This window comes from Pezoporus occidentalis, unplaced genomic scaffold (assembly GCF_034315485.1).
Source record: "Pezoporus occidentalis ecotype Australia unplaced genomic scaffold, CSIRO_AGI_Poc_V1 ctg153, whole genome shotgun sequence".
Lineage (NCBI taxonomy): Eukaryota > Metazoa > Chordata > Aves > Psittaciformes > Psittacidae > Pezoporus > Pezoporus occidentalis.
Window position 1 is genome coordinate 1815908 of NW_026913350.1, and position 113289 is coordinate 1929196.

Sequence of the window (113289 nt, forward strand, 5' to 3'; positions counted from 1 at the left end):
AGAAGGATGCCAGGAAACATCCCCTCTCTGTTCCTTCTTCCTCTTGATCTTCTCACTGAAGAGAAGATGCTGCAGAGATGGATCTGTGCAGAGCTGGTCTGCCTTCCTCCCAGCTGCTCGCTGGCCGTGCCATATGGCAAAGCAGCTCTGCTGTCCTGTTTTGGGTGGAAATGTGGCCTTTAGGTGAATCCCAGCACTATGTGAACCCCATGGGGCCACCACATCGCATCTCACTGAGCAGCCAGGGGGTGCTCAGGGCTTCCTCAGGGGAGGGAAAATCAAGTGTCTGAGATAAACCTCCAGGTCTGAGCTGGTCAGAGGGACCAAAAGGATCCCCAGAAGGTGCTGTTGAAGGATGGTCCTTCCTTTGGCTCCCTCTTAGCTTCAAACCCATTGCCCTGCTCTGGCCCTGCACCTCCACCCCACCTCTGTTTAATTTTACCACTATTGCCTTTAAGCATGACCAGGGTGCCCCAGTGCCAGGCTGGTGTTACTGGGGAGCAGGGTAGGGAGGATCTGGGGGGCCACAGCAGGGTTCTGGTACCGTAGGGCTGGAATCCCCGGCTGAGCCCCCCAGGAGCATCACATTGGAATGTGTGGGAGCGTCCTGCATCTTCCCAAGCCCTGGGAAGTGAGAGATGCTCTTTGCTGGCGGTGGCTCTGTGCCTGTGAAGCCATGTGGGTGGGGGATCCGAATGTGCCGAGGGAAGGACTGCAGAGGATGAGCTGGTATCCAGGGATGAAGCTGAATATCCCGAATCAGGAAGGCTTTGTGTCTGAGCTCCAGGTTGGGCTTTTCCAAGGGATCTTGCCTGAGTCCTCCCCCATCCCAAGACCTCTGCACTGTGCGTTGTTATTGGAAGCAGGGACATGGATAAATGGGATAATGTTAGAGAGGTGCTGTGATGGAGCTGATGGCTTGAGGAGTGGATAAATGTGTTGGAGCCAAGATGCTGCTCAGGCTCCTCCTGCTCCTATCTGAGCTACAGGAGCTACCTGGAATAGACCAGCCAAGGCTTTGGAACTGCATTGGGTGATGCTTTGATTCCTTTTATAAGATTACTAATCCTTTAGAGGTTTAATAGCAGAACTGGAGCCTTCCCGTGGCTGCCTGGGGAGCCAGTGCTCAGGCACAGCAAGAGCATTTCACTCAGCAAACACCGCTGAGGGCACACCTCTGCTTTGGGGCTATTCACAGTACTTAGGAAGCACAGGGCTCAGTTGTCTGGCTGCCAATGAGGCCCATTTAATGTGCTGACCAAAGGTGTGTTCTCAGCCTGTGGACCAAGGCAGGGGAGGGGACATGGTGCCCAAATGCCCGACTCCTGCGGTGTGTCTCATGTGACAGAGATGCTCGGGTTTGGCATCAGTGAAACGAGCATCAAAGCGGGTTGGGAAGGGGCTGTTTGGCACAGGGTGGTGGGAACAAGCAGAGGGCCATGGCCAGAACCTGTTGGTGTCACCTCCACTCAGAGGGTCCCTCTGTCAGGCTGTGAGCAGGAGACTGCATCTCGCTCTGCCACCGCACAGCAAGCTGCCCATGAACCACAGAATGGGCTGGGTTGAAGGGACCTCAAAGCTCATCCAGTTCCAACCCCTGCCATGGGCAAGGATGCCTTCCACTAGAGCAGCTTGCTCCGAGCCCCATCTATGCTGGATCCCAGTGAGGGGCCAAGCAAGCGATGGGGAGAATGGAAGGGTTGGGGACCTGGGACTGGGGTCTGGCATACAAAAGATGATGCTTTCCCAGTGTGCTCCATCCCTTCGAAGCGCTGATGCCTGGAGGGATTCTGTGGCTGCAGCCAACTTCCTATGGATCACGTCCCTTACTGGCAATGAGGCACTTCTCCATTCGAGTTCTGCCCTTTTGAGCTCATTCTTGAGCTCCTGCAGCGATGGGTTCAGCAGGGTCTGAAAACCCATTTCCTTTGGTGTATACTTGCACTTGGTCCTGATGGCTTCATTGGATTCCCCTGGGATTTCTCCTGTAGGATGAGACATCACCAAGATCCCTCAGCTCTCACTGGGGTTTTACCTGCAAGAGCCCAACCTCTGTGCCCACTCCAGCACAGCAAGCGAGGGTTGGAAACACAAATTCCCTCTCCCCAGGAGCTCCGTGGAGCTGGAATTGTTATGGCTCATTTCGAAATGAAAAGGCAATCTCGGAATGTTCCATTTGTGTGAAATATCCCACCCCGAGGCTCTTCCCTCCAGCTTCTATTCGCGTTACCTCGGCATTAGCAAGCGCTAATGCTTTGTAATGTGGGATAGAGCTGAAATGACAAACCAGAACGTTTTGCTGCAGGAACCCTTCTGGAAGCTGGGGAATAGCTCAAAGGATGAGCCCTCTGGTGCAGTTTGGGGTGATCCTTCCCGGATGGGCCCCTCTTCCCATCGGGAGCTGGATCTTCATCCCTCATGTGACCAAGAGAATGAAGTGATGCCGGGGGTGCTTACTCCAGAGAAGAAATGCCTCTGGTGGCTTAAAATTAGGCCTCCACCAAGGTGTGTGGGGGGGTACATAAGTGATGGGAACAGGCATCTTCCCTCCCGCTCTCTGTTCCTTTCATAACATGCAATGTATATGGGGTGCAACTAAAACCAGCTCCCATGCAGAATTCCTCCCCCAGCTTGTGTTAATGCCACATTGGAGCTGGAATTGTGATGGGCAAGTGGCTCCTGGCTTGTGCTGGGCTTGGGTCTACAGCACCTTGCTCCTTCCTCCTCCTCCTGCTGCCCCGAGCGGCTGCTGGAGAGCCAGGATCATCAGGAACGTGGATGCTGGCAGCAGTGAGATCTTCCCAGGTTCTTTTGTCCAGCATGGAGGTGTTCCTATGGACTCTGAGTTGCACAAAGCTTCGCAGAGCTGCGTTTTGGCCTCAAGTTCATGTTCCCTTCAACTGGAAAACGTTCCTTTTCGGGTGTTAGTGAGGAACGGATCATCCTTTGCACAGAGCCCTGCGATGTGTGAGCCTGGTCAGGCGAGGAGGAGGGATTGCTTTCCATGGCCCTGGAGGAGAGACCCCGTAAATCAGATCCCACCTTGCCTCCTGCACAAGTACCGCTGGGGAGGGAGTAATGAGCATCACCGGGACAGTTTGGTGCGTGCGGTACAGGAGAAGGTTGCAGAAGAGCATCATAAATCACTGGCAAGAGAAGAGGGATTTAACTGGAAGCTTTGGAAACGCGTTTGAACTCCCTCGTTTTGTAGGTGGGGTTAATTCACATTCATCTGTGAAAATATCCAGGTTTTCTACGTGGGGACAGCTGACATTTCCAGATCTCCTCAAGCCTTCAGGCTTTCCCAAGCTCTTATTGCAAAGCTGGAGATAATCGCTTTTCCAAGGATCTAAAGATGACTCCACATTTGCACAACGGGATTAGGAACAAGCCTGGTTATATTTACACTCAACCACCGGAACAGGGCTGCTCCAGAGCAGCCCATGGAGCTTTGCATCCCACAGGGATGGGAATATGGTGCTGTGGTTACTTCCAGGAATGACACCAAACCCCCCCCCCCATCTCTAAAGGGGCTTTGGGAAGATGCTGGCCCATCCTCCTGCTCCTAATGCATTGCCCAGATCTTCCTTGGCTTTGGTGGATGGGGGGAATGGTTTTCCACCTTCTTTCTGCAGCAGCTTTTGGGGATGCTGGGGAAGCTGCCGCAGCATCTCCCACGGGATGGAGGTTGGGTGGAAGCTGGGTGGATCCTCGTGCCCCACAAGCATCAGCTGCCTGGGAGGGGATGGGGGGTGACTCCTCAGCCAGAGACTGCTTCCAGCCCCAAAACTGTGCCTCTTCCCAGCGCCGGCAGTGTGTGACCACAGGCCAGGGTTATGCAGCAGCGAGCAAGAGCCATCACAAGGCCTATTTTAACCTCCACAACCGCCTCGGTGGCAGGAATACATCACATCCTGGCTCTGTGCCTCAGTTTGCCCATTGCTTTGAAGGGGAAGGGGTGTCTGCTTCATAGCTGGGGCTTCAGAGCTGCAGCCCCATCCCCTCTGCTCCAAATCCCCCTTCCCAGGCCGGCAAAGCCCCATGCGCATCCCAGGGGGGGGCCCTGCTCCAAGAACCCTCACATCCAAGCCCTGCCGTGCCCACGTCGCCTCTCCGGGCTGTGACCCCCTTTGGCAGCAGCCATCCCCTGCCCATCGCCTCCCGGTCGGAGGCTCCTCTCGCCTCCGGTGCCAAGTCCCGCTCCAGCGGCTGCGTGTTCCCCAGCGTGAGTCATCCCGGCCCCGAGCTCCCGGCCGCTCCGTAACAACATCGGAACATTCCTTCTCCCTGATCTCAGAGCCTGGCTGGCACCGCTTCCCTCTCTGCTTCTTCCTCCCCATCCAAGACGTGTCTGTAGGAGCTGCACACCCAGAGCGCTGCGGAGGCTGCTCCGAGCCTTTGGTCCTGCGCATCTCCCATCCTACCACGGGTTCTGCTCCAGAGGCCCCTCCCTGGGACCCTTCCTTTCTCTCCCTGCCATCACTTTTGTCCCAGGTGGGTCCTTCTCTCCTCTGCTCCTCCAGAGGTGGTCCCACAGCCTGCAAGGACGTGGGCAGCAGCAGCATCCATCTCCCTTCCATGAGCTGGGCACTGAAGGAAAGGGGAAAGAGCCAGGCTGAGCTCTTCCTCCTCCGCGGTACCTTGTCCCTGCATGGTCCAGCTTCAACCCCTGCAGGCAGCTGCCCTCATCCCTACACCCGCCTCCATCATCTTCCAACACATTCATAGTGGCCCCATGGGGAAACCTGCACTGGGAAAACTGCTTCAGAGCAGGCTCCTGTGCAGGGGTGGGCAGCACCTGAGTGCCTCTGCCAGCTCCTGCTGCTGACAGCACTGCCCCTTGCTCCGGACGTCCCGCTGCTTCCCCTCTGGCTCTTTGGCCGGCTCCGCCTGGCACAGGTACAGCCTCTGAATAGGAATCGGATTTTGCTCAAAAGCATTAATTTCTTGTGGATGTGGAGTGCCCAGATGGCCTCAGCGGCAGCAAGGGGAGACCTGGAACGTGGCACCGAGCAGTGTGAAAAGCCGAAGTCAAATATCATCCCCCCCCAAGTCAGCTGGGTTTGTTCAGCCTGCCTGCATGGAGAGGATGAGGGAGGCATCGCTCCAGTGCAGCGGTGGAGCTGGCACCTTGGGCATGCAGCTGTGAGCCCTCACCCTTCCCCAGAAGTCCAGAATCATGGAATCACGGAATCCTGGAATGGTTTGGGTTGGAAGGGACCTTAAAGCTCCTCCAGCTCCAACCCCTGCCACGGCCAGGGACACCTTCCACTGGAGCAGCTTGCTCCAAGCCCCTGTGTCCAACCTGGCCTTGAACACTGCCAGGGATGGGGCAGCCACAGCTTCTCTGGGCACCCTGTGCCAGCGCCTCAGCACCCTCACAGGGAAGAGCTTCTGCCTAAGAGCTCATCTCAGTCTCCCCTCGGGCAGGTTAAAGCCATTCCCCTTGGCCTGTCCCTACAGGCCCTTGTCCAAAGCCCCTCTCCAGGTTTCCTGCAGCCCCTTTAGGCACTGGAGCTGCTCTGAGGTCTCTCCTTAAGGAGCCTTCTCTTCTGAGCAGCGGCTCCAAAGTTTCCCAAGCACCCCTTTAACAGCCTGGCAGAGGGTGGGGAAGGAGGACCCAGGGCAGCATCTCCACAGCATCACCCTGAAGTGGGGATTTTATTCCTCTCATCCTCGACTCACCGGCTGATGCTCCTCTGCCAGAGCCAGGTGAGGAACCGGGCTCATCCTGCGCCCCATTTGTGAGCTTTATCCTGGAACCCCTTTCCTGGGCAGCACTCTGCCACAGAGCCTCATGCCTGGGCTCTGCATCTGCTTTAGGACCATGGAGTGCTGGTGGCTGTCATGCTGGGCTCGGCACGGTTGTGTCTTGTGGCTCCGTGGGGGGAGCATGGGTTTGGTTTGGTGCTGAGATTTACCCCAGTCGTGGGGAAGGGGGAATGCAAATGCGGTGCGTTGTTAATTAAAGGCTGATGATCAGCCTCTGCCTGCAGAGCATCAGTGGCTCTGGGTGTAAAGAGGTCGGATCTCCTCAGCAGCATGTGGGGTGTTGGGGTGTTGGGGTAGGGGTTATGTTTGTGAAAGTTGGGATCGGTTGTTTCAGTGCACCGTGGTGTGCCCGTGGTGGTTACAGACGTGGGATGCTGCTGGCTGCTCAGTGGGGATGCGGGAATGGGGATGGGGATGAAGTGATGGGGATGTGGGGGCACGGGGATGTGGGGGTGCAGAGATGGGGATAAAGTGATGGGGATGTGGGGATGCAGGGATGGGGATGAAGTGATGGGGATGCAGGGATGGGTATTGATGGGGATGAAGTGATGAGGATGTGGGGGCGCAGGGATGGGGATGCGGGGATGGAGACACAGGGATGGGGATGAAGTGATGGGGATGTGGGGATGCAGGGATGGGGACATAGGGGTGGGGATGAAGGGATGGGGATGGGGATGAAGTGATGGGGCTGAAATGATGGGGATGTGGGGACACAGGGATGGGGATGAAGTGATGGGGATGAGGGGATGCGGGGATGGGGACATAGGGGTGGGGATGAAGGGATGGGGATGGGGATGAAGTGATGGGGCTGAAGTGATGGGGATGTGGGGACGCAGGGATTGAGATGAAGTGCTGGGGATGGGGCTGAAGTGATGGGGATGTGGGGACGCAGGGATTGGGATGAAGTGCTGGGGATGGGGATGGGGCTGAAGCGATGGGGGATGTGGGGACGCAGGGATTGGGATGAAGTGCTGGGGATGGGGATGTGGGGACGGTTGGTGCTCACGGAGAGGTCTTTCAGTGCCTCTTTGTCGAGCTCCGAGGCCAGGAGCCAGCCCCGCGCTCCGAGCCGGCTCCTTCCGCAGCCTCTGCTCCCCTTTGTGCTGCCCGGAGCAGCCTCCGGGACGCCTTCGAGCCCCAACTTTCCCACGGCCGCCACCCGGCAGCGGCCCCGCCGGGGGGGTGTGGGGGGGGTCCCGGTCCGTGCCCCCCCCCACTCCCCCTCCCCGCGCTCCGCCCCCCGCGGGATCGCGGCCGGGGCCGGTCGGGGCGGGGACCCGGGGCCGGGCGGAACCCGCTGCTCCCCCCCCCCCCCCCCCCCCCGCCCAGACGGCGGCGGCGAACGGGGAGGGCGGAGGAGCCGCGCGTGGCCCCCCCGCTCCATGGCCCCGGCAGCGGCGGCGGAGCCCAGCGCCCGCTGCCCCCCGGGCACCGGCACCGGTCCCGGCCCCGGCCGGAGGCGCTCGGCTCGGAGGCCCCCGGTGAGTGCGGGGCCGGGGGGGGGGGGACGGGAGGCGGAGCGGGTTGGGGGGGGGGGGGTCCAGGCGGACACGGCGGCGTCCGGACACGCTCGCATCGGCCCCGGGGGCAATGAGCCCGCGGCGGGAACCCACGGGCACGGAGCACCCATGAGCGCAGGGCACCCACGGGCATGGAGCACCCACGGGCATGGGGCACCCACGGGCATGGAGCACCCATGGACATGGGGCACCCATGGACATGGGGCACCCACGGGCTTGGGGCACCCATGGGCACGGAGCACCCACGGGCATGGGGCAGCCACGGGCATGGAGCACCCATGGACATGGGGCAGCCACGGGCATGGAGCACCCATGGGCGCAAGGCACCCACGGGCACGGGGCACCCATGGACATGGGGCACCCACGGGCATGGAGCACCCACGGGCATGGGGCACCCACGGGCATGGAGCACCCATGGACATGGGGCAGCCGCGGGCACCGGGAGTGTGCGGCTACGGGCAGCCGTGGGCACGGGGCACCCACGGGCACGGGGCACCCACGGGCATGGAGCACCCACGGACATGGGGCACCCACGGGCATGGAGCACCCATGGACATGGGGCACCCACGGGCTTGGAGCACCCATGGGCGCAGGGCACCCACGGGCATGGAGCACCCACGGGCATGGAGCACCCATGGGCGCAAGGCACCCACGGGCTCGGGGCACTCATGGAAACAGGGCACCCGCAGGCACTGGGAACGCGCAGATCCGGGGTGCAGATGGGCACAGGGCACCCATGGATACTGAGCACACACGAGCACTGGGAACCCACGGACCCAGAGCACCCATGGACACCCAGCACACACAGAGACAGCCGTCAAGCCCCCGCGGGGACACGCGTGCAGCCGCACTGCCATGCACACGCACTGACACGCATGTTCACGGATGGGTGCACACACTCGTGTGCGGGCACACGCACCCTTGCACGGCCACAACACGGCTGCTCCAGCCAAACCCCGGGGCTTTTGGCAGTTCCCAGATCCTAGAATCATGGACTCATGGAATGGTTTGGGTTGGAAGGGACCTTAAAGCTCACTTTGTTCCATGGAGTCTCCTCGTAGAGGGTTGGGATGGGGAGGGGGTCGTGCCGCTGATCCCCACACAGGGTTTGATGTGGACACGCAGGAGAGGAGAAGTGGGTGGAAATCATCCCCGCAGCTCCTGGAGTTTGGGATGGGGCCGGCCTTTTGGCCCAAGGGGCTCAGCTTGGCTGGGGGGAGCGCCCACGGCTCCCATCGCTCTGCCGGGTGGGTTTTGATTCCTGTAGGTGGGAATAAACGGGAGATGATGGAGGTTTAAAACACTGGAGACAAAAGTAATCCCAGCTGGGAACTGCATTGTGTGCAGGGAGAGCGGGATGCGGGTCCCTGGGGAGGGATGAGGTGGGTTCATGTGTGCTTGTACCCATCGGATAGCTCGGGCCAGGTCTGAGAGCGGGGAGGACTTGGCTGCCCCCCCTCCGGAGTCCCTCCTCCCGCTGCTCTGGCAGGGATCCCCCAAAGGAGCAGCAGGGAAGGTGCCAAATTCGGGCAGAGTTTGGTCCTGCCAATCCCAACCTGCGGATTTGCCTTGCTTTCCTTTGGACCGGGAGGGTTTGCAAGGTGCTCGGCTGCAGCCTCCATCCCTCGGTGCCCTGCACCCTGCTCCGCTTCCCAGAGGCAGGAATTCTCCCAGGAAATCCCTCCGGAGCTTCCCACTCCTCCCCCTCCTCCTCCGAGCCGTTAGCAGCCCTCTCTCCATTTAATTTTAGATGCCTGCAATATCTTGAATTTGGATTTATTAATGATTTCCATGTGGTTCCTATCAGGACGCGTTGAGCAATGCAGATGGCCTGGTTTCGGCATCAGCTGGGGCGGGGGGGCGGGGGGAACACAAGATCTGTGGCATTTCCATTGTCTCCTGGAACAATGGGCCCATCAGAAGCAGCTGGGATGATGATCCCTTGCTCCAGGGCTGTGACTCTGGGGGATCCATCCAAGCTGCCTGGGTGAGCAGCGCTGGGGATGAGTCGGAGGAGCGGAGCCAGCCTGGGTGAGGGAGCTCGTGTCGTGAGTCACCAGCTGGATGTTCCCATGTGCCGGAGGCCGGGGAGGAGCTTGGCACATGGCCCTGTGCTGGGAGCAGCGAGGACCTTGGGGAAGTCAAGGTGAAAGGAGCTGGGGGCTCTGCTGGCTCCTGCCTCTTGCTGCATCCCCATCGGGACCATCTCACCCCGTCAGACACAGGGTGGAAACCAAAGGGACAGACCCCGCCGTGTCCCCAAACCAGCGCCGTCTTCCCCTGTATCCTGCTGCCCTGGATCCCATTCCAGGAGACAGCGGTGGCCCCTTGGCTCCGGTCTGGGATGTGTGACCTGAAGATGAGGATCCAAGGTGCTTCTCCACAGCTGGGCTCGGTGTGGAGGTGATGCCTCCATCCCCACGTGCTTAGGGGGGGTGATGGTGTGTTAGCACCTTCCCCATCCCAACCTTCCCTTGGGAAAACCGAGGTCTGGAATGAAACAAGGGGTGTTTGGAGTGAGGAGCCATCACCTTCGCCTTACAGGCAGAGGGGTCTTCTGTGCTGCAGCAAAGGGAAGATGCACCACAAGCCCAGTTAAAACCTGCTGTGAGACCCCCCCAGCCCAGCACCAGAAGGTGATTCCTGCTGGGAATGGGGCTAATCCATCCTGCACCGTGATAACAAGTGTGACTGGGTTTATGTGGAAGCTCCTATGAGGGACCTCGGTTGATTATGATTGATAACGGGTGTCCCCAGCCAAGATCTGTCACCGCACTGGGAACACAGCAGGGAGGTTTCATCCCTGCAGATTGGGAGCTGCTGGTGGGAGCTGGGATGGCCACAGGGTTTTCTCCTGCTGGAAGAGATCTGGAAAGATTCCCGGCAGCTTTTATCTCCTTTCTTCCCTCTGGACACCTCCTGTGTGCAGCCGAGGGGGGAAACGTCAGAATCGGTTCATTCCCAACTCGGGAGAACGGCTGCAAAGCCACAAGATTTGGGGAAAAGAAGAGGAAAAAAGGAGGTGCTTCCATTTGTCACGCATTGCTGGGGGCGCATCCTGAGCCAAAACTCGTGCCAAGCTCGATGGGTTGGAAGGGACCTTAAAGCTCACCTTGTTCCGTGTAGTCTCCTGGCAGAGGGTTGGGGTGAGGAGGGGAGGAGACCCGCAGCCCGGGGTCCTGGAGCAGGGCAGGATGGAAACGCTCCCCGGGGAGATGCTGGGGTTTAAATCCCTGCCAGGGTGATGGAATCTACCCCGTGCCAAAGCCTTTTCCAGGTGTGAGCCCCTCGTCCCTCAGCCGGAGGGAGATTTTGAGGCCAAATCTGCTTTTTGGTGACCTGCGGCGTTGGTTGTGGCAGGGGCAGGGACCCTTCCCAGGCTCTGCTTTACCCCCATCCCGGCTCCGCTGCTCTTGGATGCGTTGGGATTTAGTGTCAAGTTTTAGGAGCATCTGCCCGCGAAGGCGGCAGGAGGGGATTGGGTGGGAGGATGGAGCTAGGAAGAAGCCTTCGTGATGGGGGGGATTAGGGAAATGTTTGGGTTTATTTTAATGCCAGGCTTATTGCAGGGATTGGGAGCTTAACTGCGAGCCTGGCAGCGGAGCAGCCCTCGGCTCGCTCTCCACCGGCATTCCCATCCCTAGGCCGGCATTCCCTTTGGGAACAGAAACCTCGAAACCGGCGGTGTCGGGAGCCATGGATTGCAAGGGGGTGGCCCCCGAGTCACCTCCTGTCCCCACCGGGGTTGTTGTCCCCTTGCCCCCGCAGCACCCATGGGCCCCAGGGCTGTGTCCAGCACCGCTGCTCCAGGGCTGAATTAATCCCTTGGCGGGAGCGGCGGCGGCTGCGAGCTGCAGAATGGGGTGGAAACGTTGGGATTTGGCTCATTTTGTTTTCCTTTCATTTTTTTTTTTTTTTCCAAAGAGCTTACATAACCTTGGGGATTCTATTAATAAAAATAATGGGTTTGAACTCTGGGAACAACCAGCCCCGCGCTGAGCAATCCCGAGCCTCAGCTCCACAGCGCGGCAGGAGATGAGGGGAGAGGAGAGGTGCTGGGGGCAGGAAGAGTGATAGGGGAATGGGGAGCAGGAAAAGGAGTTTCCCAGCCTGGATGCAGGTTGATGGCATCTTCCTGCCCTGGATCCCCACCCCTGTGTCCAGGGAAAAGAAGAGGAGGGAGGGAATGAGGTTATTCAGACCCCGTGGATGTGGGACCCTCTTGTCCTGCTGCACTGCTCCCACAGTTTAATCCTGGGTTGTATCATAGAATCATAGAATAGTTTGGGTTGGAAAGGACCTTAAGATCATCGAGTTCCAACCCCCCTGCCGTGGGCAGGGACACCTCACACTAAACCATGGCACCCAAGTATCCAGTATAAAAGCATGGGAGCAGCATCCCAAATAACACCCAGACCCAATGCAGGGCCCTGGCTGGACCCGGATCTAAGATGGCAATGAGGGGAAGCAGAGACATGACCTGAATCAGGGCATTTAAAGGCAAAGACCCCACGGTCTTTGGGATGTGTTTCTGCTCCTGGTTATTTCCCTTCTAACACCAAACCCTTCTAACCCTCATTTTCCTATGGAGGGTGCCCGTGGTGTTGGGTTCATTGCGTTTCCCCCTTGGCCACGCAGGATCCTGGTTCCCAGGGAGCTTTCCCAGCCCCCTCAGCAGTTGGGTTTGGGTTGTTTGGGACTTTATTTCCCTTCTTCCTTTCAATCTCCCTTATTCAAATTGTCACAGCTTGAGCGCCTGGTGCCAGGAACACGCTGTCATCCTGGAACTCATATCTTTAATTCCTTCCCTCTGGTGCTAATAACACCTTAAGATGATTAAGGCTGAGGATAAAAACCCTTTGTGTCTTGTTTTCCTGCCATCGCTGATGCTGCTTGCTGGCTCCTGGTGCTTCATTCATCCCGGGGAGTGAAATGAGAGCAGTCTCCCCCCTCCAACCGGGGTCTTTCTGCTTGGGTTTACTTTCTGCCTCTTCATTGCCGAGCGTCGATGCCACCGGGCTCTGTGCTCTCCTGATGCTCTTCTGCTGCAAGCCCCCTCCTGCAGCATCCCTTGGCCGGGGGCCACCCTGCAGCATCCCCAGCGCCCATTTGGGAGCATTCCTGCTGCACAGCCACGTTGCTGGGCACACAGCAGCGAGCAGCCGGGCGGCAGGGGCACGGCTTGCTGTCAACACGGGGTTATCCATCTGCTGTTAAAGATGTGTTCGGGCTGGGACGTGCCCAGAGCCTGTCTTAGCCTCCCCGTACCGCGGGGCACCGCTGACCCTGTGCAGCACGGAGCCAGCCCGGCTGATGCTTCCCTGCGGGGTGCTCACGGCGCTGGCTTAGCAGCAGCTTCAGCAGCGCCCTGCTCATCCAGGACACACGGTGCTGGATAAGGAGCTGCGCTGAGCACCCTGCGAGGAGCCCTGCTGGGGACTGGGCAGGGCTCTGGGCATGAAGCAGGCTGAGGAAGGCGGCTCTGGCTGTCAGCGCCGGTGCTGCCTGGGGCTGGGGCTCACCGGCGGCTCCAGGTGGTGGCACCGCGGGTTTGGTGTGCAGGGGGTGCCTGGGTAGCGAGGGGAGCAAACGGGAGCTGGTGCAGCTCCGGCAGACCCTGAGCTTGGGTTTGCACACCCAGCCCTGCCTCAGTTTCTGCAGCCAGTGGGAAACTTCCCTTCCCATTTTCCCTTTCCCTTTCCCTTTCCCTTTCCCTTCCCTTTCCCTTTTCCTTTTCCCTTTCCTTTCCCCTTTCCCTTTCCCTTTCCCTTTCCCTTTCCCTTTCCCTTTCCCTTTCCCTTTCCCTTTTCCCTTCCCTTTCCCTTTTCCCTTTCCCTTTTCCCTTTCCCTTTCCCTTTCCCTTTTCCCTTTCCCTTTTCCCTTTCCCTTTCGCCTTCCGCTTTCCACTTCCCCTTTCCCTTTTCCCTTTCCCAACACCCATGTGTTTTATGTCCCTTCTATGTCCCTGTGATCCCCACACTCCCACCATCCCCATGCTCCCCGTGCCCGCATCCTCCCCATTCTCCCATCACCCCGGGCACGCAGATCCCCAGTGATGCCTCTTCTCTTTCTCCTCCCCACAGCAGGAGGAGCGGCCGGGCCGGACACGATGACCGCGGAGAGCACCGAGAGCAACGGGCCCATGCGGGAGCCAGAGCCAGGGGGCACGAGGTCCCCGGTGCCCCCAGTGCCCCCAGTGCCCCCAGCCCCACCGCGGCGCCGGGGGCATCGTCTGCGGCGGCGCAAGTCCCCGACGGAGGCGCCGGTGAAGGGGCAGCTCCGCATGCGCTCGCCATCGGGAGCCTTCGTCATGGTGGGCATCTCGGTGGTCCTGGTGGGCATGACCATCGCCGTGGTGGGCTACTGGCCCCACCGCGGAGCTGGGGCCGCCGGTGCCGCCAACGTCACGGGGGACGTGAGGAGGGAGGTGGCGGCCGCGCGCCACGTGCCCCACAGCGAGAAGCTCAAGTTGATCGGCCCCGTCATCATGGGCATCGGGCTCTTCATCTTCATCTGCGCCAACACCATGCTCTACGAGAACAGGGACATGGAGACCCGCAGGCTCATGCAGAAGGGGCTCTACTGCATGGTGGCGGCTCTGCCCGAGGGGACCGGCCCCGGGGACGGGCACTGCCAGCGCAGGGACACCCAGCCCGTGCCCAAGGCCAACGCCGAGTGCGTGGAGGGCTGCTACCGCGTGGACCTCTCGGGCCAGCCCTGCCCCGGCACCGGCACCAAGTGGTCCAACTGCTACGGCTCCACCAGGCTCCAGACCACGGCCGAGTTCCTGCAGCGCCCGGCGGCATCTCCCGCTGCCTCCCTGCTCAGCCTCCGCTCCGGTGCCTCCGCCGAGGCCAACCTCGGCTTCTCCCCCCAGCCCGGGGCTGAGTCCCTCCTCTCCTCGGCTGTCAGCGCCTTGGTGCTGCCCGTCATCAAGCTCAACAACTGCCTCTTGGATGCAGCAGCGCGAGGGGGCCCTGCAGAGCCCCACCATGGAGCCCCGCAGCTCTCCCAGCCTGGTGGCAGCAGCAGCAGCATCGTGCCCCACGACCACGACCCTGGTGGCGGCCACATCATCATCAACGTGGATGGAGGCGCGGAGCCGGTGGTGATGGAGCTCGGCCCCGATGCGCAGCTCCATGCCCCAGGGCACTCCAAGTCCCTGGACCTCGGCCAGCCCGGGGTGCTGCTGGTGGCCCCCATCAAGGACCGTAAGAACCGGAGCTGGCCGCGGCTGGACCACGTCAGCCTGGTGGGTTACAGCAAGCTGGAGAGCACCGGCGAGTCCTCGGACCGGCTGCTGGAGCACAGCGAGCCCCGGCCCAGCTCCTGGGCGGTGGGGATGGAGCAGGGAACGCGGGTCTGACACCCCCAGCCCCTCACCCTGCTCCCCAGCACCCACCAGAGACCCCACATCCGGGGGCTGGGGTTCAGGGGTGCTGATGTGAAGCAGTGCCAAGAGGGAGGTCTTGACCTGCTGCTGCTGCCGGAGGACTTGCCTGGGGTGTGATGTCCCCTCCCGGCTGCCTCTCGATGTCTTCCCAGAGGATGCCCTTGGCCTTACAAAGCCCTTTTCCTGGTGGCTTTTCCAGAGGAGCCCTGGCTTTGAGACCCAGCACAAACTGCAGGATGGGGACATTGGGTGGGTGAAGCCCCACCAGCCCCTGCAGCACTTTATTGCACCGGAGTGGGAGGGGGGATGCTCTGGGGCAGGGGGTGTCCCCTTGCCCAGCCTCAACCCACTGGAAGGTTTGCTTGACCAGAGCACGTAAACCCAATGGGGCTATTAAATATTACCTTGATGCCATGTGGTCCCACCTCGTGTTGCCGCAGGGATGCTCAGAGTGGGCAGCGGGTCCCAAAGGGTGTCCAAGACCTGCTGCCCCCCCCAGGCTCAGGGTGGGGATGTGCTGTAAATGATGGGTATGTGCAGGATGAGGTGGGAAACTCGAGGTTTGGAGGGGTTTTAGCAGAGCGGGGATGCAGAAGGTGCCCAGGGGAGGTGCTGGCAGCAGCGGTTCCCAAATCCCCTCTATGGGACAGGGATTGTTTGTGCTGATTGGGGGGGTGAAGGATGTGGGCTGTGGGAGGAGGGATGTGATGGGCAGGGAGGGAAGGGGGAGCGTTTGGTGCTGTGGTGTCCTCTGGGTGCAGAACAGGAGCTGCATGGAATGAGGCCGGAGATGCGACCTTGGCACTGGGCTGTTGTGATCCCCACGGGGGGTAGCACAGAAACAAAACCCTCCAGCAGGGAAGTTATAGCAGGAAAACGGTAGCTGGAAAAGGACGTTACAGCAGGAGGAAAACATGGATAGAATGGGAAATGGAGGAGCAGGTCTGCTCCGTCGGGTGAGGCTGCGCTGCGGGATGCAGCTCGGATCCCATCCCAGCCTGGAGCAGGGAAGCGCCGTTCCTCTTTACTTCCAAACAAGCAGTTTTGCCTCTGTCGTTTCTTTCCTGAGCCTTTCCCGGGGTCTTTGCCATGTTTTTCCCTAGGGAAGGTCATTGCTGTGCGGCTCAGCCCGGTTGATTCCCACCAGCTGTGTCCCCATGGAAGCGTCTCCAGGAGGGTTGTGGGGATGGGGACAGGGGTGAGGAGGTGACGGGTCCCACCAGCCATGGCACGGCCTCAAAGCAGCAGTGACGGGGCCTGGTTCAAATACACAGGGACTGGAGGAATATCGGGGAATATCTGGAGGAATATCCAGGAACGACCTTTGTGTTCTTCAGGCTGCAGTGTCCCAGCTGCGCCACCGGCTCAACCAAACCCTGGGACAAACTGCGGCCCAATGCCGGCGTCAGACCGGCTGGGCCCTGGCAATGGGAGCAAGGAACCGGAGCCCCGTGAGGAGCTGCACCAGGAGCGGCACAGGGCCTAGGGCTTCTGGTGTCATTTGAGCCCTTCATTGGCTGGATGGGGCTCAAACGGCTGCAACCCAGTGATGGGGGATGAGAGGGGAACCTGCCTGCGGCATCTCCTGCCTGGACCACATCTCCTGCCTGCACCACGTGCGGCCCAAGCATCCTCCTCCTGCCCCAGCATCCTCCAGCCCAGCATCCTTCTCCTGCCCGGCATCCTTCTCCTGCCCAGCATCCTCCTCCTGCCCCAGCATCCTTCTGCCCCAGCATCCTCCTCCTGCCCCAGCATCCTCCTCCTGCCCCAGCATCCTTCTGCCCCAGCATCATCCTCCTGCCCCAGCATCCTTCTCCTGACCCAGCATCCTCCTCCTGCCCCAGCATCCTTCTGCCCCAGCATCCTCCTCCTGCCCCAGCATCCTCCTCCTGCCCCAGCATCCTCCTCCTGCCCCAGCATCCTCCTCCTGCCCCAGCATCCTCCTCCTGCCCCAGCATCCTCCTGCCCCAGCATCCTCCTCCAGCCCAGCATCTTCCTCCTGCCCCAGCATCCTCCTCCTGCCCCAGCATCCTCCTCCTGCCCCAGCATCCTCCTTGACGGGATTCCTGAGCCCCATAGGGATCATTTCAAAGTGTGAAGCTGCTGGATTAGTGGATGTGGCAGGGTGAGGAGACCTCTGCTCTGATCATCTGCACATCCCTCACCTTCAGCTCTGCCCGTGGATGTGATTTCAGGAGTGTTTGTGGGATTTTACCAAATGCTGGCTTCAATGGATGGATGCTGCGGATGCTCTCGCCCCCACGCTGTCCCTGTGATGTGCTGGGAATGGATCTGGGATGAGAAGATAAATTAAAGCAAACAAACCCAGTGTGGATTCCTCTGTTGACCCCCTTGGATGCAGAGCTGTGAAGTTCACCCATCCTGGAAGCACTGGAGGTCTCATTATGGGTTAACCATCCAGCCATTACCACCCAGGAGGAGACTGCCACCAAGAGAAGGGGGATTTCACCCAAAACACCAGCAGAAGATAACAGTGGGGTTGCCCCCAGTGCTGGCACATCCAGGACAGACCATGGGGCATCCCTTGGGCCACCACAGTCAAGGGTGGAGGCAGGAAAGGCAACGGGCCCTGGTAATTGCAATTACCATCACTGAGGGACCCCGAGACTGGTCCATGGCGATGGGACAGGCGTAATTTGGGCTAAAACCAGGCAAAATGGGCAAAATGAGTGGGGGGAAGCAGTGCCTGTGGTGCTTGTGTGTGGGGAGGGGGCAGACCCCACCTGCGCCTCTAAGGGGGACCCCATGCCCAGGGCCACCGCAGGCAGCGCTGGTGGGGCTGCAGGTTCCCTGCCGGGACATCGTCATCCCCAGGGCAAGGGATCCAGACCCAACCCTTGGAGCACAGCAGCTCCGGCCGCATCAGCCACAGGTGGGGATGATCAATCCCACCCCATAGCTCCCACCACACCCTTCCTGCTTCTCCTTTCTCCTTTCTACTTTTTCCTCCTTTCTCCTCCTTATTTTCTCCATTTTTTCTCCATTTTTTCTCCATTTTTCTCCTTTTTTTCTCCATTTTTTCCATTTTTCTCCTTTTTTTCTCTCCACTTTTCTCCTTTTTTCTCCATTTTTCTCCCTTTTTTCTCCATTTTTTCTCCTTTTTTCTCCATTTTTCTCCTTTTTTCTCCTTATTTTCTTCTTTTTTCTTTTTCTCCTTTTTTCTCCCTTTTTCTCCTTTTTTCTCCATTTTTCTTTTTTTCTCCTTTTTCTCCATTTTTCTCCTTTTTTCTCCATTTTTCTCCCTTTTTCTCCCTTTTTTCTCCATTTTTCTCCCTTTTTTCTCCCCTTTTTCTCCTTTTGTCTCCATTTTTCTCCTTTTTTCTCCTTTTTCTCCATTTTTCTCCTTTTTTTCTCCTTATTTTCTTCTTTTTTTCTTTTTCTCCTTTTTTCTCCTTCTCCTTTTTTCTCCCTTTTTCTCCATTTTTCTCCCTTTTTCCTCCATTTTTCTCCTTTTTTCTCCATTTCCTCCATTTTTCTCCTTTTTTTTCTCCTTTTCTCCTTTTTTTTCTCCTTTTTTTTCCTTTTTTTCTCCTTTCTCCTCCTTTCTCCTTTTTTCTTCTTCTTTCTTCTTCTCCTTCCTTCTCCTTTCTCCTCCTTTCTCCTTTTCTTCCCTTTTTTCCTCCCCCCCCCTTTCTTTTTCCCCCTTTCCCCCCTTTTCCCCCCCCCCCCCCCCCCCCCCCGTCTTCCCCTTCCTCCCCCCCCATTCACAGCCATGACTCCTCCTCTCCGTTAGGTCCTTCCTCACAGCCTCAGCTCTGCGTGGAGGGAAGCAGACGCACACTTGCAGTGCAGGCAGGGGCTGTGGTGCTGGTGCACGACTTAGGGCTGCCGGAAACCTCCTTGCTGAGGCGCGGGGAGAGGAAGCCTTGGCTCTTCGGCGCCCGTTGCCCTGTGTGATGGGTGATGCTGTAGCACCGTGTGTTCCAAGGCAAGGGCCCCAAGCAGGGTGCTGGGGTGCTGATGGGCCCCCAGTGCTGCATCACCTCTTGGGGAGGTGTCTGGGGGCTGCTTTTGGAGGCTTCATTCAATGAAGGGAGATAAGTGCCATGCAAAGCGCTTCTGTGCGCTCCTGAGCTGTCCTTGAACCAAGGACACGTCCCAGCACCCCATGGAGCCAGGATGGGGTTGGGGGTAGTTGCTTGGTGCATTTCTTTGGGGCTGGGGGGTCCTGCACAGGATGTGGGCACCTTGGGCCCTGCACATTGCTCCTGTTGCAGGAGTGGGGTGAGAAACGTGGGGCTGATCCCCTCGGGCTGGTTCTGGGTCCCCATCAGTTGTTATCAGCATCCCTGCGATGTGCTCATCCCACAGCCCAGCGCTGGAGCCTGGATCTCTTTGGCTTAGAGCCCATTGGGGGGCACTGCCCATACTGGGGGGACATGGTAAGAAAGAAAGGATAATGCGGATAACGTGGCGTGTCTGGAGTGCAAGGGGTTAACTGGGGCTTGGTGCAGTTAAGGGCTGGGAATCTGGGCTGTGGGAATCCATTCCAGGGAAACTTTTATCTGGATGGCTTGGTGGGATGGGCTGGGAGAAGCCTGTGCCTGGGAGTTCACTGCTATGGAGCGGAGCAACGAGAGGGTTGGGAGCATCACCCCAGCGTGCAGCTCCCTGGGAATCACTGGGAGCAGGTTTTGCACCGCACCACCGGTGCTGCTGCCTCGGGTCCCGTTTCCTTGGCACATCCCGAGGGCAGTGGGATGAATCCAGCTGCTGTGTCCCTCTCCATGGGGTGATGGAGGGCACCGGGCTCCAGCCCCGCTCGAGGGGTTTGGAGGGATGCGGTGATGGAGCAGGATGGCAGGGACGGTGCTTTGGGATGGAGCTGACCCCGCTGCCTGCCCGGCTCCTGCAGCCCTGGGAGCAGCCCTGACCCCAGGGCCTGGCGCTGATCCGTCGGGAACAGGATTGGCTGCCCTGACCCATGCCCGGGAGGAACAACCCAAAAATAGCCCAGGCTGGAAGGAGCTGGTGCTCGAATGGGAACGTTCTCCTCGGGGGTGATGGAGGCTGCGGCCCCCGCCAGGTCTGGGATGGAGACCCCCGGAAGGACCAGGGATGGGAGAGGGGGAAATGGCTTCTGTGGCTCCTTCCCAAAGGATGGGACCGCAAGATGGAGACTTCAGGGTGGGATCCAGGGGCTGGAGCTGGTGTGGGGCCATGCAGGAGCCCAGGCTGGGCCCCCAGGGAGCTGTGGGCTGCTGCTGCCTTCTGCTGGTGATGGGACAAAAGGTTTGCTATGGGCTTCCTTGTGTTTGTTTGCATCTCTCGGCATTGCCATGGTGTTTGTTTGCCCAATGTTTTCCCTTCCTTGTAGCCAGGCAAACCCCCCGTTCCTCCCCTCCACAAACCCTGCTCCCTGGTTCCTCTCGGGATGTGGTCTGGACCTGCTCTAGGGGAAGCTGTCCCTGCCCAGGGCAGCGGGTTGGAGCTGGATGTGCTTTAGGGTCGCTCCCAATCCAACCCATCCCACGGTTCCCCTGTGGCTGAGCAGGGTCTGACAGCCCGAGGTGCAGCAGGGCACATGGATTCAACTGCTCCTTGGTTGTTTGCCCCCTCCACGATGCCTTTGGAGCTGCAGCTCCTGCCTGGCTGTGGCTCATCACCCCCAGTGTGCTCGCTGAAGGCTCCAAGCCCCAGCTCCCCAGGACAGGGTTATTTAAGCATCTCTTGGTGTGCCCCTAATTGGGTTGGACAAGGCAAGGAGCCCGGGGCTGCCGCAGCCCGTGCTGGCTGCAGGAATAACGTTGGAAGTGATTCAAGCTGCTGTGACACGTTATGGAACAGCAGCTCCAGCGGCGGCCGGTCCCCAGTGATCCCAGCCTCATCCCAGCGGTCCTTTGTGTTCAGGTTGAACACTTGGAGCTGCCTGGAAGCAAAGGGGCCAAAGGCAGCGAGATGGAGCTTGGCTTCATGCTGCTTTTAGCATGTGAATATAGACATGGGACAGCATGGGGGTGTGTAACCCTTCCCCTTCTGTCTGCTGGAGAAACTGAGGCACAGGAGTGGTACCACAGCCAGCTCCAGGGCTGCCTCTGCCATAAGGATGCTCTTCCCACCCCGTTCCCCATCTCCAGCTGTCCCAGCTGGCTGTTATTCTCTATGGGGCTGGTGACCAAGCTGCCCCATCAGCTTTCTGCTGGGTATCCCTGTCCCTCCCAGAGCTGCTGCGGCCACAAGAATGAGATGGAACAAACAAACAGAAGAGGATGGGTTGGACACCATCTCCCCTGCTCCAGCTCAGCATCAGGCAGCCCCTGGGCAGGAACCTCATGCAGTAGCTTAAAGGGAGTTTCTCCATCAAATGGTGATGCTTTAGGGGAAACCTGGACTCTTGGGGTCCCCTCTGGCTCTTTCTGGGGGTCTTGGTCACACGCGTGCCCCCCTGGAGCTGACTGAGGGTCTGAAAGCACTGGGAGTGCAGGGAAACAAAGCCCAGGGATAGGGGAGCGCTGGGTACCACCGCACACGGCCGCGGATGCAGTTCAGAGGCAACGGGTCTGGCTTAGGTCGGACGAAGCCAGGCTGGGAAGAGAGCCCTGGAGGAGCGGGAGGAGAAGGCAAAAAGGCTTCAGGGCCAGGGACAGGTTTTGTTTGAGAGTTTATTGGAAAACGCAGTACAAGAAGCAATACCGAACACTTGGGTGGCTCTAAACGCTACAGCGACTTTCCCTTTGATTCCCTAGGGGAGTCCAAAAGAACAGCTCCAGCACTAGTGGATCTAGAAAGGTTTGCCCATTGCAAAGTTCCTATTGGTAGAAAGAAGTGTAAACAGCTAGCCTAGACAACCCACCATCGCCTCAGAGTGTTACAAAGCTCCTTCGTCCGCTCAACTAAATCCTTGTGTTTCTTTCCAAGCTTCAAGGATGCTGGGACACGAGCACCTCCGACAGGAATGGTACAATCAGGAAAATCAGCAAACCACAGTTTAGTGAAAGCAGAAATCAGTCAGTCCTTTGCTAACACATCTGTGCTGGTCAGAGATTGCTACTTGGCAACCAGAGCCGCCGCTCCAGTTTAATGGAGGAGGGAGAACACGAGCTCCTTGCCTTCCTTTCTATAAAAACATTCATTCATATATAAATAGCTTCCATATAATGTGTATTATACAATCAAGACAGTCTCTGGGTGAATTTGTGGAGTGGGAAGAGCTGGGAACATTCATATAAATAGACCTTACTTAGCTGGTTTGTCCCTAGAAATGACACAGCAAGCCAGGAGCCAAGGACTCGCCAATCCCACGGGAGGTGGAAGAGGTGTGGGCAGCACCACTGAGGATGGAAGAAGCTGCTCCTGCTCTGAGCTTTTATCTTCTTCCTGGGCTGCTGCTGCTCCTGTCCAGCTCCTGGCTCGGGTGCTGCATGGAGGAGGCTGTGCTGTTGGAGAGGGTCAGCAGGGACATCTCACTGGGGTCAGAGCAGGGTGATAGCAGAGGGCAGACGAGGCAATAGCTTGGTTAAAATACTCCAGGAGAAACAAGAACTGAGAAGGGGGACGTGTGAGAATGAACAACGTGGAGACAGGCACCCAGGAAGAAGTTATTCCAGTCTATGAGTCCTTAAACCAGGGATGCACAAAGCCACGCTGAGCAAATCCTTTTGGAAAGGAACCACCTCCTGTGCCAGCAGCTTTCTCACCCTAGAAATCCCTGCTCAGGGTGTTCTGTCCCACTCTTTGTGCTCCAGACACCCCAGACCAAGCTTCAGCCTCACACCACCTTTCCCTAACTTCTCGTGGCAGCCACGTGTCTTTAAGTGCTCTGGACAAACAGGATTTACCCCACTGGCTTTGTGTGGCAACGCTCAGAAATCCTCCTATTGACTCCTCAGTGTGTCTGCTTGCTCCTCAGGGAGCTGCTGCGGGGTGAAAAGGGAGGACTGAGTGGCAAAGGGACGTTCTCAGAGGGATGCTCAGCATGATGGGGGTTTAAGGCAAGTGTTACCCAAGTAAGTTGAGGGCAGCAGGGACACAGACCTGTTCAAGGGTCTGCAGGATAAGGAAGGAAAGGACTGTTCAGGCATAGACAGGAAGACTTCATCTCTATACTACAGCTGTGGAGCCCAGGATTCCCTAAATCCCAGTGTAGATGCCTGGTACCCAGCAGAAGGCAGAGCAGCCCAGGAAGCAGCGACCAGCATGAGGGTGACCCACACCAGCAAAGCTCAAAGGAAGCAGAATCCTGGATTCCAGCTTCTTCAGCACAGCATCCAACCAACACTGAGCGCTTCCTTCACGTTACACCTGACTCTGAGTAGCTACAGCAGGCCCAGGGGAGTTGAAGGCTCTCTGCAGCTCAACACCAAGTCCTCACAGCCTGAGCTGAAGCCAGTGGCTCCTGAAACACACACTCTGAATTTAAACCAGCAGAGAGCTTGCTTTATTGCCATCTTCTCCCCATCCTCACCTGAGGAGCGGCAGCAGAGCACTCCATGCCCTCAGCTACCGATGTGCCACACTAGAGACAGACAGAGATACATACAAAAATCACAACCTCAAAGTGTACTCAAGTGCTCACGAGTGTCTGGGAGGCTCCTTCCAAAGCCTGGATTTATTCAAGTTTAAAAGCTGGAAGGAGAAACCAGGGCATGATCAGAACATTTCCACAACGCTCAGGAAGCAGCAGCGGGAGCTCAGTCCCCAGTGCTATGGAGGGAAATGCATCCAGCCCCCCCAAAATGATGTTTTCTGGTCATCGCCATGCCCCAGTGGTCTTTAAGCTCAGCCTAAAGCTGATACTAACCCTGGTATGTCATTCCAGCAAGGTGGTCACGAAGCCATACGAAGTACAGACCCCTAAGTCGGCGTGGAAGAGGAGGTGGAAGCACTTTCTACATGGTTTGGCTCTATCATGACCAGCAAACACCTGATACCTCCTAAGATTTCTTGTTCAGCCTCTCCAAATACAGCTCGCAGGCCTAAGAAGGATTGTCTAAAGGGCTTTAAAATGAAATGAGAGTAGGATACATGCCCTGGGATGTGGGTAATGTGTTTAGCTTTAAACAGCACTGTGAGGGGAGGCAAAAACCCAACCCATGACTTACAAAATCCCCCCCTAAGTTAAAACTCCTGAACACAAACAAGTGAAAAACTATGACACTGAAAAACCCCAGTTGCTGTGAATGCTGCCTAAGCCTACCTTAATAGCATTCCGAGTCCAAACACCTTAAACACACACTTCTAAAGGGCTTTTTAACTGAATGGCATCTAGAAAACACAAACAGGTAGGTAGCACTCGGCAGAGACACACGGGAGGAAGGCGAGATGCTATCACAGTCCTCTTAAAGCTCTAAAATTCACAGTATAAGATACTTGAAGCAACTTCCAGTAGTCCTTAAAATCTAGTCAACTATGGAGATGTGGGCATCGGCTACACCACAAAACCCTACTGTGTTCACACATGGGGGGCCTGAAACCCAACGGGGAGGAACCTCCTCTGCATGTGGCTGTGGAGTCTCAAGCTCCCTCGAGCTAAGAAAGAGAAAGGATAAATCAAGAGGCAATCGGAAACGCTGCACAAAAGTCTGGCTTCTCTTCAACTGGCTCTCCCAGCAGAAAGAGCCATGGCTTTATGAAGGCGTCTATGGATCCCGCACTGGGAATATGCATGGATGTGGCTTATCTCCTTTATCCCTGATGGGATGGAGGGACTAGGACTTAAACCAGAGACCCTTAGAGCCCTGCGAGGTGTGTCTGGGTTGGTATGGGAAGAGGCTCTGCAAGAGGGAATGCAAAATTGAAAACCTGTAAAAAAGATTCAGTCCAGTTAGAAATATGGCAATATACTTCTGTCACTATATATATATATATAAAAAACCCCAAACCCTATATCCAAGGGGATCCAGTGGAGGCTGGAAAATCCCACGTAAAATGTCAAAGCGCAACTCCTATTAAATGATATGAATGTCTCTGAGTGTCAAGTCTTGCAAATCCGAGGTCTTTGTGCTCCAGGTAGCTTCTTGGTAGTTTTGCTGGGTTTCTTTTTCCTGGTGCTGGGTCTGGCAGGAACTCTTCCTAGAAAGAGGGCAACACGGGAAGTCAGAGCTCCCAACTCAGAGAGGGACCTCTCCCTGAACTGATCAGAGAACTGAAAGCAGAAAGTGAGTTACCATTACTGGCAGATTCAGATCCACCACCAGGCTCCTGGCACAAACTACACCCTGCTCCCACCCCTAAAGGACTGTAGTTTAAGTCCAGGAACCCTTAGGAAACCTGTGGTGGTTTTATTTAGGTTTGGAGAGCTATAAAGCTCAACCACAAATGTGTTAAATCACGCTGTCTGTTCTCTGCTCATCTGTTCATGCTCCACCTCCCAAATCCCATCTTTGTTGGGATGAGGCAGGACACAAGCACAGGCTTGGGCAACACAAACATCACCAGTGTGGGGCAGGATGGGCTTTACAGCACTGATGCACAGGAAGAGCTCCTGGATTCCTTGAGCAGCTCTTTCCCAAAACCCTCAAAACTGCAGAGAAGGGAACTTTCCAGGCCAGCCAGAAGCTTGGGGTCCATGATACAGGCAGGGGTCTATGTGAAACCTGTATCTCACATGCTGCTGGTGCACTGAAGGTGTCTGGTAAGGCAAAGCAGCTTCATCATGCAGCCATGCAGCTTGTTTTAGACTATTCTGGCTCACTTCCACAGCAGGATTAGTCTGTGACTGCTTCATCAGCCTTAAATCATTTCAGAGAGCAGCCCGAGCAGGCCTCACCAGCTAACAATTATAAATGAATTTAAACTTTGACCATATTTAGCCAAACCTCCCTTGCACCCATCCCTCCCTGTCTGTGGTCTCCCTACTTACACAGCCTTGCTACTCCTCTGCGATCTCCGTCTCCTGGTGCACAACCACTTTGGTCACTGACATGTCCGGGTGCTGCTCCTTTGCTGCTTTGATGGCCTGAGCTAGGACCTGAAAGAGAGCACGTTTCAGAGCATGACACCAATGGTCCTCGGGGACAGAAGAGACTACTCCTAACTCTGGGGAGAGGAAAAGTGACTCCACTTCAGCTGCAGTCTGTGGGTGGCATTCGATGATCTCTGACAGGAAAAGCTCTTTTCCAAGAACACACATCTCTCCCCTGCCCCATGGTAGGAGATGGCTGAGAGCAATCAAGCAAACCCTGTTTATTCAGCCAGCAAGTGTGATGAGCCCATTGCAGGCCTTCTCACACATCTCTTGGAATGAATAAACTAGCCCTTGTGGTTCAGATGCTCTCCTGCCCCGTGATACTTGCCACTAAAACCAAAGTATAATTCTCTGATGACAAAATCATCACTTCCAACACACGCTCCAGGCCAATCAGCCTGACTCATCAGAAAGGTTTCACATAAAGCTGATGAGATTTAATGCAGGTGCAGAAGTGCTATGAAATGACTTCTGGCACTCTACAGCAGCAATAATGCTTCAAAGGTATCAGCAAATTCATGCAGATCTCAAGGAAAAAAATCGTATTTCACCTTTTTTTTGTGGATTTTTTTGCATTTGTCTGGAACAATTCTGGAATCAAAACTTTGCTGCCAACACCAGCTTTGGAACAGAATTGAGCCTTGCTGGCCCAGCTCTGCTGCTGCAAACTGCCACAAAGGGATTTAGTGCTGAAACCCATCTTGAACTTTTATTTCTACCCCAGTAACGTTCCCCTCAGCTGTTTTCTGGTGGAGCTGTCCTCAGCAAGGCAGCCTCAATGTCGAATTCGTGCCAGCTCTCAGAAGCTCTTCTGGACCACATCCAAACTCCTACCTGGTCGTGGTCTACATCTGCATCTCCTGTGATGACAATCCTCTTTTCAATCCGCGTCTCCGAAATGCCACCTTTTACAGTCTAGTACAAAAGGGAAAACTACTGTCAGTCTTGGGAAGCAAAAGGAACCGCAGTGCATGGGGGCTGCCCGCCTAAAGACTGCTGCAAAAATAGCATTTCCAAGCCCTGCCGTCATAGGATGGCAGCAGCACCACGGGGGAAACTGCCACTGCTCAAAGGAGATCTGTCAAATACTCATTTTCTTCTAAGTGAGCCAGGGAAGAGCTTGGTGTGTCCCACTGTGTTCCTGTGCTGTTACCTTTGTGATCTGGGTGGTGGTGGTGCTGCTGGTGGTCTCCGAAGTGATGGTCTGAGCAGTCAGCAGGATGCCAGGGTCTAAATCTCCATTGCCACCATCTGTCTGTGGGACAGAAGAACAGGCCATCAGTCTCTGTGGGATACATGGGCTGAAGCAGGGGCTCCACATCAACAGAGCAATGCAATCTGAGGACACAAACTCCTCTCCATCGTGGACCACAGGACAGAGCAAGCTGAGCTGCACAAGGATCACGCAGGTCTGAAGGCTCAGCACAGCCCCTGGACTGATCCAGAGATCACCCCAGAGGACCTCTGACAATGGAAGTCCAGCCAGCTGGTGAAGTAGGAACATCCATAGCTGGTCACTTGGTTCCCATCCTGCACGACTCGACCTGCCAAGGCCTGCTGAAGAACCTAACACTCGTCTTTGCCAACTCATCCCAGCCACATCTCCCTCACAGGGCACCGCTAAGGAACGCTGTGCAGCATCCCCAGTACGGCAGTGGGACGATATCTGGAACTACCACAAGGTGGGACCATTTCCCACAGACTGGAAGGAATCTCACGGCACATCACAAGCCGGTATTCTCCCTGGAGACTCGCTTTTCTTTTCCGTTTCCCTGGTAGAAAGGTATCAGCAGTACGAGAGCAAACCTCCTGTTTCTCTAGTGATCTGCTGAGAAAGAAGGTGATGCTCACCACCACCCAGAGCGGGCATCTCTGAACGCCCCGTGCTCCTGAGCACCCTTTGGGGAAGGAATTGTTCCTCAGCTCCATCTAAACCTGCCCTGGTGCAGCTTGAGGCCGTTTCCTCTTGTCCCATCCCTTGTTCCTTGGGAGCAGAGCCCAGCCCCTCCTGGCTCCATCCTCCTCTCAGGCAGTTGTAGGGAGTGATCAGGTCCCCCCTGAGCCTCCTCTTCTCCAGACTGAACCCCCCAGGTCCCTCAGCAGTTCCCCATCACACTTGTGCTCCAGGCCCTGCACCAGCTCCATTCCCTTCTCTGGCCCCACTCCAGCACCTCAAGGTCTCTCTTGTAGTGAGGGGCCCAGAACCGAGCACAGGATTTGGGGTGCAGCCTCACCAGTGCCCAGTGCAGGGGCACAGCCACTGCCCTGGTCCTGCTGCTGCACTGGTGCTGATACAGGCCAGGATGCTGGGGGCTTCTTGGCTGCCTGGGCAGCCCCTGGAAAATGAATCAGAACACACCATACCTGTGCAGCTTCATAGGTGATGGTCTTGGTCTCTGTGTGGACGATGGGGACTTCTTTAGTGGGGATTTCGCTTTTGACAGCGCTGGACACGTCGGAGATGGTGACAGTCTGTGTCTTCACTAGGGGTGGCTGTGAGACAGGGTTAAAAACATCTCCATGAGGACTCAGTTAAGCATTTCCACAGCGTGACAGTGCTCCTGGGAAATGTTCTGACACTGATCTGATAAAAGCACTGTGGGAACCAAGGTGAGCCTGGAAATCTTTGGGTTTAAGTCTCTAGGATAATACACTGCTCAGAGGGCAGAGCTCATGTGTGAGGATTGAACCCATCAGACCTCCAACACCCTCAGGCCAGCCCAAGCGAGGCATGAAGGATTCAACCAGTGTGTCACAACACCACAAAGAAACTGTCTCCGCTGATGACCCTCGTCTACTGATGACCATGTCAAGATTAACACAACCCTTGGGCAAAAAAGAGACTTGAACTTTTATTAAATCAATGTCAGACAAAACAGAAACGGGATGTCTCGAAAGAGAAATGGGGAGGGGGGAAAGAGAAATCAGTTGTTCCACCACCTGATAATCATCCAGAAGACGACAGGGTTAGTTCAGACCCACAGTGTTTTCCCAGAGGGCTTGATCGCTGCTCACCATTCCCAAACCTGACAGATGCCACTGTGGTTGTTAGCAGGGGAAGTGGGCATCTGTTTAACCAGAAGCAATTCATACCAACACTGAAGCAGGCAAAAATACCTCCCGTGGTGGGGAGCAGGAAGGGGACATCAAGTCCCACGTTCACGGTGTAAAAGTGTGTTTGACAGCACTTCAAATTTGCTCTGCTGTGCTAAGGCTCAGCCTCTGCTACAGCCGGAGACGGCAAAAACCTCAAGGAACTAAAATTACATGCCTTTGGAGCCTAAAAATTTCCCTTTTTGGGGATGCAAAAGGATGCTTTGAGCACAGAAAGGCAAAGGGCGTTGCACCATGGCCATTTCATGTGAAGACAAACGGAGCGGGACTTGTGTGCACTGGCTGTTTAGCTCCAAGCACGAGGCCAAGCCAACACAATTCCTCTCTGGATCCATGGCATCTGCTTGCTGCAGTGTTTGGGTCCCACTCCAAAGGGGGTGCAGGGGAGCAGGCGCTGGGCTCACTACCTGGAAGCAGCGAATGACTGCGGGCAGCCCGGTATTAGCATCCGAGTCGTGACACTCGCCATTTAGCTCTCTAAAGGCAAATCTGTCTTCACCTTCCTCTGCCACCTCCTCCTCTCCTGCCCAGGGCTGCTGGGGAGGTGCAGGGCTGGTGGGGGGCTCCAGCTCTGAGAGCTCCGAGGCCTTCTCCACATCCGCACAAAGCCCCTTTGCACATCTCAGGTCCTCCTCGCTCGCGGGGAGGCTGGGAGCCACCTCCTCCTCCTGCTCCTCCTCGCTGCTTAGGGAGGAAGCACCAAAGTCCTGGCTGGGAGAAGGCTCTGAGGCGGGTGGCACCGGGGTCTCACTACAAGCTACCGACCACTTTGAGCCCTCCCATGCCACGCCAGTGTTAACACTGCTCCTCTCTGGCACTGCAGCCACATCCTCTCTGGAGACAAAGTCACTCATTGTCTAAAAGGAAATGGATACACAAAAAAGGCCAGGGAGAGAAAGAGAAAGAGCGTTAGGGAGAACAGGAGGTCATGAAGCATAAAGGCAAAACATCAGTTTCTTACATATCACATCTCCAGTAAGGCATGCAACAGCAGTGGGTTTGGACACTGGAAAGCATGAAGACCTCTGTGCTATGTGGTGTATCCATGGCATTTACTGACATGGCTTGCTGGCACATGAATAATCCCCTCTCCTGAAGTTTAAGGAATTAACAACTCTGCACCTACAGGAAGAACCACTGCTAAACACTTTTTACCCAGTTTGGAAACAGGAATGATTTTGGTGTAGGAAGTGGGGACTTGTGCACACCCAAAACTCACACGTTCCACAACAATACTACACCAAAACCATACCCCAGTTCTGCTTTTAACTCCTTGAAATACTCTATGCTGTGTTTTAAATTGCACATGGAGGTCAAAAGAATAAGCCCAGAGTAACTGTGCAGGATAATCTGCCTGTGCTCTCCGGCGATGAAATCTGGTCACCTAAAGGAATCTGCATGGTTTCCTCAAGGCAAACCAGTTCAAGTGACTCAGCACAAACCCTTTCGGCTGAGGACTAAAGAAGTGTGGCTTTAAGGTGGCAAGCCAGACGTTCACACTGATGTGTGCTGACCCATGGCCACCACGCCACCTCTTATAGCCCAGCAAGCTGCACTTGACCATTAATTCGGCACTACTGACTTCACTGTAACATACTCTAAGCCAAAAGCAGTTGGCACATGGACACCTTTGCAGCAGCTAAACCTCCTGGAAGGCCAACATGACTGGCATTTGTGATGGAGAGCAGGCACGTAATGAAGCAAGTCAGCTCCGCAGAAGCAAGGAGTGTGTCCAGAGCACCTGAGATGCCTGGGAAGAGCGTGCCAAGCCAGTTCAACCAAGGCTGCTGCTCTGCTGCTCCCCGTTCAGCTTGTTAGCAAGGTCTCAACTAGGTCTTCCCACATCTCTAGCCAGGAGGGAAGCAATGGTGGCAGAGGAAAAGAGTTAAAACATGAACACGATAGAAAGGTTTAGCAAAACCCAGCTCTTTGCCCCAGTACCCAAGTGGTAAATATTTCACATTGTGGATTTCATAGAGCAGCAGCATTTCAGTCACCTGCAGTGAGTGATGGCTACAGCCCTGCCCTGGGCTAGAAACTGTGCTGCTCTCATTACTGACATGGAAAGTTGCCTTCAAGTGAGGCAGAATAAACAGTTACGGGCACCTACAATACCGCACATCTTGAAGATGTCACATCATGCAGCATCAGGGAAAAAGGAGGGAAGAAAACTACTTAGGATACTGCTTAATCAATGCTATTCATATTTCTTCTTAATAATTAACCTTAGGGCTGATTTCTGGTAACTCTGTATAGAAATAACCACATCTCTGTTCATCCAAAAAAACAGTGATTTAACCTTCATAAAAGCATGGCAAGTCCATTTTGTCCACTGGGATTCTAATTCTGGGGGTGGGATAAAGATGAACAGAGATTGCTGCCTCACTTTGTACCCTGAGGAGTCTCTGGGCAACCAAAAACCTGTAATTTGGGCTTAAAATGGGAGGTCTGAAGCCTAGGGGTTCTCCAGTACAATGTATTTTTTGTACACCAGAGGTTTTCACCCTGATTGACCTCATCTAATGGCCCAGTTCAATAGCGAGTTAAAGAATAGGAGCTCCTTTATAGAGGAACAAATAGATGCTTATTTTAGTATCTTTTCAAGAAATTACTCTTTCCACTGTTCCTTCCGGGTGCTTTTTCTATCCATTAGGATTTCCAGACTCTTGGGCTTCAGTTCCTGGGATACTGCTTAGGAAAATGCATTTAACAGGAGTGTAGGGACAGCGATGAGGACTGCGATGATCAGGTCAGACTGCACACATAGGGATGCGTTATTTCTGATCAAAACCACTTCCATCTGTGCTCTGCCAAAGGTCTATCCAGATCCCACCCTCATTTTGCCTAATACAAGACAGTACACTGCAGTACTTCACAGAGCAGGAGTGGAGGTGGTTGGCTTTGAACACCCACGTCTTCATCTTGCTATAAAACCTGAATTTACAGACTGATGTTTCCTTATGCTAACTCCTGCAAGCTCCTTGTGGGATCTTGAGAAGACACAGAACATCTTCTGGGGTGTAATGGGAACTGCCTTAGGAGCAAGATGTCCTTGTGTGACAGCTGGGGCATGACTCCACCAAGAGGAAGAATCACAGAACAAAGCATATTAGGCAGCTACACAAAGGCAGATCTAGTTGAGAGACAAACATTGGTACAGTCAGAACAACTTCCCAGAGGAAAAATAATGTGCGTTTTGGAAGTATCTTGTATGGTAAAAGCATAAAGGGAGGGAAAAGCTTAAATGAAGCCCAGAGCATACATATATAGAGTGGTATCAGTAGAGCAAAGTGCAGCAACAAACATGCAGGCTGTGAAGCCAGAATGAAATCCTGATAAGATCAAGTGATCAGAAGCACTTTTTTCCTTGCTTTGCTATTTCATCAGTAAGAAGAAAGACTCATTGGAAGGTGTCTGCTTCTATAGAAAGTTACCTATTGACAGCATTGCTTTTTTTAAAGAACACAACTGTGGTTGGTCCTACATTTAAAACATGTTTGAATGCAGGCTAGAAATACTAGCTTTAAATATAAACCACAAAATAACCCAAATACCACCGCCCCCCCCTCAGGAATTTGAACATCTGTTCCAAATTCTGATCTTATCATGATTTATTTTCCCTTGCAAATGCAGAAGCATTCCTGTTTGGAGGGCTCAGGCTTGCAGAGTTCCAAGCTCTCCTGGAGACCCTGCGAGTTCCTGGCCTGCAAAACTTCCCACTTCCAGAGCTCCAGACTCAGACCAGCGACGCCTCCATCCCGCACAAGCCATACACAGGGTCAAGAAAATACAGCACAGGATGCGATGCCCCCTGATGAAACACATGGAACCGGACAGGAATGCAACCGAAACATCCCCCACTGCTAAATGCAAACCTTTGTGCACCTGATGCTGCCAAAAATGCTTGAGGGTACAGCTTAAGCATTGCAGTGTAATAAGTGACACACAGTAATTCCGACTGGGGATAAATTAATAACAGGCTTAATGGCTTGGCTGGTACCAGTGAGCAAAAGGATTTATCTTCCTTAAAAAGTGATTTGGTATCAATGTCTGTGGATGTTTCCTGGTTTGGATGAGGACATACTCCTATGAACCAGCTGTGCTGCCAGATGAATGCCTGTTTTCTGCAGCCCATGTAGGCATGATGCTGCCTCTCCTCCTGAAACATCCCGTTCTCCTCATCCCAAACCAGACTCCGATCCTGCAGGAAACTTAAGGATTGCTAAAACAACGTCAAGCTGCCAGTCACCAAGGACTTGTGCTAAAACTGGATTAAAAATGACACTACAGTGCACTCTCCCTACAACAACCATGTGAAATGGTAGAAACAGACATGGGTTAGCCCTGGCAGTGCTGGAGTAAAGGTTGGGCTTGATGCTTTTGATGTTCCGAGCTGGTTGATCCTATGATTCTATGGAATTCCAGCTGATCAGTGCCTCCCAGTCCCCTTCTTTTCCAGTCATTAACATTGCCACATGTTATTAGGTTATCCCCAACAAGTATCACAGAAGCTAACAGGCTCTGCATGACCGTCTACGGATGCACACGTAGATGATGTCCACACTCACCAGTGAGAACTCCCAGCTCAACTGAGGCTGTCAAAGCACTTGGATAAAAGGTATTATAAAGCAGAAAACAAGAGAGCCTTAATTTACAGTACGTGCCATGCCTTACAGAACTGCTTTGCCTTAAAGATAGAAGTTAAAGAGTTTAGAAAGCATTCAACAACCCTTGGCATTTGAAAATGATGGCTGTTACCTACGGATTCACATTTGTGGATGGTGTTTTAATTGCCATGGATCTGATCCCAACAGCCTGACCAGCTTAGTCAGGCAAGAGAAGGATAAACCAGAATTTGGCCGAAGTTAAGAGTAAGGCTAGGAAATACTCAACATGCTACAAGCTTACAAAGATTAACTTGCTGCCATGAACAAGAATCCCAGGATATTACGTGATACACAGCAGCCACCTCCAATGCACTGCATCAACTACTTGGCAACAGGAAACAACCTCGAGAGCGAGACTTAAATCATTAAAATGAGGTTGCTGAGCAATAGGATTCCTCTTCCCATCCACCCTGACCCCTTTCCCATCCCTCTGTGGGGCAGGTATCCTCAGACGAAGAGCTTCTTATTCCAGAGTCCCTCCGCAGAGGAAGGACTGCTAGTGGCACTGCAAAACCACCTCTGGTTTGATGCAGCAGCAGCAGCAGGTAAAAGGAGTGGGGACACCATCAGGGTTCACAACTGACATCACTCTTGTGCTGCTGATTTCATAACTAAAGTTACAGCTCCAATCTGGAGCCAGGCTCATTGTGTTTGGGTTGGAAGGGACCTTAAGGCTCATCCAGTTCCAACCCCTGCCACAGGCAGGGACCCCTTCCACTAGAGCAGCTTGCTCCAAGCCCCTGTGTCCAACCTGGCCTTGAGCACTGCCAGGGATGGGGCAGCCACAGCTTCTCTGGGCACCCTGTGCCAGCGCCTCAGCACCCTCACAGGGAAGAGCTTCTGCCTAAGAGCTCATCTCAGTCTCCCCTCGGGCAGGTTAAAGCCATTCCCCTTGGCCTGGCCCTACAGGCCCTTGTCCAAAGCCCCTCTCCATCTTTCCTGCAGCCCCTTTAGGCACTGGAGCTGCTCTAAGGTAACAGAGTGCTACAGTCAAATTATTCGGGCCAGTATGAGAGCATGAGCTGCCTACAGCTGGAGCCTTGTGTGCCCCCTCTCCCACAACAGAGAGCATCCAGCAGCCCCAACACCCTAAAAGCCACCAGTAGTGACTCAGGGGTCTTACAGCTGCTGGTTTGGGAAAGCAGTACTGAGGGGTCGTCCAAGGAAGTTGTTAGTGCAGGCTGTATATAGCGGTTTTGTTAATAAGCAGGGGAAAGAAGAATCTGATTTGCAGTAACATTTATTAAGGATAAATGTACATATTTACAAAGGAAAATCTGAGAAAAAATACAAAACCGAAGAAGTGTTCCAAAAGAGAGCAGTTCAGGTAAAAAAGAAAGTGGTTTTAGTCCCCGCAGACCGATCCAGCACGACCATGTACCACTGCTAGAAGATCCCAAAGCAGCACAACCCAAGGCTGGTCACTTCCCTCCAGCTTCATAAACCAAGACAGAAGCAAACAGGGACACAAGAGAAACCACCACTGCTGGGTTCTCCAGTGCCATCCCCTAGTAAGTACAGACCAAAGAGTTTCCAAATGAGTCTATAAGCCTTCTTTGGGATATTTTTCCCCAGACAGCATCCTCCCTCGTTCTGCAGGTCAGAACAGGCACCATCAACTCACAGAAACCAAATAAACCAGTGGAGTAATTCTCAGAGTACCAAATTACTGACCTTTGTATGAAGTAAAAGACACTTGCCCATAACCTTCTTGAGGAGCCCCATAACCTTGGACAAGGCCAGCCCTACCTGCTCCCTGCAAACACAAACTACTCCCTTGCTGCCAGGCGGAGGAAATCCACCTCATCCCCATTATTCCAGGATAGGAAGCAAATACTGAATACCTGGCCTTTAGGCTCATCACCAGTTTCTGCACAAACTGTAAGGGAGGAGAGCTGGTCTTATCTTAACTCCATACCCCAACCCAAGCTGCCCACAGAGAGTCCTCAGCTCATCTTCTGTTGACTCACCAGGCAAAGCAGCACATGGCAGGAGATGCAGCCAATACCCTCCTTTATCTGCTCACTTTTAATAAGTTTATGCACACCTTGAGTATCACCAGTGATCATCACCTGCATCGCGAGACCTAACTCAACCTCAGAGCTGAATCCAAGTTTCAAGCCACTGGCTCTGGCATACTTGCTGCTTTAAAATACTAACATCCACCTCTTCCTAAAGCATGAAAGCATGAGATACTCTGTGGTTTATCTGGCACTAGGATGAGATGATATCAGGGTAGGAAGGTTTAGAAAGTCAGCACGGAGCCAACACCAACTTTATGATGGAAAACAATGAAGCCTTGACAGCCACTAACTGGATCCATACACAAGCACCAAAGAGCCTCGCTGCAGCCGAGTGCCCACACCACAGAACACTGGGGAAGTCTAATCAACATCAGAACTGCTGGAGAAGACTGACACCATTTTCTGCAGCAGGTCCCATGGAAGATGAGGATTTCTCATGCCAACCTGGATGAGGTTACTTGCTGTGGACACTACCAGCTTCCCTTGGAAGGGATAATTCAGTTCGGCATCACCCGCAGATGGGCACTGCACTGGCCACATCTGAACACTGCCCAGGGTCAGGCAGCCGGGGTTTTGCAGCAGGTTTATTCCTGAGGCAAAAGGGAGCTAAGAACATGTGTTGGTTCCTTTACCAACACCCTGAGAGCTCTGCCCTTAAACAAAGCTGGAGCAAATCACCTCTCCTGCACAACACAGGCATCCCGAAATCCCTTCTTTCAGCACCGCATCCCGCACAGGCATCCAGGGAAAGGGGTGAAAGCAGTACTGACCCAGCACAGCACTGACATGTATGAGAACCAGAATGAAAGAAAGCAGAGGAGTGACAAGCAAAGGGGCTGGAGCACAGTGGGCACATCACTGTGGTGTCAATCAGATGAGGTTTCTGCTCCTGACAAGCTATGGGCTCTCTCTGTCAGGAGAGATCATAACCACCCAGATGAATGTCAATAACTGGCCTCTAAACTGCCATAGAAATATAAAGCATTTGTTCAGGTTCTTATACTCTGCAGTGAGAAGTGTTCTATAAATCCCAAAAATGTTCCTGAGCATTCTCAGAGTGTAAAGTTTCAAAGGTTTTTTGCTGATGAAAAAAAGCCTTATCTCAAGATTTAAATCAGAAAAAGAGAGACCATCTCAATAAAGAAGTTGAAGAATTGAGTTTAAGCAACAGAGGCATCTCCCACCACTCTGGGATAAGATACCCTGAGCATTATGTTTAAATATTGCTCTGGGCAAAGATATTCAGACTTCAGGTCCTTTGGAACTGGTAGAGCTACAGAAGTCATGGCTTTGCAGAAGTCACTGGTATGGCTTCAAAGTACCTGTCATCAGATCAAAACGACAGCATGCAGCAACCTGACTGCTCACAGCAGCCACATGGCAGCTAACCCGAGCAATGGCTTTGAAAGGGAGCAGGAGTGTGTTTAAGCTGCTCTTCTCCAGGAAATATGGACAGAAAATGGACAGAGAGAGATCCAGCTCCTGCCCCTTCTCTCTTCACACCAGGCTGGGGAAAAGGAATTCTCCCTGGTTTTCATCATGTCTGTTCCAATTTGAGGAAGGAGATTGAGGCAGGGAATCCCAGCCAGAAGCATCCCCTGGGTTTCTTCCAACCTCCATCTTCTGGCACTTCAGCATCCTTCGCCTCCTCTCCTCTCCCACCTTTCTTAAGACAGTCACACCAAGTTTGCCAGAGTCCAAGCACACTCTAAGGATGCAGCACCATCCATCCACTGCCTGCACAACAACCCAGTGACTCCTACACTTCCTACTGCTGAAAGAGGAAGACTCTGTATTAAAGGCAGTGTATTAAAAAGAGAAGAATACTTTCCAAGGAAAAAATCAGCATCCTCAAAAAACAAAAGTCCTAAAGGCACAAACCGGTGAACTCATCAGAGCAGGTTACAAGAGGAACTGGGAGGATTCCTGTGAGATTACAACAAAGGGGTTCACGAGCAACCTAAAGTTTCTGAGACAGCATTTAGAGAGCCTCAACCTGTACCCTAAGTGAAGAGAGAGGCGGCTCAAGAGGTCCGTGATACACCACGGTCCTTCAGATCAGACAGCACGTGCTGTATTTGCCTTATGTCTTTTTCCTGTAAGCTTCCTAAGTAACACTGTTCACATGGATACAGATCTAGAAAGGGTTATAAATACAGGTATTTATATATATTCACACATTTTAGTCCCTGTAGTAAACATCTACTCCTTTCTCTTCAGTGCTGCTGGAGCAGTTGCCAACACTGATGGCACTGGTGGCTGGTCAGAGAAGTAATTGTGTCTACACCAACCCTCTGGAGTAGGCAAGAGAAAGCAGATTACTACAAAAGGAGAAGCACTTGGCTCAGCTCAGTCCCATAATTACTATATACAGAAAAGAAACCCTTTAGACACAAAGTCCCATCTTCCCTCCAGCTCACAAAGCAGTTCTGCTCAGCCCAGCTCCACCAGGGTAAAGCATCATCCAGACATTTACATTTGTAGGCAATAAACAACAAGCGGCATGCAACGGTTCTGTTAAGAGAAGTCAAAACAATCCATGGCTGTAACATTAGAAGTGTGTCCTGATGTGGTAGTCATGCTAACAGAGGAGACGTACCTAAGAGCAGGTTACTCCACTCCTGTGACCTAAGCAAACATGCGCCAGTTAGTTCACACAAATGAAATAAAACACATCCGCAGTGCACCGAGACCACCAGGTTCAGAAAAATGAGTCATTTCTTTACAATAAATACATCTTTGCAATGGGTTTTTTCCTATAATGTGATGTACTTCCTTGGAAATGAGGATAAATGGAGAGGGGGGAGCTGTGGTGCTTTGCAAAAGGCTTCCCCCACCAGGAAAATGAGAAGCTGCCAGTTCCTGTCTCTAAGTTAACACTAACAGCAGCATTGAGAATCAACACTTCTTATTTAAAGCAATAATAGTTGCCTAGAAAAGGAGTGGTTATGGATTAGATTCAGCAGATTGCTGTAAAGCTGCTTTTGGACCAGTATCAAACATCCTTCTTGTGAATGCCTTACATTGAAACCTTAAAAGCAAGTCTTCAGCAATGCCTACGTGATGTCTACAGGGGCTGAAGCAGCAAACGTCTCCTGGCTTGTATCTACACTCCCCGTCTGGCCTCTTATAGCGACTGGGAGCACACTGTACAATTATAGAGCAGGAAACTTCCCAATGGACCTGGCAATCCATGACCACTCCTGCCAGGTCCCGGATCACAGCTACACACGACACACAGCAGGATTAACACAATGCTCGTGGGGTGTCCCCTTCCCGGGACACTGAACTACGGAGAGCAAAGACCAGGACAAGGAAGATGCAGCAGAGGCTATGGCCAAGACATTCAGGAGCTTTGGTCTTGAGGTTTCAACATGACCCTGTTGCCACTCAGAGAAAGAGCAGCCACCAAACAGTCAGTGCTATGACCAGGAGAAAGGACATCATAAAGGGAATACGTGGAGAAGGAAAAATGCTAGAGTACAGCTGACACTTTTTGAGCGCTTTCTGCTCTTCAGGGATTGGAATAGAAACCTTTGGAAGAGTTTCTTCACTTGCTTGCCGGGCAAAGGCTGTCTCAGTAGGTATCTCCTGCTTTTTTAGTTTGTCTTCATCCTGTACTAACAGAGGACGCTCCCGTGTCTGCTTTCGTGGTAGAAGATCAAGAGAGACAGAGAGAGATGAACAAAAATGACAGATGGAAAGTGCCCAAAAGGATACTTGGAGGTGTGCAAAGCATTCGGACAGCCTTCTCAATGTAAAAATTAACTGCCCAGGAGAGCAGAGCTGCTGGTGGCTTGGGCTGCACCAGCCTCAGAGCTACAAAGCGCAGTCCTCTCTGCAGAGCTCATGAACATCTGCATCAGGATCATGCGTGTTTTGACACAAACACCTGGATCATGACCATGATTTACACCTGCCCTCCCAGAAAAGTGTGTTCTTGGAACCCACTGAAGCGTTTTGGAATTGAAATGGCTGAGAAAAAACACGTGAGGCGTTAGGAACAGGAGCGGTGGAGTACAAAACGTGGTCTCTGACAGCCACCTACTCTACAGGGCTCTTAAAAAGCAGCCTTTGTTCAGTGTCACTGAGCATCCAGACTGCAGTGCAGGTACAAAAAGCTTTGCCAAAGTTCTGGTGACAGTACCAAAGTAATTCATTTGAAAACCCTCCTGGAACAAGTGGAAAACCGCTCAGCTTAGAAACACTGAGCGTGGAGCTGCAGGATGGCAGTGGGAGCCCTGCTACCTCCTTCCAGTTTGCTCTTTTGCACTTTAGTTTCTGGAGTCGAAAGAATGTAAAAGCCCAGACTGAGTAGATCATTGCAGGCTCAAGCAAGGGCTCCAGTGCTTCCACTGAGGACAGAAAAGGTTGTGGGAAATGTAGCTTTTTAAGTAACTCTCCATCCCTTTAGTTTGCCAAACCTGGTCAGACCCAAGCGTACCTAGGAGAGGAAGAACTTGGCTCTAAGCTCTCTGAGCTGAGCTAACCTCCTTTGATCAGGGCGGTATTTTGGGACTGGTTCTTTGCACACCCCTAAGTGATGAGTATTAGGGAGAAAGTAGCCGGGAGACTGGGCAGCAAAAGAAAATATAAAATGCAAGAGTAACATGATCATTAAAACAAAAGAAAAACAGAAAGGAAGACAACATAAAAAAGAACAGGGTACAGTTAAACTTTCATCATTGCTTTGCTCGCCGAGTACACGGTTATATCTTTCATGCAGCTTGTTTTTCCAACCAGCCATGCACCAAAAGAAGCAGAATTGAAAGCTGCAAAAGCTGCAGCAGTGCGGAAGTCCTCTGGGTGTGAGTTATGAAACTACTTCATGTAGCCAAAAGAAAGAAAGTGTTATCCAGCAGCTGCTGTTGAGTTTTTGCTTTGGTGCCATCGCAATAGCAAAAGTCTGGTTCAGAAGCACATATCAGAACAGCAGCTTTACCTCAAGCCCACCAACCTGTCTCTCAGAAGATAGGACAGTGACTTTCTTGACCTGGACACATAAAGCGTGTTAAGGTTCAGTCGTTGTGCCATAAAACATCTAGGAACAGCAGAAAAGCAGCCCCTGGCAGAACACCCCTTGGTCACTATCGCAGGGGGAAGGTACCACCATGACCAGGAGAAACAGGATTGCTTTGCATCATCATTTCCCATCCTTAAACATGTGCAGGTGAAGGGAAAACCCCACCCCAGTAGCTGCCTGGTGAAGATGCATTTCTGGATGCTCACAGCAGAACGTGTCCACCTCCACCTCAGAGCAAGCCCACTTCAGAGGGCATCAGATGAAGAGGGTATTTCCAGAAATGCAAATCCAAGGCTGCCACCAATACTTGCATTGCTGTGGACCTCAGATGGGGAAGGCCCACACCATCCAGTTACTGTGAAGAGCAGCCCCCAAGACCTCACAATGTGGTCGCCTTGGAAGAAACTCTCCATGATATCCAAGAACAACACTCTTGAAGGGCAGTTGTGGAGCTTGTGAGCCCCTGCTCTGTCCCACCTGCACATCCCTGCACCCAACAGCAGCATGGGGAGCTCTGCAGCACTCCGCTGCCCGTGTTCCTGCAGAATTGACCCTGATGCTCAGCAAGCAAAGAGGAAAACCCATCCATGTGCTGAACTGGGTAATTCCAAGGGTAATGATCAACCCTGAGTAGTTCATTTGGGGTGGTGGTGGGCTTGGTGTTTATTTCTAGCAGGGGGAAAAAAGGCCCTGTAATTATTATGGCTTTTCTCAGTGCTTTGAGGAGCCTGGAGTAAACTTGGCCATTAAAACCTTGTACCTCCATCCACTGCAGGATGATTTCTGTCTAAAACCTATCTCCCTCGCAATGGTTTGAAGATTAAATCCCAGCTCCTTTGCAGGGCTGTGGGCAGGAATGGGAGAAGCTGGGCTTAAACCAGCAAAGTTCACAACTGCCACACAGCCAGGATGCAAGTTTTCAGTCATAATGAGAAATCACATTTACTGTTTAAGAGACTGATTACCATGGGCACTGACTACAGGTTTACTCACAAGCTGAGCTAGATAGAATCATAGGATCATAGAATAGTTAGGGTTGGAAAGGACCTTAACATCATCCAGTTCCAACTCCCGTGCCATGGGCAGGGACACCTCACACTAAACCTTCTCACCCAAGGCTTCATCCAACCTGGCCTTGAACACCACCAGGGATGGAGCATTCACAACTATAACACCAATCTTAGACAGAGCAGCTGTCTGTTCTCCAAGAAACCAGTTGCACACAGAGCTCTGCTGCTCCAACTTGGTTTCTTTGCAAAATTACCTTTCTTTAAGGGAATTAGCAGAGAAAATGAATGTGTGCAGCTACTACAGGCCCTGCTCCTGCAAGGAGAAAGATTCCCATCACTTATGAACAGCCCTGCTGTAGCCACCTGAGGAGTCTTCCTGAAGCCTCCACAGCACAGCAGCACCTGCAGATCCTAATGCAAGACTAAACCCAATGACATACTGGATTATAACTGCAGAATAGTGATGCTGGAAAATGGGATATCATTCCAGTGCTTCTCCACTGGGTTATCTGCAGTATTATGGCTGAAGTAATAATTCTCTTTAGAGTTTTGGGGGTCTATTTGGGGAGATGTATTCACTGGCACCGGGAATAAACCAGTCCCCAAACCAGCCCTGGGACAACACTAGCATCACGGATGACAACAGTTGGAAGTCAAAACCAGGGGAAGGATTCCTATGTTGTTTTCTACCAAAAAGATCACATTTTTATGACACTAAGACTAAAGCATCAACTCTCCCAGAGACCATGAGGCATGTTAGAAGTCCCAATGTACCATTAAAACTCAATCTAAGCACAACCTAAGGGGAGCTGAGGCCGCAAAGCTGTCCCCTGGAACACTGCAGAGCACCGAGCCCCGCGCGCCGCTCTGGTACTCACTCCATCCGCTCCCGTAGGAATCTGCCCGTTGACGTTGAGGGTTCGGAATGGGGAGTGAGTGGACAAACGTTTGTCCCATTCACTCGGGCGAGGCTCTGGGACGGACTCCATGAAGTTCTTCTTCAGCTCACTGATGTTGGCGTGATGCTTCTTTATTTCTTCCTGGGTCTTATCTAGATCCTATTAGTGAGGGGACAGGACAGATGAAGAGACATGGAGGTGACACCAGCACTTGCCTAAGCTGCTGCTTAGCGAAGCTGCGCTCAGCAGAGGTACTGCCGGCTTCCAGCAGTTGTGCTCGCACTGCAAACACGCAACGGGAGCATCCTCTCTCCTCTTTCCTCTTGCATCAACTGCGATAAACTCAATCCACCAAACCCGATGGCAGCTGAGGTGTAACCTCGTGGGTTTCCCCATATGGGATCGGGTTGAAGACTATGTTTGCCGTATTTAATTTAATGCCTTTAAATTGAGTGGGTTTGCTTCCTTTTCCCTCTACTGGCCTGAATATTCACAGCTATAAACACAACTGATGTTTAAAGGAAATGTTTCCCCAATTTTCTTTATTCCCTTCATACCTATTTCCCTTTCATCCTGCCAGGAATTACCTCTGGACCCAGAATACCCTCACTACCTTTCCATCCCCCTCTCATCTCATCCCTCCAGAAGCTACCACAGGAGGTGTTAGACTTCTGACATGGAGATGATGGCCCTTTACAAATCAATCTGAGAATCTGCTTTATGCTGCATCAGTTCAGAAACTCCTCCTAAAATCCTTCACCTGGAAAAAGCCAGCTTTCTGCTCTGTGATGCCTGTTTACAGCATAAACACACAGACTTTAAGGCAAGTCAGCTCTCTTCCTCCTGTTTAAAACCAGCTTTTGCCTTGCAAGCAAACCAGAGGTTGTTGAAAGCGAAGCCTTCGCTGAAAACAGGCAGAAGCCAAACAACAACTTTTCTGGACAGTGCTGAAAAGCAGCTTAGAAAGGGAGAAATTAAGGTCAGTAAAAGCATCACTGGGGAATTTTGCTACTTTTCTGCTTTGAGCTGTTACTCGGCCCATGGAGTTTAAAAGATGGGAGAGTAAATGCATCCCTCTAGGCAGGTTTCCCCACCAAATACCTGCAGCTTGGACATTTGCTCTTTCTGGCATGGTTCTGAGGGGTAAAGAACCAGTTTGGGATTGATCCTGGCTCAAAGCAGAGGGCAAGTGCCTGCTGGATAGCAAAAACGAAAATGAAAAGGCAGAAATGAGTCTGCTGAGGACTCCAGGGTAAAGGCCTGTCTGGTCCAGGAGCTCTACAACCCTGCTTTAGAGAAGAAAGACCACCTTGGCCATCCACCACTGCTCAAGAGGTGGTCCTGGGAGGGTCTGCAGAGAAGCTGAAGCCACAAGGAGCTCCACGGAGCCACAATGGGTCTTGAAAGCATCTTGAGGAACAAGCTCGGGAAGCGATAACCGCTTTCCCTCCAGTTCTGTAAGAACATGGGCTATTGACCACAGAGCTTTCAATAAAAACAAGTGGCAGCTTTGTGAGGATAATGTCTGCTGGGAAAACATCTCATCTGCCCAGTGCATGGCGTAAAAAGAACACAAGGAATAAAGGGGGTGAGCTGCTGGGGTCTAGGGAGGGCTGGAGCACCTGCAACAGAACTGATGGGAAGGGCAGGGGAGAGGGAACGGGCTGAATGCCAGCACCCAGTATTGCAGTGACAAAAGGGGGAAATTGGGAAAAAGGGGGTTGGAAGCAATGAAAAACCTCTGATTGGGGCTGGAGAGATGGAGTTGTCTGAGTTGGGTGGTAGAAAGTGACAGGCACGGTACCCACAGCGTTCCGGTGCCCATCGTGCTGCAGCCCCTTTGCTCGTGGCCAGAAGATTGGGGTGCAGCAGTCAAAAAATAGGAGAAAAAAGCAAAATCCCACCCAAAAGCTGCACAACTTTCCAGACTCCAGTTAGGAGAAGGCATTGGTACACTTCTGTGTCAAGAGATACCAACAGGGAAACCCTACCAGCTGCTGGTGCTGCAAGTTGGAGTAGAAACGTGTAACACAGGAACAGAGTATCAGAAGCCACAAACATCTCCCATAACATGGTGTATTAAAGAAAAGAAAATATATGATTGGCCTGGTCTGTTCTGAGACCGTGCTTGGGTGAAACCAAAGGGGAAGGCTCCCAAAGAGAAGGGAAAAGCTGCCTGAGAAGGGATGAGGGCTCCCAAAGCGAAGGGAAGAACTGTCTGTGGAGGGATAAAACAGCATCTTGCCTGCTCACAAGGTACTCACAGGTACACTAAGCCCCTGTGTCAGCTCCAAGGGGACGTGGTGCTGATGCAGGATGGGGCCCAAGGGAGTGTTGAGATGCCACAAGGCAAGTGCTGGGAGAAGGGTTGCAATGCCATCAGCAATGTCCAAAGGGAGGACTCGCTCCGGTTGGAAGCAACATGAACATCACGGTGGCCTGAACCCCACAGAGGTGCCAATTTCACCTCCCGCTTATCCTGAGGTTTGTATTCTCACATATTGTCTTTTCCCCCTGGAAAATCACTTATTCCAAGCAAGGAGAAACTTGTCCATGAGCCACCCACCCTAGGACTGATGCCACTGTGAGCACCCAGCGGGTCCAAGAGCAGACCTGAGCACGCAGCTCTGCCAATCATATATTTTGGGTAAGTATGAGAGAATGAAAGTCAGAAGAGGTAGAAGGCAGAAGGCCTGCACGCCGGCAGGTTTACTGTCACCATGCAAAGAGCCTCTTTCAAAACAACCCCAAAAGGTTTTTCATGCAAGAGCATGCAAAAAGAAAGGCAGCAGCAGAAGAGGAAGAAACAGGTTCAGCGCAGATGCAGGTCTAGGCAAACGCAACTGAAAAAAGCTTCAAGTTCATACAAACCTCCAACATTAAATTGCTATGCCTGATATAAATGTTTTCACCATCTAGCCTCTTTGATCTCTTCTGTGAAAATGAAAGAAAAGGGGGGAACAAAACAAACAAACAAAAAGCACAACAAATTAAAACGTTGTTCTGGCGGGCTCACTACATCGGCAACTTAAAACGTGAACTGAAGGTGGGGAGCGCAGCGCTGAGCATGGGGGCACCTCCACCAGCAACTTGGGGGGGGGGGGGGCTGCTCATGGACAATTGGGACATGGAATGAGTGTTAAAGAGACAGCTCCCAAGGGGCTCTTGGCTTTCGCCTTCATTTGTAGTGCTCACCACAAAGGGACGGGTCACAGGTTTGCTGGGGGAGCCTCACACATTGCTCAGAGCACTGAATGCATGCCCCAGTGTACGAGGTGTAACCCTTAGATGGCCTCAATGTGTAAAGCCACTATGCCTCAGCCACCTTTCCCATCTTGGGTATGTCCCCTGTTACTTAAGAAGCATTTTTAACTGCAGTTCCTGCAATGCACACTTACAGTTTCTTTGGTTTCTACCTGAATTTGTTACAAAGAAGGTAAATTTTATCGATCAACCCAAGAGTGATTCTCTTGAACGTTCAACATGCATCATTTTAGCAATCAGACTGTCAATGGGACAAAAAACTATTGATTTTAAAATCAAATGTTTGATTCAAGGCCAGGTTGGACACAGGGGCTTGGAGCAAGCTGCTCTAATGGACCGTGTCCCTGCCCCTGGCAGGGGGTTGGAACTGGGGGAGCTTTAAGGTCCCTTCCAACCCAACCCATTCCATGATTCCATGATAGTTGCAGTTTAATAAAACAACAACTAAACCCCAACCCAAAGCTCATGAAGAAAGTGGAGCACTGTCTTTTTAAACAGGTTACGGATGCATGAATGAGATGGCAAATTCGTTTGGAGAGAGGGTAGAACTGCTAACCTTCCTCATCCTTATCAGCTCTTCCTCTTTCTCTGCAGGCTGCTGCTGGTGGGCAGTGATAAGGAAGAAAAAAAAGAGTTGTTGGTTCATTTAACTCTGTTGAACCTCACTGTTTAACCTTAAAAATAACATGTGAGCAACCTAACTGAGTTCTTAGCACAGACCTGAGGCTGGGCACCATTCGTGGTGGGTACTGTGACCTCAGTGTGTGTTTTCCTCACCTACATGTGAGAAATAAATTGGTAAAAACATTCCTTGTTAGTCGAGTTGTTTTAAGAGCCCTTTTAGTTTCAAACCACATGGAGCTGGTTTTGAAACTGGTGAACATGCAAAAACCACCATGCAGCTCTCCGGAAGGTGTTAATGACACCACAGCTCTGTTAGTTACCAGCACATCTACAGTAATTCCTATCTGCATTGGAAACCAGTGCTCTCCAGTGCTTCCCACTTGCATGACAGCTTTGCCAGGCAATGTTTTCCAATTTCACTTGCAGCTGGATCTCCCAGTGGAATCCACATCAAAAGCGACATGCTCAAGTCAACAGAGAGCTTCTCAAAACCAGAGCTTTATTTGCTATGCACAGGTTAGGATGTTCACAGAGTCAGTCAGAAAAGACTATGGACAAAATCAAGCCTAATGTCACAAACTCAGCTCTTTTATAGGCCATAAGGAGGGAGCCAAGTGTCTTAACACTTTAAGGGAAGTGTTTTAGGGAAGCTGGATTGCCAAATCTTCTGTAGGCAAACGCAGAGTAACGTTGGTGGGTGCTAAAAGTGATGCAGCTACTTTGAGAAGGGTAAATTTGGCACATTCAAATCCCCAATTTCCTCCCACATCTCCATTTCTAGAAAAAATAAACCCAATGTTTAAGTATTTAGGGGAAAAACCCTGTAATAAGTGAGGTGGGATGAATCAAATAGACTTGCTCTGTTTCATATAGGGAGGTGAGCAGCAGTGTAGGAATAGCATTGCAGGATGTGCCACGAGGCACACTGACAGTGCCAGCATGGAGATCCAGTCAGCATTTCCATTTAAGAATCACTGGTCACACAGTGATCCATGACGTTTGTGGAAGCAACTGTCCTTTCTACACCTCTATCTCCTTAATGAACAGTGACTGATCACCTTAATCAACAGTGATTCCCCCTGGAGCATGTGATACAAGACCCCCTGTGGGATAGCTTATAGCAAACTGTGGCTCCAGTAGTGCTCAGAACAGCTCCATATGGCAATATTCTATCTCAAGGTGTCCACCTCTGCTCCCAACACTGGAAGGTTCCAGTCAATCAGATTAGCAGAATATCAAGGATACTGTAATAGGGACAATGATTGTGCGTATTCTTTTGACTTTGGAGAACACCACACATGGATCAACCCCAGCAGAGGACTCAGTTGTAGAAAGATCAAACAGTGTTTAAATAAATGTATTTTAAACAATAAACCCCCCAAGGCCTCAATAGTGCCATTCACAAGGGAAGTTTCAGTTCAGCTTGCAGGAAGGTACTCACAGCTCTCCCAGAGAAAGCCTATCAATGTGAAAAACATTTGCACCCAGACACTGGGCTGGGACCAGATCCATATCACCCATTTCACTGGAATTGCCTCCTGCTGTCATACCAGGAATCAGAGAGAGCCTGGCGATGGGTGAGCCCTAAATGCAAGTCCCAGGAACTCGTGTGCAATTCTTGCCAGCATTTGGTTTGCCTGCAACCACCAAAACTCAGCTGCCCTGGACCTCCTCCTTCAGGGATGGGATTTCCCTGTGATCCAGATCCCTGCCCTGCAATCCCACCCGATGGGTGAGGGATAAACCCTCTGGGGTGGCTTTTAGAGCCAATGCTCCACCCGAGCACAAGTGCAGCCTCTTCCAAGGACACACTGGTGTGACCTACCTTTGAGGCATCAGCTGGCTCTGGCTTGGCTTTCTCTGCTGGGATTTCTTCACGTCTCACATCAGGTTTTGCTGCTTCTTTCTCTACTTTATAGGCAGCAGCCACGTCCTTCACATCGGGCTTCGCTGGGACTGGCTCTGCAGCGTGGGTCTGAGCGATGGCTGGGGCAGAGGTGGGACGGGGACTCCTCTCAGGGGTTATCACAGCTGCTGCTGAGCATATGGAGAGACAGACAGGGATGAAGTTCACAACAGGAAACGTTGGCAAAGTGCAGGCAAAGTCTTTCCAAATTACAGTGCTGATGTTCAAAAAGAAAGGGAGGAGGAGGAGGAAAAAGGAAAAAGAAATCAAGATGTTGAGCAAAGCAGCTTGTGCATTTAGTATGGGAAAAGTTGAGATTATCTTCCTTATGGTTGAAATCAAATCGAATCCCACAACAGATGGTTTCCAAAAAGCAAGCTTGCACTCTGCAGAGAAGCCACACCAGAAAGGTGAATCTATCTGTGACACTGTGCCATTGGTTTCTGGGTCCTTCACACACCACTGACACAGAATCCACTCCCAGTGCAGCCATTAAAATGGAACCACTTTGAGCTGTGGTGAGTTCTTGAAGCATTGGCATCTCCTCAGCCAGGAATGGATGGTTTCTGGAAGGGCAACACAGGCTTTCCCCCACCTTCCCCATCTTTTCAATCAAGGATTGCTCTATAAAACTTCACAGCAACTTCCAGGTGGGTTTCAAAGCAGGCTGGGGCTGCGTGTCCGAGATGGGTATCTCCTGCTGCAGCCCAGAGCAACACTGCGAGAAGATACCCATCATCTCCAGATCAGTGACAGTGCAGAAATGAATAGCATGCCGCCAAAACTTATCTTCCTGGGGGATGAGAGTCTTCAATACAAGCACTTGGTACACACAGAATCAACTGCCTTCTCCTTTCCTCCCATTCCTGATTTTCCAGTCAGTTCCCAACCCCTGAAAAGTCCGACACCTTCAAAATATTCAAGCCTGTGTGACAAAGCAAGCCCCAACTACTTCACTGGGCGTACCTATAGATGCAATGAGCCTACTGAGTTCTCCTGATGTTGGTTTTCAGGGCCATTCCACTAAAAATACACCTTAGTTACCTGAATTCATTCATAGAATCACAGAGTGGTTTGGGTTGGGAAAACAAAACCCAAACCACTGCTGCCATCTCCATTATCTCCCCTGCTCTTCAGCACAGCAGTTCATTTCTGTGAGCCAGACATGGTGTTACCCTTTCAGAAGGACATTGGGTGCTGTGTCCTGGTGTATTTATGCCACGCAAGCGGTGACAGCTGCTGGGGAGGTTGTATGGAGGGTTGGTGAGGTGGCAGGGACAGCCGGGACAATGAGGATGCTGGGTGTGCAAAGCCATCACGGTGGTACCTGATTCCTTTGGGACCAGCTCTAGTTCTCTCATCACCAGCATTTTTTCTTCTTCCTCCTCTTCAATTGGGCTTATCTCAACAATGCCAAGAGCACGTTTGGCTAAAAGAGTTATGGATGTGTTAAAAAGCCACCTCAAAGATGAAGCAGCAAAGGCAATGCCACCAATAAATCCACACAGCCACCTCTCCTGCTTCTCTCAGTGCTCAGAAGCATCAAGACACACAGGAAAGACACCCACAAGTACCAGGCTTTTCTTTTGCTATCCAGTGATGAGTTGGGTGCTGTTCAGAACTGTGTTACTGTAGTTACATTCCCATGATTAACCACCTTTGGCTATTTTGACACATGACAATTTAAACACACCGCTCCAAACTACGAGATATAAGATATCAACCATCGATGTCCTGGCCAAGGAAATGGTCCCTACTGGGAACAGAAGTGTTAAGAGGAGGAAAAAGTGCTGGAGGTGAATGCGAGGCAGGGGCAGCTGCAGCAGGATGTGCTTAGGTCCGACACAGGCTGATGTCCACTCTGCTGCAGCCCATTCCACGAATACCCTAGAGGGGAAGCACAGGGGCTGGTTTTGTGTATTTCATGATCAAACGAAGAGGTGAAGTTCCCAGTCAATCCCTCCATGGCTTCAGTCTCCTCCTCCTGCAATGAACTCTGCAATCAACTCTGTGTTCAATTATGATGAGGGTGCATCTGTCTGCAGCAATAAAGCTGCTCAGAAATCCTGCCCTGAGCAGGGAAGAAGCAGGTTCCCTAGAAAATGAATAGAGCAAAGTGTAGGTGACCTCCAGCATCCTGGAGCACACAACCTGATGTTCAGGCACTGCATGTTCCTATAGCTCAGAGGAATGCACCTTTCCAGAAGGGACAGTGACAGAGGAATGTTAAGAAGCCACTGCACACTCAACTCAGCACACAGGCACACAGCCAAGGCACGGCACAGCACCTCAGGCACACGCCGATAAAGCAGCACTCATGTATTACAGCACGCTTGCAAAGCTGGCTGTGATTTTAATGGCAATGAACACCACCACAAACAAGGTAACCTCCACCCTACAGCACTGCACCACATCAACCCAGCAGGTCACAGCATGGGCAGCACCCTGATGCCGAATGCCACTGTGGCTGTACCTGACCACGTCCGCAACGGCTCTGGTGACTTTGGCTCGGACACAGGAACCTTAACCACCACTACCTTGTCGTCCTTCTCCTCCTCCTCTGCAATGGGCTTCATTTGGAAAGTTTCAAGTGCATATTTGGCTAGAAAGAGGTTTGCATGTGTTAACGGAGCAGCTGGAGAGCCGCACAGACACACGACAGGCACCACAGCAGAGGAAAGAGCAAGAGGAGATCCCACTCCAAGGCAGAAAACAGCAAGGACGTTTCTAAACCAGGCAGCTTGGTAATTATTTTCCATCACACCATTGCTATCAGTCCTTGTAGTGCTGCCAGACACAGGCCCAGGATGTGGGATGACTGGGGAAATGAACAACACTTTGTTCTAAGCTTTGCAGGCTTCTTGCCCAGGCAGGGATATGTGGGGACACCTGATGGCTCTGGAGTGTTGGGCTCTGCCTGCAGAGTGCTGCAGTGGGGAGATGCAGGTGCTGGCTGCTAATATAGAATCATACAATCACAGCATGGTTTGTGTTGGAAGGGACCTTAAGGCTCATCCAGCTCCAACCCTGCCACGGGCAGGGACACCTTCCACTAGAGCAGCTTGCTCCAAGCCCCTGTGTCCAACCTGGCCTTGAACACTGCCAGGGATGGGGCAGCCACAGCTTCTCTGGGCACCCTGGGCCAGCGCCTCAGCACCCTCACAGGAAAGAGCTTCTGCCTAAGAGCTCATCTCAGTCTCCCCTCTGGCAGGTTAAAGCCATTCCCCTTGGCCTTTCCCTACATCCCTTGTCCCAAGCCCCTCTCCAGCTTTCCTGCAGCCCCTTCAGGCACTGGAGCTGCTCTCAGGTCTCCCCTTCAGGAGCCTTCTCTTCTCCAGGCTGACCCAGCCCAGCTCTCTCAGCCTGGCTCCAGAGCAGAGCTGCTCCAGCCCTCGCAGAATCTCCAAAGCCTTTCTCTGGACTCTCTAACACACAGGCTCCTCTAGATAAAAACCTATATAAAACCTAGCAGCTTTAACTAAATGCACTTCAAATCTAAACATTAGGAGCACAGAGCCACCTTCCCCTGTGCAGAATTATCTCCAGCCCTCATGCACCACAGGCTTTTGCTATGTAAGTGATGAAGGCTGCAAGTATTTGACAACACCGCTTCTGTGATACACTTATTAGTAGTCAAATATTCTGTTGTACCTACATGCCTCTTCAGGGCATTAATATTTATTAGTATTACTTATCTTAAGAGAAATACAAGCTCCAGGCAGCAAAATGGGTGGCATTTCTCAAAGCCCAAAGAAAACCCATTGGAAAATGGCAAGCTGGTCACAGGATGAAGGATTTCAGAAGCTTTACAAGAAGTTTCAAGATGAAACTTTCATGTTTTCTAATCCACATTTACAAAACCACTCAAACTTAATAAGGAGACGGTCCTCAAGGGCCAGCATGGCCTCAACTTTTCCCCATCTCCCCCTGGAATTACAGTCTAATGAGGTGCAAGGCAGAGATTTAATGAGTCTCCAGAGCCGGGGTCTGCTGGGCTCTGTCCTCTGACTGCAAAACTCTTCTTGCAAAGGAATGGGAAAAGAAAGCCACCAGATTTGGTGATACTTTGAGTTGTCAGGAACAAGCATGTAAAGGATAGGAAAGGTGCTGCAGAGAGTTGTAGCCACCACCACCACAGCTATACCTGGCTTCTCTCGGATCTGATCCACGGGTTTTGGTTCAGGAACCTCAACCACCACCACCTCCTCCTGCTTCTCTTCCTCTATGGCTCTGAACTCAACTTTTTGAGTCGCACGTTTAGCTGAAGAAATGGGGCACATGTTAAGGACTGCCCACACAGCAGATACAAACAGGCTGCAGACTTCAATGGGGACACAAGCAGGACATTCACAGGCTGCTCTTTTCCAAGCTCTGGCATTCAGGTGCGGAATTGCAGCATGGATTCCTCTATACATCTAGGGTTATACATGTCTACAGGGCATGGCCAAGGGGCAACAACACTGCTGGTCCTTTTACCCCTGTGCATCATGCCTGGGTAACCTCACACACCCGGACTGCAGTGAGCTGCCATCCTGCTTTGCTGAGGTACAGAGCTCAAGCCAAGCAGCCTTTCTCCTCCCAGCTCCAAGGCATGAAGCCCAGGCTTGGGTGTCACTGAGCCCTGTAAACCCATGTCAGGAGCAGGGGCAGCCTGGCCACAGGATGCTGCTGGCCACAGGATGCTGGGGCAGCCCTGCTCCCTCCCAGGCTGCAGCATGACCGCAGGGCTCAAAGCAACTCTGCTCCTGCTCTGTCAGGTGCTCTTGGGGCAAAGGGATGCTCCCCTTTTCCTGGATCCTGATTTTATGAGCACCTTACAATCCAGATCACCTCCACTGGCTGCTGCTATCTGGCTCTTTTAAAAAGATCAGGGATGAGCCCACTTGACTGAGAGGCCACAAGCTTCGGCATGAGCATCATTTAACCGTGGAAAAGTTTCAGACAGTTCTGGCAAGAAAAACTATGTACTTTCAGCAGCTCAACAAACCCTAGAACAGCTCAATTCCTGATTCGCTAACAGGAAAATGCATTGAGATGGAATGAGGAAATATCTTTACAAGCAGAACTTTGCCATGAGCCTTCAGCACCCTCCTTCATCCTTTTTGTCAGCCAGTTCTCACTGGTACTACTAGCAGTTTGCATTTTACATCCAGGTCTCATAGTAAAGCGAGAAGTTATGGGTTGGGGTTTCTTTAAAGCAGGGAATTGAGGTGGTATTGAAGGAGTATTCCAGCATCCTACTGAATGCAGGCATGGAGGGGGAAGAGCACCACACTCACCTCCATCCAGGCTCCTGGATGCTCGCTTACTTGCCGTGCGCTCGAAATGAGGAGCAGGGCGGTCGATGAGGGCACTCGCCTGCCTCGTCTGCGCCTGAGTCCGGCCACTGTAGCGGAACTTGGAGCCCAGCGCCAGGAACCTGCTCTTTGGGATGGCCTCGGTGGAAGTGAGCCTGGAAACCAAGCACACGGGTTAGAAACCCCACATCTACATGAGACAGAAGACCTCTGCCTTATCACAGAGTCGTAGAATGGGTTGGGTTGGAAGGGACCTTAAAGCTCACCCAGGTCCAACCCCTTGCCACAGGCAGGGACACCTTCCACTGAGAGCAGCTTGCTCCAAGCGCCTGTGTCCAACCTGGTCTTGAGCACTGCCAGGGATGGGGCATTTACCACTTCTCTGGGCACCCTGTGCCAGCGCCTCAGCACCCTCATGGGGAAGAACTTGTGCCTACGAGCTCATCTCACTCTCCCCTCTTGCAGGTTAAAGCCATTCCCCTTGGCCTGTCCTCCCTTCCCCAAGGCCCCTCTCCAGCTTTCTTGTAACCCCTTTAAGCACTGGAAGCTGCTCTAAGGTCTCCATGGAGCCTTCTCTTCTCCAAGCAGCCCAGAACACAGTTATTCTTATACATCTTATGAAGCTGCCTAGAAATCCATTGCAATGTACATATTTAATGTCTCTCAAGCATTTCACTCTAGATTTTGTGAAGCCCTAAGGACCTCAGAAGGAGTGCTCATTTTCAGCAGCTAATCTAAAGCATCGGTTGGTCAAGGTGAGCCCACCACTCAAAACCCACCTGAAAAACGTGTGATGTTCAACACAGACTTTCCACAGCTTCTTCGCTGCCCGGTAACTTGGGAGCTTGAACCCAATTGTACTTTCATACTGTTCTTGCTGTAGAAAACACAAATATTAGCAAGAAATGTGGCAGGAGTCCAGTCCCCAGCCCTTCTTCCCCTTGTGTTGCAGCACAAAGTGCTGGTGTAGCCCAAGAGCAGCTGAACTCACTCTACAGTGTGAGGGAAGAGCTCAAGTGTGACCAAAGACCACAAGCTTGGCCACAAGCCTGAGCATCTCTCCTGATGCACAGGGATTTGCAGAGCCATGTGCTGTGGGTTTTGCAGCCATTCAGACTCATTTAACCCCCATCACACTGCCCAGCTGCAGGATGGGGTTGAACACTGAATTCCCTGCAAGGCCAGGCCATGGCAGTTGAGCAGAAGGAGGAAGAAGAGGAGGAAAGAGGCAAAAATCCCATTGCAGCCTCTTTCTCCACTGTCTTTCCAGCAACCAGGCTGCTCCAAGGATCTCCCCCTTCATAAGAGGCAGCATCAGGGCAGCCTCCCCCTGCCTGCTGCAGGCTCAGTGCAAAGTATGGCTCTGTATTTGTAATTATTCTTTTGGTTGTAAATGAAAAGAGACCAAGAGCCTTCGTCTAGCCCTGTTTCCAAGAATGGAGTTAGTCCTCTCCAATTCCAACTGTGAGCTTCCCACTCGGGATGCTGGGAATACCACGCGGTGCCAGGAGGTGGTGCTGGACGACACCTTGTTCAAACCGTCTCCCGCTGGTTTACAGCTCCAGCGAGGTCAGCGCGTCCCACCCGAGCTTAACACTAAACCAGGCTCAGAAACCCGACAGAGCCTGAAAACGCTCACTCAGAGAAGGGCTCCCTCCCTCCCCGCAGCACACACACACGGTGGGGGTAACCAGAAGGCAGATAAAGAAGAACCGAGCACCAGGAAGTCAGAACTTGCCTCCCCTGGGCGAATCTTGATGAAGAAGCTGCTGCGCTTGTAGGAAATCTTCAGGACTTTGGGCCACGGGAAGCGGTTGATTCTCAGTTTGTCCTTGTAAACCAGAAGGCCGCTGGAACACACTCCCAGAGTGATGTCCACTCCTTCCAAGTCCTGGGAAAGCAGACGAGGCTTAAGCAGTGTCAGGGTTACAAGTTTCAGGTCAGTATCTGCCTTCAAAGGAGCCCTTTGGTCTTCTGATGCCATCTCCCCACCGCCCTGACTTCAGGTTCCAGCTCCCTTGCTTTTCCTTCACATTTCTCCTTCCAACCTCCTCCCTTCTGCTCTCTCCTGATGCTGTTTGCTCAAAGGGTTCATCTCGAGTGTGTCCTGCATTTCCCTGAGCACAGTGGCTCCTGTTGCAGAGTCAGAGCTGTACCTTCTAAGAGCAAGGACCTGCCTACATCAGGAGCTTTGTAAAGCTTCCTGTAATATATAAGTAATAAGCAATCAGGAAGCATCACTTCAAGAGTGCTTGAGGCACTTGTGTTGCGTGGCAGTTTCCCTACTTCCTCTGTCTTTCAAAAGGAGCCTCCTGGCATTGGCAAACTTGCTCCTGCAAGGGAAGGATGAGTCTAGTTACAAACTCCACAGGCAGGTGAACACACGTCGATTCTCACCTTGGCTTGGTGAAGGTCGACTCCATACATAGACAGCTTTTTTGCATTCTCCAGGAACTCCAGGTCTGCTTGGGCTGGAGTCATAGATCTGGGGAAAGAAAGAAAGAAAGAAAGGGATTGGTACTCCACTACCTGTTGCTTTTAGCAGGGGGCAGATCAGACTTCATGAAACCATTCACTCATTAGATTTTCTTCTGATGTCAATACAGATTTGTGCCCAGAGGTAGATATATAAATATAGATATTTATGTCTAGATTTAGGCCAGGTTGGACACAGGGGCTTGGAGCAAGCTTCTCTAGTGGAAGGTGTCCCTGCTCATGGCAGGGGGTTGGAGCTGGATGAGCTTTAAGGTCCCTTCAACCCAAACCAGGCTGGGATTCTGTGATGAACTATTAAATTACTGTGAATGAACAAATTTCTGCTTTGAGCCATCCTCCTGAACGAGATGCACTTTATCCCTGTGGCTGCACAGACACTGGAGAAGAAAGGAAGGAAGCGCAGCAAGAGGCACAAAACTTGATTGAGTGGAATAAGCAATCACAGGCAAAGGGTGATGGGTCTGATGGGTACCATCCTCCCACCCCTCCTGCCTCCAGACCTCCCAAACCCAGCTATTGTTCTCCAGACCCCAGGCTAGGACAGCTGAGACCCCTTCAGCAGTGATTCCTATGGGGCAGAGCAGATGAATGAGCAGTTTCTGGGAGCAGATGGTCCCCTGTCTGCAGGAGGAGCAACACAACTTCACTTAACAGCAGCATCCTGCTAAGGGAGGATTAGCAATGTTCTTGAAGTGCGCTTGTTAATAAGTTTCTAGGGTGCAAGGTACATCTAGCAGCTCTGCTGGGAGAGAATTCAGCTGTATCCACTTCATTCTGTTCCCTGCTTTGACGTCTCCTTTACTGAGCACTCACATACATCCTTTGTGAGATGTAAAGAGAGGTTTTAGTGGTGGGAGACAGGGCAGGCAAAGACAAATGTGAGGACAATCCTCTAGGAAAGACCTGGAGCAGTCGCCTGACATGTGCGTTGTGCTTTGCAGGTTAAGTAGCAAGAGATGGAGCATGGCTCAGCAGAGTTTCCCCACTGAAAACCCTCTGACAGTTTAATGTCCACAGAATACAGACCAGAAATTACACAGGGTACATGTTGCTTCCTCCTGCACACTCTAGCAGATTAAATATAACTCCATCCTATACCTTCAAGTATCCTTCTAATGAAGCCATGAATAATTCAGCAATAAGATCTGCCACTTCTAGCACAGCTAATGGCCTTTGACTCCAAGTCATGAAGCTTGTCAGCAGCCCAGGACTTATTTTCCCTCATTTCCTCTCCTCTCAGTGCAAATGGAGGGGAATCAATTGAAAGTATTGATTTGTGGGGTTGAGCAAGGTGTTAATTGTAGCTCTGGTAACAGCTGGAGGTACACGTCCACCCTTCCCTACTGCACTTGGGTTATTAGTTCCCATCTGCCTGCAAGCAGGTCTCATCTTTGCTCTGTTCTTGCTACTAGCGCATCAACCAGCAGCTTTTCACAGGTCAAGAGGCTTAAGGTTGAAGGCTTTGGTATTACCAAGTGGTTATATGGGCTTTTTCCCCCCCCTAAAATCCGAATGTATTGTTTGGGAGGGTGCAGAAGCTGCTGCCCAGCCACTCTGCACAGCAGCCCTCTGCACTTCTGCAACCTGAGCACTTGAGAGCATCTATGAAAATCAGCTCAAAATAAGATGTGGAAGAGGTTTGGTTATTGTCATCTTTTGATCTTGTACCAGGGGGCTCCCAGGAGTCCTTGAGCCCTACCTGAACAAGACACAACTGCTTGGGTCATGGTCATGCAGGCAAACACCCTGAGGACAAGCTTAACCACAGGTTTCTACCTCCTGCATCACCTGGAATACTTCCACATTACAGAAGTTTTACTCATTAAATGTGGCACCAGAAAACCCCAAACACGCTGTAGGCTACAGAGTGTGCACACAAAGAGATGAGATCTGCTCCAGCCAGACTGCAACCCAAAAATTACATAAATCCCAAGGCAAATACTAAAAGACAAAGGGAAGGTAAAACCAGCCAAACTTTGTCTTTTCACATGAAATAAACCCCAGCTGCACTGCTGAAGAGCACCTTACCTATATGTTTTGTGAAGCTCCACAACCTTCTCCTCCAGCTCTTTTGTCTGGTCTGGGGCCAGTTTGAATTCAGTGATGTAATCCGGGCCGTGGAGGTCGGGATCGTAGTCTCCCAGCTCAGACTGGACCGTGTATGAACCCAGCAGAGCCAGAGTGGCAAAGGAACAGGGCAGCCGCCCCATGAGGATGTCCTGTCTGAGCTGAAGACACAAGTAATACCTGGGGGAAAAGCAAAATACTGGTTACAGAGAACATAAACTTAAGGATCAAACAGAGCCCAACCTGGCCTTGGACACTGCCAGGGATGGGGCAGCCACAGCTTCTCTGGGCACCCTGTGCCAGCGCCTCAGCACCTTCACAGGGAAGAGCTTCTGCCTAAGAGCTCATCTCAGTCTCCCCTCTGGCAGGTTAAAGCCATTCCCCTTGGCCTGTCCCTACAGGCCCTTGTCCAAAGCGCCTCTCCATGTTTCCTGCAGCTTCTTTATGCACTGGAGCTGCTCTAAGGTCTCCCCTTCAGGAGCCTTCTCTTCTCCAGGCTGACCCAGCCCAGCTCTCTCAGCCTGGCTCCAGAGCAGAGCTGCTCCAGCCCTCACAGCAGCTCCATGGCCTCCTCTGGCCTCACTCCAGCAGCTTCACATCCCTCTTGTGCTGTTGCCCCAGCGCTGGATCAGGGCTGCAGAGGAGGATGCAGCCCAACATACTCCCAACAGATCTCCTTGCTGAGGGACGGAAAAGCACCCAAATGTTAACACTTTGTACCTGATATTCAGTGCTTTGCTGAGGGAACTCACCTGGTTATGTCCTCTGTCAGCTGCGCAGGGTCCGGGGGGTAGAACTTGACATTGAAGGTGAAATCCCAGGGGCCTCCTGCAATTACAAAGAAGAGCTTGAGAAGAATAAACACCCCACAATAGCTTCGTGACAATCAGTCCTTACAGCAAAAGCTGGGAATATCCAGCTGCAAGATAGAGCCAGCAGATCATCTCTTAGTTGCTGCTTAGTAGACAGTGTAAGATACGATTTCATTTACAGGAGCTAAGATAGAGGCAGAAGAAAACAAAGCAGGGCAGGAAAACAGACATAGATAAACCACAGCTTGTGGAGAAAACTTCAATTCAGTGCTAAGAAGCTCAGTTACTCGTGTAGTTTTGCACTGCTTGAAAAGAGGGATTCATGAAGCAAGGTCAGTGCTGTAACTCCATGAGTTAGCATTGATTTATCACTCAACCCAAGTTTCAAATGTCACCAGCCTGAAGCACTGGGGTGGGCTCAGACCACAGGTTAAACTCAGCACAATACAAGCATCAATCCCTGGATGAAACCAGCACTGAGACAGGAAGAGCTTTACAAGTCTAGACCTAAATGCTTTAATACAGCAAGTCTTGTATAAGCATTAAGTGGAGCAAGAATCCCCATAATCCCACCTAGAACTGGCATTATGGACAGTCCAGGTGACTGGAGATCCTCTCATTTTCTTGAGAATAATCCCATTTACCCATGGAAAACAGTCCTGACCCATTAAGCACTCAGAGTAATTCCCATAGTTACAACTTCCCCTGATAACACTTGCCCAACATAATGTTTCTTTCAGCAAGAGGAGACACCCCTGTGATTGACTTGCTCAGAGACTGATCCCAGTCTCAACCAGGGATGAGGTGGGATGCAGCATTCATGGATTTACATCTTATGCAATGCCACAACTGGGATTAAACACAAGGCTTGCTGTTTTCATCACACACAGCTCAAACCAAGTTATACCAAGAACATATTTTAGGTGCCAGAGGGTACCCAAACCAGCAGACGCTGCTGTACACGTATTCATACATTCAACATATACTGAAGTAAAATCAAGTTATTTGCCATTTAACCCATCTCAGGGGACCAGATTCCACAGGGAACTGGCTGCTCCTTACACTTACTAACTGAATCCTACCTGCACAGCATGGCCAGGGCAGCTCCTGCCCTTTACACACACCCTGCTGTCAACTCAAAGAGAAGTTGATGAAAGCAGAAGCTTCTACTCCACAGCCCTGCAGCACTTCCCCCCTCATCTGTGCTTAAGGACACACTTTGTCCTGCACCCCTCCAAAAGCACACACCTAACAGTACTGTACTGTCGTACACCAGGATTTTACTTTCATAAAGCAAGAATTCACATTCATAAAACAGTATTTTACTTCCATAAACCTGTATTTTACTTTCAAAGGAGTCAGGTTTGTTCCTGAGAGCACACAAAAGCCTCTACAATTTATTTATCTTTGACACTGCCCTCATTTTGAACTAATTCAGTGCAAGCAGACCTTAAAATCCAGCTTTGGAGAGCATCTGCTATTTGCCCTGATACCACTTGAGCTATTTATCATTCCAGTGCCCCTGTCTGGACCTCAAACCAGCTTCAGAGTCCCTCAAACCTTGCTACAGCACACAGCTTCCATCAGGCTCTCCTGTGAGATTTGCACTGTTCCCACTGGTACCTATTTTCCCATCCTCAAACAAGGAGCAGATCTCCTGTTTCAGCATCACATGGTAGCAAGGACAGCGTGGGTTTGCCCAGGGGGAACACCCCCCAAGCTGTGTTTTCCCAAGGAAATGACATCCTTCCCTAAATCTAGAGCATCACAAAGTACTTGGGAAGAAGGGAAATGATGCACACACTACTTGAACTTGTGCTGACCCCTGCCAGACACCCTCACTTGAATTACCCCCCTCCTTAAGCCCCCTGAATGGCCCCTAAAGCCACACTTATTTAGGGAAGGAGGGAGGAACCACACACATACACACCACAAATTCCATCTACTTACCATGAACCTGTTTCTTTATTTCTTTGGCAGGATCCAGCCACGTCTGTAAGAGGATAAAAACATCCCAGGTTAACAAATGTTCCAGAAACACCCGAGAAACCTGAAACCCCCTAAAAATACAGCAATGGGACATGAATGCAGTTATGGTAACTGGAGAGATGGGGCGTTTCTCACAGCTTCACCTCCAGTCTGTGGTCTTGGTGGGTGCATTTCCCACCCTTCATCTACCAGGTACTCATATGGGAGGAAACAGAAACAGGAGAAAGCAAACAGAGCAGCATATCATAGAATCATAGGGTTTGGGCTGGAAAGGACCTGCCAACCCCCTGCCATGGGCAGACACACTTCACACTAGACCATGTCACCCAAGGCTCTGTCTGACCTGGCCTTGAGCAGCGTCCTATCCTTACAGTCCCTGATGAAGAGTCCCTCTCCAGCATCCTTGCAGCCCCCTTCAGACACTGGAAGCTGCTCTGAGGTCTCCACACAGCTTCTCTTCTCCAGGCTGAACAGCCCCAGTGTTCTCAGCCTGGCTCCATAGAGGAGCACACAGCCGCAGGTCGCAGCCACATCCAGCTATGAGTGGCACTTGCACGTACTTGTCCTGGGCTTTTTCCTCCAGAACCTTTCAAAACAGGCCAAGAGGATGCATGCATTCATTTTAGGCGACCTCTCTCCACACTTACCCCTTCAGAACAAAGACTGCCAAGACTTTCTATCATTACCCATGGTTTTTAACTGAAATACAAGTGGAAACATCCAACTGCTGGGCAAGGCTGGAATCTCTTCCAGGGGTGTGACACAAACTCCATCCCTTTTAAATATGACTCGTGTTTCTTGTAATGATCTCAGCTACAAACTTTAGATATACATCCTTTCTCCCCCATCTCTGTCACTGGGGGCTTTGTGGGATGCTGGTGCCTACCCCGTAGGAGGTCAGGGCCTGCCCTGCAGAAGGGGACAGAACGGTTCTAACAGTGCTGTTGCAGAGCCTGCATTAAGCCACCCTCTTCATTTTCAAGCCACCCTCTTCATTTGCAAGCCACCCTCTTCATTTGCAAGCCACCCTCTTCATTTTCACAAGCCCTGAGCAGGATTTGGACATCCAGGTCTCCCGAGGTGAAGGAATTAACTCACTGAATCCCCCAAGCTAATCTGTTTTGACCAGAAGGATGTGTAACTTCACAGCAGCAATATTTAATCTTATCTTTTTACATGCTTGTCCCTCTAACCTATAAAACCGGGGCTATAAAACCCATTTAGAAGGCAGACACGCCACTTGCTGTGGCTCTGTGGCCACTGTTTCAGGCAGAGCACCTCTAGGCCCAGGCTGGGGCCAGGACTGCTCATCACTGCCCACAGTGCAGTCTGCAGTTGTGCATCCCCAGCACTCATCCTGCCCCAGCCAGCAGACAATGGTGGGCACAGCAATTAGCAGCACTTTCAGCCACACTGAGAAATGAATGGCTGGAAACAATCCTCCCTTTCAGAGCAGGAAGAGCATCAAGCTCTTTTGGTGCTGACCAGCTGCTCTATCTGCTGTCTCACCCTCCTGCTCCCACTGCCACTCTCTGCTAGTCCCATATGGCAAAATTCCCATCCTCAGGAAGGTTTATTCCATAAAAATCAAAGGGAAATGCCACATTCAACCCTTCACTGTCCAGGAAGACACACAAGCATCTCTGGTCTGCTCCACACAGCACTGAGGACAGAAGTTCATCTATTGGGTTTATATTAAGATCATTTTATAATCTTTTATAAGATTACAGTCTAGTGGAAGGTCTCCCTGCCCATGGCAGGGGGTTGGAACTGGAGGAGCTTTAAGGTCCTTTTCAACCCAAACCACTCTGTGATTCTGTGATCATTTCTACCTGTAAATCAGCAACTCACTGTCAGGTCCTATTTGAAGTTAAAGCAGGAGAGAGATGGAGCTTCAGGTTTCAAAATGGTGTTTTCCCCCATCAGAGCACACCAGATTTCCACCAAGCAGCTTACTCTGCACTGGAGCTAAACCCACTCCCAGCAGCTTTACCCTCCTCAGCCCCTGAGTGATCCAGTGCACAGCACAAGTGTGAGAAGCTGAGCTGATCCAAACCTTTTTCTCTCAACTGGATCTAGAAGTGCCCCTCTGCCTCCCCCTGCAAGCACACCCAGCTCCCAGAGGTCAAAAAAACAGGTCATACACATGGAAGGAAATTTGGCATACAAGGAAACACCAGAGACAGAAAAACCAAACCCAAGAGAGAGCTCTGCCTGCCTCAGATAGTGATGGGGTGCTATTCCGCCTCTTCATTAACAATTCACTCTTGCATTTATGAAGTATTTAATGCTAAATGTCTCAGCCATAGTAACCTGGCCCAGAAGTGATTCTGTAGGTGAAGCATGGGTATAGTCAGAGCATGGATCAACCTATCTGGTCTAAAGGACATAAAAGGGTCCCTTGATTTCAGTTCAGGACACTTTAGGCTTCAGGAAACAGAGCTTGAGTAATTGCTTGAGTTAAAGCATAACCAAAGGTTTAACAGATAAGACACTGCTTGAGTCTAACCAAACAAAGACCTTACACTGAAACCATATGAGTAAGAGTTTTGGTATGGAGTCACACGTTCCTTTGCAGGGCAAAGCCTTGACTCAAATCTGCTCTGGGTGGCTCTGACCATACCTCCCCCATGCTGACAGCAGCGCCAGGGCAGCCTCGCTTCCTGGGCTACAGCTTCACAAAGCAATGGCATCATTTTGCAGGCAGCTCATAGATAATGAATTTTCTCCAGGTGACAATGCAGGCCCAGGTCACTTTTGAACTCAAATCCACACTCCTCTGTCATTTACTCACAATTTCTACCTCTGGGATAACCCCTTTTTGGGAGGACACCAAAAGGAGCTTTAAAGAGCGCTTATGCATCACCTCCTCCCCAAGGGAGAGGATCCTGTAAGGAGCTGAATCCACCCGGGCACAGAACACCACGCAGCAGCAGCTGCTTACCCTGGAGGTTGGTGTGTCCCATATGGCCAAACCAAAGTAGTCTTCTTCCAGGAGATTGAGATGGTCACAGACTTTCTTAAGGAGATCCTGCCCCTTGGCGTGTTTCTGCAAACAGAGAAGAAGACATTCTGTAGGATGGGCTGCTTTCTGCTGCCCTGGCTCATGGGTGAGGGGAGAGAGGGAATGTCATCAAACCACACTATGCACTGTCAAGAAAGGAGTCCTGAGGAGATCAAAATCAGATCTCCTGGTGGCTTCTGAGCAAGGACCCCTTATAGGAAAGAGCATCAGGCATAAAAACTGAAACCAAAGAAGCAATGAGAACTGCAGTGGGTCTCTGCTACCAGCAGCTCCATGTCTGAAGCCCCCCCAAGCTGAGCTTCTCAACACAACCCACAAACACCAAGGTTTTGTATGATTTTTCCCTCCCCAAGTACATCCCCCAGGCTCAGGCTACCACACAATGAGATGTAGATCAAAAGATGATCAAGGTGGGGTATGAAACTGCTGCTCCCTCCCACTGTAGAGTCTCCCATTTTGGAGGCAACCTGACATAGGAGGTTCAGAGAAGAAAACAGCAGCTCAGAACCAAAAACCATCATTTCCATGGCCTTTCCATCAACCCCATCTGCTGCTGCTGACAACCAGCTTCTCCACTTCTGCCTTATGTACAAAAAGCTGCTTAGCTCACAAGTTCTTGCCTCCAGAAATACACTCTGAGCATTCTGAGCATCTCTTTTCTTCTTTCCAAATCCTGCAGAAGGGAACTGGCCCTCGGAACAGCCACGCTTTTAGTCCAAAAGCACGAAGGGAAACACCCCTAAGGCACAAAGCCATAGTAACCAGGAGCAGCTCATTCTATTGAAGGTTTTGCTGGGAAGAAAGTGCAGTTTCAGTGACGCAAACCGAGATTTACTGATGCTCCACTTGTGCCCACAGCTCTCCTGTTAGGCCTATTTGCACAGCAACTGATCTTTGCCTACACTGCTCCAGTTCCTTCCCGATTAAGTCTTCGTAAACTCTCAACATGATGGAGTAGGATTCTACCTGTGTTAAAGCTGAGGGTACTTGTCAAGACAACAGGGTCTCACTGTGAACAGCCCCTCTTAATCCCCACCATGACTCTCTGGACCTACAGAAAGAGACTTGTGGCATCCTGCTCAAATCAGGACCAACTGCCCCACCATCACTCTCCCCCCATCCCTGCAGCCTGCCAGGATGTGAAGACACCAAACACACACAAAGCCCCAGTGAGGGTGCTGCTGAGGGTGCCACCAGCATTCCGGGGAACACTTCCCTTCCGAGGGCTGCACACACAATTCCTGGCAATGGGAAAGTGATCAGGGCAGCAATGATCTGAGTGGATCCCAGGCAGCAACAGCAGTAGTGCCGCTACACAAAGGGCCAGCACTGACCTACTTGTCCAGGATCACCCAAGGTAACATCCCTGTGCCCACATCCCTCTCCTGGCCCACTGAGCAGCAGGACTGGGGAAAAACAAGCTGATGGAGTATGCTTGAATGGGAAGAAGAACTGGATTATTAATATTCCAGACAAGCACTTTCATACTGAAGGGGATTTCTGCTGGCTTTTTATTGCCCTGGCAGCAAGACAGCCCTGTGAGAGAATGCACAAAATAAAGCAGAAGAAAAGCTCTCAGATGAAGGGGTTTGCACTAAGTCACCATAATTACTTTAAATTGTTTACTGCAAACACATTCAAGTGAAGGCTAAACACTGCACGCTGTTCTGCATATCCAGGCTCCTAGAGTTACATCAGCCAGCAGCCTGATAAGCAAAGGTACCTTGGGTGAACAGAAAAGCACAAATCAAGCTGCCAACCCATTTCATTCAAAGGAAAGGGGCAAAAGGTATTTAGACAAGCCAAACCTAACACAAAAACCTCAACTCTAGTCTGGGATACAAATGAAAGGTGAACAGCAAGTAAGGTGATGTCCCCCCCTTTACACAGCAGGGCACCCTGGAAATGGGGGAATAATGAAAACAAGATTCCTGGGCACTAGAGAGTTTTACACCACTAATAAGTTGTTCCAGCTCACAGCAAGACTGTTCTGCAGTAAAGCCTGTCATGTAATTCACTGGCAGCAAATTAGGCTCTTATTAAATCGTGTTTGTGGTGATTTTTCCAGGGTAGGAGAAGGGAGAGGGAAAAGAGGAGAAGCAGAAACAAGCCTCTAAAGTACTTACATCCACGGCACACTCGAAGAGGGTGTCATCTAGCAAGACGACTTTGCAGTACATGTTTCTGTGTCTTTTTACTGCTTTCTGGGCAGCTTTCAAATCCTTGTCTGCTTTGAGCTCTGGAGTCTCTCGCTTGGGCTCTGGCTTGGTGCTCTCTTCCTTCCCTTCCCCTCCTTCCTTGCCCCCAGGGTCTCTGGGGTCCAGGTCCTGGTCGTCCCTCCTCTCCTCCTGTGCAGGCTGAAACCCCACAATTGAGAAGCGTCAATCCAAAAGAACATCACATGAAATAAGCATTGCAGAGGTGCACGACAGGGCTGGGATCTCACCCCACAATGAGTTATCTGACTTCAATGTGTGAGCTGGGACCTGGAGCAGCAGCCTGGCTGGGCAAGTGAATGCTATTCATTTTTAAAGCTTTTCAAGTTGTTCCCAAGTCTTCACTTAATAAAGGATGTAACAAAATTGAAAAAGGGCCTGATTAGAGGAACCAAGGCAGATTACATCATGCAAATCTGAACAGCAGCACCTTCTGGCCAGTTCTTCCCTGTGAGGGTGCTGAGGCGCTGGCACAGGGTGCCCAGAGAAGCTGTGGCTGCCCCATCCCTGGCAGTGTTCAAGGCCAGGTTGGACACAGGGGCTTGGAGCAAGCTGCTCTCAGTGGAAGGGGTCCCTGCCCGTGGCAGGGGCTGGAACTGGATGAGCCTTAAGGTCCCTTCCAACACAAACCATGCTGTGATTGTATGATGTGAGCTGACTGTGCTATCAAAAAAGGAAGGCAGCCTTCGTACCGCCCTCCCTTTGCTTAACAAAGCACATTGCGAGTCAGTTTAATTCACTAAAATAGCAGCAAGAGCTGCAGTCTGGGGGCAGGAGAAGGAAGGAAGCTGCTTGGGGTTTTTTCACTGCCATTTCACCAGGTTAAACGAGTTCACAGCAGCTCTGACAAGTGCTGGAAGTGACTCGCTGCAGCAGGAGCACGCAGCCGTGGCACAGCAAGAGCAGAACTCTGCCTTTACAGCCCATCACATCTCATGAAATCAAACCCAGGCACAACTGTACTGAGGTATTTAAAACCTAAATAATGGCCACAAGCTGCTGACTTCTGTTCCAGCAGGGCTGGGACAATCGGGAGCAGGGAATCAGTCAAAGCCACTGTAATGCCCCTCGGTCAGCATTTATCAAACAGGCAGCACCTCTCCAATGCTGTCACAGCACAAATATCTGCCGAGTGTCACGGTTCAAAAGCCACTGACGTTGAACTGAAGTAAGAGCTAAAAGGAAAAGCACCAATGCTTCATCTGAAGCAAACAGCCCGTGGTGAAAGAAGGCCGTGGTGCCCACTCCCATGCCCTCCGAAGCGGAAAATCCAAGTTTAAGAGAGAAAGAAATGAGGCATTTCCTCTTCAAACACAATTCTGGGCTGATATTGCCTGAAAATCTCCAGCTCCTCCCCACTGTGCTAATGCCACCCAAGCCAAGAGGTACAAAACATGAGCAGAGATCAGCCCATGGCTTTCCCTGCCTCGGAGATTTGGGCAAAGAAAAAGGTGTTACCTGCTACCTCCCCTCCAGCTTTGTCATTTTGAGGAGGTGGATTTACAGCTACAGCTGGCAGTGCTCTAACTTGTCCCCTATTGCTCCAGAGTTTGCAGATATGGTTGGATGTGGCTCTGGGCAATCTGGTCTAGTGGAAGATGTCCCTGCTCATTGCAGGGGGGGTTGGATGAGATGAGCGTGGAAGGTCCCTTCCAACCCAAACTGTTCTGTGATGCTGTGTAAGACCTCTCTGGAGTGTGTGCAACACATAAGGGTAAATAATGCAGATTTCACCACCAACGGGCCATGACTCCGGCAACCAACAGAGGTTGGTTGGGTTGTAAGAAACCCCCGTGTGAGGAGAAGGGACACCCACCTTTCTCCAACTCCAGAGAACCACATTAAGTAACAGCAGAGCTGAAAGTACCCATGGAGTAAGAGAGGATAGGCAATACCTCCAGATCAATAACTACCTGCACTTTGTGTCTCCCTCTGGGTGGCTCTGCCTCAGTTTTTACCATGCTTTAAAAACCTTACATAGAAATGAGCCTGGCTGTAAGAGCAGCCATCAGATAGCTCCGAGCAGCTGGGCTCAGCCCATGTGCTCTGCAGAAACCCCTGTCTACGTGATGCATAAGCAGAAAATATTTGCATTTGGCAGGCTCAGCATCAGCCTGGATTGCGCAGATGACCAAGGCATCATCCCCACCATGCTTGCAGTCCTTGAAGATGGAAAAACCCTCTCCTAAATCCACGTCCTCTTGCAATCTCCTCTGATGCCACAGATCTGCCTTTCCCCTGCACCACCAAGGACATCCCAGTGAGCAAGCTCTGTCATGAATGATGAACTTGAACCCTAGCTCTGATGTGATCTCCCATTCCTCAGCAGAGTGCAGTCAGCATGGGACATTTTAAGTTCTGCTGTGAAGTGTGAGCACAATTTCAGGAGCAGGTACTTTGCAGAACAGTCTGACACAGGAATGCAAGAGTGGGAAGCACATGATACAATGCAGAGAGCTCGCAAGAGCCTTTCTAGCATCATATGAGCTTTTCTGACCAAGGTTTCCATCCTAGGATACCAAGTTTTTATAGTTTTGGCTAAAAAGACACATTTTCCAGCACGGGAGGGAGCACAGCACACAGAGCAGGGTGTTTTACCTGTGTTTCTGCACTGCTTAAGGAATGGAGATCTAGCGATGGATCGGTTTTGAGCTCAGGCTCAGGAGCTGCAATCGGGGCTTTCACCAGGATGTCTTCATCAGGGCTGGCTCCTAATGCGGGGTCTCTCTGGTCACCTCCTGCCTCTTTAGGAGCATCACTGTCTTTGTCCTCTTCGGACACCTGAGACTTGGGCCTCCTGAGAAAGGATGAGAAGAGGCGGGAGAGGCCGCGGCCCTCGGAGGTGCGGCGCTCCTTCTTGCTCTGCTCCTCGGGTGCGGGAGTGTCGCCGTTGGAGGCCTTCTGCTTCAGCCCCAGCACAGGCTGTCCCTCTGACGTCTGCCGAGCCCCTTCCTCTAGGGCAGCCTCTTGCTTCTGTGTTTCAGCAGCTCCTTCCTCCTCCTTGCCTTGCTGCTGCTCCGAGTTGTCAGCCTCCGCCGCTGGGCTCTTCTCTGTTGTCATGATGATGCTGTAAGAGAGGTGCAAATGTCTCAGTCAAGAGCTTTCCCCTATTAGGTCTGCATGAAGCTATTCAAACCAAGCCACGAGCACAGACACACCATGTTCACCAGTCACACCCCCCTGTCCTGCCACCCGCAGCCTACAAAGTCATTAAGAGCAAAACCACTCTTTTTTGATACAGTTTGCTTTGATAGAAACATCTCTATCGATGTCTGACCATGCATGTTCCACCACGTGGACAACTGATTCCATGTCCTGGCACCAGCAATGCTGCCTAATGGGAGCAAATGATTCCAAATGGGAACAAGATGAGGGATGGGGAGATGGCTGAAGGCCTGGCTCCAAAGGGCTGCCCTGAGGTCCTCTTTTCTTCCACGCCACCGTTCCCCTCTGGCAGCACAGGCAGTGTGAGCAGAGCAGATGAGGAATGCACACAACCAGGCAACCTTCCTCCTACCACACTGTGCCAAAACCCCTGATGGCTTGCGGTGTCAGCGTCCTTCACCACTGCAGCTGGAAGGAGGAATCTGCAGGGCTGGAGCTGGGTGAGCTTAAAGGTCCCTTCCAACCCAAACCAGGCTGGGATTCTATGATGGGATTCTATGATCTCTGCCATGTGCACTGGGATAACATAACATGAAAAGGCTCCAAACCATCTCCGCAACAGGGAGCAGGTTTCCTCAGAGCTCTCAAGCTGATGCAATGTTTATTTCAACTTTAGCCTGGGCTGCTGACACAAAAAGATGGAAATCACATGGGAAGGATATTTCAGGTATAAAGAGGACCTGCAATAATCATGCTTTAGAGTGGACAGGACTAACCTTCACATATTGCATCACACGGCTCTACAGCAATCAAGTGCCACTGCTTACACAGAGCAAACAGCACCTAATCCAACACATGCCTCCGAATCCCCCAGCCCGAGCCCCAGCAGGCAATTGCTCAAAGCACACTGAAAAGCAAGAAGCATTTCAAGGTGTCACCCTCCTCTGTATCACTGCATTCAACTCGGATCTAACTCCTCCCCAGCGCCAAACCACCAGAGTGCCTGAAAGAGAAAAGCCCTTTGAGCTTTCCAAGGCACTCCTCCCTTGGGTTTAGGGCAAAAGCTTAACATTACTCCTAACGCTGTGGTTAAAACAAAGCAGCACTGGAGACCTTCATTCCAGTTCTTTCTCCAGCAACACAAATTTCCTGATTTATGAGGTTTAGATCTTGCTTTTCCTCTTTTTTGCAAGGGGAGCTTCTGGAAAAGCAGGAATGGAAACCCATGGGCTCTGTGCTCCCAGCGGAGTGGTCCGGAGCTGGGTCACATTTGGGACAGGCTGTCTGACCTCTTTGGAACCTCTTCACTTGGACTGAGCCCCACCAGCCAGCTCTGGGGATGAGCGCAGGGCCCATTTCAGCCTGCTCTCCTGTCCTGCAGGAGGCAGGACTACAGCATCACACCCTACTGAGAGCCCTCCAAAACCTCCTCGAGCTGCTACCAGGCAGTGCAAGGAATGACAAACCCCCATTGCCCTGAGCCCGTGGCGCAGGACAGAGTCCCCATGGCCAACTCCCAGGACAAAGCTGCTGAGAGCAGGATGGATGCGTTGCAAAACTGTCCCACCACGAACACCCAACAGCAGCAAGCTCCCTTCTGCACCAGCTGCCACAGCAGCCTGCTTTGCACTGCTTTGTAGCTGCTTTGTAGCTGCTCCCCACTGTGCTTGTTTTGAATCAATACATTTGTAGGAACCGTTATCAGAACACACATTGCTTTGCTGAAGGCAGGAGGGAGGCTGGTGAGATGATGACTGCTGAAGAGCAGCTCTTCTCAGCCGCAGTAAACAGGAGGGAGAGTCCACAGCCACAAACAAACGCTTCCTCTGGACGTCATTTTCTCTCTTTAAATCCCACCAGTTCCAGAACAAGGGATGTTTACTTGTTTAGGCTTCAAAGCTGCGGTCACAGACCTTTCTCAATGCAGGCCTATGGCTCTCACCAGCACTGAGCAAACATCTCCATGTTGTTCCTGCATCCCACAGGAACAATGGCACAGCTTGGCCAGACCCCTTGGCAGGAGTGGAGCTGCAGAGATGGGCACACAGGAGCCCTTCCCTTCCCATTAAACATCTCATAGCAGCAGTTACCTGCCAGCACCAGTAACTCCCTGGGTCAGCAAACCTCTTGCTGCAAGACCCAAGCGTGCTTCTCCGATGCAGCTGGGTCCCTCCCTTTGAAATGGTTTTCCCCAAGCTCTCAACCAAACCCAGAGCTCTGCAGGCAACGCACATAACCGAGAGGATGGATCATCTAAAACCAAAGAGCATCTCTGCTGCACGGAGATGTCTGTTAAGCGTGAGCAGCAAGGTTGAGGGAGGGGATTCTGCCCCTCTGCTCTGCTCTTGTGAGACCCCACTTGGAGACGGCACTGCCACAGCCACACCACAAGCAGGTTTCTACTTTAACTCCATTTTATTCCATCCCCATCCCACAGGGCAGCTCTGCAGAGCCTGCAGGGCCCTCGGGAGCTCCCTGGATGCTGGAGGAGGATGCTCTGCTCTTGAGGGAGGACCCAAACAGTGCTGCTCACTTCTGCTCTGAGTTGGCACGTAGGAAATGCCGGGTTTAGGGGTTCTGCCTGGTGGAGGATGAGAGTTTGATGCCAGCCAGCCTGTAAGAGGCAGCTCTTCACAAGTCGAGTGTAGAGAAAGCGTTTGACGCCACGGCGATAACCAAACCACAGCAAAACTCAGCTATGATCCCACAAGGAGAGCACAGGGAAAGAATCCCATCGGAAAAGAGCTCAAGCACGTATTTATATTTAATCATTGTCAAGTTTAAGAACATCCTATTCCGGATAAGAAGAACTTAGCAACAGGAAGCAAGCTGAAGGTAATTAAACACACCCAGAGCAGCCTGCGGGGGAAGAGAAACGGGCTTCATCCCCCTTCCCCTGAACCAGAGCACCCCAGGAGGAGGACCTGGATGTCCTGGTGTCCCACAGCACCACCGGGAAGGTCAGTGCTTTGGCAGTGAGGAGGGAGCCCCATGTCTCTTCTTCAAAGGCAACTCTGAACACCCAACATCAAAGCAAACTGCTGCAGGGGTATCTTATGAACCTGCCATCCAAATAACCTGAGACACCCCCCTCAACCACAGCAATTCACCCCTGCTTCAGCCCAGGAGCAGGGCTGTGCAGACCATGCAATAGTCTATTCTATTCTATTCTATTCTATTCTATTCTATTCTATTCTATTCTATTTTTCTGATATCACACCCTACTTTCCTGCATCAAAATCCTTTCAATAGAGACTTGAGGCTTAAAAGGAGTGCAAGGGCTCAATGCTTCTCCTGTTCCTAACACCCATGGTTCAATCACAGCATCCCAGACTGCTTTGGGTTGGAAGGCACCTTAAAGCTCATCCAGTTCCAACCCCCTGCCACAGGCAGGGACACCTTCCACTAGAGCAGCTTGCTCCAAGCCCCATCTATCCTGGCCTGGAGAAATCAAACCATTCCCCTTTTCCAGCCTGCACAACAGTTCATCTGCAACCCAGGTTTTAGAGCTCAACAGATCCCTGGAGCTGTCAAGAAAGCCATCAAGCCTGGAGGGTGCCAAATTACTCAGTGTGCACATGCTCCTGGAAGGCTGTCATTAAGTGATGGTGTGTTAGTTCTCTGGAAATAAGGATGCCGCTCATTTGGGTTGTTTCATGACAAGTTACAGAGGCTCAAAGAAACACTAATATTTAGATTCATGTCTATCACTGTCTCCTACCTGTCAGCCTGCTCCAGTCTCTCTTATTAAGGCACACAAATAACTGCAGTCATAGAAAATCTTACTTATCCCTGTTTCCAAGCCTGGAAAAACAACACACGGCTCATGCCATAGCTTAATTATCAGTGCTTTAGGCTTTCAGAGAGAGAAGAAAAAGGACTTTCCTGTGGGCAGGATCATTTCTCGGAAGCACAAACCGCTGCACAGCAATGCCCAGCGCCAGATAAAGGTGATCACGCTGCTGGAACAAACTGTCTTGACCTTCCTACCCAAAACCACGGCTCCACTGAACACTGCTGCTCCAGCCAGGGCTGGGGACAACGAGAGAGAGAAATCCTGCCCCAAAGAGGCAAAACTCAAACAGTTTCAGCAAGCGTGGGGGTATTTTTAACAGAAACGCGTTCCTTCCCATTTCATAACGGTGTGAAAGTGCAGAATTCCCCAGGGAAGCTCTGGAACAGGGAGCACAGGCTGGCAGTTCAGTTGGCTCAAGACATGGTGTGTGTGCAACAGACCTACGTCTGTGTATGGGAGAGGAGGAAACTGCAGCTGCCACGAGCAGGACTCACGCGGCGTACGTTCGCGTTACACATCCTACACATGCTTGTAACTACAGTTAGAAACACACAGCAGAGAGCTGCTTGGTTGGGGTGGTTTTACACCAAGTAAGAGCTCCAAATGCAAGAAGCCTCTCTATAAGGAATTTAAACAGCTTTCAAAGGCTGTAAAGCACCAGACCCTTTCAAGATGTACTTCATACCTTTTATAAGAGCAATAATAAGCGCCGGAGTTTTATAACCCCCTGTTAGAATTAACACGCATCATCTTTTTGTGCTGGTTCTTTGGGTCCTGAACAAAAGGGATGCTGTTGCTCAGCCAGCAATGCTGGAGGCTAACAGGAGCCTTCAGAGGGAAAATAACCCCCTCCCAGCACAAACCAGATGGCACATTACAACCGCCCGGATTTAATTCTCAGCAGCCCTCATGATGTGCTGCGTGTCGGCAGCACCGTGCCCCTCGTTCATCTCCTGCTATCGTGGAGCTTTCCTATTGAAATGAGGGCAAAAAATAGTAGCTCACCATCTGCTGAAAGCAAATCATTTATGGCAAATTGAAGACTGGGCTTATAAAATGACCTGACTAAATGGAGCAGTAAGTGCATTACAACCGAAGGGAGGCAGGGAGCTCCTCCCCTCTATCCTCAGAAATCCTCCTGGATGCTACAGAATTCCTAACGCAGGCTTTGCTCAGTGGTAAGGTGCTGAAATTCACATTAAAGCATGTGCTTGTCACAGGAGCCTTGTCCACAGCAATGGGTTTGGAAAGGCTGCCCATGTGGAACCTGTTAAGAAACCTCACTTGAACTTGGAGCTGCTGGACCCAGAAGAGCCCCATTGGGCAGATGCTTGCACCGGGTTGCCAGCACATCAAAGCTGCTCATAGATGACCCCTCCTCATATTGCAAGGCAGGAACAAAGCAGTTATTGCCTGAGAAGACCAAGAAAACTGCTGGTTTAATGCAAGTGCTGTTTCCTACTCCTTAGCGAGCAGCAGAAGCACTCCTGGGGCTCCCCTTTAACAGAGGCACGAGCAGGAACAACGCAGTTTTGCCTCATCTGACGAAGCTTTCCCTCTGCACCTCCAAACAACCCAACCACAGCAAATCCCCATGGAGGAAAGAGCAGCTCGGCCTCGCAGGCAGCAGTCACACCAAAGCCCTCCTCTGCAGAAGGAGCCCATATCTGTGGAAGGAGGGAGGGAGGGACCGCAGGCGCCATCCCCACCCGCGGGCATTGGGGAGCTGCTGGTGCAGTCAGCAGATAGCAGAGAGCATCCTGGGGCTCCCTGGCACAGAGATTGGGAGCACGGGCAGCCTGGCACCATGGAACAGGCAGGCACCAGCAATCTGTGCAAAGAGGAGCAGTGGGGACGGTGCAGCCCGCGTGCTTGTGAGAGCACCGCGAGTGAGCAGCTCCATCACCAGAGAGCAAGGCCAAGGACATCATCCCAGCAGGTCACTCCATCACAGCCTCTCCTGACTGCGCACTAAAGGTGTATTGGTGACAATGACAACAAAGCAGAGGTGCTCCAACCAGCCCCAAACCTCTCCCTCCAGCAGAACACTACTTCCTAGAGCAACAGTTCAACAGAAAGAAGCAATAGATCCCCATCAACTCAATAGGATTTTCATCCATGCATTATTCATGAGGCTTTTTTTTCTATCCCTGCCTGAACACAGATGTGTTTACTCACACTGTGCCTCATTTACACTCAAGGTTTACCATAACAGGGCTCATTTTCCTTCCTTCCAGTTTTTCAAGCACAAGGGGCAAAGTGCTTTTTGCTTCTGTCATTTTCCCTTTGGTTGTTTCCCAACCAAAGCTATAATTAGAACCCCAGAGGGACCTGCAGGCTCTTTTGATGAAGAGCTGCCTGCGAGATAAATAACCCCCCATGCACACACAAACACACACAGAGGCACCCGCCAAGTACATCCCGCTGCAGCTCTGAGAGCCAGAAAGATGCTGGATGCTGAAAGCTCTGACCAGGCTCCATTGCCTGCTGCTGCCCTGCAGTGGGCACCAATGGCTCCGCTTACTGGCGTGGGCTCTGCACAGAGCCAGCAGGGTTGGAAGGGAGCTCTGGAGATCATCACGTCCAACCCCTGCCATGGCACGGCCACCCGGAGCAGGGCACACAGGAACGTGTCCATGGTGGGGTGTGAATGTCTCCAGAGAGACTCCACAACCCCCTGGGCAGCCTGTGCCAGGGCTCTGCCACCCTCAATATAAAGAAGTTCTTCCTCATGTTGAGGTGAAACTTGCTGTGTGTTAGTTCGTGGCCATTGCTCCTTGTCCTGTCGCTGGGCACCACTGGAGAGAGTCTGGCCCCATCCTCCTGGCACCACCTTTGAGCTATTGATCTGCATTGATGGGATCCCCTCTCAGGCTGCTCTTCTCTGACCAACCAGGGCCAGCTCCCGCAATCTCTGCTCATGCAAGAGATGCCCCAGACCCCTGAGCATCCTTATGGCCTCCACTGGACCCTCTCCAGCAACAACTTGTCTTTCTTGTACTAAGAAGCCCAGAACTGTACACAAGGGGCCCAAAACTGGACACTTTCTCCTCTGCTGTGTGTTGGTGATATGGCTCTGAATGGCTTGATTTGCAGTTCAAGGGCTGCAACACAATTTGCATTCATCCTGTGCCTCAAATCCATCAGCCACACCCTGGTACAACACCCAGATTCATTAAAAATAACCTCTTGCACCAGTTAGTTTTACCTTATTCGGTGCACAATAACTGAACAACATTTAAACTAAAGGCACCACTCACAAGGAGGGCTGGCACAGCCAGTGCCACCTTAGGCTCACCCTAACCAAGCCCAGAGGGTGACAGGGCTGTGACCTCCCTGAGGCTGCACCCCAAGCAGGGGATGGAAACTCTCCCATGCCCACCAGGAACAGAAACCGAAGGGAGGGAGTGAAGCATCTCCTACACTCAGCAGTCAATCATGCACAACCCATTGAGCAGCTCAGCCCCGTCACCTCCCCAAGAGCTGCTCCTTTCAGTTCCAGATGCGGCCGCAGCAAGCCCAAACCCAAGCCCAAGCCCAAGCCCAAGCCCAGGCTGGGCCCCGGAGCCACTGCCACCAGTCTGTGTGTTTGCTTTTTCCAGCCAGCAGTGAAATGAGGCAGCTTTAGTTTTTAATCCCCTTAATTAGGGGTGTGCAGCCGTCTTCATTCCTTAATTACACCCATTGACACATCTGATGCAAGGCATTTACAAACACCCATTTGCACTGAGATGGCTCTGAATCAAACTCCTGTCTTTCCCACACTGCCAGCGGGGAGAAGGCACATCCTGGCATTCCAGATGCTTCAATAGGACACACTCATTGCTTGGAAATGGGATTTTCATTAAATAATCACCTGTTTCTATGAGGATTTAAGCACGAGGTCACTACAGCACTGAGAAACCATCCGCAGTCTGCCTGAAGCAGCAGCCACTAGAAGTTTGCATCTAAAATATTACTATTTCAGGCAATATTCTCAATACAGACCAGAAGAGGCCATGGAGATGCTGCCAGGGCTGGAGCAGCTCTGCTCTGGAGCCAGGCTGAGAGAGCTGGGCTGAGTCAGCCTGGAGAAGAGAAGGCTCCTGAAGGGGAGACCTGAGAGCAGTTCCAGTGCCTAAAGGGGCTACAGGAAACATGGAGAGGGGCTTAGGACAGGTGCCTGCAGGAAAAGACCAAGGGGAATGGCTTTAACCTGCCCGAGGGGAGACTGAGATGAGCTCTCAGGCAGAAGCTCTTCCCTGTGAGGGTGCTGAGGCGCTGGCACAGGGTGCCCAGAGAAGCTGTGGCTGCCCCATCCCTGGCAGTGTTCAAGGCCAGGTTGGACACAGGGGCTTGGAGCAAGCTGCTCCAGTGGAAGGTGTCCCTGCCCGTGGCAGGGGTTGGAGCTGGAGGAGCTTGAAGGTCCCTTCCAACACAAACCAGTGTGGGATCCCATGCTTTCAGTACCTAACCCAGTTACTTTGGTACATCACCACTCGATGGGTTGGTTCAAGGCAGACGTCACACCAGTTCAGTATCTCAGCTGTTAGGAATCCCTTTGATGCTTTGGGAGAGCAAATACCCAGTGAGCACTTTATTACCACCACTTCTGCTGCTGAACCAAACTAATTACGCCGACACCTTCTGCCTGCCCATGGAGCCATTACAGCTTATCCCAGGGGATGTCTGCTCACTCTTCCTTTGAATTACTACACGGGCCCCCCAGCCTAATGCTCTAATCGCTCCCCAGGACACAGCAGCTGAGCTCCACGTTCATCCTGGCCTCTCAGCAACAGCAAAGAGCGACCAGGATATTAAATATCATCAGGGGGGAAGGAGAACATAGATTTAAATAATGGGAAGGATGATTCTATGACATTGTGAGGGGTTTTAGCACTGCTGGAGACCCAAAGCATCCTTGCTGGTCCCTGCATCACCCTCTGCTCAGCTCCTGCCCCAACCCTCCTGCTCAGGGTCGCTGTGATCATTCACATGCAGGAAACATGCACAAATGTTGCTTTCTTCAAGCTACAGAAAGGAAAAAGGAAGCAGCGTTCACCCTCAGTACCCGAGGGAGGGGAGCAGAAACTCCCTTTGCACCACATCACAGGGGCTGTTTGCTCCTTCTTTCAGTGCTGCCTTCCTTTCCGCGCGGGTGGGTTGGTATGGGAAGGGTGTTGCAGGTTTTGGTTTCACTGAACACACACCAGCACTGCTGTTTGAGCAGCTCTCAAGAGGTATTTTGTACTTCTTCAACTCCCACCTTTGCCACCCAGCATACCAGGAGGACAGAATTAGTGCTGAGCTCCTGGATGCTCTGGATGCTCCTGAGCACTGATGCTCCTGGATGGCCCCTGTATGTCTGAATAACAGACCTCAGCACCTTCCTCTCCAGCCACTTAGTTCTGCTGATCCAACAGATTCAACTCTGCAGCCCTTTCAACCTTCTCCCTTTCATTCTGCATTAACCTCCACACCGGGAGCAGCTTAACATCCCTGCGGGCATTAGGGAGAGCCTGGGCATGAAGACATGCGGGCAGACAGCAGCCCCATGTGCTGGGGAAGCAGAGGCATCACTGTGACATTGGAACCAGCTTTCCCCAGTGCTAGCAGTGCAAGTACCCAGCACCACGGCACAGCAGCATGCTGCTAGCCACCGACCAGCTGAGAAGACACCAGCCAACAGCTCCTAACTTAAGCACTGCAGGGCTTTAAGATGAATGAAGGGCCGTGCAAGACAAAATACTTCCTGTCACAGGGATGAAGCCTATGCAGAAAGCAGCTGCTTTAAGTATCTCCCTGTTAAAATAAAAGGTAGGTGAGGCTGGCACTGCTTTCTGGATAAGCTACTGGTCTTGTGTACACAATTTACCATCCCATTGATGCTTCTTTTACAAGCCAGGTCTCAGAATAATCCTTCCTCTATTCAGAGCGTGCGCAGTGTGTGCACACGCACCCAACAATACAAGGGCTGCAGGAACAACTGCGTGTTGGTTTGGAGAAGCTTTGCTTATTTTTCCCTTTTTTATATTTCAATCCCAGTTGTGCAACTGCTCCATGCACAGCTAAAGCCTCATTGAGCCCAACACTGCTCCATCCACCGCTGAAAGCTCTGCAGACTCCTGGGGGCTCAGCATGGCTCGGGTATTTATCAAGCATCAAACCCAGTAGAAAACGAAGAATAAACCTTATTACCCTCAGTATTTCGGACTCAAAACCTACTGGTCTTGCCCAGCACCCAGTACTGAAGGCCAAATGGAGAGACCCAGCTAAAATGCTGCTGTAGAAGGGCTGCGAGCCCCCCCCCCAGTCGCAATACCAGACAAGTGAGCTCCTCTTTTCACTGTGCTGCTGACAGCAGGAGCCACACAACGATATTGCTGAAACCCACATTCAGGCAGCACAAGGGAACGAAATGCCACACAAATCCTCTTTCCTGCAAGCTCTGTCGATATCATTGTTCGGGATAAAACAGCCATGAGGAGACCTTTCCAATGAGGCCAGGGTGAAAGAGTGCAGGGAGCACAAAGCAGCCGTGAGTTCACCCCAGCTCCCGGCCAGGCGGCTCGTGCCAGAGCGGCTCTGAACTCCTCCAACAAACACGTTCTTAAACCCACCTCCTCTGCACTCCCTTCTGCTTCTCTGTACAGATACCCAAGCTGAAGGTAAATGGTGCCTGCTCCTCCATAAGATGAATATAATGAACATGCAAACAAGGTCTGACCAGAGTTCGGATTGATCTGAGACACCTCCTCACTGGTGTGAGCTGCTAGCAGGACAGTACAGGAGATGAGAGTAAAGCCACACCAGACCCAGAAAGCAGGTTGGGTTTTATAGCCCTTACAGAGGCAAGAAGTGAGGTTTCAGAGTAAACAGCAAAGACAGACACACACAGAGCAGCCTGACCCTGTGTCAGCTCCCCAAACTGACCAAGTTGCAAAAAGTGTTTAGAAGTGAATGACAACCCCACACCTGGAATATTTCATTCTCTTATTCCTTATTTAATAGCTTTAAATGAGAAAAGGGAAGACTGAGATGAGCTCTTAGGCAGAAGCTCTTCCTTGTGAAGGTGCTGAGGCACTGGCACAGGGTGCCCAGAGAAGCTGTGGCTGCCCCATCCCTGGCAGTGTTCAAGGCCAGGTTGGACACAGGGGCTTGGAGAAGCTGCTCTAGTGGAAGGTGTCCCTGCCCGTGGCAGGGGCTGGAGCTGGATGAGCTTTAAGGTCCCTTCCAACACAAACCAGGCTGGGATTCCATGATTCCTAAGCAAGGGAGATGCTTAAAAAATACCTGCCTTACTGTGTGGTGTCTCCTCTCCATCACGTGGGAAGGAGGAGAAGATCCTGCTCCTGCTCTGCCCCTGCACGCTTTGGTTTCACTGGGTCTGCTTTGAAGCACGCCTGTGTTCCACACGGACCCTGCTCACTGCACGAGTCATTGCCATGTGGATTTGCCACTTCCCAGGAGCTTCACCTGCTGACATGAGGACTTCAAACCTGTTTGCTTGATTTAACCATGCTCCTTGTTCTTAAGCTGCCATCCAATTACTGCTCACAATTACCCAGTGCTCAAGAGCCAATGTTAATTACAGAGCTCCCTTTGCAGGAGGCTGCTGCTGGCAGCGTTGGAGGCTCCGCTTCCAAATCACCCGCAGCCAGGACCAGCCACTCCTCTGGGACAAGAAACAGAGATTCTGAGTCTCAGTGGTGGATGAACAGCCCTGTGCTAGAAGAGCAGGTCTGGTGGAACAGCAGAGGAGCAGAAGCTCATTGTAGCCTCAATGCCCAAATCTCAGCAGCCTCCAGCAGGCCCTCAGATTCCTGTGCAACCACAGCACTAAAGATCTGGTTTCTTCTTTGGCATTCCACAAAACACAGCAGCAGTTGAGGAGTGGGGATGTTAACCTGGAAATCTCGGGGCACACTGCCAGGGCTGGGGCAGCCACAGCTTCTCTGGGCACCCTGGGCCAGCGCCTCAGCACCCTCACAGGGGAAGAGCTTCTGCCTAAAAGCTCATCTCAGTCTCCCCTCTGGCAGGTTAAAGCCATTCCTCTTGTCCCAAGCCCCTCTCCAGGTTTCCTGCAGCTTCTTTATGCACTGGAGCTGCTCTTAAGGAGCCTTCCTTTCTCCAGGCTGAACCTCTGGACTTGCTCGAGTCGGTGGGTGAGATGCTGCCAGGGCTGGAGCAGCTCTGCTCTGGAGCGAGGCTGAGTGAGCTGGGCTGGTTCAGCCTGGAGAAGAGCAGGAAACATCGCATCTTGCAAAGCCTTCTCAGACACGTTGGCATCTGCAGACAGCAGCACAAGAAGTTATTTTGCAACTCACATTGCTCAGATTTAATAATCACCCTGATGCAAGAGACCCTTCTGTCAGATTAGGAGAAAGGGCCTGTAAACTTTGGTCTCTTTTCCTTTCTACGGATAGATCTGTATTGCACAAAGGAGCAATGCAGTGCCACTTGTGTCAAACTGCTGCATGCCAGAAGGAAATATTGCTTTACCACAATTATCTACCCTTTTTTTAATTGACAATTACATTCTTTTCTTCTTGTGCAATGCACTTCCAGACTGTTTCACAAACAGCACTGGAAAACTCATTCTTAGCAACAGCAGGGAAGGGCAGCGCTAGACTTTTACATACAAGAATCAAAACAAACAGGTAAATAGCTCTTCTCTATCTTCATTTCTGCTTCCAGCCCTTGCCAAACACAATTTCTTTGAGGAAAAAAAAGCCTCTCCCGTTGGAGGCTTGCTCAGGAGCAGGGCATGGAGTCCACTCTGGACCATGAGCAGGGAACAAACTACTCACATCAGGGATGTGCCTGCACAGGGACGACTCATGTACATCTGGGACTGCTTCAGTCAAGTACACTGGGGCAGCAGAATTTGCCTTTCTAATGCCTTAACATGTTTAATATTAAGAGTGGCAATTAAATCAATTAGTGGTCATTCAGTGAGCTGCTGGTTTACAAAAGGAGTTCATTTTATGCAGCAATGAAGAAGCAATTTTTGCCTGTGAAGGTGCTGAGGTGCTGGCACAGGGTGCCCAGAGAAACTGTGGCTGCCCCATCCCTGGCAGTGTTCAAGGCCAGGTTGGACACAGGGGCTTGGAGCAAGCTGCTCTAGTGGAAGGTGTCCCTGCCCGTGGCAGGGATTGGAACTGGATGAGCTTTAAGGTCCCTTCCAACCCAAGCCATTTAATCACTTTATGTATGATCACTAAAATCCAACAAAGCCACAAGGGGCCATTGCAGGTACCACACCAACTCATCACTTGCATGACAAATTATCAAATTATAATCAAATATCTGCACCGCTCCAAGCTGAATTTTTTTTAATTTCATTTAAAAAAAAAGAGAACTCCTTTTTTGGAGCAGCAAAGACAGACCTTGCTTTAAAAAAGAGCAACAAGCCTCAAGCATTATTTCCCAAAGCACCGTTAGGAGCTCATAGCTGCTAATATCAAGAGGTCTGGATCTGCTTGTGTCTTGGAGACAACCCTCAATTTTAAGCTTCTGCAAAGCCTGGACTTCTCCCAGGTTGCTTTCCAGAAGCTTGCCCCATCCTGAGCTCTAGTGACTCATCCCCAAACATCTCTGACGTGCTGCATCCCAACTGGCTGCACCCATGGAACACCTCATGAGTAGGCAAAAGCACAGCAAATGGGTGGGAAAGCACTGCCTGGAGATTAACTCAGAGAGCAGATGAAACGTGCACGTTCCCTGCTTGCTGTTTCCTCCAGAGAGGAGGCACTGAGTGACTGCTGGGCTTGGCTCATGGAGGGATGTCGAGATGATGCTCAACTTCATGGGGTGCAGTTGGCTGCATTTCTGCACTGCCTTCATCCATCCTAAACGCTGCTGCTCCTGAGGATGTTTTCCAGCTGAAGGAACACTGAGAGGCTTGTGCTTTTCTCCACTTGTTTTCTGTTTTAAAGAAATGTCTCAGAGTATTTTCTCAGGGAGTGTTTCTACTGAAGTGGATCAGGGCATTCAACAGAGGGGAATAATAAGCAGGGTCTCAAAGGACCCAGGAACAGCTCACACACAAAGCTCATACTTCAGAGACGCACGCTGCAACTCAGCCTATACCCTCTCCACCCCCACTAGATTATGATAAGCTTCACTAGAACAAGTGTTTTTAGACAAAAAACAAATGTTCTTCACCTATCCTGAGATGTCTTCCTAGTGGTAAAGCTGAAGTGCTACAAGAATTACAATTAATCAAGCTGTAGTTTCAGTATAACTAATCACTACTTGGGGTTTTGCCAGTCAGGAGTTTCAGGTTCAACTGTTTCCAAAATGAGCACAATCTATCCACACTTTTTTCAGTTGATTTTACAGTGCATGCATCAAAAGGGCAGAGATCTTTGTCTCCTTACAACCCTCTTTTCAATTCAAAAGACCCAGGCAGGAGGTGTGCTGCACCACACAGGGCTCAGGGCTTCCTGCATCTGCTCCTGCTACCTGAGTGATTTACAACTGTGTGTGATGAGGAGTTAATGTGCAACCACTTCCACCAGCAGCTTGAGCCAGAGAACAAAACGAACCCCGTATCAGCTCTGTGCAAACCTCACAACCCACTGAGCTTGCGAGTGATGGATCTCCAGGGTGCTGGCAGGCCCCCTGCACCGGCTCTGCTGCTCACTTCACCTGTGTCTGCAATGAACCTGATCCCTGCAAGAGATGCAGCTGTGCAAAATCCTCAAGAAAAGGGAGAATAAGCTTGAAGCCCACTGCATTTCATAGAATCAGACCGGTTTGTGTTGGAAGGGACCTTAAAGCTCACCCAGCTCCAACCCCCTGCCACCTTCCACTAGAGCAGGTTGCCCAAAGCTCCTAAGAGCACAGCAGAGGAGCAGGATCCCCTCGCTGAGCTGCTGCTCATTCTCTGGGGGTGCACCCAGCACACAGGGGTTCTGGGCTCAAGCGCACACTGATGCCGGGTCATGGGGAGCTTCTCTTTTACCAGCACCTTGCAAGTCCTTCTCAGGGCCGCTCTGTCCATCCACCAGCCTGTTTGCATCACCTGCCTTTTCTGTGATTAGCCCTGCAAGGGTCAAACCCAGCCTGAACATCCCCTTCCTCCCCCCCCCCCCGCCCCCAGTGTATTAACTAGACAATGCTCATGCTGGGGAGTTCAGTTCAATTCTAGAAAGAAATAAAGCTGCAAGAAAAGCATCACAGCAAAATACCCAATCTCAGTGTAATTGCAAGCCTCCTTGCTTTGCTGGAGTCATCTCTCAAGTTCATTATCCAGCCCCATTCCTGCCTCTGGAGGCACTAATAAGAGTCAGCTTTCTTCAGCTCTCCCCTCTCTATTCATCATGCGGTGGGAGCTCTTTCTTTAATAAGCTACATCTTTACAACAGGAATATCACCATTTGTCATCATCAGGTCAGATGAAGACAGTCAATCCCCATTTTTAAGTAAGCCAAGAGCAGCAGCTGCAGAACACGAGGCTGGTGACACTGGTCACACCACTGCTGGTTTGCATCCAAACACCTTTCAGGTGGGTGTTTGCTGGTGGGAATCGAGCGCACCTCAATGCAACCAAGAAGAGGAATATTTTCTTCATCACTGCCCCAAAACTGAAGGGATGGGAGGCACCAACTACTCAAAGCATTTCACTTCAGAAGCAATATAAAATAGAAACAAAAAGACTTGCTCCACGGTGCAAGCAGCAGGAAAAGGTCATTCCTGGAGCTCTGAGACAAACACGCTCAGGCGCTGCTAGTCCCTTGGGTTCTCATTACTAACAAGTGGGTGCAGCATCCCAAACCATGCTGCAGAAAGGGGCAGAGATAGGCACAACATGACCTCAGCAGCCAACTCCAGCTTTATTCCACCCTTTCCTGGGGGAGGGAAGGGAAGTGTAGAGACAGGCAGGAGCAAACAAACTAGATACTGCTGCCCATAAACAAAGGAAGCGGGGTTGTTTTAAAGACAGCATCTAGGTAGGCAGCAGGGAAATAACAGAAGCAGCAGTTACAACAACAACAAACCTCAACGAGAAGTCTAAAGAAACTATTTCCTCTAATGAAACAGGCTGCAAACGGTATCGGGTGCTGCTGAGGTCAGAGGAACTCAGCACGTGGCCACTGCCCCATGCTGCCGGCAGCACGCCCTTCCCATGCTGATGCCATCAACTCCTACCTTCACCACAGACAAACCCCCTTCTCCGGGCTCCATCCTGCACCCATTCTCTACAATAGCCCATGATTTTTCAGCAAACTCCTAAAGGTTGAAGCCAGCTGATCTGTGTAATGAACCTGGCAAAACTGTGTGGCTGCAAGAACTCTTTCCCATCTTGTTCACACACTCCAGAGCCCTACAGCTCGTGTCTAACAAATGATGGGCACGTCAAGGTGATGCCACCAGGATATCTATGATATATTCTGTATCATAGAATCATAGATTGGTCTGGGTTGGAAAGGACCTTAAAGCTCCTCCAGCTCCAACCCCTGCCACGGGCAGGGACCCCTTCCACTAGAGCAGCTTGTTCCAAGCCCCTGTGTCCAACCTGGCCTTGAGCACTGCCAGGGATGGGGCAGCCACAGCTTCTCTGGGCACCCTGTGCCAGCGCCTCAGCACCCTCACAGGGAAGAGCTTCTGCCTAAGGAACGGTCCCCAGCTGCATGTTCCTCATTCTGTGAGTGCCTGGCTTGAGGCCCTGCAGGCAGCTCACACAGGCAGAACCTGGCCTTGAATAGAACCTGTTCTACCCTGCTCCACATCTATAGGATCAAATCAAACCACCCCTCGATGCTTCCACCATTCCCTGGCCCGGAGCATCCAGCCCCAGCTCACAACCGAACGGCAAAGACCGGTTTTTGATTCATCTGAACTCAGCTGGGAATTACTAATCCTGTCTTTGGAACAAGAGCTTCAATAGTGGGAAATAAATACAGCCTGAGGCTCTGTACACAATAGGACAGGAGTGCTCCCACTTAGCAGCAGCTTTCTCTTATATTTAGTAATACACAAAGCCCTGAGGGGGGGGGAAAGCCCATTTGCAATCCCACACCAGGACCACGCTGCTCTGTGCTGGGCCTGAAAGGCAGAGGAGATGCTGCAGGACAGGAGCAGTGCACACCATCTTCTCCCTCCAAGTGTGTGACTCCACAATTCTACTCGAAAGCCACGTGAGCGGTTTCGTTATTTATTTAACTAAAAGCTTTTAATTATCTCTCTCACCCAGGCGCATTATGTGGGGTGGGGAAAGGGGGGGGATAATCAGCCTCCAACGGGTGACTCCTGGCTTCAAAGGAATTGTGTTTCGCAGAGCAACAGCTAACTAGCCCAAATCTTCTCCTGCTGCTCCTAAACCCTGCTTTCAGCCGCAGGGCTCCGTCCGTGGGGGGTTGCTGCTGTTACAACTCGGGTTGACCTGACAGCTGTAGGAAGGACCTCAGTTTGGAGAGAGCAAAGGCTCCTTCCCAAGTCTGGGTGCAGGTTTCCTCAGGTGGCCATGGAGAACGTTATTTCACGGTGTGAACCTGCCATGAGCTGACATCCCACAGCACTCACCCTCACCAAAGGACAGAATGGAACCCTCTCCAAAGGTACAGGAAGGGGTGAAGCACGCACCACCATGGTCATGGCCACATGAGCAGCCACCCACAGAGCTCTGCCACCATCACAGACACTGCAAGCAGAAGCATTCCCTGGATCTGCTGTTTTTCCTGCCCCTTCCAGGCTCTGCATCGAGATCAGGGAGATCCAAAACACTCTGTCCCCTCCCAAAGCACCAGAGTTCAAGTGCTGTGCAACTTAATGAATTATAAATTACAAACCACTGCTGCAGACATTTGCTCTGAGCACAGCAGCTAAAGCTGATGTGGGAATTTCACTGGTGTGGGTTGGAAGGGACCTTAAAGCTCATCCAGTTCCAACCCCTGCCACAGGCAGGGACCCCTTCCACTGGAGCAGCTGCTCCAAGCCCCTGTGTCCAACCTGGCCTTGAGCACTCCCAATTTGTTTAAGAAGCCCAACTCAGGAACACAGCGGGGTCTGGAGGCATGTGCCCTGGGAGAGTATGACTGCTTCCAACACACAGCCCAAGCCCACACAGTTTTCCTCCTTACAGAACTGTTTCACTAGAGAAAAAGAGATTGAGTCTCTCTAAGCAGACAAATTCAAAGTATTTGCTTTTAATACATAATAGCAGCAGCATCAGACAAGCAAGAATTCACATCAACAGGAAACAGCGTAAACAACCGACTGAGCGTAAAGAAACTAATAATATTAATCTGGATTAAGGACAAGCCACGACCATTCCCACCTAATCCATCCAACGGACAAAGATAAATCCCTGCTCTGCTGCATCCCACAGCCCTTTGCAACTTAAGGAACCACAGTACTGACCAAAACAGGGCAGCAGATGAGAAGTATACGGTGAAATCTTTACATCTAGCTGCCTGCTTAATCTACATAGGATCACAGTAAAACCAAGCTCTGAGAAAGCAGAACAACCACTGCAGAAGATCCCCAAGCCCAGAGTGCAACTGCCACTCGAGATGCAAAGCGTCACGTCGAGCTCCCCTGGAGAGATGCATGACAGCAACAAAACACAGCGCTGAGCCTGAACAATCTGAGTGCCTGTCATTCCTTAACGCTCCAGAAAAGTTCCATGGGGGTGAAGCATGGTTTGGAGGAAGCCAATAGATCTGCAGTGGAGTTTAAAGGCATCACATAAGGTTTATAACAGGAAATTATTTGCATTTGTAGGGCTGCTGCAGGCCCCTCAAAGACTACTGAATTAAAGCAACACTCTGATATTCATCACAGCTTATTCCCATGAATGCAAAAGCAGCTTCAGCAAGTGGAGCAAAGCAGGGCACTACCCCAGCGCAGCACACAAAGAGCCCAGCTCAAGCTCCCCATCCACAGACCCACGCACAACCCCACTACAGTGGGGTGGGAAGCACTCCCGCTCCGACTGGGATTCCCTATTGCAGGTGATCCGCCAGCTTGGACACCAGGACAGAGCCCAGAGCTCCCACCATGGACACAGCATCCCTGAGCAGCACCAGCTCCTAGGGCTTATTCCAAGAAATAGATGCAATGTGGCAGTAAGAGGATGAAGATGAACCTGCTCTGCAGCAGAACGGCTCCCCTAAAGAAGGAGGCTCTCGTCAAACACTGCTCATTAGAGAGCACAAAGAAAGGTGCTGGATGAGAAGCTCCTGGCCAGGTGCTGTGCATACACAGGGAACTGAACAGCCCTGAGGATGAAGAGATGGAGTTTTACTTGCTGACCCCAAAAATCCAGGATTCCTCTGAGCCTTCCATCAGCAACACTTCTGTACATACAACTTCATTCCAGCATTTTACATGCCACGTTCCCACCACTATCATCTACCCATCAACATATCAAAGCACACAGAGCATCCCAACATCCCATAGCTGGAAGCCCGCAAGCAGCCCCGGTACGGCAGCACTTTGATCACTAGTGAATGAATTAGTAGCCGTGGTGGCTTACTACAGAGGCCACGTACATACCAGCTACCCCCATCAATCCAGTGTCTGCTCAGCAAGCAGCAAATTGGCCCTCAGACCAGGTCTGCTTCACCACTTTGTGAAAATGAAATGCTGTCAAGTGAAAACAGTGTGTCTGCTCCCGCAGAGCGCCAGGGCACTTGGCAGCACATCACCAGAGACAGGAGCTGCACATTTGGAGGATCATTGTCTAAAGCATTCTGAGGCTCTAAGAACATACGGTGCTTTGGAAGAGGCTGAGGAGAGCCCTTCCTCCCCCTGCCCAGAGCAGGAGTGCCCTGGAGAGAGGTGCTGCCTTCCCATCAAATGCTTTTGCTTCCAATAACACTGTTTTCAATGGCAACGTGAGCTCGGATGAAAACACAGGTAATTCCTGTGCTTCTCAACTAAACTGATATAGGAAGCAATTAATGTGTTTGTGTTGAAAAAATCATCATCATTAGCTCCGTTTCCTAAGGCTCCAAGTGAGTTTTAGAGGGAAGGAGCACTATGTTTATCCTGGTATTTACCTTCTGCAGCAGATTATGTCTGTCCATGGGAATCCTAGAAAATCCTCCCCTTCTTTATTAAGGCCATGTCAGCAGAGAGACGCAGAGGACCCCACTGGCTTTGAAATCACACCCAGTGCTCCACATTGCCACAGAAACAGAACTGAAGACGCCAGAATTTGGCACCATGATGTCAAAAACTAGACATAAGGTAGCACTGGCACCTGACATATACCACAAGCAGGACAGCCCTGTTACCAGTCACCAAACCCCTACAGGAAAAGCCTTCAAGGAATTAAAAATACAGTTGTGCCAGCCATTAAAAAATAACCCCAGCACCTCCACAAAGCAACATTCCAAGCGAAGAGAGTAGGGACACATGCATCGGCTAGCTGTGAAAGGAATGGCACTCCAGCACACTGCCACGATGAACAGCCAGGTCGGAGCTCCACTGTGTCTCCCACCACCACACAGCCGTATCCTCCTGCACTCAAAGCTTAGAGGGCTTGTTTTACATTCAGTAACTTAATCGGGAAATAAGAATGAAGTAATCGGAAGGACCATCCCTCCAGACCTACCTCACTCAGGCAAACCAAACCTGGCATGTTTGGAAAGCCTGCAAACCCTAAATACAAAGAGCAAGGCAAGGGGAAAACTGGTTGCTCGGAAATAAGATTGTGCTTTGCTTCTCTGTATTTATACCAGTATCTTCATTAAATAACACCACACAAAACTGAATTATAATCAAATTATCGTTTCCAGCACAACACCTGCCCCAGAACTGGGACAGTCTCTAAGACATTTTCTCTGGACATACAAATCTTAACTAAACATTTATACACCCACAGCCCCTGCCCAGACCACACAAAGGGGGAACAAGTGCCTTTTCCCCAAGAAACACTTTAAGCCACGACACTCCGGAGAGGTGGCACTCACAGATGTGGGCAAGGAGCTATTTTAACTCATTCCAGCCCCTTTGGGGTCACTGTCACTGTGAACGCTGCCTTGCTGGAGATAAAGAATAAAAGTACTCCTTGGTGGAAAACCCTTGCAGATGAAGAGCACTGATCCCCAGCGGTCTGAGGTGATTTCTTGAGGTGAAATTCAGAAGGAAGTGGGATACACAGCTGGGAAAGAGCCAGACCACGGCACCCATGGTCACCCCATGGGTGGGCGAGTGGAGCTCCACCAGTGTGCAGAATCCGGAGCTCTTCCCCACCGTGTCTCCTTCCTCCTTCTCTTGCACAATGGACTCTGGGCAGAGCTGCAGACACTAGCTTGGCCACCAGCAGCCCTGGCAAGGGGGGACCCTGGGTGTCAGCTCCCCTGTGCTGGGTCCCACTATCCCGCTGTGTCCCTGTTCCTCACTCCCACAGAACCCGTCCCCAGCTGAGCCTCAGCCTCTCAGCTTCGTTCTCCATGACACACGCACCCCACAGGGAGCTCTGTGCGCAGAGACACAGTGCACACACACACTGAGCATGCATGGAGAGACCACAGTGGCATGCACCATACACCCCACATCCACCACACACATACACTGCACGCGTGCAGACCACTCATTCAAATCCACACACATGTATCCTTTACACGCACAGTGCACAGAGACCATGCATGCATACAGATACACCATGCAAGCACAAATACACTGTGCACACATCAAGACGCTCACTGAGTGCACACAGATACACCGTGCACACACGAACATGCTCACCGTGTGCACAGATACACCACATACGAACATGCTTACTGTGTCACACAGAGATACCATGCGCACATGAACATGCTGTGTGCACACAGATACACTGTGCACAAATGAACACGCTCACCATGTGTGTGCAGACACATTGTGTCACACAGACACGCCATGCACACGAGCACACTCACTGTGTGCGCACACGTACACCGTGCACACACGAACACTGTGTGCGCACACATACACTGTGCACACATGAACGCTCACTGTGTGTGCACATGAACACTGTGTGCACATACACCGTGCACACACAAACACTGTGTGCACACATACACCATGCACACACACACACCCTGCACACATGAACAGTGCGCATACATACACTGTGCACACATGAACACCCACTGTGTGCGCACACATACACCGTGCACACACGAACACCGTGTGCACACACATACACCGTGCACACATGAACACTCACTGTGTGCGCACACATACACCGTGCACACATGAACAGTGCGCACACATACACCGTGCACACATGAACACCCACTGTGTGCGCACACATACACCGTGCACACATGAACACCCACTGTGTGCACACACATACACCGTACACACATGAACACCCACTGTGTGCGCACACATACACCGTGCACACATGAACAGTGCGCACACACACACCGTGCACACATGAACAGTGCGCACACACACACCGTGCACACATGAACAGGGCGCACACACACACCGTGCACACATGAACAGGGCGCACACATACACCGTGCACACATGAACACGCTCCCGTGCCCGCGCAGACACCCCGCGTACACACACCGCTCACACAAGCACTTACACGGTAGCACAGACCGCGGGCGCGCACCGATAACGCCGTTTCCGCGCACACACACACACACACACCCCGCACGCACGGACACCCCGCGCTAAAGCCATCCGCGCGCAGATAACGCCGTGTGCGCACACACACGCGCACGCACTTACCGGGCCGCGCAGAGCCCCCCCCCGGTGCGGCACCCCGGGGTCCTGCCGCCCCGCTCCGGCCCGCTCCGCGCCGCTCCGGCTCCGGCCCAGGCCCAGCCCGCTCCGCTCCGCCCGTGTAGAGCCTCCGCCGCTGCCGCCGCCCGCCGCCGCCGCTCTGCCCCTCTCCCGGCCAGCCCCGCCTCCCACAACACTGTAGTAAGTTCCCATTGGCCGAAAACAAGGGGCGGGGCGCCAGCGCCGCCTCGCTATTGGTGGAAGGGAAACCGCGGTCGGTGGGGAGGGAAGGAGGAGGGGGGAGCGGGAGCGCGCGCCCCCTCAGCGCTTCCCGCCACCCCCCCCCCCCCCCCGCCCGTTCCCTTTCCTCAGGGGCCGCCCGCGGCCGCCGAGCCCGGGCACTGCGACACCGCGGGCGGGGGGAAGGAGGAAGCGGCGGGGTGCCCGGTAGCACGGCCCGGCCATAAACCGATGCGGGGAGAAGGGGGAAGGAAAAGGGCCGCGATCATCCGTGGCCGGGCGGAACCGGTACGAGAGGCGCAGGAGGGGCCCAGGCTGCCGGTACCGCGGAGCAGCGGCGGCTCTCGCCTCCCGCCATGACCTAGATATTAAATACAGCTCGCTGTCTCCCGGAGAAAGTTGTGCCCAGCTCCTGAGGGAGGAACGGGGGCGGTGATGGTGCTTATTTATTTAAACACAACGCCATAGGAACCGAGAGCTTCCTCAGCCCATGGAGAGCACCCGGTCAGCAATGAAACCCCTCAGCCTCGCAGGTGAATGGACAGCAACAGGAGCACCGCACAGGAGAGCCGTACAAGAGCCAGCACCGAGCGCGTTTTCCTCACCTACAGCCAAATTACGAGTTCTTTTCACCCACCAGAGCTGTCCAGCTCCTGCTGCCATGTGCAGCAGAGCAAAACGCTCCCCACATTCCCACTGGAGCTTCCCTGTGGCTCCAGTGAGGCTGCTGCCAGCCCGACCCGCTCTGAGCACCGAATCCCAGCAGAGACAAGGAACTGCGGCACCTCTGTTTGTGTCCCAAAGAGAATGAAGCTCTTGGGCACATTATTCTGCCTGCATCACGAGCAACTGCCTCCAGCATCCCCACCTCTTCATCAGGGCTGATGCACACCCTGGCTGCGGCACCTTCACCTCATGCTGAAGCCTTCCCTAAGTACATACCAAGGGGGAACCGCTCACACACCGAGAACACACGTGCTGAACGGGAGCCAAACCCCATTTTCTAGACAAATTAATGTGCTTCTCGCTGCTATTTCTTCTCCTCTCTCTTTCTATGGCACAGCTCTGCCAAAACACGCAGGATGGAGCAGCTCCCCCCTTGTCTCGCTGCTGAGATCTCTTCCAAAAAGCTCCTTAATGGTATGGAATAGTGAGATTCTTGCCTTAAATCTGGACTATCTGGTGGTTTCCCTGGTCTCGTCTGATTCAAAGACACAGGCTGGGAAAGGTCTGGTGGCCCCAAGTCGTTGCTAACACCAGGGACAGACAGTTCCCCTGAGGCTCTGACTTCACTCCCCACAGCATTAAATGAACACCTTATGATAGCCCTGGCTGTGAATGGAGGAGGCTGAGATGCTTGGTGCTGACCCACCACCCCAACTACTGCCTTTGCTACTGCTCACCCTGCAAACGCACTGTGCCAGAAGAGAAACCATGAGTCCAGAGGGCTTTAAGGAGAAAAACACGATTTTGGGGTGTGAGGGATTGGCAACAGCTTCTTGCAGTTAAGCAAGCAAACAAAGCCACGCTGCTTCACCACAACAGGCAGAGGGCAGATTACATGGATGAGAGACCAGGGCAACACAAACTTCACATCCAAGTGGTGACTTAACACCACGCAGCACGTCATCCCCCATGCTCAGCTCCCCAGATGATCCCCAACTCCATCTGCCACCATCTGAGTGCACAGAGCAGCAGCTCCCGTCTTTGGAGCTGTCATGTCCCAGGTGAGGCATTTCTCCACGGGGGAGCACTGGTGCAAGCTGCCACACACGCTGTGCACGAGGGCAGAATACGCCGTTACCTCTTCAGGTCCCAAGCAAATGGCCAAGAGCTCGAATGGCACAAGAACTTCAGTGCAGTGGAGTCATCGGATACAAAAAGCAGCACATGCCACAAAAAGAATGCCTTTAAAATGTTCTCCTGGGGCAGGGGATTTGAACCAAGCCCAAAGCAATGCCTTTGAAAGGAGCAGAGAACAGGAAGAAAAACCACCCCAAAAAATCACTCTTGTGCATATGGAAACACCACCACTATCACCATGCTGCTGCTGCAAACCAGCAGCTTCACTTCTAACCTTTTCCTTCCTCCCCAGCCCCAAACTGACCTCTGAAATCCCATAGGAAGTAATGGAAATGTCTTAAATTCCTCACTATAAGAACAGTTACCCCATGCCAAGCCTGGATTGCAAATATGTAAAGAACTCTCCCAGCCCTAGCTGGATTTAAGTCACTTTATAGGAGTCAATTAGAGAGAATTATTTCAATAAGTCAGGATTTCTTGGTATTCGGCTGCTGGATATAGGAATAAGGAGAGGAATTATATTCATTTTAGGCATGTGTTTGTGGTCTCCAAGGCAGAAGCTGTTCCCTGCAAGCTGACAGCCTACTTGGATCCCGATGGGCTCAGTCAGTGCATATCAGCTGGGTCACAACAGAACACGATGCCAAGCCCTACCCTGTGCCTGTTTAACATGCAAGCAGCTCACAAGTACACGCTGTAGCATCTTAAGAGCATCGAGACAGTAGATTAAATCCAGCTCAAGTACGTTCTTCATTAAAGAAATCCTCTGTAAGGTGATCCAGCGCTCCGCAGGCCCCTGAGGGATGCGCTACTGGCAGGACCTGTGGTAAAACAGGACTCCCAGTTTACACCGGTGCTGGAGAACGCTGTGCCTGGAGCCTTCCTGGTGCTACAATAAATGCCACAGAGTCTCCTCTCCGTGAGGAATTCCCAATCCAAACAAAGGAATTATGTGTTGCACTGGCTCCGTCTCTCCCTCCCCCAAAGCAAGCAGGATTTAAGGTGAGGAGAAATACTCAGGGTTACGCCAAGATGTAGGAAAACAAAGAAATGCAGCTGCCCAAGGGAATCCTTTACCCACCACTGCTCTCACTAAGCCGGCTGTGTCTCCATCACACACGTGTGCACAGACCACATTCAGTTTAAGTGCCACGTTCACAGAGTTTTCAGCAAGCAAAGGTCTGCAGAGCAGCAGCAGCCATTTCAGAAGAGCAAACAAGGTGGGAGGAGAGCAGGTGGCTCTGTTTCACCAGCTACTGGCCCTCTGCCCTTGGCTCCTCTTCCAAGATCTCCTCTCACCATCAGCAGTGCTCTGGCTGACAGCAAAAGGCTGGGATGAGGTCTAAAGGAAATCTCCCTTCACCTTCACGAGTTTCCTTTTACTGTAACCCAGTGATGGGGAACAAAGATACTGCAGGTAAATGATTCACCTGGGAGGAAGGAGTGCTTCAGCTCACACTGGGTTTTCCCCATGCTCACCCCTCCACTGAGCACACAAAGCAGCAGGCACAGCGGGATCCACGGCCAGGAAAAGCCTCTGACAGGAGGAACTGCAAACTCCAGACGTTTTCATGAAGAGCTAGAACATGCTGCACTGCTTTGCTACAACATGTGGGCACATGGTGAAGGCAACCTGGGACATCTACACACACCTGGCTCCATATCAAGTATTTAACAAAGATTAAATCTAGTCCAGCCCATCACAGCCCTCTCCAAAACCAACAATCAATTCATTGTTGAGTGACTCATTAAAGGGCCAAGCAACACTCTCCATAATTAAAGAGACTAAGTGATTTTGTTACTGTAATCCCACTTGGCATCACAGAATCATGGAATGGTTTGGGTTGGAAGGGACCTTAAAGCTCATCCAGTTCCAACCCCTTGCCACAGGCAGGGACACCTTCCACTGGAGCAGCTTGCTCCAAGGCCCTGTGTCCAACCTGGCCTTGAACACTGCCAGGGATGGGGCAGCCACAGCTTCTCTGGGCACCCTGTGCCAGCGCCTCAGCACCCTCACAGGGAAGAGCTTCTGCCTAAGAGCTCATCTCAGTCTCCCCTCGGGCAGGTTAAAGCCATGGCCTGGCCCCAGAGCAAAGCCCCTCTGCTTTCTTGCAGCCCCTGGCACAGCTCTCATCAGGAGTCCAGGCTGCCCCAGCCCAGCTCTCTCAGCCTGGCTCCAGAGCAGAGCTGCTCCAGCCCTGGCAGCATCTCCATGGACTCCTCTGGCCTCACTCCAACAGCTCCATGTCCCTCTTGTGCTGCTGCCCCAGAGCTGGATCAGGACTGCAGGGGGGGCTCCCCAGAACAGAGTAGTTAGTTTCAAGTTTTCCTAAATCAAAGCAGCTTCTCCTCTCCTTTCCATTGTGGTTTCCTACTGGAGTGTTTTCCTTTGCTGGTTGTTTTAACATGGCCTTTTGAAGGCCAGTGTTCCCACACTAAAACCTCATATTCTTTCCCATGGGCAACAGAATCTAGTTTTGGAGCCACTACATCTTTTTGTCCTGGGCTGGCTTATGCAGAAGGCATCTGGGGAGATGGGGAAGGCAGAGGGGACAGCCAGACAGCTAAGCCTGTACACCAGGGAATTCCCATCCCACCCAGAATCTGGTTCATTGATGGAAAAAGCTCCCACTGTGGGTTTCATCAGTTTCTGGGAGGCTGATGTTCACTTCAGTCTCTCTCACAGCAGATACAAGCTCCAAGAGGAGGAATCAACTAGAAGAGGAAGAGCATCAGCTCCCTCCAGGCTGCGTGCCAGTGCAGGGAAGAACAGCTCCCTGGAAAGTCAGCTTTGTTCCAGGGCTTAGAGACAGCGTGTGAAGCACACTGCTGCCAAGATGCACCATTTAAAGATTAGAGGAGGTCAACTTCAGATTGCAGGATCGAGTTTTCCCACTGAATGTTTCTACATTGAAAGAGAAATATTTTTCCCCTTACGTATGGGTAGGAGATATTAAACACATGAGTGGCTGCACTTCAAGGACCTCAAAAGTGCTTTAAAAGGCCTCGAGAATAGATTACAGGAGATGCTATGAAGAAAAGTAGCAGAGGCTCAGGAAAAGCCATGAGCCTGAGCTCCAGAAACAGCTCACAAAAAGGACTGATCCATGGCAAGAGCCACTACCAGCACACTGACCTCTGAACTCTCTCTCATTTCAAGCATTTGCTGGTTGCTCATTCCCTAGGGATTGAGAGGAAGTCTTAGGATACAACTCAAACTAGAGGAGCAGGCTCGACTCCCCATCCCTTAAATTCCAGGAGACACTGCTGGAAACCTCTCTGTTCGGGCAGCAGGAGGAAGTTCAGCCCTTGTGCCAGCCTCCTAAACCAACCCTGAGCAGCAAGCTTGGCTTGGGCTGCATCTGTCACTCCATCAGGGGCCAAGCTCTGCTCTGCAGGCTTTGTTGAAACAAACCCAAACCCAACAGTTAGTGCCACCTAGGGACCGGTCCTGAGGCAGGGAGGCAGCAGAGCCACGCCACAAACAGAGGGTGTCAGGGGCTCGTTTACCCCTTGAATGGATGAGAAGTGAAAGTGCAGCGAGCAGAGGCTCATGTCGACTTAAATAACACCGGGGAGGTGGGGTTTGAACTGCAGCTTCTCCACAGAAAGACACCAACTGGGTGAAGCTTTCTCAGGGGCTGCCTGAGCACAGCTCTGTCTCTCCACTGTCACACTCTTTATTTGGGTGAAGAGCATCCCTCAGTTTCAAAATCATAAAATCGCAGAATCCCAGCCTGGTTTGCGTTGGAAGGGACATTAAAGCTCCTCCAGCTCCAACCCCTGCCACGGGCAGGGACACCTTCCACTGGAGCAGCTTGCTCCAAGCCCCTGTGTCCAACCTGGCCTTGAACACTGCCAGGGATGGGGCAGCCACAGCTTCTCTGGGCACCCTGTGCCAGTGCCTCAGCACCCTCACAGGGAAGAGCTTCTTCCTTGTATCAATCCTGAACTTAGTTTAAACCCATCACCCCTGTCCTAATAAAATCCTCTGGTTCAGGGAAGGGAAGTTTCAAGAAGTTCCAGGTTTATTTAGGACTGATGTGTACCTACCACGACATGAGAGCTGGGTACACGGCAGAGAGCCCTCAGGTCTGTCCTAACTCACCACTTGTAATACAAAGGCTGGGCAGCAAATTCACCCAGGCTGTGAACCCAGCACTAAACTGAGAGCAGGTCATGAGTGCAGGCTAGACCTGGCGAGACCTAACATTCATCTAATAAAGACTTTAGTTATGGAGAACAAATACAACTTCTAAACAGAGCACAGGCTTATTCCTTCCACAAATGAGAGCTGAAGCTCTGCACTACCTTGTTCCATGCTGCTTCCCCCATCTGCTACCTCCTTGGCCTTTGCAGGGTTTGTCTTTAGCCACTGCCTGGATCAGACTTGTCACCACGAGTCCTTTCTACCGATGATCCCAGCAGCTAGCACAGCCCCAGCCTGCCACAGGCACTTCTGCAGGTGCACAGTGATTAATTGCTGCACATTTCCATATCCCATACTGAAAAAGACGACTTCCCAGCTTGGTTGAAAGGCAGTGTATTAACCTCTGGAACTGGCAGTCATGGATACCAGCTTCAAAAAGATTAATATCAATAGGACAAAATCCCTGAGGAGAGCAGCACATTGCTGCCACTTTTCCCGGAGCTTTACAAAATAAAGCATTTCTGAGGCTTTCTTTAAGGTCATAGCTTTCCATGCTCATTTCATAAAGAAAACCCAGAGCAGTTCAGATTTAGGGGCAGAATCCAAGTAGTAGGGAAGGGGAGGGAAATCAGAAGTTGTAGAGGAAAGCTCTAGGTATGGATGAAGAGACAGGGAGGAGAGGGCAGGAATGCTTCAGCTGCACTATTGCCATTGTCAGTTAATTGCCGAGAGTCATCCCCACTCAAAAAGGTTTGTTACTGAGTGAAAGAATGTAACTCATAGTTCAGTGTGTTCTGCAGGTCCACAGAGGCTGCACATCAACACGATGCACACAGCAACAGCTCTGAGATGTGCACTAGGCAGCTCCTACCCCTGCGCTCACCACAGCCTGCATCAGAAAGAAGCTGATCATCATTAAACTGCCATCTTTTATTTCTAACTATTTGTCTCCACAGCAGGGTTCCTCCAACCAGCAAGCGAGAGGGAAGCAAGTCTCAAAGGAGGAGCTGTTTTGAAGAGGGCTTGCAGCTGCCACCACATGAATGGCTCCCCAAGAACAGGAGCAACTGCTCCCAACTGCCCGCAGAGCTGGGAGGAAAGCATCTCTGCTGAGGTTGGTTTTCAATGTCGGTTTTTAGGTCAACTAAAACAGCTTTTCTTATGCAACAAGAGCTGCAGAAAGCTCACTTGCCTTTGAGTCTTTGCTTTCATTAATTAGATGGTAATTCAGAAGGCAGCACTGCTATTTCAAACCCCACAATAAGAACTATTTCACTGCCTTACAAAGCGCTGAAGTGAAACCACTGAGCTAAGCCAGCCTTAGAACTTGACACCACATTGGATCCTGATGGTCTCTTCTCAAGGGGTGAGACAAGCCAAAGAGATTCCCTGGGGTGCATTCCCATAGAATCATAGACTTGTTTAGGTTGGAAAAGACCTTTAAGATCATCCAGTCCAACCATTAACCCAGCACTGCCAAGGCCACCACTAACCCATGGCACTGAGCACCACATTTACACACCTTTTAAATACCTCTGGGGACAGTGACTGCAGCCCTGCCCTGGGCAGCCTGTTCCAATGCCTGAGCACCCTTTGGGGAAGGAATTGTTCCTCAGCTCCATCTAAACCTGCCCTGGTGCAGCTTGAGGCTGTTTCCTCTTGTCCCATCCCTTGTTCCTTGGGAGCAGAGCCCAGCCCCTCCTGGCTCCATCCTCCTCTCAGGCAGTTGTTGGGAGCCATCAGGTCCCCCCTGAGCCTCTCTTCTCCAGACTGAACCCCCCAGGTCCCTCACCAGTTCCCCATCACACTTGTGCTCCAGGTCCTGCACCAGCTCCATTGCCCTTCTCTGGCCCCGCTCCAGCACCTCAAGGTCTCTCTTGTAGTGAGGGGCCCAGAACTGAGCACAGGATTCGGGGTGCAGCCTCACCAGTGCCCAGTGCAGGGGCACAGCCACTGCCCTGGTCCTGCTGCCGCACTGGTGCTGATACAGGCCAGGATGCTGGTGGCTTCTTGGCTGCCTGGGCACAAGCTGCTCATGTTCAGCCACTCTCAACCAAGAGGAGAGGTTCAAAGCCAAAAATCCCACTGAAAGGTGGAGAAGCAGGAGACATTGTTTTTCCTCTTTGAGCTACACATAAATAGGAGTTAAGGGGAGACCTGAGCTCACACACAACAGTGGTTCAACAGCCCCATGGAGCAATGCCCTTCTCAAGGTGTCCATGATTTTAGGGCCAGAAAGAAACACTTTCATGTACAGGTAAACTTCAAGACCACAACACATGGCGCTCAGCATCACCAGAGCCAATGTACAGCCAGACCCAGCCCAGCAGCAGCCCATTCCTAGACACACCACACTTACTTTCTGGACAGGCTTCAGACAAAGGAAACACACTGAATCTTAACTTGAAGGTCAAGAGCACAACTCAAACGTCACAGGCTTCACTTGCACCTTCAGCATTTCCCTTCACGTTCCTGCCCTGAGCTTCCCTCCATGGAAGCTGCTGGTGTGTTCCTTTTAGGACTGATGTCCAACACTTATCAGGCTAGGGGAGGAGATTCACTTACTACAGCTCGTATGCATTTTATGTTTACCTAAGACATAAGCCAGGCTTAGAGGTGGAAAAGCAACCTGAGCCTGTTGTATTCACTGCTGAATGAAGGTCAGGGCTGCCTGTGAAAGTGTACCACAGCACCTTTACCTTTGCCATCACCAACAAAGCACCACTTTGCTTCCTTGTTTGCTGATCAAGATTAATATGAAGTATTCAGCAAGCAGCAAATTCCATCTCCTATCAGGGTCAAACCCCCAGAAGCCTCTCCTAAGCAGGACCATTGGAGTGCAGCTCCGTCCCATCTGTGCAGCACATGAAAGCCAACAGACTGCTCACACAGACAGAAGCCATGGCAACACTGCTCTGGGGAAAGCAAGCCAGGGGCTGTTCGGGTTACCAGCATTCCCCAAGGAGGAAATCCACCCTTGAGCAGCGACTTGTCACACAGTGACCACCAGATGGGTGCCTGTGTCCTGAAGGCTGGCTCAGGCATGAAGGAGAAAGAGCATCAGCCAGTGTCCTGGTCAAAGCAAGCCTCCTGCTAACCCAGTGCAGCAGTCATACAAGTGAGCACTTGTGGAGCTCTGGAGTACTGGGAGCTACTATCTGGAGTAACACCCCAGCCAGCACGCTGCCAGCCTGCATGTCTTGCAGCTACACCTTCTGTGTGGAGGAGGTTTATCCTGCATCCAAATGACTGCTGGGTGTTTGGTGGGGCTGGAGCTCAGCACCTCTGCTCAAGGCAGGTTCTCCAGTTAATTAAGGATCCTTCTTTTGGAGATGTGGTAGCAAAGAACAGCTCATTCAGAACAGGAGACAGCTGCTCAGCTTCCAAATACAGTGCTCTGCTGACTTCTGTGTGAGAGCAACAGGTTTATGCTTGGATTCGATTCATCCCTCCCTGCTGAGGATGTACACATTATTATGTGTAAGAATACTGAGTTTAAGGATAAGGCAATCTGCTCCTAGCACCTTCCTCTGCTTTCCCCTCAAGTCTTTCATCAGGGACTTGGTACATCAATGCTTGGGCACAGAGCGGAGCTGCTCTAAATACACTTAGTCCTTTCTGTTGCTGGGAGAGGAGAGGATATTACTAGGGGAGGGTGATGGTCAGGAAAGGGGAAAGCTGAGCAGGACTTCTGAACTTCGATAGCAAGTTCAGTGCAAAGGCACCGCTGCACCCAGAGAACCGGCTTTACCAAGCAGACCCCTGCTCTCCTCCACCCTGAGCACACACACTGTGTTTTGAGAGGCTTTAACACACAGACCACACCTCGCAGCTGGGCTCAGGGGCAGGCACCAAACCTCGGCAAGGGCAACCCACAAGAATCCACCCCACCAGGATGATTTCCACCCCACGTGGAGCAGGATCTCTGTGAACACAAGCTGGGAACATCAGTGCCTGACATTACCTCTGCAAGCTTGACACGCACGTCCCCTCCTCTCCTGCCAGAACAGCCTCAAGCTCCTTCCTCTCTGTGCCCTGCAAAGCCCAGCACATCTGCAAAGTGGAATCCAGCCCAGGGCTCTGCAGAGGGCTCCTTACACAACCACAGCACTGATTTACCATCAGCTGCTGTCAGGAGGCATCTGGGCAGGAACAGGGAGCACTCCTTGAACTACCAAACCCATTCCCACTTCCACTTGCTCCCCTGTAGGCACACAGTGAGCTTTTAGCATCAGGTCAGTGCTCTGCAGCCCAAGCTGGCACAAAAAACTACTGCTAGGGCTTCTTCAGGTTACAAACTCAGCCTGGGAACTGCTGTATTAATGGCTTCTCAGTATCCAAACTCTTCACACACACACAGAGGATAAATCCTGCTGCCTGACACCAATCAGTGCTCCAGAGTTTGAGACAGAATAAATAGATCAGTTCATTAGTTAAGCGCAAGTGATTCGGTTCAGCTATTTCCTCCCGTTGAGCTAACGGAGCAGGTACTTACCCAGAGATGAGGCAGCCGGGCAAACCACGCAGGCGAGGCACCGGAATCCATCCCGGGGATAGAAAAGAAAGGAGAAGAGACACGGGTTAACGACCAGTGCCAGTTAAACACGGAAAACCCCACACCCCCTCCAGGAAACCCCTTTAAGCCACAAAGCCCATCGCTCACAGTTGCACTGTACCGGGGTGCTGTAAGCAAACTTCAGCTCCGGACTCTCCCCAGCGCAGGAGGCGGACCCAGGCGTTCCCGTCGAGCCTCTTCTGAGAAACGCAAGCACGGACGGGGCCAGGAGGAAGGGAAACCAAGGAAGGAAAGGAAAACACCCGCGCCTGACGTTACCGACTGCTGATAACGCAGGCGGCCCGAGCTGCGGCCCCAGCCGGGGCATGGGCACCGCGGAGCGCCGGGGCAGGGAGCAGGGTGCGAGGCAGCTCCTCCAGCCTTACATAAGTTGCGGTGCAAACTCCAGCGCTGCAGGGACACGGCCCCAGCGGCACCGGGCTCCGGCCGAGCCCTCTAGTGGAAACCTCCACAGAACACCCAGGGGCTTAATTGAATTAACGCTCTGCCAGGGGCCTCTAAACCCTAATCCTCTCCACAAAAGGATCATTAACTAAATGGAGTGATTCAAGAGAGCAGCGGTGCTCTGAGCCGCAGCAACGCGTCGGGGCCGAAACCCAGCCACAACCTCCGCCCACACCACAGCCCCACCGACGGTCCGGGGGGGGGGATATCACTGGGTAGGAGTGCACAGGCAAGTGCTTGTGGTGCAGCAGGGTGCCAGCTCCCTTACAGCCACACCAGAAAGATGGGCACAAGCCTGTGGCCTCACAGTGATGCTGGCACCCAGGACTGCCATCTCCACTGAGACTGAAACCCCAAACTGCTGAGGATTTGATGTGAACGGGTCAGGGACCTGGGGGGTTCAGTCTGGAGAAGAGAGGCTCAGGGAGGACCTGATGGCTCCCTACAACTGCCTGAGAGGAGGATGGAGCCAGGAGGGGCTGGGCTCTGCTCCCAAGGAACAAGGGATGGGACAAGAGGAACCGGCCTCAAGCTGCACCAGGGCAGGTTTAGATGGAGCTGAGGAACAATTCCTGCCCCAAAGGGTGCTCAGGCATTGGAACAGGCTGCCCAGGGCAGGGCTGCAGTCACTGTCCCTGCAAGTGTTCACACACCGTGGAGACGAGGCCACAGTGCCATGGGGTAGTGGTGGCCTTGGCACTGCTGGGAATGGTTGGACTGGGTGAGCTTAAAGGGCTCTTCCAACCTGGCTGATTCTGTGATTCAGCTGCAGCGCTGCTTGTTTAAGTGTTATCATCCACTGATGCCAAGAGCCCGGCAGCAGCTGAAGACCAGCTCCTCTTTCAAGAGGCAGCCTCAATCCTTCAGCTTAAGGCTGGGAAAACACCTCCATCCCATAGAGGAGCTGCAAGGAGCACATCCAGGAGACTGCTCCTTAGTGGGGCAAACAGGAGCAAGAGAGAGCTTAATTACAGGGCAGGGACCGTTCCCTCCGGGTTTGGGTGTCAGCAGTGGCCTCAGTGGGGCAGAGCTGCCCCACGGGACAGGCGTTCCTCAACAGAGCCCACAGCAAGCACTGCCTTTGCTGCGCCACGTGTCTGCAGTCAGGAGCGTCCTGGCTGGGGCTCTGGGATGAGCTGCAGAGCCTCAGGCTCTTCCTGAAACAAGGAAGACTTCAGGCACTGCTTGCAACAAAGCTTCTCCATCAGCAGCAGCCCTCTCCAGTGAAACCGCTGCAGCCCACCTATAGGTACTGGTGCCCTCATTTGGTGCTGTGTGCGAGCACCCCAGCCCCAGCAGCAGCTTCTAAAGCTCAAATCTGAGCTCCAGCCGTGGCATTCACCAGGGCAGACGCTGCAGGAGCTGCTGATGGCACAGGCTCATACCCCAAAGGCTGCCACAACCAGGAGCAAGGCTTGCAGGGCGGCCAGGAGATGCTTCACACATTAACTTCCTCCCCAAACCCAAAGCAGCCTTCCTCAGAGGGACCCCAGCCCTGCAAGCTGCCAGCCAAGCCCATCACAGCTCCTCTGGGTTTGGGAAAGCACGCACAGAGGCCTCTCTTTTCCATAAGTGCCTTTTATTCCTACACCCTCCCCGTGGCTTTTCGGGATGTGCCTGCAGGATAGAGTTGACACATCCATCCCTTGCCTGAAGACACAGGAACAACTGCTCCCCGAGCTAATGAGGCCGTCCTGCTTTGACCCGGGGCAGTTTCCAGCTCACATCGAATCAGCAGGGCTCTCCATGTTCACCTCCTGGAATAAATCCCAAGAGCTCCCTCTCCCCAGCGCGGGCAGGGACACAGATGGTCACAGAGATTAAAGCACACAGAATTAAGCACCCCGTGCAAATGAGCTGCTTCACCCAGCCCCGCGCTGCCCGGTGGTTCGGGGCTCAGCGCTGAGATGGGATCACCACGGAGTGCTGAGCTCTGATAACAGGCTCCTATCGGCCAGAGCAGGAGGCCAGAGAGCTGAGAGCTCTGCAGGCTGTTTGCAAGGGAGGCAAGGTGCAAAGGGCCAGCGCCAGGCTGCTGCTGCCAACACATTCCACTGCTACAGGGAACCTGCCCCTGCGTCGGCGCAACCCCACAGTGTCCTGCGCTGCATCAACAGGAGCGTGATGCAGGTTGAAGGAGGGGATCCTGCCCCTCTGCTCCGCTCTCCTGAGACCCCACTTGCAGCACTGTGTGCAGTTCTGGTGTCCTCAGCATCAGAAGGACTTGGAGCTCCTGGAGCAAGACCAGGGGAGGCCACAAGAATGAGCAGGGGCTGGAGCAGCTCCCATACGGAGCCAGGCTGAGAACATTGGGGCTGTTCAGCCTGGAGAAGAGAAGCTGTGTGGAGACCTCAGAGCAGCTTCCAGTGTTTGAAGGGGGCTACAAGGATGCTGGAGAGGGGCTCTTCATCAGGGACTGTAGGGATAGGACAAGGGGTGATGGGTTCAAACAAACAGGGGAAGTTCAGGTTGGAGATAAGGCAGAAGCTCTTCCCTGTGAGGGTGCTGAGGCGCTGGCACAGGGTGCCCAGAGAAGCTGTGGCTGCCCCATCCCTGGCAGTGTTCAAGGCCAGGTTGGACACAGGGGCTTGGAGCAAGCTGCTCTAGTGGAAGGTGTCCCTGCCTGTGGCAGGGGCTGGAGCTAGATGAGCTTTAAGGTCCCTTCCAACCCAAACCAGGCTGGATTCTATGAAATAAAACCAGCAGCACCAGGAAAAAGCCTGGCCAGCAGCAGAGATCAATCCTGCGCTCGGAGAGCTTGTGTATTCCCACTGAAATGCAGCTTGGATGGATCAAGCAGTGCTGCAACCCCAGCAAGAACCATCTGCAGCTCCAAACGCTGCCCCAGCACCTCTCACAAAGCACCAAGCACCCACAGGCTGGCAGCAGCAGTGAGGGAAACCCACAGCAGCCCCTGCTGCCTTTCCTAGAAGGCTGGCTCTTGGCACCCATGGAGGCACAGGATCTGTCAGCACAGGACACCAGGAAGGATCTGACCATTGTGTGGGTGCAAGAGTCTTTCCTGAGAAAGGAAAGGATTTCTGTGACTGCCTCCCAGGAGGAGCTGCACCCCGAGCCCAGGGGCACGTCAGCATCACCAACAATAGGTTTAAACCTTATTTATACTCAAAACTAGGGAGAAAAACCTGACAGGAATGGAATCCCTGCTCAGCACCATCCCAGCTGCCAGCCGGTGTTTGCAAGGGATGGGTTTCAAGTGATGTGATGACACCGATGACCACGTTTGCTATTAAAAGCCTCCTGAGGAAATCCCTGAGCAGCACCAATCTCATCTGGCAGCCCCTGCTGAGGCTCCTCACAGACACAGATCGGCCGTGGCTGATCCACGCAGGAGAGGTTTCACCTCCACGTCAGACACAGGCATCTCCAGCACGGCATCAACACAGAGGAAACCACCTTAGAGCCCAACGTGGCTCACAGCCAGGGCAGCATCTGCCCCCTGCAACTCTGTGCTCAGCATCCGAGTTCACGCAGATGCAGGGAGGAGACTCAGAGCTGATCTGTCTGATACAGACCCTCAATGCAGAGAAAGAGCTGCCCTCGAGTTTGGCAGTGCCCACAAACCCACCTCCAAGGGGTTCTGGGGAGCAGATGTAAAAATACAAGGCCCTAAAGTAGCCCTAAAGCCCTGCTACAATCAGGGGACAGTCCCCAAGCAGGGATCAGCTCCAGAGGTCACGTACAGCATGATAGATGCTGTAATGCATCAGCTGTATTAATGCCCTGGCTACAGCGATGCTGCAAGGCATCAGTCCCCCCCAGGGCTGCTTTAACACCGCTGCACTCAGAGCTGGGCCACTGAAGGCTTCCAGCACCCAGCAAGCCTCACACCCCCTTGCCCAAACCCAGCTCAGGTCAAGCGTTCCTGATGCAATTACCTACATGAAAGGAGTTAAAAGCCGCCTCTAATAAGGGGATGTATTTGTGCCACCAGACCAGGGTTCCTCCTCCTCCTCTTTTGCTGCTCACCAGGGTGCCAAAACTTGCCTCACATTAAATGGACCAGCAAAAACTCAGCCTCATTTCTTGCTTCCAACCCTGGCTTCCCACAGGTTTTTTAGTCACCTATTTACAAACAGGAGCAGAGAGCGTTTTAACAGCATTCAAGTGAACAGCACACAGGATGTCAGTGGCCTTGTGTTGGCGAAAGGCTTTGGGATGAGCAAATGGAAAAGCAAAGGCAAGTCCTACACCCCAAAAAACACTTCCCAGGGGCCAGGCCTTCCTTAGGCTGGTTCCCAACAGCCTCAGCATCCTCCTGGCAGCCTTTTCCCTGCTGCCTCCAAGCCACCTGGCTGCAGGAAGCAGCAGAAGTCACCTCCAGCCTCAGAAGCACAGCCACAGAAGAGCCCAAGCTCCCTCTCAGCCTCTCCTCCTCAGACCTGCAAGCGAGGAGCAGTTTTAGGGCTGTCCCCAAGCAGCAGGGTCTGACCTGCACGAGGCTCAGGCAGCACAAAGCAGTTTGACCTGTGCTGTCTGTCCCTGAGCACTCAGGCCGGGAGCCCAGATGGTTTCTCAGGGGGCATCAGGAGGAGGACTGGAGACAAACCATGCTAATTGGATAGACCAAGATGCGAGCAGCTGCTCCAAACCTCTTGTGAGCCACAACAAACAGCTTCATCCGAGGAGCAGGCGTGGATTAAACGCCACAAACGCCCTTTTCTTCCCTCTGCTCAAAGCGCCTTTTCCTCCAGCGCGGTCCCAAAACAGGCTCCAGCCCCGCGGATCAAACCAGGAAATTCAGCAAACTGAGCACAAACAATGGCAGGAGGATTTTCCAGACCTTCCAGCCTGTTTGGCAAGTCCCAGATTATGTAAAGCGCCGCTCTGCTGTTGTTGGGGAACCCGCTGGCACCGCGTGCCCGTACCCAGCACCACAAATCCCTTCCCAAGCACTTTCCACCGCAGCTATTCCCAACTGCCTTTCATTTTACACCTCATTTTTATGGAATTAATCATCTTCCCAGGGTCTGGAGTTGTTTTCAGTCCTGCTCAGGTGCTGGATACTGAACTGGCTGCCCTGGAAGAAGTCTCCTTTGTGTCTGCAGGGTGGCTTTACATTGCCGCCGTGCCCCTGCCCAGCAGTGATGTATCCCTTCCGTCACTTTAATCCTTGGCTTTTCCACCAGCTGGGATACGCTGGAGGGCTCAACTGGTTATCACTGCACACACATCTTTCAGAGAAACAACACAAGAGGCTGGACTCATTCCACACTCAGTACCCAGCTGGATAAACCCCGCTGGCACCCCAGAGGCAGGCAGGATGGGAGCCACTTCCCTGGTACCCAGCTCCACACATGATCTGTGTCCCCTGGCGATGGCCTCACACATGGTCCCAGTGCATTTGCCTAATTAAGACAATGAAGTAGGGAGATCCATTGTGGACCTGGCCGGGGAGCAGATGTGCCCCTGAACCGGGCACTGCTGTCTCCAGGGTGAATCAGCAGGAAAGGCTCAGGCCGGGATCTCAGCCCTGCAAATGCAAGACCCCGCTGCTCAGGGAAGGGAAATGCTCTGTTCATCAGCAGCCTCTAGTGGGGAGAAGCACACAGACCGCGTGGCTGCTTCGGATGGACCCCACCAGCCCCTTAACACACAGCCCCATGAGCCCACCACTGCTGTCCCCCCCAGCTCAGCTGCGGATGGCCTGGCATGGCCCTGATGGTCACAGTGTAGGGGACCCCCAGAGCACCATGAACTCCAAGAGCCATGGACCAAGAGAACCATAAACCCCGAGAGCCATGAACCCCCCAAGCCATGATCTGACCCACCCTGGCCCCAGCGGAGCATCCCATGTGTGAGACCGCTCAGAGGGGCCGTGCCCATGCACTGGCTGTGGTCCCACCCCTGGTCTATGCATGGAGAGTGGCTGCAGCCCCTCTGCAGGAAACCTGACCCAGAGCATCACAGTAATCATCAGTTAGTGAAGAAAAAACACCTAAAAGGTACCACAGCCACATTCCACCCTTCCTGAGCAGCCCAGGGCGGGAGAGCTCCAGGTTGATGCTGGGCGAGTCTCTCCCTCCCCACCCCCAACACCTCCAACATGCAGCACCCAGAATGGCCAAGCAAGAGCCACTTGTGACCCCAAACCTCCAGCCCCCATAGCCCTAAGCCTCTTCCCTGGCTGGGATCACGCACAGAAGGTAAAACACTGCTCAGAGCAGATGGAATCTGCGCTCCGGGCAGGATCACCTGCAGCCTGGTCCCTATGGGGAGCGGCTCGGGAAAATCTTCTCTCTGTATTAAATCAGTGGCACATCCCTGGGGAAGAGCCGATGCTTTTCCTTAGCCCGGGAGCGACCCTCCCCGGCGCGCGGTGCGGAGCAATGCGGCTGCCGGCGACTCCAGGCTGCAGGAGGAGACTGAGCCTCGGAGCAGCACCGCGGCGCATGAGAAGGCACTTTCAGTCCTCGGCAGGGATTCAAACCCTCTCGGGAAGGCCTCGAGCTCCTCCGAGGCACGAAGCGAGGGGATGCAGGAGGAACCCGCTGCCCGCAGAGCGGCTCCAGCACCACCATGGGGGGACTTGGCGCTGCCGCTGAGTCGCCGCTCCCATCGCGACACGCACCAGGCATGTGCCCTGCTTGGGGTGAGGAACAGGAGGAGCTGCCAGCACCACCATGAGCTGGGGGAGACCCACGTCCACATCCGCACCGGGTCTCGGAGCGGGGGAGCCGCACACCCGGTGTGGGGACACGCAAACTGCTCCATGAGTCCCAGCCGCCTCCTTGCAGACCCGGGCACGGAGCTGCTGCATCACCATCAGCACCAGCAGGGGCACGGGGGGAAGGATGAAAGCAAACGGGGAACCTCAGCCCCGTGTCACCCGGAGCTCCAGGTGTTGCCACGCTAAGGGGTTACTCCAGCGGAAAGAGGATGAGGAGGGGAGCGCACGCGCTGCCACCGGCAGCCCTGACCCCGGCTCTGCCGGAGCCGCATCCCTGCCTGTGCTAAAGCCTTGGGAAGGGAGCAGCAGAGGGATGGAGAGGGCTGCGCCCAAGGCGCCCCAATCCCATGGGACAGCAGAGCTTCCCTCGCCCCACCGGCTTCCCCATCCGTGTCCATTTGCTCCGGCTCAGCCAGTCCTGCTGCTGGACGGTGCCCAAACATGTGTGACTTTGCTGGGGGGCTGCTGGGCCCCCCCACATCAAACCTCCGCCCCTTTGCACAGCCTGACCTCGCATCGCCCAGTGCCAACCCCTGCAGCAGCCAGCACACCCTGACCCTATGGCTCAGCCCCACAAGCAGAGCACGGGTTGACTTTTCCCACGCGGGAACCCTGGTGTAAGTCAATCCCTGGGCGAGGAGGCGGCTGCCGGCAGCACCGGGCCAAGGCACCACCCTCCATTGCAACACAGCCCTAAAGATAGCCCCAGCCATGGGAAGCGCTCGGACCCACGGCGCTGCCGAGCCCACCGGGACACAGGGAAGGGCAGAACCCCCGGCACGGAGCACGTTCACCCTCGTGGTGCTATGGCTGCAAGAGGGTGGAATTCAGGAAGGGAAGAGATTGGAGGAACCAAGGAACCACCGAGTCCTGCCCCACGCTTCTCCGGTTGCAACATCAGCACAACGCAGGCGGGTCTAGAAGGGGATGTGGGGAGAGAAATCCCCCGCTCCTGACGGTGCAGAGGAGAAGTCGATGGAGAGGTTTTAATGCTGCCCCATTGAGCGCGACATCGATCCGCGTTGGGATGAGCATTGACGGGAGGAGGAAGAGGAGGAGGGCCCCGGCGCTCCGCAGCTTTGGGAGCTGTCCCGGTGGGTGCAGAGGGGTCTTGAAGAGAGGGGAAGGAACGCGGGAGCCCCGAGGTGGAGCAGGAGTGAACCCAGTGAGCACTAAATCGGAGCCAGACCCAGATGCCAACTGCCTGGCGGGGGGGGAACCTGGTTGCCCAAGGGTGCACCAGTGGGAAGAACACTATGGAGGGTGTAGAACCCCATCCACCTGCATCCCATCTGTCCTCCCAAGCCTGAGCCCACTGTGGGCCCCCTCTGAGCACCCCCAGCCCTGCCCACCCCATATCCTCCTGCTCAGCCCCACTCCTGGGCCCTGCTACAGCCCCAGGGCACCTCAGTCCCCCCACACCCAGCCTGACCCCACAGGGCCCCCCCACCCCAGAGCACCCCACATCTGCTTCCTGACACCACAGGGCCTCTCCCAGCCTCACAGCCCCCCCGTTGCCCCTATAACCCCCCTTGCTCCACAACTGACCCACTGTGGGTCCCCCACACCCAGCCTGACCCCCCCCAAACCCCAGAGCACCCTAAAACACCTCCCACGTAGCTAGACCCCCCATCCCCTCACCCCACATCTCACCTGACCCCAGCACAGAACCCTCACCCCACAGCACTACATGTCCCCTTGTAACCCCTCCATAACCAGCCTGACCCCCAGACCCTCATGTGCCCCAGAGCACCCCAAGTCCTCCTTGGGGTCTGACCCATTACAGGTCCCTCTAGGGAGCCCCAAAAATCCCCCAACTCCAGAACTGCCCCAACCTTCTCAGAGACACCCCAAAGTACCCCGGCTCCCCCATGCTCCCCACCCCATAACCAGCCTATCCCCCATGTGCCCCAGAGCACCCGAAGTCCTCCTTGGGGACCAGACTGACCCATTACAGGCCCCTCTAGGGAGCCGCAAAGCTCCCCAACTCCATAACCCCTCTGACCCCCAACAGCCCCCCCAAGGTGCCCCTGCTCCCCTATGGCCCCTCCTGCCCCATAAGCGCCGTGACCCCCCACAGACCCTCCCCTGTGCCCCCCAAATGCCCCCCATGGCGCTCACCCGGGCCGGGGTCCCGGCTCCGCTCCGCACCGCGCTGCTCCACCTGCCCCGCAAGCCCCGCCCCCGCTGACGTCAGCACGCGTCCCGCACCCCCTGCTCCGCCGGCCGCGCCCATTGGCTGCCGCCACCGCCCTTCGGAGGGGCGGGGCCGGCGGCTCGGCGCGGCAGTGGGAGGGGCGGGCAGGTGGCGGCGTGACGTCACGGCGGGCCAAGGGGCGGGGCCAAGGGGTCCCAGCCGCGTTGCGCTCCGTGACGTCACCACCCCATATAAGGACAAAGCGCGCCCCCCGGGTGCCGCTGTCCCAGGGGCAGCGCGGGGTCCCCGAACCGCGGCTTTCGGAGGCGTTTTCCCCGTTCCCCCCTGTTTTGGGGTCCCCCGGGGCTGGGGGGGGGCCATGGGGGGCTCCACCGTAAGGGCAGTGGGAGCCGAGGTGGGGCTGGCGCTGTCCCTGCTGCTCACCGGGGTCCCTGAGCAGCGCTAGGGCCGCGCCTGGGCTATCGGGGGCGGGCAGGTGGCTGCCGGAGATAAGGGGCAGCGGAGCGGCTGGACCGCGCTCCATGGGCCTCAGCACCCCCTCTGCTGGCGGCCCTGCACTCGCACTGGGTGCCCCTTGGGCTGGTTGGGGTGGGTGCCCTGGCGTGACCCTGGGGACAGGGTGTCCCATGGGGACGTGCCTGGGGACACCGGTCTGACCCTGTGCCTCCTCCCCACAGCTTGTCCCCCCATCACCCGCCTCTCCCCCTGGAGCTCTGAGCCTCCCCCGACGAGGAGGAGGAAGGGTTGGTGGGGAGGAAGAGCACGGGGTGGCAGAAGGGGAGCCCCTGCCTAATGTGGTGTGAGGGATGAATCCATAAGCTGTTAAGCCACCACAAAACCCTGGCGCTCCGGCTCCCTCATCACCGACTCCTGCCTACATCTGCTCCCGGGTTATTTATAACTGGGAATTAAGGATTTCTGGGTCCTTCAGCAGGGAGAGGGGGGACCACTCCCCCCCCCAGCATGGGCTGTGTAAACACCACCCCACAGCTGTTTACAAGGGGGAATAGGAGCAGAGGATCCCACATGGAGGCCCTGGAGGGGAATGCAAGCAGGAACCTCAATGCCAGGGATATCAAAAATAAAGAGAGATTTATTAGCAGTGAGTAAAGTGCAACCTCGGCGTTGTTTTCCACTCAGGAGCCGTGTAAATGGTGGGAGGCAATTCCAAGGCAGAGCTGGAGGGCAAGGGGAGGGCAGGCCTGGAGCAAGGATGTGCTAAGAGGATACAAAACCTGTACAAGTGTTCAGAACACAGGGAAAGAAGAGCAGATGAATTATTTACAGCTCCAGCTGGTTACAGGAGGCAGAAGGCTCATGGGCTTCCACAGGCTGAGAGCAGGGAAAGGGGCAGAGATGTGGGCCATGAGATGGCATCCAGCTGATATGGGCAGATGGGACCATCCTCCAGCATCAGGCTCTGAATGCACTGGGAGATGTGAGCAGTGTGGCAGCATGGCTGCTGCTCCCCCAGGGATCATCCTCCTTCAGAGACACCCAGCACACGCCGCTACGTCGGGAATTCCATTTACCAACAGGGTCATTGTTCTTGCCAGGGCACCAGAGCTGTGTTCCCCCATCCCTGGCAGTGTCCAAGGCCAGGTTGGACACAGGGGCTTGGAGC

The 113289-nt window shown here is 52.6% G+C and overlaps 2 protein-coding genes and 1 long non-coding RNA gene across 50 annotated transcripts; 2 read left to right on the forward strand and 1 right to left on the reverse strand.

The window, feature by feature from the left end:
* The first annotated feature begins 4341 nt into the window (after positions 1-4341).
* Positions 4342-15099, forward strand: TMEM200B (transmembrane protein 200B). Of its 3 annotated transcripts, XM_062611435.1 has the most exons (3): positions 4342-4494; positions 5561-5712; positions 13376-15099. In XM_062611435.1, the coding sequence occupies exon 3, from the start codon at positions 13402-13404 to the stop codon at positions 14656-14658; it is 1257 nt and encodes a 418-aa protein (XP_062467419.1). In that variant the 5' UTR covers positions 4342-4494; positions 5561-5712; positions 13376-13401; the 3' UTR covers positions 14659-15099. The 3 variants fall into 3 exon arrangements, with proteins under 3 accessions (XP_062467419.1, XP_062467418.1, XP_062467417.1); XM_062611434.1 differs by lacking the exons at positions 4342-4494; positions 5561-5712 and adding an exon at positions 7150-7253; XM_062611433.1 differs by lacking the exons at positions 4342-4494; positions 5561-5712 and adding an exon at positions 9294-9438.
* Positions 15100-23881: 8782 nt separating this feature from the next.
* EPB41 (erythrocyte membrane protein band 4.1) lies at positions 23882-111765 on the reverse strand. 46 transcript variants are annotated; one of them, XM_062611461.1, is made up of 26 exons: positions 111629-111765; positions 68644-69095; positions 65956-66186; positions 63749-63853; positions 60766-60808; positions 58756-58831; positions 57965-58183; positions 55838-55925; positions 55179-55331; positions 54220-54317; positions 53423-53595; positions 52288-52404; positions 50617-50745; positions 49471-49572; positions 48063-48271; positions 46334-46390; positions 46170-46214; positions 45221-45283; positions 42329-42508; positions 40360-40410; positions 29134-29583; positions 27977-28105; positions 26766-26867; positions 26447-26527; positions 25508-25615; positions 23882-24717 (listed from the first exon to the last, which is right to left on the reverse strand). In XM_062611461.1, the coding sequence occupies exons 1-25, from the start codon at positions 111741-111743 to the stop codon at positions 25517-25519; spliced, it is 3567 nt and encodes a 1188-aa protein (XP_062467445.1). In that variant the 5' UTR covers positions 111744-111765; the 3' UTR covers positions 23882-24717; positions 25508-25516. The 46 variants fall into 46 exon arrangements, with proteins under 46 accessions (XP_062467445.1, XP_062467444.1, XP_062467446.1 ...); XM_062611460.1 differs by having other exon boundaries at positions 46170-46211; positions 48063-48274; XM_062611462.1 differs by having other exon boundaries at positions 40375-40410; positions 48063-48274.
* On the forward strand, positions 96374-98983 carry LOC134159971 (uncharacterized). Its single transcript, XR_009963378.1, has 2 exons — positions 96374-96508; positions 98756-98983. It is a non-coding gene; the product is annotated as an uncharacterized LOC134159971 (long non-coding RNA).
* Positions 111766-113289: the final 1524 nt, after the last annotated feature.

Excerpts from the sequence above, each read along its gene's own strand:
- TMEM200B (XM_062611433.1), top strand. The coding sequence starts at position 9,357 with ATGTTCCCATGTGCCGGAGGCCGGGGAGGAGCTTGGCACATGGCCCTG. Across the intron at positions 9,439-13,375 it reads AGGACCTTGGGGAAGTCAAG|CAGGAGGAGCGGCCGGGCCG; the intron begins GTGAAAGGAGCT and ends TCCTCCCCACAG.
- EPB41 (XM_062611459.1), bottom strand. The coding sequence starts at position 111,743 with ATGGGCGCGGCCGGCGGAGCAGGGGGTGCGGGACGCGTGCTGACGTCA. Across the intron at positions 55,926-57,964 it reads GAGCTTCACAAAACATATAG|ATCTATGACTCCAGCCCAAG; the intron begins GTAAGGTGCTCT and ends TTCTTTCCCCAG. Across the intron at positions 40,411-42,328 it reads TTCCTACGGGAGCGGATGGA|GTCAAGAAAGTCACTGTCCT; the intron begins GTGAGTACCAGA and ends TTATGTGTCCAG.